Source organism: Aotus nancymaae, unplaced genomic scaffold, assembly GCF_030222135.1.
Source record: "Aotus nancymaae isolate 86718 unplaced genomic scaffold, 86718_ANA_hifiasm-v0.15.2.pri h1tg000041l, whole genome shotgun sequence".
NCBI lineage: Eukaryota > Metazoa > Chordata > Mammalia > Primates > Aotidae > Aotus > Aotus nancymaae.
Window position 1 is genome coordinate 29,701,645 of NW_026988455.1, and position 125,036 is coordinate 29,826,680.

Consider the following 125,036-nt stretch of genomic DNA (forward strand, 5'->3'; position numbering starts at 1 on the left):
TTACCTGTGGGGCGTCTAACATTAGTTGAATCAGGGGGATTTATAGAGATAATGGGATGCGCTGGTAAGCTCACAGAATTGGAAGCCAGTACAGCTGGGTGCTGGCTCTGCCGTTTATTAGCTGCGAGGCTTTGGGTAAGTCACTTAACTTTGCCTGTAAAATTAGACCACTACTACCCGATGGAGCACCAAGGGAGATAACGTTAAAGCGCCCTGCAACTCTACAGGGAACTGAGCGACGTTCGTTATTTTCCTTACAGAGATCTGATGCAGTCTTGCTATTGGAATCTTGACTTACAGGACCATCCCTACTACATTGCCTGGAGGTCAAGCCCCAAGTTGCAGAGAACCCGAGCTACCAGGTCCCAACGCCCTTTTCCACCATAGGCCCTCTAACTGCTCTCCGCGACGCATGTGATTCTGTCTTGCTGCGGGGGAGTGGCCTGGAGTCCCATTCCCTCTGGAGGCCTCCCTCCTTCCACCCGCTCCAGGAGAGACCTTCTCTCCTCCCTGCGACCCCGAAGACCGTGGCGTCGCCGCCTACGTGAGGCGTTTGGACCCTGCCCGGCCCCCGTAGCTCCCCTTCTCCAGCAGGTGGTTCTGGTCCTTTCCCCCAACTCGGGCGCTCACGTCACTGGTGAACCTCTAACCAGCGCCAGCGCCGCCACCAACCGCGAAAATAAACAAACCCCCGCGCGCGGCGGACGCGCCAGGCCCCGCCCCCGCCCCGCGGCTCTCACACCGCCCCCTCCGCCCGGGCTTCCCTCCCCCCTCTGCCCGCCCGCTCGCCAGCTCGCAGCCGCGCTCTCCCCGCCCCTCACAGCAGCCTGCAGCCGCGCTCACCGCCGCGGTCCGCCCCGGCGCCCCAGGACCCGTTAGTGCCTGGCCCGCCGGGCGACCGCGACCCTTGCCTGGCGCGAGCCTGTTCGCACCTCTGCCGACACTTGACCCAGCCCAGTCCCAACACCCAGTACGGCCGCCCAGGGAGCCGCGAGAGAGGCGGCTGCGGGGGGAGGAGGGAGAGGAGAGCCGAGCCAGCGGCCCGGGAGGCCCGGTGAGTACGCGGAGGCGGGCCCGCCTTGCGGGGGTCCGCTCTAGCGCCCCGGAGGTGTTGGCGGCGGCTCGACCGCGCTCCCCTCGGCGCCCCGGGCTCGGATGGTGGGGACTCGGCCTGAGGCGACGGGCCCCACTGGCCGGAGCCGCTGGGCAGAGGGCACGGGAGGGCCGCTCCGCGGAAAGGGCTGCGGCCCGACGCTAGGCGCAAGGCTCCGGGCGGCGAAGAGGGACCCGCACCCTACCCCCAGGCCCGGCGCTCCGGCGGCGGCTGAGCCTCCCGAGACCCCGCGGGGGCTGCTCGAGTGACAGGTGCCACCGTCCCCTCCCCGCTGCTGGCGCCCGCGCTCCCTCTCGGAGAGCCAGGCGCTTGGAAATTTCTGGAGCAACGACCTGATTCGTTGTTTTCTCCCTTTTAGGTTTTGAAGCCGCTTCTCTGCGGGAGTTAGGTCTCGCCCAGCGCAATTTCTTTCTCTATGTACTTTGCGAATAAGTTTCAGAGCATCGCTTAACAGCCTATGGGTGAATTTGGCTTTCATTCATGAATGAGGTATAGTGAATTACTTTTTTAATATAGTGATCCTCCTCCTCCCCCACCAGCTATTAAAAAGTAAATGAACAGTATCTTTTTTATTCTGTTATTGTTTGGAACAGCCTTCGCGATTTTTGTCAGATCTCTAGCGTTAAGGTGCTTCATAAATATTGAACAGTAATAGCAAAAATAGTTTATTAAATTTCTGATTGCCTTTTCTCTTCATCCTCTTCTTCAGTCTCCACCTTCGCCAGATTTTTTAGAATAGATGCTAATGGTTTCATTAGGACGACTAATGAAATATCATCTGTCTTACACGAAACAGCTAGAGACACTTTTCCTCACCATTTAGCATTGTCTCTTTGTGTAGTAAATGTGCTTGGGATTGTAACTGGAATTATTTAATAAATATGACTTGTAGCTATAAGAATATTTGAGAATGTAAGCTTTTTGGCAAATTATTAAAATCTTCATAGAAATCTAGATTTATTTTCTCAACAGGTTTATAACACTATAGTGGCTTCAGCTCTGGAGTAAGAGCAAAACCCAGAAGCTGACCAAAAGAACATTGCGGGGAAATTAAAATACAAATACTTTACTCATGGGAGAATCCCTCAGGTCTTCACTCAGTACCTGCTTGTGTATTTTTTGCTTAACTTTCTCGGCTTACAGAAAGTGGGAGCTGCAGATTGGAGAGGGGTGGCAGTACTTAACTATAAGGAAAAAATGTAGTTTGGGGCATACCCATTGGGTTTACATCGTTTGCAGTAAGTGTGTTTTGAGCAGAATTTTAGTATGCACCTCACACTTGCTGATTGTGAACCCTAATTTTTTTTTTTTTTTTTTTTTTTAAACAGAGTTTTGTTCTTGTTGCCCAGGCTGGAGTGCAATGGCGCGATCTCAGCTCACAGCAACCTCTCCTTTCCAGGTTCAGGCAATTCTCCTGCCTCAGCCTCCTGAGTAGCTGGGATTATAGGCACCTGCCAGACTTCCAGCTAATTCTTTTTGTTTGTTTGTTTGTTTTGTATTTTTGGTAGTGATGGGGTTTCACCGTGTTGGCCAGGCTGGTCTCAAACTCCTGACTCAGGCGATTAACCTGCCTCGGCCTCCCAAAGTGCTGGGATTACAGGTGTGAGCCACCACACCTGGCCTGTGAATCCTAATTTTTAAAAAGCCAAAGTGAAGGATACTGTTTGGTTATTTGAAGAACAGAACACGAGATAACACAATTTTGATTTCACCAGATGTTAAATCTGTGATACTTGGTGCCATTTCATATTATGTTCAGTTAATTTAGATCTAAGTTATATTTCAATGAGGCCACACTAATTAGCATCCATATTAATATCTTTTTTGTTCAGTCTAATTGGTTGGTAGTGTTAATAGAAGATGACTATCATTCATCTTATAAAAAGTGTTATTTGGTTGTTCTTGATTTAAGAATTTTATATATATAATTGTGTGTGTATGTGTTCTGAAGTGTTCCAGTTGTCTTCTGGACTGAGATATGGCTGCTGCTGTCTGTCTGTCTTGACTCTAGTGAGGTCATAGTGTAGAGGGATAAGATCATAATGGCATTGTGCCTCCAGACCTCAGTAGAGGTCAACGCTACCAGCTGCTTAGGAATTCTTCTGCTTGGGTCGGGTATGGTGGTGCATGCCTATAATCCCAGCACTTTGGGAGGCTGAGGCTGGAGGATTGCTTGTGCTCAGGAGTTTGAGATCAGGCTGGGCAACATAGTGAGACCCCATGTATAAAGAAAGAGAAAAAAAAGAAATTCTTCTGCTTGTAGTTTAGGTTTCATTTTTAAAAGCAGTTTACTTAAGTAACTAATACACCCTAATTCTTTTTAATTCTTTTAAATGAACACTTTAAAACCAGATATGCTTTCTAGACAAAATTGGTTGTGATTAGTTGGTAGAATGGTACTTACCATAATGAAACAACTTTGAACTGCTAACAATTGCTGATGCACATCTGCATTATGGGAATTGAGGATTATCTGTAGAGCACTTCACATTTTTCTTTTTCTGTTTGTAGAGCACATCTTTCACTGCATAGATAGCTGTGTACTTGAGGAATATAAACATGAAGAAAACACTAAGTTCAGGAAATGTCTCTTTTATGTGCCAGTTCCTGTGGTATTTGTAAGGGATAGAAAGAAACTCTTATCTTTCAGGATCTTGAAATCACAATCATGGGGGCTAGGCACAACGATAAAGAGAATTTTTTTGAATACATTCAATAGTAGTACGTTTAAAGTATGGAAATATTAAAGAGGAGGGTATGTTTGACTTCAGGAACAGGTCAGAGAATGCTTCATAGATATTCTAGCACCTGAGCAGGATTTTGAGGAATAAGTGGAAGTTTTCAATGGAAGAGATGGATGGCATCGTAGACAAAAGACAACAGCATAAAGATAAGAACAAGTGAACTAATAGTGTGTTGAGGAAATTTCAAGTTGTTTTTTCTTGGTGTACATGCAAAATCTGAAGCAAGAGTGTTGCTATAGAAAGCCCAAACATGCTATTACAAATAATTGGCCTTTTGGGTATGAAGTTTATGTAAAATAGAGACTTTGTTATACTTTTGACATTACTGCCATCTTTTTTTTTTTTTTTTTTTGACAAAGGGTCTTAGGCTGCCGCCCAAGCTGTAATGAGATGGCACAATCACTGCTCACTGCAGCCTTGAACCCCCAGGCTCAGGTGATCCTCCCACCTCAGCCTCCCAAGTAGCTGGGACCATAGACATGCACCGCTATGCCTGCTAACTGTTGTACATTTGGTAGAGAAGGGGTTTCACCATGTTGCCCCTGGCTGATCTTGAACTCCTGGGCTCAAGTGATCTACCCACCTCAGCCTTCCAAAGTACCAGGATTACAGGCATGAAGCACCACACCTGGCCTGCTGCCATCTTAGGTATAAAGGAATTAATAGATTTTACTAGTGGTAGTCAATAAATTATGGAAAATAATAGAAGATACATTTATATATGGTGAGCTGCCCACATATTGAGAATGTGTTTCACATTTTGTTCTGAAACATTTCTGTTTTTAAAATTATCTTGTGAATTTATTTTGTCTTCCCCCAGCCAGACATTATCCTTGAAATTAGTTTTATCATTTATTTTTTGAGATAGGGTTTGTTATATTGTCTGGGCTGGCTGGTCCCAAACTCCTGGACGTAAGTGAACCTCCTGCCTCAGCCTCCCAAGTAGCTGGAATTACAGGTGTGCACCACTGAGCCCAGATATCCTTGAAATTATTTTTAAAAGGACACTCAAAGGGAAGAGGGGAAAAATATAAGTAATCATTAGATTTCTGAACCAAAAACCTGATTTGTATAGTATTTTAATAATACGTAAATGTTTAACATACAGTATTAGCCACCACATTCATAGACTAATGTACGTAACTTAATTGGCAGTCCAGTATGTTTTCATTTGCATTGTATACCTTAATTATATCATTATGTTATATAAATGTCTGAGCATAGAAACATCTAAATTTTAAAGACCAAGTGTATTTGAAAGAGAGAGAAAAAGTATAGAGAGGGAGAGAGAAGAGCTGTGTTTAAATCTATTATCCTAACATCTCTTAGATGTGACTGTATGTGGAGGTGCAGAAGTTGAGGACACAAGACTGAAAGAATACTAATCCTTGCCATGACCTGAAATATAATATCTTTTAAAAGCCTAATGTTTTCTTGGTCTCCCGATTTCTTTCTCATTAAGGTTTAAAAAAAATTACAAAGGAATTCCTGGATTGCATGACATGACTATCTTTTTGAAAATTCTGAAAAATTAGTTAACAAGGGTAATGTTCTCTTAAAAGTATGCAACATATTAGTCTTTGATAGTTGCTCTCTGTCATTTGACTTCTGCATCACTAATGTGGATGGCCAAAGGCTTCTCATTGTCAATTCTGACCTGTAGTTGCCGTTTCTAAATTTTGACACAGGGCAAAAAAAATCAATATTGTATTGATTACATTATGCTTAACTTTTTCAACTTGAGTATAGGTAACCATTTTCTCTTTTTGGGATTTTTTTTTTTTTTTAGAAGAAATATGATTGTTGTAGAGCCAGGCATGGTGGCTCATTCCTATAATCCCAGCACTTTGGGAGGCTGAGGTGGGGGGATTGCTTGAGTCTAGGAGTTCAAGACCAGCCTGTGCCACATGGCAAAACCCTGTCTCTGCAAAAAATTAGCCAGGCATGGTGGCACATGCCTGTAGTTCCAGCTACTGGGGAGGCTGAGGTGGGAGAATCACCTGAGACCAGGAAGTCAAGGCCGTGATCGCACCACTGCACTCCAGCCTGGGTGTGAGAGTAAGACCCTGTCTCAAAAAAAAAAAAAAAAAAAAAAAAATATATATATATATATATATGTATGTATGTGTATGTGTATATATATATGTAGTCACTGTAGAACATTTGGGGAAATAGTAAAAACTATAGAAAGAAAAATAAACGTAATGAGTAATCCCATGCATTTCTTCTTTTTGGTATGTGTATAAATAATACACATATTTACAAATTGGGGATTTTTTTCGTATTAAGTTTTATTCCCTTATTTCATTTAAAATTACATTTCCTTCTCTTCCACTTCCGAAATACTGGTCAGTGTACCTTTTTACATAGTATGTAGATTTCTGTCAGGGCTGTTGAGGTAGATGACATGTTGATTTGTTGGCTTTTTTTTTTAAGTGTAGCATAGCACAGATGATAGAGCCCTTCCAGTTGTCTCATCTCCTATCCCCTTAGCTGCAGATTAAGTAGTGCTATTTTTTGTCTTTAATATTTACTGTTATATAAAGTGTAATATAATGCAAGTGGCTGCCACTGTCTTATTCTTTTTTTGCACCTTACCCTGATCAAACAAGGAATCGTTATAGGTGAGCATTTCCCTTTCTATTTTATCCTTTCGTAAGTTAAAATATGTTGACACATAGGTTGCTGATGTGACATAGCATAGGTAGCTGCTTTACCAGAAATATAATTTTGTCTTTTGAGTGTTTATCATTGGTTCTTTTCTTGGTTAACAGTATTTGTTGTAATACTTTCTTTTTGCCTTGTCTTTCTTTTGTTATTTCTTTTCAAGAAACATTTATTGTCTATTGTATACCTACTATTTAAGATATAGTCTAAACTGACTCTTGGGTTTCTGGTAGAGAGGTATTTTCCTTCTGTAGTATATCATGTGTAATCTTTCGGTCTTTACTCTTTTCAGTGGCTGACCACTCACCTACTCAATGCCTAAAACTTTTTTCTTTTTTTAATTTTTTTTTTATTGTACTTTAAGTTCTAGGGTACATGTGCAGATCTGGCAGCATTGTTGCATAGGTACACATATGGCATGGTGGTTTGCTGTCTCCATTTTATTTATTTTTGTTTATTTTTTTTGAGATTGAGTCTCACTCTTATTGCTCAGGCTGGAATGGCAGGATCTCGGTTCACTGTAACCTCCACCTTCCAGGTTCAAGCAATTCTCCTGTCTCAGCCTCCCAAGTAGCTGGGATTACAGGCATGCACTACCACGCCAGGCTAATTTTACATTTTCAGTAGAGACAGGGTTTCACCATGTTGGTCAGGCTGGTCTCGAACTCCTGACCTCGTGATCTGCCTGCCTTTGCCTTCCAAAGTGCTGGGATTACAGACATGAGCCACGATGCCTGGCTTTTCTTTTATTTCAAAGATTAAAGCCTTAGCTTGTGTAGGGGCCAGATGTTGATTAAGTTCCAAAACACTTTGCAATGGAGTCAGGCATGCTTAGTCAATTTTTTAAATAGTTTGTACCAATTCTCCTATGCCTCATAGCACCTCATGGTATTTCAGTCTAATAATAAGAGTAAGAACACCTGTAAATGCTTATATAGTCATGTGGTCCATTAACTATGTTTTGTTTTCGTCAGTGATGGACATATAATGTGGTATTCTTATTGTACCTTTTCTTTAGATACACAAATACTTATCATTGTGGTACAGTTGCCTCCAATACAGTCACATGCTGTACAGATTTGTAGCCTAGGAGCAATAGGCCATCCCATGTAGCCCAGGTGGATAGTAGGCTGTACCAGTTAGGTTTGTGTAAGTATAATGTGTGATACTCACACAATGATGAAATCACCTAATGATGCGTTTCTCATAACATATCCCCATCATTAAGTGATGCACGACTATTGAGTTCTTCGGGCTGCTGTTCTAAATACTTTCCATATATTAACTTCTTCAGTCTTTACAACAACTCAGAGATCAAGTAGGCTGCTTAAGGACTTACAGTACATAGCAAATTGGGTTTGATGGGCATTCTGGCTCCAGGTCAGTGGTCTTGTGCTAGTGCTCCCTGCCATTTGCCTTTTGCATTACTGACATAAAGAGCCAGAAGTGTCTCATTGTCAGAACTGGAAAGAGATTTACAAGTATCTGTATTGAACTAGATGGAAAAAAATACGGAAAACATCTTTGTTATAATATATGATTAGGATAAGTAAAGCATAATATAAATTAATAGGAAATATAAAATGTTGAATTTCTGTAAAACTTCAAACGCTTTTCATGGTTTCTAATGAGAGAATTGTACTTGCTTCTGTGAACATAAACTTTTAAAATCAGTTTATCCATGAAATAAGAATATTCAGTTCCTGATCTAGACTTTTAAATAATGATTTCTTAGAATTGAGTGCCCATTAAAATTTCCTTTGTATGAGTAGGTAATAAAAACAAACACTTTTTTTTTTTTTTTTTTTTTTGAGACGGAGTTTCACTCTTGTTATCCAGGCTGGAGTGCAATGGCGCAATCTCGGCTCACCGCAACCTCCGCCTCCTGGGTTCAGGCAATTCTCCTGCCTCAGCCTCCTGAGTAGCTGGGATTACAGGCACGCACCACCATGCCCAGCTAATTTTTTGTATTAAAAACAAACACTTTTAATCTAAGCATTGAGTAATTTACGACAGTTGCAATTATTTTTAAATAATCTAACAGCTCTTTGCATCAAAAATGTAATAGAAAATTTCTTGTAATAAAATGAAAGGATTTGGGGCAGTTGCAGTGGCTCATGCCTGTAATCCCAGCACTTTGGGAGGCCAAGGAGGTAGGATCACTTGAACCCAGGAGTTCGAGACCAGCTTAGGCAACATAGGGAGGCCCCCACCTCTATAAAAAACAGAGAAAATTGGCTGGGCGCAGTGGCTCACGCCTGTAATCCCAGCACTTTGGGAAGCTGAGGCAGGAGGATCACAAAGTCAGGACTTCGAGACCAGCCTGACCAACGTGGTGAAACCCTGTCTCTACTAAAAATACAAAAATTAGCTGGGCGTGGTGGGGCATGCCTGTAATCCCAGTTACTCAGGAGGCTGAGGCAGGAGAATTGCTTGAACCCAGGAGGCGGAGGTTGCAGTGAGCCAAGATTGCGCCACTACACTCCAGCCTGGTATCAGAGTGAGACATCGTCTCAAAAAAAAGAAAAAATTAGCCAGCTGTGTTGGCACACACCTGTAGTCCCAGCTACTCAGGAGGCTGATGTGGGAGAATCAGTTGAGCCCAGGAAGTCGAGGCTGCAGTGAGCAATAATCATGCTACTGCACTCCAGCCTGGGTGACAGAGCGAGACCCTGTCTCAAAAAGAAATAGATGAATAAATGAGTGAATGACAGGATTTCAAATTCAATTGGACTTTCTAATTTCAAGTGTTTAAAAATAGTGACAAAGCTCTAGGTGACGGAAAACATACATTGTTTGAGCAGTCACCTTGCAGCTAGATCTGATGCTGCTGAAAATGCATGTCACTGACAAATGGGGAAAAGTATAATCAATGTAGAGATTTAAGGCTGTTGCTGGAAACGTTCCTCACTAGATTTTGGGCTCCCCCGTTCTTGACTTGCTGCTTGTTGTACTTGACTTGCTGCTTGTTGTGTGCCTTTGCTGTTGAGGCACCTTGAACATAATCTTCCAACAGTTTTGCAGGCCTATCTATAATAATGGGTAGCTGTGCATTTTGCAGTTGTCTAATGAGATAGATCACCAGGAATTGGAACTCTTCGCTTTTCATAGTTGACATTAACTGCAGAGCAGCAGGTGCAGGAGCTACCCATTGAGGAGCACCAGATGAGGATGGTTGTATCTGGAGGTGACTGGAACAGAGGCTCTTACTTTTTCAGGGTTTTCCATGCTGCCCCAAGGCCTAAGGAAAACTTTATCTAAGGATACCCTGGTAAGATCACTCTACCTTATGCTACAGAAAGAAAATTGCTATGAGTCTTGGAGAGATGTTTCAGAATAGACATTTATGAACACTTAATGCATGCAAACAATCCAGATAAGAAACTCATAGTTTTCCTATCAGTCCTAGAACGGAAATAAATTTTTTGTATATGATATAAGTCATGATAAGGCTTCAGTAACAATGTGAAAATCTCAACAGCTGAAAGCAGCAAAGTTGCTTTCTTGGTCAAGCTACATGTCCATCACAGGTTAGTAAGGGGACTTTGTTCATTGTGGTTGCAGACTTTATTAGATCTGGCTGATGGAGACTCCATCTCAGTATATGCTTCCACAATCACAGAAGCAGAGAAAAGAGGACATGTCGAACCACACACTGACTTGTAAAGCTGTTTTAAGTTTATATTTCACTGGCCAAAGTAAGTTACCTAATTATGCCTGCCTTCAACAGAGAAGTGATGTATAGTATAATTCCCCTTCAGGGAGGGACAGTGAATATTTGTGAACAGTAGTAGAGCTGGCACTTCCAGTTAATAGTCCCAACATTTAAAATTGAATATAATGATTGTTAAATAGCTCTGTAGGATTATTGTACCTCGAGAGCTCAAGAAACAAAAATTTTATATAGGATTATTATTATTTTTGAAAGAGAATCTGACTCTGTTGCCCAAGCTGGAGTCAGTGGTGTAATCTTGGCTCACTGCAGTTTCCACCTCCCAGGTTCAAGAGATTTTCATGCCTCAGCCTCTAGAGTAGCTGGGATTATAGGCGCACATCACCATGCCCAGCTAATTTTTTGTATTTTTGGTAGAGACAGGGTCTCACTATGTTGCCCAGGCTGGTGTCAAACTCCTAGCCTCCAGTGATCCACTCGCCTCAGCCTCCCAAAGTGCTGGGATTACAGGCCTGAGCCACTGCACCTGACCTATAGGATTATGTTGAGGTTGAAGCAGAATTCATCTTTTCCATAATATTTCTGAGTTTGGAATTTCTTTTCCATTTTGAAATATTTTCTTCTTTGTAATAACTTATAGAGCTTTCATTCTCATGCTTGCAGGAGAAATTGGAACCTAAAATATGTCACAATTTATCAATGTGGTATCATCTCTGTACATCTTGATTTGCATATTTCTAGGCACAGGAGTAATTTGTCTTAACATGGTATTATAATAAAAATGCTATGATATAATGACTACTAGATGGCATCTTTAGACATCAGTTCTTACTGTCATTTTTCTTCATTGTATACCAAAGGTATGAAAGATTTCCAAATATTTTTCCGGTTACTTAAGGTGGAAGATTTTATACATGCTTCTCATTTTTCTTCCCTCCTGAAAACATACAAATGATAGTGTGTGGTTAGTTTTCAGAATGGATCTTAATGATCCTTACTTCCTAGTATTCACCTTTACATAGCCCTTTCCCACAATGAATAGGGTGGACCTGTGTGATAATGTGATATAGTAAGAAATATATGTGTAACCAGTGGGATATTGTGAAATGACAGGAGTTCATTCAGATATGAGCACTGTGAATCAAGACATAGGATAAAACTATAAAGAAAAGCAAAGGAATAAGTTATACAAAAATCAGAATACTTGTTATCTCTGGCTGGTGCAGTGGGGGAATGCAACTAGGAGAGGCATAGGAGTCAGTTAACATTTTATTAACCATTGTCCTGGCTATTTGTAGTGTTCATCTTGATTTTTTCAAACTGAATATTCAGTTTTTGTGTGCCTGAAACATATCAAAATAAAAATAAATTTCTGAGTTGCCATTCTATTAAGACAATCTATGTCTTATTTAATTGGTAGAGTACTTAGTCTTCTGGTTGTTATAGGGCTCCTTAATTTGGACTTTCAGAGTAAGGTTCGGCAAATCTAGGTCCAGGTACAGACTCAGCCACTAACTTCCAGAAAGAACTAAGGGAAGTCACATAACCAACCTAAACTCCACTTACCTTAGCTGTATAACTAAAGGATTTGGATTAAGAACTACTAGGGGACTTTTAAGATCCTTTTAAGATCCCTTCTAAGTCTAAATGGTTGTGGAAAAGCTGACAGCACACAGAATGAAGCTACACTCGTCTATGCTTGCATGGAAACTAGTGAACTAAAACATAATGTGGAAGGCATTTTGAAAAGTTTCCTTTAGTTGAGAGAATTTAAGCTCTTTATTTTTTACTGTCCGTTCTGAATCACAGTCTCTAGAATCAAACTTATGGTAGTATTTTATATATGATAAGAATGATATCCCGTCTTTACTCCTTTTTTTCTTGTATTGGAATTGGGAGTTAACATATACTTGGAGTAAAGGTCTTTTTTGTGTATAATGAAAAATATTCTTTTCCACTGTAAACCATATTGATTTAGGATATTCTTTATAAATATGTATATTTACAGAATTATTGAGAGGAAAACCATGAATTTTTTTAAAGTATGTATGGAAAAATGAGTACATTTGAAATCTCATATCATTTTTCTATTGTAAAGTGTTACATTGTTTACTTAAATCTAAAAGTATGTTATTGCTAATAGTGCTGTGGGTATTAATCCAAATTTACTAAATCCAGTGTCAGAAGAAATTTATTTTATATTCATATGGTTGTTTTTAGAATCTAAAACAGATTTTACTGAGTGTTTACTCATCTGCCTACTCTTCTCTCTCCCTACAGAAATTATTCTTGACAGAAATATTTTAATAGAAAAATCTTTACTATGGCCTCAGCAGTACTTAGTTCTGTTCCCACCACCGCTTCTCGTTTTGCCCTGTTACAAGTGGATAGTGGCAGTGGTTCTGATTCTGAACCTGGAAAAGGTAAAGGTCGAAATACTGGAAAGTCTCAAACTTTGGGAAGCAAATCAACTACAAATGAGAAAAAAAGAGAGAAAAGAAGAAAAAAGAAGGAACAGCAACAGAGTGAAGCAAATGAGGTAACAATTATAATTTTTTGTGTGTCTGCTTTCCCAATAGATGATAATCATCCTTAGAACAGATACTATCTTGTTCACCTATGTATCCATAGTACCTGTTCCACGAGTACTCTGTAAATATTACTTCAGTGAATGGATATAAATTTGTGTATATTTCAAGTCAAATGTAATGAACTTTTTTTTTTTTTTTTGAGACAGGGTCTCACTCTGTCTCCTAGGCTGGAGTGCAGTGAGATGATCACAGTTCACTGTAGCCTCAACCTCCTGGGCTCAAGGTATCCTCCCACCTTACCCTCCCGAGTAGCTGGGACTACAGGCACATGCCCCCACGCCTAATTTTTGTATTTTTTGTAGAGATGGAGTTTTGCCATGTTGCTCAGGCTGGTTTCGAATTCCTGGGCTCAAGCAATCTGCTGGCCTGGGCCTATAATCTGCTGGGATTATAGGCATGAAGCCACCACACCCTGCCTGAACATTTTTAAAATATAATTTTTCTGACTGTGGAAGCTTGTGTGCTCGTTGCATAAAGTTTAAAATAGGGAAGTCTTAAAAGGAAACAAAGGTCATTTGTAGATATAACCAAAGATATAATCAATTAATATTTTGGTATGTGTTTTCTGTACACATATATAAATTTATCTGACTATATACATGTATGTGTATATCCATATTATACTTAAATGAAAATGGGATTATATAATAGACTGTTTTATAACTGGCTTTTAAAAAAATTAGCCATGAGCAGTTTTCCATACTAGTAAATACAGATTTATGTTATTTTAAATGAATCCACAGTTTACAATATTATATGGTTATTTCATACTTTATTTAATTGAACTCATGATAAGCATTTGGGTTGTTTCCTGTTTTTTACTGTTACAGGCAAAAATCGTATGACTAGTTGTTTTTTGTTTTTGTTGTTTTGAGATGGAGTCTCACTCTTGTTACCCAGATTGGAATCCAGTGGTGTGACCTCAGCTCACTACAGCCTCTGCCTCCCAGGCTCAAGTGATGCTCCCACATCAGCCTCCTGAGTAATGGGGAGCACAGGCATATGCCACTATGCCAGTCTAGTTTTTTGTATTTTTGGTAGGGATGATGTTTCATCATGTTGCTCAGTTGATCCACCCACCTTGGCCTCCCAAAGTGTTGGGATTACAGGTGTGAGCCACTGTGCTGGCGTCTTTTCTTTTTTTCTCCAAAGAGAAGGCAGAATCTCTCTCTGTTGCCCAGGCTGGAGTTCAATGGCATGATATAGCTCACTGTAGCCTCAAACTCCTGGGCTCAATCAGTCCTCTCGCCTCAGCCTCCCAAGTAGCTAGGACTACAGGCAAGCACCACCACGCCTAGCTAATTTCTTTTTTCTTTTTTTTTGTAGAGACAGGGTCACAGGATGTTGCCCAGGCTCTTCTCAAACTCCTAGGCTCAAGCAATCCACCCACCTCAGCTTCCCAAAGTGCTGAGATTACAGGTGTGAGACACCATGGCTGGTCCTCTGTAATTGACCTCGAATGGACATTTTTAAGCATTCGATGGTCATTTTTTCCTTCAGAGTAAAAACTGTATGGAAGGCCCTTTTTTTCTAGACATCTTTAGCATTAGTTATATGACCAACATTTGATATGCCCATTGTTTTTAAAAGAAATGCTGATATACAACTCTAGCATGTGTTTTGTTTTAATAGAAGGAGCAGTCGGGTATATAAGGGTTTTTCTCATTATTATTTAATGAGAGAAGTAGTTAAAGTATTTTATTCTCATAGTTATTTTATGATGTCTCAAGACTTAGAAAGCCTTTTCAATTTATTTTTTCCCATTAAATTTCCACCTCCATTGCTTTCTAACTATTTAAAATGCTTGCCACACAGTAACTTTAAAGGAAAGACATTTTCCTCCCTGTATAATGACCTTTGAGAAGTTATTTCAGAACTTTTGATTGCCCACTATTTTCTTTTAGGAATTAAAGATGATTTGGGAGAAACAGAAAATAAAGCAATAGTGGAGTTTATATTAGAAAATAAGAACATGTAAAACAGAATGAATGTGAAGGATCCTTTCTACTTCAGCCATTTGCAGTTCTAGTCCATCAGTCTTTACTTTCTGTAAAGTAAATAGCAGCCGACCTACCAGTGCTTCATTTCTCCTTCTGAATGTCCTTTCTGTATCAGAAACCAGCTACTTACTGTGGTGTTTTTATCTTATTCCTGTTTGTAGAACAATGTATTAGGTAAAAACTGCAATTAGTTTTGCACCAACCTGATACTACCAGTTAAAATTGTTGATCCTCAATTGAAAGCCTTTTTGTTAGTTTCTAAGGGCTGCCAGAAAAAATACCACAAACTTGGTGGCTTAAAACAACAGAAACTTGTTTTTTCACAGTTCTAGAGTCTAGTAGAGGTTCAGATCCACAGGTCAACAGGGCCATTCCCTCTCTAAGACTGAGTAGAATCTTTCCATGCCTCTTCCTAGCTTCTGGGTGGCAGCTGTCAACCCATGGCATTCCTTTGGCTTGCTGTGTCATCAACCCAATCTCTGCCTGTGTTGTTATGTGGCATTCTCTGTGTATCTGTGTCTTCACCTCTTTCTATAAAGACACCAGTCATATTGGATTAGGGCTCAATCTAATTCAGCATGACTTCATCTTAACTTGATTACATCCATAAAGACCCAATTTCCAAATAAGGTCACATTCACTAACACTGGGGGTTAGGGCTTCACGATATCTTTAGGGAGGCTACAATTTGTTAAAAACTTCAGACAATTTAAGTTGAACAGTTCAAATGCTCAAAGACCAATTCACAATTTGGCAGCCCCCAGAACCAGAAAATAGGTTCAGAGCTACTCTTGGGCTGTCAGATGGTCAGATAGTATTTATAGGCAGAAAACGGAAGTGAGGTACAGAAAGAGCTGGACTGGTTACAGCTCTACCTTTGCCTTATTTGAACGTGGTTTGAACAGTTGGCCACCTGTGATGGGCTAAAACTTGGTGATTGGTACAAGAGTAGGTTACAGTTTGTTTATACATTGTTAGGTTATTATGTATGGAGAAACTTTCAAGTTGAACTTAAAATATGTAAGGAGGCAGCTTTTGACTAAACTTTTTTTTTTTTTAACTGCTCATTGCAGAGCAGAGCTAGCTCATAGGCAGTATGCCCAGAGTCTGCTGGCTAAACCTAATTTAACAAATTCAGTTCATAATAACCTCTCAGTATTTTTCTCTCTTGTTTCAACTCCTTTGTCTTAGATTATTTTTATTGTTGGGAGTGGCTTGACCCATACTGTTTTAGTTCATTGTGTACTTTGTGCACTAGGACCTGTATTTGTCAGGACTAGCAAAGTAGTTGTCATGGTTGCTTAGTTGATCTCTCAACTATTTAAACTTTTAGATGTGTAAGCTTTCTGAACTGTATTGTTTTGCGTTTTATTTTATTTTTATTTTTGAGACAGGGTGTCACTCTGTCACCCAGGCTGGAGTACAGTGGCATGATCACTGCTTACTGCAGCCTCAACCCCCAGGCTCAGGTGATCCTCCCACCTCAGCCTCCTGGATAGCTGGGACCACAGGTATGTGTCATCATACCTGGCTAGTTCTTTGTTTGTTTGTTTGTTTGTTTGTATTTTTTGCAAAGATGGGGTTTTGCCGTGTTTCTGAGGCTGGTCTCAATCTCCTGGGCTCAAGCAGTCTACCTGCCTCAGCCTTACAATGGGCTAAGATTACAGGGGTGAGCCACTAAACTCGGCTATGTTTTGCATTTTAAAAGCAAACTTGTTTTACTATTTTCTACTCCTATAAACTTTTCTTTAGTAAAGAAGAATGATTAAAATGGTGGCATAATAGAGTATAATACATTTTTCACTTAATCATTTCCTATATAGATCTAACAGCATTATCTCAAATGCTGGCAAAATTAACATTCTACAAAGATTATAGAAAACACAAATAATGACTTTAATTATGTGAGTTAGCATAACGAATGTTTTGAGTAGAAGTATAAAAATGTCATTTTTTTATATAAAAAAAAATCATTAGTAGCCCAGGATCGGTAAACTGAATTTAATATTTTTTGTTTGTTTTATAGCTCAGGAATCTTGCTTTTAAGAAAATTCCCCAGAAATCTTCTCATGCTATTTGTAACGCTCAACATGATCTTCCACTGTCAAACCCAGTACAGAAGGATTCGCGAGAAGAAAATTGGCAAGAATGGAGACAGAGAGATGAGCAGGTACAACTAAGTAAATAAAATTGCTTTGTCTTTCATTGAATTTATAGATTTTTAAGATGGCAGTGCCTCTGAATTTATCACCACGTTTTTAGAAGCAATTTGTATTGGATTAATTCACATTTGCTGCTTTTAATAAGAGGTTCTGTTTTTGATCTACTCAAAAAGAAAATTGATACATTTGTTGTTTGTTAGTTTTGACAATACGAAGCAGTTATTTTGTGGTTTTAAAAATCATCTGCCTTTTACAAATCAGGGAGAGACAGGGAAGATAGGGGAACAGTATTAAATTATTCCAAGTAAGAAAATCACATTCACAGGGCCAGAGGTCTCTTTTTAAAAACACACAGTGACTAGGCCAGGAGCAGTGGCTCACACCTGTAATCTCAGCACTTTGGGAGGCTGAGGCGGGTGGATTGCTTGAGCATAGGAGTTCAAGACCACCCTGGGCAACATAGCGAAACCCTGTGTGTCTACAAAAAAAAGAAAAATTAGCTGGGCATGGTGGTACTCGCCTGTGGTCCCAGCTACTCAGGTGGCTGAGGAACCAGAGCTCAGGAGGTAGAGGCTGCAGTGAGCCATGATTCTGTCACTGCACTGCAGCCTGGGTGGCAGAGTGAGGCCCTTTCTCAAAACAAAAACAAAGCAAAAAATACCCAGTGACAGTTTTGCTTAAAAAAGAAAACGTTTGGCAAGCGGGGTCTGGAGTGGACCTTCAGCAGTTCTACAGCAGAGGGGCCTGTTAGAAGGAAAACTAAGAAACAGAAAGAAAGAATTTCATCATCAACAAAAAGGACTTCCACTCAGAGACCCCATCTGAAAGTCACCAACTACAAAGACCATAGATAGATAAATCCACAAAGATGGGAAGAAACCAGCACAAAAAGGATGAAAACACCAAAAACCAGAACGCCTCTCCTCTCCAAGGGATCACAACTCCTCCTCAGCAAGGGAACAAGGCTGGATGGAGAATGAATTTGATGAATTGACAGAAACAGGCTTCAGAAGATGGGTAATAACTTCTCTGAGCTAAAAGAACATGTTCTAACCCAATGCAAAGAAACTAAGAACCTTGAAAAAAGGTTTGACGAAATGCTAATGAGAATAAACAGCTTAGAGAGGAATATAAATGAATTGATGGAGCTGAAAAACACAACACGAGAACTTTGCGAAGCATACACAACTTTTTTTTTTTTTTTTTTTTTTTTTTTTTGAGACGGAGTTTTGCTCTTGTTACCCAGGCTGGAGTGCAATGGCGTGATCTTGGCTCACATTAACCTCCGCCCCCTGGGTTCAAGCAATTCTCCTGCCTCAGCCTCCCGAGTAGCTGGGACTACAGGCGCATGCCACCATGCCCAGCTAATTTTTGCATACACAACTTTTAATAGCCGAATTGACCAAGCAGAAGAAAGGATATCAGAGATTGAAGATCAACTCAATGAAATAAAATGAGAAGGCAAGATTAGAGAAAAAGTGAAAAGAAATGAACAAAGCCTCCAAGAAATATGGGATTATATGAAAAGACCTAATCTACGTTTGATAGGTGTACCTGAATGTGACAGAGAGAATGAATCCAAGCTGGAAAACACTCTTCAGGATATTATCCAGGAGAACTTGCCCAGTCTAGCCAGGCAGGCTAAATCAAGTCCAGGAAGTACAGAGAACACCACAAAGATATTCCTTAGGAAGAGCAACCCCAAGGCACATAATTGTCGGATTCACTAAGGTTGAAATGAAGGAAAAGATGCTAAGGGCAGCCAGAGAGAAAGGTTGGATTACCCACAAAGGGAAGCCCATCAGACTCACAGCGGATCTCTCAGTAGAAACCCTGCAAGCCACAAGAGAGTGGGGGCCAATATTCAACATCCTTTAAGAAAAGAACTTTCAACCCAGAATTTCATATCCAGCCAAACTAAGCTTCATAAGCGCAGGAGAAATAACATCCTTTACAAACAAGCAATTGCTCAGAGATTTCTTCACCACCAGGCCTGCTTTACAAGAGCTCCTGAAAGAAGCACTAAACATAGAAAGGAACAACCAGTACCAGCCACTCCAAAAACGTACCAAATAGTAAAGAGCACTGACACAATGAAGAAAATGCGTCAACTAATAGGCAAAACAACCAGCTAGCATCAAAATGGCAGGATCAAATTCACACATAACAATATTAACCTTAAATGTAAATGGGCTAAATACCCCAATCAAAAGACACAGACTGGCAAATTGGATAAAAAGTCAAAACCCATCGGTGTGCTGTATCCTGGAAACCCATCTCACATGCAAGAATACACATAGGCTCAAAATAAAGGGATGCAGGAAGATTTACCAAGCAAATGGAGAGCAAAAAAAAGCAGGAGTTGCCATTCCGTCTCTGATAAAATAGACTTTAAACCAACAAAGATCAAAAGAGACAAAGAAGGGCATTACATAATGGTAAAAGGATCAATGCAACAAGAAGAGCTAACGATCTTAAATATATATGCACCCAATACAGAAGCACCCAGATACATAAAGCAAGTTCTTAATGACCTACAAAGAGATGTAGAATCCCACACAATAATATTGGTTGACTTTAACACTCCACTGTCAATATTAGACAGATCAATGAGACAGAAAATTAACAAGGATATCCAGGACTTGAACTCAGACCTGGACCAAGCAAACCTAATAGACATTTATAGAACTCTCCACCCCAAATCCACAGAATGTACATTCTTCTCAGCACCACATCACACCTACTCTAAAACTGACCACATAATTGGAAGTAAATCACTCCTCAGCAAACGCAAAAGAACGGAAATCATAACAGTCTCTCAGACCACAGTGCAATCAAGTGAGAACTCAGAATTCAGAAACTAACTTAGAACTGCACAACTTCATGGAAACTGAACAACTGGCTCTTGAATGTTGACTGGATGAACAATGAAATGAAGGCAGAAATAAAGATGTACTTTGAAACCAACTAGAACAAAGACACAACGTACCAGAATCTCTGGGACACATTTAAAGCAGTGTCTAGAGGAAAATTTTTAGCAATAAATGCCCACATGAGAAGTAAGGAAAAATCTAAAATTGACACCCTATCATCAAAATTGAAAGAGCTAGAGGAGCAAGATAAAAAAAAACTCAAAAGCTAGCAGAAGACAAGAAATAACTAAGATCAGAGCAGAACTGAAGGATATAGAGACACTGAAAAACCTTCAAAAAAATCCATAAATCCAGGAGCTGGTTTTTGAAAAGATCAACAAAATAGACCACTAGCCAGATTAATAGAAAAGAGAGAAGAATCAAATACATGCAATAAAAAATGGTAAAGGGGTTATCACCACAGATTCCACAGAAATTCAAACCATCATCAGAGATTATTACAAACATCTCTATGCACATAAACTAGGAAACCTGGAAGAAATGGATAAATTCCTGGACACTTGCCTCCTCCCAAGCCTAAACCAGGAAGAAGTCGAAACCCTGAATAGACCAATAACAAGGTCTGAAGTCAAGGCAGCAATTAAGAGCCTACCACCCAAAAAAAGCCCAGTTCCAGATGGGTTCACAGCCGAATTCTACCAGACATACAAAGAGGAGCTGGTACCATTCCTTCTGAAACTATTCCAAATAATCCAAAAAGAGGGAATTCTTCCCAGATCATTTTATGAGACCAACATCATCCTGATACCAAAACCCAGCAGAGACTCAACAAGAAAAGAAAACTACAGGCCAATATCCATGATGAACATAGATGCAAAAATCTTCAATAAAATACTGGCAAACTGAATGCAAAAGCACATCAAAAAGATTATCCATCACGATTAAGTAGGCTTCATCCTGAGGATGCAAGGCTGGTTCAACATATGCAAGTCTATAAACATAATTCACCACATAAACAGAACCAAAGACAAAAACCACATGATTATCTCAATAGATGCAGAGAAGGCCTTCGACAAAATTCAGCAGTGCTTTACGCTAAAAACCGTCAATAAACTAGGTATTGATGGAACATATCTTAAAATAATAAAAGCTATTTACAACAAACCCACAGCCAGTATAATACTGAATGGGCAAAAACTGGAAGCATTCCCTTTGAAATCTGGCACTAGACAAGGATACCCTCTGTCACCAGTCCTATTCAATATAGTATTAGAAGTTCTAGGCAGAGCAATCAGGCAAGAAAAAGAAAGGGTATTCAAATAGGAAAGGAGGAAGTCAAATTGTCTCTATTTGCATATGACATGATTGTGTATTTAGAAGACCGCATCGTCTTAACTCAAAATCTCCTGAAACTGATAAGCAACTTCAGCAAAGTTTCAGGATACAAAATCAATGTGCAAAAATCACAAGCATTCCTATACACCAATAACAGACTTAAAGAGAGCCAAATCAAGAATGAACTGCCATTCACAATTGCTACAAAGAGAATAAAATACCTAGGAATACAACTAACAAAGAATGTAAAGGACCTCTTCAAGGAGAACTATAAACCACTGCTCAATGAAGTAAGAGAAGACACAAACAGATGGAGAAACATTCCATGCTCATGGTTAGGAAGAATCAATATCGTGAAAATGGCCATACTGCCCCAAGTAATTTATAGATTCAATGCTATCCCCATCAACCTACCAATGACCTTCTTCACAGAACTGGAAAAAACCACCTTAAACTTCATATGGAACCAAAAGAGAGCCCGCATAGCCAAGTCAATTCTAAGCAAAAAGAATAAAGCTGAAGGCATCTTGCTACCTGACTTCAAACTATACTACAAGCCTACAGTAATCAAAACAGCATGGTACTGGTACCAAAACAAAGATATAGACCAGTGGAACAGAACAGAGGCCTCAGAGGCAACACCACACATCTACAACCATCTGATCTTTGACGAACCTGACAAAAGCAATGGGGAAAGGATTCCCTGTTTAATAAATGGTGTTGGGAAAAGTGGCTAAACGTGCAGAAAGCAGAAACTGGACCCCTTCCTGACACCTTACACTAAAATTGACTCCAGATGGATTAAAGACTTAAATATAAGACCTAACACCATAAAAACCCTAGAAGAAAATCTAGGCAAAACCATTCAGGACATAGGCATAGGCAAGGACTTCATGACTAAAACACCAAAAGCATTCTCAACAAAAGCCAAAATAGACAAATGGGATCTAATTAAATTCTAGAGCTTCTGCACAGCAAAAGAAACAATCATCAAGGAGAACTAGCAACCAACAGAATGGGAAAAGATTTTTGCAATCTACCCATCTGACAAAGGACTTATATCCAGAATGTACAAAGAACTAAAACAGATTTATAAGAAAAAAAAAGCCCATTCAAAAGTGGGCGAAGGATATGAACAGACACTTTTCAAAAGAAGACATATATGAGGCCAAGAAACATAGGAAAAAATGCTCATCATCACTGGTCATTAGAGAAATGCAAATCAAAACCACATTGAGATACCATCTCATGCCAGTTAGAATGGCGATCATTAAAAAATCGGGAGACAACAGATGCTGGAGAGGATGTGGAGAAATAGGAACATGTTTACACTGTTGGTGGGAATGTGAATTAGTTCAACCATTGTGGAAGACAGTGTGGCGATTCCTCAAGGACCTAGAAATAGAAATTCCATTTGACCCAGCAATCCCATTACTGGGTATATACCCAAAGGATTATAAATCGTTCTATTATAAGGACATATGCACATGTATGTTCATTTCAGCACTGTTTACAACAGCAAAGACTTGGAACCAACCCAAATGTCCATTGATAATAGACTGGACAGGGAAAATGTGGCACATTTACACCATGGAATACTATGCAGCCATACAAAACGATAAGTTTGTGTCCTTTGTAGGGACATGGATGAAACTGGAAACCATCATTCTCAGCAAATTGACACAAGAACAGAAAATCAAACACTGAAAATCAAACTCATAGGCGGGTGTTGAGCAATGAGAACACATGGACACAGGGAGGGGAGCATCACACACTGAGGTCTGTGGGGGTAACTAGGGGAGGGACAGTGGGGAGTAGGGATTGGGGGAAGGATAACATGGGGAATAATGCCTGATATAGGTGATGGGGATGGAGGCAGCAAACCACATTGCCATGTATGTACCTGTGCAACAATCCTGCATGTTCTTCAGATGTATCCCAGAACCTAAAGTGCAATAAAATATATATAGTAAATATTTTTATTTTTATATATATATAAAACCTTTGGGAAACTTTACTGTTGTTTGTTTCTTTAACCTATTTACATGATATTTTGTTCTTCTGTGTCTCTATTAAATGTCATTATTAAGAACCAAATAAAATAGAGAGCGATTAAGACCAATATATTTCTTTTTCTCATTAAGACCAATATATTTCTTTTTTGTGTGTGGAGTCCAGGAAAATAACATACTAGGCCTGGAATGTACTCTAGGAGATACTATATATATAGTAAGTGATGAGAATATTTGCCTGTTAAACTGTCATTTGATGTCTTGAGAATGAGTATCATTCTAGCAAATGTTAGATCTAGTAGAGTGGCTATTCCTATCATTCTTGGGTTACCAGTTTTAAAAGAAATAGGCTATACTAAGTTATTCTCTTAACATAAACTATGTGAATTATAACATTTCCTTTAGGATTTTGCAGTACCTCAGGCTCATGATTATGAGCATCAATTATTACTGTAGAGCCATGAGGTAGTGCTGTTCAAATGGCAGTTCCAGGCACTGGTATACTGGATAAATCATCTTGTACTGTTTCTAGGGGTTATTTGATTCTTTTTCTTCCTTATAAGATATTCATTATGACTGATTCTTGTTTACAAGTATAAATGTTTTGATGATCTACTTGTTTAGCCAGTAATAGAATTTACCATTGTCTTCATTGGAGAGATTTCTCCCAGTGGCCCAAAGTGCACTGGAGAACTAATGAAGGAAAACTACTCAAATTTGCCCCAAAATAAATTCCATGCAACATGGGAACTTGAGCACAGATGTCTGATTGCATTTTCTTCTGCTCCCACTGATTGCTGTTGAAATGACCAGGTAATGATGAAAAGGAAATAGTCTGACTCTTGGCACTGATCCTATATAAGGATGCCATTCAAGGCCCAGGAACTTTCACAAATTTCTGCTGAGTATACTACTGATGGGTCACTTAGGAAGACCTGGAACTTTATGTGGGAGCCTCACTTGGAAGAAAATAATCAAAGATGTGGAAGTAGAGTAGATCTTGGGATAATTACACTGAGAGGTGAGGAAGAGATAAGGGTGAGCCTTGCAACTGACGGACAGTATACTGTTTGGAATCTATTTTATTATGATTAATAGATTAATAATAGATTTCAAAAGTAGCTACATTTAGAGGGATCAGTCAATGATTATATACTAGGCAGAAAGCATACAGTATGGTGGGTGTTCTTCCTGACACAGTATGAGAAATTTCAGGCATGGAGGGCTGAGCCAGACAGAAAGCTGGATGTGAAAAACTTAGCTGTTATTTGGCTACTTATGTCAAACACAAAAGAGAAATTATACTAAGACAAAGTTTTCCTACTCCTAAATCACCATATTGATAATGCAGATTTACATTAACTAAGCCTCAGCGTACAGTCTGAGAACTAGAATTAACCAACTAGATGGACAGTAGGGAAGCACCCAGTTCACTGACTTATGAGCAAACACTGGATCTTAGTTGATCTCATGTCAACTGAAGAAAAATTTCTGCCACATGAAGGAAAAGAACATTGTACATAGTGTCTGGAGTGAAAGCACACCTTGAAAAAGATTTGCTTCAGGAAATAAATTGATTTTAGATAACACCTATGTTTTCCTTAATAAAAAAAGGCTAGAATATGTTGTAAAAGTCAAGGGAATAGTAATGTTACATAACAAGTTAAGATAAAATAATGGACTAAAATTTAAAAAGTGAGAAATTAAAAGGGAAGATGGGTGAATTAAAAGTGAGATGGGTGAATTTTAAAATTTAGGAAATAAAATCATAGCAGATTAAAAACTTCATTAGAAGGACCAGAGTATCTACTAAAGAAAGCTGAGCCAATTGTGTGAATGAAAATTTGAGATAAATTTTGCTGATAAAATTGACATGATAGATTGGAACACTGAATTGAAATCCAGCAGAGGCATAATTACTGTCCCTGAAACAAATAGAACAGAGGCAGGTATTAAAGATTATGTTGATAGGCCAAGTGCACTGGCTCATGCCTGTAATCCCAGCACTTTGGGAGGTTGAGGCAGGAAAATTGCTTGAGGCCAGGAGTTCAAGACTGGCCTGGGCAACGTAATGAGACCCCAGCTCTACAAAAAAGATTATGTTGATAAAAATTTCCCTAAGTTTAAGATTTGAATCTAAGCTTGAAAAGAACACCAAATTTAAGTCTTTTAAGAATTAGATTCTAATTTTAAGAATGAAGAATAAGGAAATAATAGTATAAATATGCACAGGAGAAAACTGGTTGCCTACACAGGATGAAGAATCAGACTGGCTACTTTAAATACCAGAACCAAAATGTTAGGACCAAGAATTCCACATCTAGCCAAGAAGTCATTTGTGTGAATGTGAAAGAGATATACTGAGGTCTGGTGCAGCAGCTGTTGCCAGTAATTCCAGCACTTAAGGAGGCCAAGGTAGGCAGATCACTTGAGCCCAGGAGTTCAAGACCATCCTGAGCAATATGGCAAATGCCCATCTCTACAAAAAAAAAGATACAAAAATTTTCTGGGTGTGGTAGTGCATGTCTGTAGTCTCAGCTACTCAGGGGGTTGAGCAGGGAGGATTGCTGGAGCCTGGGGGTCAAGGCTGCAGTGATCATGCCAATGCAGTTTAGCCTGGGTAACAGAGTGAGACCCCATCTCAAAAAACAAACAAACAAATAAAAAACACTCTCAGACATACAATAACTGAGAAAGTATACCACCATTATGCTTTCTGTAAATTTTTCTGAAATGTGCTCCTGCCAGTTAAAAAGCAAATCTAAATAAAGAGCACAAGCAATCAAAAAACACTGGTGGTGAGTATTTAAGCTAGTTAAATAAAGAATTAACTCTAAGTATTAGCAAACTTGTATCTATCCCAGCATACTTCATTGTGAAAAATGGTCTTATATCCTCTACCCACTTATTTGCATAGATGTACATATCAGAAGATGTGTATGTTTCTTAATTGAAATGGGTGTCATGATATATAATGTATAGAAATGATATATAAATTATATCCCAGTAAAGGTGTTTTTAAAAAAACATGTAGGGCATGGCTTTGACTTGGTTGTATGCGTAATTTTCAGTTTTTTAAAATGATTTAATCAAGATGAAGAAACGTTCACCAACAGCTGTTGCCTATGATTAAATCTCTGTGTAGATGTTGTTCAGGTATAATTGTTTTATTCATGATGTGCTGGTATTATTCCAGTGTACCTTTTTTTTTTTTTTTTAAGAATTATCTATGCAGTGTTTATTATTATTATTATACTTTAAGTTCTGGGGTACATGTACAGATCTTGCAGGATTATTACATAGGAATACACATGCCATGATGGTTTGCTGCCTCCAATCCCCCCTTTACCTACATTAGGTGTTTCTCCTGATGTTATCCCTCCCCAACCTCCCCACCCCCTGCTATCGCTCCCCTAGCCCCCCAACCTCCAACAGACCCCAGTGTGTGATGTTCCCCTCCCTGTGTCCATGTGTTCTAATTGTTCAACATCCACTTACAAGTGGGAACATGCAGTGTTTGATTTTCTGTTCTTGTGTCAGTTTGCTGAGAATGATGGTTTCCATATTCATCCATGTCCCTACAAAGGACATGAACTCATCGTTTTTTATGGCTGCATAGTATTCCATAGTGTATATGTGCCACATTTTCTTTATCCAGTCCATCCTTGATGGGCATTTGGGTTTGTTCCAAGTCTTTGCTATTGTAAACAGTGCCGAAGTGAACGTACTTCATGTGCATGTCTTTATAATAGAATGATTCATAATCCTTTGGGTATATACCCAGTAATGGGATTGCTGGGTCAAATGGAATTTCTATTTCTAGATTCTTGAGGAATCGCCACACTGCCTTCCACAATGATTGCACTAATCTACACTCCCACCAACAGTGTAAAAGTGTTCCTATTTCTCCACATCCTCGCCAGCATCTGTTGTCTCTAGATTTTTTTTTTCTTTTTTACTCCTGGTAACTTTCATTTAAGTCTCCAGATTTTTTTTTTTCCCCAAGCTAGCTGAGATTTTATTTTTGACCAAAAAAAAAAAAAGAGCAATTGAATTGTTTTGCAGCTAGAGGCATGGGCAAGGGGGGTCCTCAGGCAGTAAACTCCCCGAGGGTGGGCTGAGGACTAGGGCTGAGCGTCGGGTGGGTCTCCTGTTCCCTGTGCTCCCCTGCACAGCGGCATCCCTCCCGGGCTCTGGGGCAGCCTCAGGAGGGGCAGGCTGGGAGGGGCTGTTGCAGCTGTTCACTTCGACAGGATATCAGAGGACTCAAGACACCAGCCTCCCATCGTGGGTCTCAATCTTCTTCACAACCACAGCCTTGGTGGAGCTGGTGTGGCTGATGGAGCAGGAGCCCACGCCAGAGCCAAAGCTGGAGCCCAGGCCGTAGCTGAGGCTGGGGCTTGTGAAGCCCCCATAGGCAGAGCTCAGACCACCTGCATAGCCGCTGGTGGTCTTCGTGTGGATACTCATGTTCTGTATCCCAGACTCCAGCCGGCTCTCCTCGCCCTCCAGTAGCTTGCGGTAGGTGGCGATCTCGATGTCCAGGGCCAGTTTGATGTTCATCAGCTCCTGGTACTCAGGCAGCTGCCATGCCATGTCCTGCTTGGCCTGCTGCAGGGCATCCTCCAGCTCCTTTTGCTTGGTATGAGCATCCTTGACTGCCCGGTTCCCACGGTCCTCAGCATCTAAAATGGCGGCCTCCAGGGAAGCCCTCTGGCCTTTGAGGCCCTCGATCTCAGCCTAGAGCCAGCTGATGTTCCGGTTCATCTCGGAGATCTCAGTCTTCGTATGCCGCAGGTCATCCCCGTGCTTCCCAGCCAGCATCTGCAGCTCCTCATACTTGATCTGGTATACGCTGTCCGCCTCAGCCCAGCTGCGATTGGCGATCTCCTCGTACTGCCGCCTTGACCTCAGCGATGATGCTATCCATGTCCAGGGAGCGGATGTTGTCCATGGACAGCACCACAGACGTGTCGGAGATCTGGGACTGCAGCTCCCGGATCTCCTCTTCATACAGCTGCCTGAGGAAGTTGATCTCATCAGTCAGTCCTTGCAGGCGAGACTTCTGCTCTACCTTGTTCATGTAAGCTTCATCCACATCCTTCTTGATGAGGACAAATTCATTCTCCATCTCTGTACACTTACTGATCTCTTCTTCATACTTGTTCTTGAAGCCCTCCACCAGCCCCTGCATGTTGCCAAGCTCCACCTCCAGCTTCAGCTTCTCCTGGCCCAGCGTCTCCAGCTGCCGCCTCAGGTTGTTGATGTAGCTCTCTAACATGTTGTCCATGTTGCTCCTAGCCATTTTCTGCTGCCGCAGGAGGCTCCACTTGGCCTCCAGCATCTTGTTCTGCTGCTCCAGGAACCGCACCTTGTCAGTGAAGGAAGCAAACTTGTTGTTGAGGGTCTTGATCTGCTCCTTCTCCTGGGTACTCACGGCCTGGATGTTGGGGTCCACATCCACCTTAATGGGGTTCAGCAGGCTCTGGTTGATGGTGACGGTGGTGATGCCTCCCATGCCTATGCTGCTGGTCCCAGCATAGCCTGCACCCAGGCCACCCCAGAAGTCACTGCTGCTCACTTGGGAGCTCAAGCGGGCACCAGGCCCACTCATGCAGCAGCGGCTGCTGAAGGCCCTGGGGCCAGAGGTGGACACCTTGTAGGACTTCTGGGTCACCCTGATGGACATGGTGGAGGCGGGAGTGGAGGCAGGCGGGCTGAACCAGAGAGAGATTCCAGAAGGAGTGGAGAAGCTGCTGCTTCAAGTCTCCAGATTTTTTAATGATCGCCGTTCTAACTGACATGAGATGGCATCTCAATGTGGTTTTGATTTGCATTTCTTTAATGACCACTGATGATGAGCATCTTTTCATATGTTTTTTGGCCGCATAAATCTCTTCTTTTGAAAAGTACTTGTTCATATCCTTCACCCGCTTTTACATGGGGTTGTTTTTTTCTTGTACATCTGTTTTCGTTCTTTGTAGATTCTGGATATTAGCCCTTTGTCAGATGGGTAGCTTGCAAATATTTTTTCCCATTCTGTTGGTTGCCAGTTCACTTTAATGATTGTTTTTTTTTTTTTTTAATTGTACTTTAGGTTCTGGGGTACATGTGCAGATCATGCAGGATTGTTGCATAGGTACACACATGGCAATGTGGTTTGCTGCCTCCGTCCCCCTAATGATTGTTTCTTTTGCTGTGCAGAAGCTCTTAAGTTTAATTAGATCCCATTTGTCTATTTTGGCTTTTGTTGCCATTGCTTTTGATGTTTTAGCCATGAAGTCCTTGCCTATGCCTATGTCCTGAATGGTATTGCCTAGGTTTTCTTCTAGGGTTTTTATGGTGCTAGGTCTTATGTTTAAATCTTTAATCCATCTGGAGTTAATTTTAGTGTAAGGTGTCAGGAAGGGGTCCAGTTTCTGCTTTCTGCACGTTTAGCCACTTTTCCCAACACCATTGATTAAACAGGGAATCCTTTCCCCATTGCTTGTTTTTGTTAGGTTTGTCAAAGATCAGATGGTTGTAGATGTGTGGCATTACTTCCAAGGCCTCTGTTCAGTTCCATTGGTCTATATCTCTGTTTTGGTACCAGTACCATGCTCTTTTGATTACTGTAGCCTTATAGTATAGTTTGACATCAGGTAGTGTGATGCTTCCAGCTTTGTTCTTTTTGCTTAGGATTGTCTTGGCCAAGCGGGCTCTTTTTTGGTTCCATGTGAAGTTTAAGGTGGTTTTTTTCCAGTTCTGTGAAGGAGGTCAATGCTAGTTTGATGAGGATAGCATTGAATCTATAAATTACTTTGAGCAGTATGGCCATTTTCACAATATTGATTCTTCCTAACCGTGAGCATGGAATGTTTTTCCATCTGTTTGTGTCCTCTCATTTTGTTGAGCAGTGGTTTGTAGTTCTCCTTGAAGAGGTCCTTCATGTCCTTTGTTAGTTGTATTCCTAGGTATTTCATTCTCTTTGTAGCAATTGTGAATGGGAGTTCACTCATGATTTGGCTCTCTGTTTGTCTTTTATCAGCGTATAGGAATGCTTGTGATTTCTGCACATTGATTTTGTATCCGGAGACTTTGCTGAAGTTGCTTATAATCTTAAGGAGATTTTGGGCTGAGACGATGGGGTCTTGTAAATATACAATCATATCATATGCAAACAGAGACAATTTGACTTCCTCTTTTCCTAATCGAATACTCTTTATTTCCTTTTCTTACCTGATTGCTCTGGCTAGAACTTCCAATACTGCATTGAATAGGAATGGTGAGAGAAGGAACCCTTGTCTAGTGCCAGTTTTCAAAGGGAATACAGAGATTACTAAAAACTACTCTATACACATAAACCAGTAAATCTAGAAGAAATGGATAAATTCCTGCACCCTTACACCCTTCAAAGACTAAACCAGGAAGAAGTTGAATCCCTGAATAGACTAATAACAAGGTCTGAAGTTGAGGCAGCAATTAATAGCCTACCAACCAAAAAAAAAATCCAGGTCTAGATGAGTTCATAGCCGAATTCTACCAGACTTACAAAGAGGAGCTGGTACCATTCCTTCTGAAGCTATTCCAAACAATACAAAAAGAGGGAATATTCCCTAACTCATTTATGAGACCAACATCATTCTGATACCAAAACCTGGCAGAGACGCAACTAAATAAGAAAAATTCAAGCCAATATCCATGATGAACATAGATGCAAAAATCTTCAATAAAATACTGGCAAATTGAATGCAAAAGCACATCAAAAAGATTATCCATCACAATCAAGTAGGCTTCATCCTGGGGATGCAAGGCTGGTTCAACATACGCAAATCTATAAACATAATCCATCACATAAACAGAACCAAAGACAAAAACCACATGATCATTTCAATAGATGCAGGGAAGGCCTTCGGCAAAATTCAGCAGCCCGTTATGCTAAAAACTCTGAATAAACTAGGTATCAATGGAATGTATCTCAAAATAATAAAAGCCGTCTATGACAAACCCACAGCCAATATACTGAATGGGCAGTGTATCTTTTTTTAAAAGTCATGACTCAAAAATTAACTAAATAGAAAAATCTCTTCTTAAGGGTTTCAATGATGAACAGACCAAATTTTATTGTGTGTTTCTTCCTGTTACTGTATTGATTCAAACTCTGCACATCACTGGTATTTTTCTCCCTCTAAAGTGAAATGTCTGTTAGCCTGTGCATAATAGAAAGTTCTCTCTCACCTGACATCCTTCAGTTCATTTGATAAAGGTATTTTTCCAATAGCTTGTTCTGGTTTTGTTTGTGAGTATAATATTTATCACTAACTTTGTGGCTGGTATAATAAATCCATTGGCAGTAGTTTGACTTGTACCTGATTTCCTTATAAGGAATGTAAATTCAAATAAATCCATTGTATTTTTGGCTCTTTAGCAAGAAAATTCATCACTTTTGTGCTGGAAAGCATTATTTAGTACTTGTTCTGAAAAGACTCCTGCAGGTCCCTAGGCTTTGTTTGAAAGTGAAACAAAAACTGTGATGTCTTCAGGCCATTGGTTACCAAGTTTCTTTCTTTTTTAATTTTTATATATTTTTTGAGACAGAGTCTCACTCCCATCGTCCAGGCTGGGGTGCAGTGGCATGATCATGGCTAACTGCAGCCTCGACTCCCATGCTCAGATGTTTCTCCCACCTCAGCCTCCCAGGTAGCTGGGACTACAGGCATGCTCCACCATGGCTGGCTAATTTTTTGTATTTTTAGTAGAGATGGGGTTTTGCCATGTTGCCCAGGCTGGTCTTGAACTCCTGGTCTCAAGCAATCCACCAACCTCAGCCTCCCAAAGTGCTGGGATTATAGGCGTGAGCCACAACACCCAGTCTTCTGACCAGATTTCATGGCAGGTAGCTAGGAGCAAATAGATTGATGAGTCAGTAAGTTAAAAATTTAAATATTCATTATCTTAATTTTCTATTTATAACTTTCCTTTTCTGCTGCTTTTGTGACATCACTCTCATCCTAATACATACACATTTATAGTCTATATTCACTGTATTGGAGTCCTGTTAATTTCAAAATTTATTGTGTTTTTATAAGTTGCATTATTTACAGTTCTATTTTCATTACTACTTTTAATTCTTTCGTGACTTATTGAACCATTTTTATCGCTGGGAGATACGATAAAGCATACAACAAAAATGCAGACTTAGTAAATGCAAGCAGCACTCAAAAGACACATTAGCTGAGATGAACTGAATGTGGTAATGAATGTGAATGATATATATAGTATTTGTAGAACTCTGACAACCTTTAAAATAATTATGTTCAATAAGACTACTGTTAAGATTTCTGGGAAAATAATCCTCCCTTCCAAATTGCTGAAAGATATGTAGTCTACACTTTGAAAATCGCTGAGTTAGAGGACCACAATGCACTACTGCTGTTATGTCTAATCGGTTGGCTGCAAGTGTTGGATGTCTTCAGAATGGTTATCTCTTTTGTTTTATAATAATATATTTCCATGTTTACTATGAGAATTGAACACTATTCATTTGCAATTTGTTTTGTTTGGATGTAAATGGGGAAAAATGTAATGGTACTTAGACTTACAAATTAATTTTTTAAAAAATCTTTGTACCAAAATATTTACTGTCCTTTTGGTTTTTCATTGGTTCTTCATACTGTTTAACTGATTGAGCTATAGATTTGCTTAAATAGAAAAAAAAAGTTTTACTACTAGATGGGGAGTAGGAGGCAATGAGGAAGTCAAGAGGAAGGGGATCTGAAGTACTCCATCTTAGGGACATGTAAGTATCTTCTTGAATTCTGTAGGCATTTTAGTGCCTACTATTTCCTCTTTTTCTTCCTTTCCTCCTCCTCCCAGAAATAAAAAGAAGGTAATAAGGAACTTAACATTTGCAAAGTTAAACAAGGTACTTTTTTAAAAGTATGGTTTTATTTTCATTTTATTGCCTGGAGCCAGTCTTAGAGACCCAGTCTCTGTCTCTCTCTCTTTTACCTGTACATTTACTGATTAAGTAGATTGTCAGCTACATTTATAGCAGTCTCTGACAGAGAATAAGGATATGTTTAGAGAATTTCAAATCATGTTTCCTTTCTCTTTTCTGATGTATTAGTCTTGGGCTACCATTCTCCCTATTATCTAAGGTCAAAAACCTTATCTTTGATTCTTTCACACTTTTCATATAGTTAGTGTTCCAAAACTTGATCAATCTCTTCTAAGATATAACCTTCTTTATTTTCTACACTGCTACATTTTGGTCCAGGTGCCCATATGCTGTAGGAGATTACAATGGCTTCGTCAGACACATTCATTCTAGGTTCTCCTTCTTCTGATATTCCAGTTTATATCTTAAAAATTACTTTTATTTGGTATTAGCATTCCTCTTTTATCTGCCTTATGTCCTTAAAGTTTAGGCAGTGTCTGGAACTTAATGCTGCCCTAAGCAATTGTATTTTCTACTATTCTCCAACATGGGAATGTAACTCTAATTCACTTAGTACTGGTTTTATGCCAGGAAATGTGCTAAGCACTTCATACATATTACCACTTTAAATTCTCAAAACTACCTTGTACAGTTGATATTTTAATGTCATTTTTAACTGTTCTGAGATTCACAGAAGTTAATAAAACTTGTTCAAAATCACAGCTAGCATGGGTGGAATAGGAATTTGAATTATTCATTTCTATGATCTCCCAATTCCTGTGTTTTTTCCACATCTTTCTCTTGTAATGTTTAAAATCACTTTTTGTCAGAATGACTTTTCTTAGTATCCCCTAGCATATCTATTTTTAATATGATAACATTAACATTATAATGTGGCTTGCTCTTCTTGCAATTCTATTTCTGCCTATCCAAATTGTATCTATATTTAAATACCAACTTAAATTGATTTTTGTCTATATCTCTGAATTACCTTTGTTGTTAATCTTTCTCTGAACTTTTGTAGCTCTTTTAATGTCTTATTCTATTTTCTGTAGTTCATACATGTTTATCTTACATTCTCAACTGGGTAGGAATTCTTCAAGGGCAAAAGCCAAATTTATGCTGCTTCTTTAAATTAAGCTCCATAGGCAGGGAGGGCACAGACCCTAGAAGACTCTAAGTGAATCTTTAGTGGCTGATTGATCATGCAGTGAAATTTTTGGAAGATTTGTTCTAGTTTTGAAAAGCTTAAATTTAAATCATTTTTGCCTACTTGCGTCTTCTCCTATGCTAGTTTGTGTTAATAATTAAAAGGTAAATTTAAAGTCTGAACTGCTACAGTTAGAATTAACTGCTTGGAGGGCCATATTTTTTTACTTAATATTTCTATTTCATTCAGTTTTTTTGATGCTATTAGAATGAGCTGCCTTAATATTTAAATTCTGTGAGTTAATATGATGAAAAATAAAAATAACATCGAGCAAGACTTTCAACTTCCTGACCTGATCTGCCCAGTAACTTATTTTTGGAATATCATCAGACTGTGTGACATATTAGAAATAATCTCAAATGCCCTTTCTATAATTAATAAATGTCATCAATAGGGATTAAAAGTTTAGTGGCAAATTGAACCAACTTTGTTCAGAATAAACTTAAGTAGCTTTGTTACTTTTTTTTTTTTTTTTTAGACAGAGTCCCACTCTGTCACCCGAGCTGTAGCGCAGTGGCCCAATCTGAGCTCACTGCAACCTCCACCTCCAGGTTCAAGCAATTGTCCTGCCTCGTATGGTGCATATGCACCACCACGCCAGGCTGTTTTTTTTTTTGTACTTTTAGTAGACACGGGGTTTCATCATGTTGGCCAGGCTGATCTTGAACTCCTGACCTCAGGTGATCTGCCCAGCTTGGCTTCCTAAAGTACTGGGATTACAGGCATAGGCCACCGTGCCAGCCTAGTTTTGTTACTTTTTTTTTGTTGTTGTTAACGGAGTCTCGCTGTGTTGCCAGTCACCAGGCTAGAATGCAATGGTGTGAACTTGGCTCACTGCAACCTCCACCTCCTGGGTTCAAGCAATCCTCCTGCTTCAGCCTCCCAAGTAGCTGGGACTACAGGTGCTTGCCACCACGCCCAGCTAATTTTTCTATTTTTAAAATAGAGACAGGTTTCACCTTGTTGGCCAGGATGGTCTCGATCTCTTGACCTCATGATCTGCCTACCTTGACCTCCCAAGGTGCTGGGATTAAAGGCGTGTGGCCATTGCGCTCAGCTGACTGCTATCCTTTAATTACAGTGAAACATTTTTCATCAGTTTGCTTTGAGGTTAGGTGGATAAATTGACGTAAACTTCCTTTTACCTTATAACTGTTGAATACCCATGTACATAATAAATATATGTCTAAAAGATTAATTTATTACTTTTTCCTGCTAATTACTAATTTAAATTAATTCTTCAATTCTTTTCAGTTATTCCATAAAGAATATATACTTTACACTGGATTTAATCTGATTTTTCTAGTCCTAAATACCGTTATTTACCATTTTAATTCTAATTGTGTTTTTCTGAGTTAATGTTTTTCTGTGTAAACTTAATCTTTTTTCCTTTCTTCTTATTGTCTCACCATAAGATTAGATGAGATGTTTTCAAAGGGATGACTTTGTTTAGAAATGAAAGGTTTAGTTCATAGTGTCCAGTATTAACATTTTTCTAGTTTTTAGGGTATTTCTTTGAAACAGATCACTTCTTTTTGGAGTTGGTTTCTATTTTAGTTTAGATTTTAAAAATCATTAAGCAGTAGAAACAGATATGATTAACTTAGGCAAGAAAATTTTTTGAAGGATACTGAGTGATTCCCAGATTTGAATTAAAAACTAAAAAATTAGGTCATGGGAAAGTTGGAAACCAAGGGATTTGGGAGTGCTCAGAGGTATGAGCTAGTAGATGTCACTTTTTGAAGGTTATCATCAGCTAATAAATCCCCCTTGCTTTTTCTTTGTTCTCAAAATTTAATTCCTGGGAGAGCGAAAAAAAAAGAAAAAAAAAGAGTTGGATGACTTGCCTCCACCTTTTGTCATTGGTGATGATAGCTTGTGTGTTTGTGTGGTATGGTAGTGCTTAGTATACAGAATTATGTGACTGGTTATTCTGCTGAAACCATGGGACTTTGGAATGAAGTGTAGTTATTTAAATGAATCAAGGAAGGGATTCTGGACAGATAAAAACAAGAGGTATCCACTAAAGTTATGCTTTTGTTGTCTTATACACATAGATACATACATGTACACAAATCCAGGATGCTTACCCATGTCATGTTGCAGCTATCTTACATACAGCTGCAAACACACTCACCTTATCCCCAGTAGTGGAAACCCAAAGTCCCATCCAGCTACTGCAGCATTTTGTTTGATAATTAGGAAAAGTAAGTCGTAGAGATTAATTTGATTGGAGGGTGGTGGAAGCTAGATTGTAAGAAGTTAGGTGAGATTGGTGAAAAATAAACAAATAGAGATCACAAATTAAATGATCTTTATTAGATGACTTAAAGGTAAAGCAACCATATTATCATTTTAAGAGTAAAAAGATGCACTATAAACAATTATTCTGTAACGCCTTATACCAGGATATTTGGCAACCTTATTCGGTACCTGTGGTTGTTTTCTAAATTCGGGAAATGGCATATTGTATTTAATAATTCTTGTTGAGTTATTTTTAAGTATTATATTTTTGAGTAATAATCACTCATAACTTTTGGTGTCCTAAACTGAATGTTGTCTTTGACATCTATTACAGTGCCAACTGTTTGATAAGATTTTTTGTATTAAGGTAAAAAGTAAGGTTATGTCATATACAACAGATAATTAACAATGAAGAGGAAAAATAGAAACCTCAAAATTAGAAGTTTGTATTTTGATATCTTCTATAGAATATAGGCTTCCTAGTTTGGCGCAGTTAAGATAACTTTGGAGACTCCATATTTTTAAAAATGTATTTGCTTTCTTTTCCTCTATATGTAGTCATGTGTATGGTTATTTTGCTCGTGTGATGTAATGATACTGTCTGTTTATTGTGAAACTTTTTTTTTAGCTGACATCTGAAATGTTTGAAGCAGATCTTGAGAAGGCATTGTTGCTAAGTAAATTAGAATATGAAGAACACAAAAAGGTATTTACATACTTACTGATGTTGATATTTTAGAAGTTTAACTGGTGAAAGGTTAAAACCAACGTACTTGAATTTTACATAAAATTTTTAATAAAATTTGTCCAAAAATTAATTATTGTAATAAAATATTACCAAGACATGTTTATAATAGGATTTCTTCTTGTTTTGAGAGAGAACAGAAACAACTGGACTAAGCTTTGTCCAGTGACTTGGAATGTTTAGTTAAGGAGTTTTCCCCACCTAAGATGAAGGAAAGAGAGAGAATAAAATTCACAAAAAACGATTAATTTAATTTATTTTTAGTATTATTTTTTCTTGGGACCGAGTCTCACTCTGTCGCCCAGGCTGGAGTGCAGTGGCGTGATCTCAGCTCACTGCAACCTCCGCCTTTTAGGTTCAAGAGATTCTCACATCTCAGCTTCTTGAGTAGCTGGGACTAGAGGTGTGAGCTACCACACCCAGCTAATTTTTGTTTTTTTGTAGAGATGGGATTTCACCATGTTGGCCAGGCTGGACTCTAACTCCTGAGCTCTGCTGATCCACTTACCTCAGCCTCTCAAAGTGCTGGGACTACAGGCGTAAACCACTGTACCTGGTCGATTATTTTCATTTTAAATGAACATAGAAATAAGTGGATTTAAAATTTTAACATGGCTACTACTACAGGGGCATTTATTAAGAGACCCCCTGCTGGAGATGCACTATAATCACGTGAATAGGCCATTTCTGAAATTTTGGCCTTGAAAACTCAGCATTTGTCACTGAGCTTTGATAATAGGTTGTGTGTTAAAATGCATTTTATAGCTTGTTATTGTAGAGCATTTAAGTAAAAAGAAGTGTTGGTTTACAGTTTCTGTATTTAAATTGTGTGAGTATTCATTATCTTAATATCATTTAATATTTTAGTCCTTAACATTTATTGGGATTGTTTTTTGGTTCATAAAATTTGTTTAAGCTGTGATTACTCAGTGGTGATCATAAATGGCCTCTGGTCATCTTTAAGACTTCTTGGCCATGTTCTTGGACATTAGTGTCTTCATCCAAAATGAAAAGAAGCAAATAATTAAAATTCACAGCAGCAACTCAGGAGGCTGATAAAGGAGGATTGCTTGAGGCTAGGAGTTTGAGACTAGCTTGGGTTAACACAGCAAGACCGTATCTCTAAAAATAAATATGTATGTGTGTGTGTATATATTTATTTATTTATTTTAAACTAGCTGGGCATGGTGGTTGATATGAGCCTGTAGTCCCAGGTACTTGGGAGACTGAGGTGGGAGAATCCCTCGAGCCCAGGAGTTAGAGGATGCAGTAAGCTATGATCATGCCATTGTACTACTCCTGCCTGCGCAACAAAGGGAGATCCTTCTTAACAAAAAAATTCACAGCATTGATTTTGCTACATATTTATAGTTCAAGGGAAAAGGAAAAAAATTGTCAATAAAGTGGGCTGTGTATATTATATGTGTTTCTTTTCCATATCTCTCTCTCTGTTATGCCAAATGATGAAGAATGAACTATAACCATTATTGTTACACATTTAGACAAAGCAGAAAAATCACAAAAATTGATACAGCTAGTTTTACTATGATTTAATCATTTAAGTGGACTATCAGGTTACACTGGAAAAGTAATCTTGTCTTGCTTAATTAGGAGATAAAATTTATAAAATAGAATATTATCATACAAAGGTGACTTCTTGCTGTTAGATTTATGGATGTATGTCTAGATTCTAAAGCTAGAAAGTTCACCTGTATCCTTAGAGGAGAAGTAGAGTAAATAGTGCTGATAAAATGTCATGCTCCCAGCCATTGTTATTTGTGCAGTCATAGGTGCAGTACTCAAAATCATTGGTTTTAGCAGACAATAATGACTAAGAGAAAGGAAGAACTTTTTCTGTATGCAATAGGTAGTTTGATGTGATTATATTGATGTGTAGTCATTGAGATAAAAGTCAATATTCCAATAAAATAACTCTTAATACAATTGTTTTAGCCTAAGGATTTTTATAACAGATAACTAAAGTTTGGGATGGCATTTTCCACTCTGTTCTGTCAGTTATTCATCAAGTATTTATTGAATAGCTAAAATGTGCCCCTTGAGTTTAGCGGAGGGAGACATAGTGTATAGTATTGAGAGATGTATGTTCTCAGTGCAGTGGAAATTCAGACAAATAGAAGACTTTTGACTGCCTTTGAGTATAAGTTTCAGGAAAGGATTCTCAAAAAAGAGTCTTATTAGTTGTATTAGAAGTTCATGAGGTAGACAAGAGGAAAGTAGGCATTCTGAAGGAAGGAGTGGCAAGTATATAACGTGTACCCATGAAAGAATATAGCATAATTTGAAAAACTGTCATTTAAGGACCTAGAACTTCTGGAGATACAGCCAGAAGGGTAGGACATAAATTACCTCATGTACTCAGCAAGGAGATTGGGTTTTATACGTCCATTGGCAGAAAGCTGTTTAATCATTTTAACTTTTAGATTGATTTTGGGTTTTTATTTTAGAAACTCATGTATAACAGTATAGAAGATGGATTGAGGAGCTAAAATTAGAGACTGTTGGGCCGGGCGCGGTGGCTCAAGCCTGTAATCCCAGCACTTTGGGAGGCCGAGGCGGGTGGATCACGAGGTCAAGAGATCGAGACCATCCTAGTCAACATGGTGAAACCCCGTCTCTACTAAAAATACAAAAAATTAGCTAGGCACAGTGGTGCGTGCCTGTAATCCCAGCTACTCAGGAGGCTGAGGCAGGAGAATTGCCTGAACCCAGGAGGCGGAGGTTGCGGTGAGCCGAGATCGCGCCATTGCACTCCAGCCTGGGTAATGAGCGAAACTCCGTCTCAAAAAAAAAAAAAAAAAAAAAAATTAGAGACTGTTGCAGTATTCAAGCAAAAGAAGATGGGGGAATGACAGAATGTACAAGGAAGGGAGAATGTATTTAAGAGATCTTCAGGAGATAAGTTAAACAAGACCTAGTAATTAATTGGCTATAAGGTGTATAGGAGAGTAGGCAGGGATACTCCGAGGTTTCCAACTTAGATGCGTAGATGGTGGCAGCATAACAAGGTACTTCATAAAGGATAGAGTGGGGAAGGCAGGGTAGTGAGATGGAAAGATAGAATACATCTAGTGTGGAGATGCTTATTGAACATTGCAGTTCAGTTGCCTGTCTGTACAGAAATAGTTTGTTGGCAGAACTTTAAACTTTGAGATTGAAGAGCAGTGGGTATAAAGCATAAAAAAACAGAGTAAGAGTGGGATAATGTGAACAACAGCTACATTTTTGAGAAGGTTGAGAAAAGAAGCCAGCAAAGGAAACTTAACAGTAGTTAGAAATATATTAAGAACACCAAGAGATGCTTGAAAAAAATAGTGTGTTTGTGGATTTGGCAATAAATAGGAGGTTGACCTTAATTTTAGTGTCAGAGACCGGCAGAAGCCAGATTTCAGTGGGCTGAGACAGGAAATTGCTGATTATGGTCTTAAATTTGGTCTTGAAAGGAAGAAGGTAGCAATGAGGAGGAGGGTTACAAACTAAGTATGACTTTTTTGTTTGTTTGTTTTATTTTAATGTTTAAGATGTAAGGATAGAGTAAATACATAAAGAGGTATCCCTTTATGCAATTTGGCTAGCCAAAATTTTATTTTTTTATTTGCCTTTTATCTTTAAAAAATAAACTTAAAGAAACATATTACCTATTGATGAGTTTATTTTACAATTTGTAAACTGAACTTAATTATTGTTGGTAATTCTTTTTAGGAGTATGAAAATGCTGAAAATGCTTCAGCTCAGTCCAAAGTTATGAATAAAAAAGATAAAAGAAAAAATCATCAGGGAAAAGACAAACCTCTCACAGTATCACTAAAAGATTTTCATTTGGAAGGTAATATATATACAGTATTGTTATGCTAAAAGAACTATTCTACATCTATTTATACTTCAGTTGTAAATATCTTTCTAATTTTAAAAAAGTAAAAGTTGTTTATGTATCATGTAGAATGTTAAAAAAATGTAAACCTGTGTCTTAGTTTGTTTTGTACTGTTGTAGAGTACTTGAGACTGGGTTATTTATAATGAATGGAAATTTATTGGCTCACAGTTGTGGAAGCTGGGAAGTCCAATATTAAGATGCCAGCATCTGGTGAGGGCCTTAACAAGTGATCACATGGCAAGAGTGAAAGCAAGAGGGTGAGAGGGCAAGAGTGAGAGCAAGAGGGTGGGAGAGCAAGAGGGTGCCAAATTTGCTCTTTAATAACCAATGCCACCTGTGAGGATGGAGCTGTCATGGGCCTAATTACCTGTTAAAGATCCCACCTCTTAATATTGTTGCATGGCAATTAAATTTCTTTCTTCTCTTTTTTAAGACAGAGTCTCACTCTGTAGCCCAAGCTGGAGTGCAGTGGCACAGTCGCAGTTCACTGCGACCTCCGCCTCTGGGGCTCAAGCGATTCTCATGCCTCAGCCTCTCTATTAGCTGGGACTACAGGTGCGCGCCACCACACCCAGCTAATTTTTTGTATTTTTTACAAAATTTTTGTATTTCACCATGTTGCCCTGGGTGGTCTCAAACTTCTGAACTCAGGAGATCCACCAGCCTCAGCCTCCCAAAGTGCTGGAATTACAGGCATGAGCCACTGTGCCTGGCAGCAATTAAATTTCAACATGAGTTTTGGAAGGGACAAAACTGTTTGAAATAAACTAAAACCATTTGGCATTTTAAAGTAATTTAAAATCAGAAATTTTGACTCCCGACCTCAGGTGATCCTCCCACCTCAGCTTCTAAAAGTGTTTTGATTACAGGCTTGAGCCACCGTGCCTGGCCCATTTGTATTTTTTATCAAATGGAGAAGACAGAAGGAATTTTACTATCCACTAAACTTTTGAAGACAAACCACAAAGCACATTATTTTTAATGTGGGAAATGCTAAAAATCCTTAGCGTCTGCTGTACAGTATGGTAGCTACTATTCATGTGTGGCAATTTAAATAAAAATTAAAATGAAAATGTAGTTTTTAATTGCATTAGCCATATTTCAAGTGCTCAGTAGCCACATATGACTAGTGGCTTCCATGTTAGTCCAGCTACAGATCATTACTATCATCACAGAAACTTTTATTGAACGCTGCTGTGTCTATACCAGTCAGAATAGTTGCTCACCATATGAACAGCTGTTTGTTCACTGACAGAGCATTTTATTTGATTCATATGAATTCAGCCTTAGTACAGTGGGCATTGTTTGATGATAAATATTACCATTGCAATAATTTCAAAAAGAACCTAAATACTGTTTTCGGAAATAAGCCTTTCTTTGAAAATTGGAGAATATGTTTAGAAGATTATATTGTTTTCCTTTGAGGATCAAGAAGGTTTTTACACATAGGCTTCCAGTGATTAAGTTGCTTTGCTTTGGGGTTAAAAGAAAAATACATATTAAAATTTCTAAATTTTGGCCGGATGAGGTGGCTTATGCCTGTAATCCCAGCACTTTGAGGGACCAAGGCAGGCAGATCCATTTGAGGTTAGGAGTTCGAGACCAAACTGGCCAACATGATGAAACCCTGTCTCTACTAAAAATATAAAAATTACCAGGCCTATAATCCCAGCTACTCCAGAGGTTGGGGTAGGAGAATCGCTTGAACCCAGGAGGCAGAGGTTGCAGTGAGCCGACATTGCGCCACTGCACTCCCTCCTGGGACAACAGAGCAAGACTTGTCTTTAAAAAAAAAAAAAAAATAGGCCAGGTGGCTCATGCCTGTAATCCCAGCACTTTGGGAGGCTGAGGCGGGTGGATCACCTGAGGTCAGGAGTTTGAGACCAGCCTGGCCAACATGGTGAAACCCCATCTCTACTAAGTACAGAAAAATTAACCAGGCATAGTGGTGCATGCCTGTAATCCAAGCTACTCGGGAAACTGAGGCAGGAGAATTGCTTGAACCCAGGAGGTAGAGGTTGCAGTGAGCCAAGATTGTGCCATTGCACTCCAGCCTGGGCAACAAGACTGAAACCCCACCTAAGGAATCTATTTTGGGCCACATGCAGTGGGCAATACCTAGAATCCCATTGATTTGGGAGGCCAAGGCAGGAGGATTGCTTGAGGCTAGGAGCCAGAGGCTAGCTACAGAGAGCTATGCACATGCCACTATATTCCAGCCTGGGCAACAGCGTGAGATCTTGTCTCTTAAAAAAAAGAAGAAATATATTTTATTAAAAACTAGGCAGAAAGATGGAAAGAATGCCTTCTAAAACTCATATTTTCCACATTTGATTTCTTTAGTATGTAAATTTATTAGCTCCATTGAGAAAAACATTCGTATGTTATTAAAGAGAAGCTGCACAGCTTTTGCACGTCATGATGAACACAGTTGCGGTTCTTTCTTGGGTTCTGACATCACATTGTATGCCAAATAGAACACGCTAGAAGAATGACTGTGTAACTTACCAGGATTTGGTAGTTTGATCTGAAGTTGATGACTTTGGCATTTACTGTGTTTATGGACACTATTTTTTTTTTGACACTATTCTGATCAAGAAATTCTTTAGAGAACTGGACCAACTTTTTGATTCTCAGTCGTAAGAAAGTTATATTATTTTTAGTCCTTGAGAATAGAAAACTTCTCTGTACACAAGAAGCATTGTTAAGTATTAGATATCCTGATCATCTTCAATTTAAATAAGAATACTTCCTCACTATTTGTACTTTATTTATTTACTTAGAGACAGAGTCTTGCTCTGTCCCCCAGGCTGGAGTGCAGTAGCACAATCTTGGCTCACTGTACCCTCCGCCTCCTGGTTCAAGTGATTCTTATGCCTCAGTCTCCCAAGTACTTTGGATTACAGGTGTGTGCCACCACGCCTAGCTAATTTTTTGTATTTTTAGTACAGATGGGGTTTTGCCATGTGTCCAGGCTGGTGTCAAACTCCTGGCCTCAGGTGGTCCACTCGCCTCAAGCATCGCCCCTGGCCTTATTTGTAGTTTAGTTTCAACCTTATACCTGTGTAGATTCCCTTAGTCTGTCCTCATTCTGCTCTTGGTAGTTTCTTTCTAGAAATGCTGTGTTGTTTCTAGGCCAATAATTTGTTTCATCTAGATATATTTGTTATGGGTTATTTTTTGTGTTTATTCTATAAATATATATATCAGGTTTTAGGATTTTTTCATAGTACTATCAAATCACTATGATACATGTTTTTAAAATAAAATAGCGAATAGTTTTAAAAGACACAAATTACTATCCTACCTTTGTGTTACACAAAAGCAGTAATCTGAACATTTTTTGTAGTTATAGTAACCTGTGATTTGATTTTGGACATATTTGTGGCCCCTCGACTTGCTCCCCACAACCTCCCAAATTATGTGGAACGAAAAAACTAAATTATGTGAAACTCATATGCTTAAAATGCAGTAATATCCCTTGATATGGGTGGCATTTACTAGGATAATAAGACTTGATCCTTAAGCTGAGTAAATTAGTAATAGTATACTGACTTTTAACATCTTAAATCTAGAAAAGTAAATGAGAATCCTAGAAAACCCTTTAAGTGACTTCTGTAACTCCTATTATAATTTTGAAATTCTTTCAATTTTTTTCTTTTATATGTTAAATTCCTTCAATGAAGTCTCATCTTTTTTTTTTCATTTACAGATCACATTAGTAAAAAGACTGAGGTAAGTCTTATTGTAGCCATCTTGTAGAAAACACTGATGATTTTAAGAATAATACTTTAATATTTATCAATAAGTCTTTTTTGAGACGTAACCATTTAAAGGACAACACTTAGGTTTGTCTTGAGTGAAGCCAGTAATGATTCTGGCATTATATAAGGATATAAAACGCATTATTATAGAAAAGAAATATGATTATTTGCAAGAAGCATAATATCACTTGGCTTATCATCCTAATTTGTGTATATGTGTGAATGAACCAAAGGTTACTTTCTGTGTGCCAAGCTTAAAATCTCAGAGAAAAGTGGTTTAATCTCCCACTCTATATTTTACTTTATTAAAAACTTATCCTGAGAAGATGTCTGATAGTATTTTGGAATTATGGAGATTTGAAATGAACTGTGATTCTTTAGATACACTCATGGGTAAGAGTAACCTGATAATATACTTCTCTTGTTAGTGTAGCCTACACTTCCTGGTGTTGGGGATTTTGGTTTTTTTTGTTCCTGTTATTTAAAGACTGTAGTACAGCCTCTACAAATATTTTAGTTGGGAGATTGTGGTATTAAAAAAATTCTCTTAACATTGAGAAAGATACTAATAAAATATTTAAATTATTTTTTAAGGTAATTTTAAAGTTTCATTCTATTAGATATGTGTTCTTATTAGTAATTCCATTAATTTTTTTTATGGTCAGATGGTTCTTGATTTCACTTTAGTATATATATATTCTAAAATAAAGTAGCTAATAGTTTTAAAAGATATATATATGGCTTCTGACCTTTTTTTTTTTTTTTTGGTTTCAGACATTTGCTTGACAGGCTAGGAAAACAAATCCATCTCTTTAAAAAAAATCACATCTAGGGGCCGGGTGCGGTGACTCACGCCTGTAATCCCAGCACTTTGGGAGGCCGAGGCGGGTGGATCACGAGGTCAAGAGATTGAGACCATCCTGGTCCACATGGTGAAACCCCGTCTCTACTAAAAAAATACAAAAAATTAGCTGGGCATGGTGGCGCGTGCCTGTAATCCCAGCTACTCAGGAGGCTGAGGCAGGAGAATTGCCTGAACCCAGGAGGCGGAGGTTGCGGTGAGCCGAGATCGCGCCATTGCACTCCAGCCTGGGTAACAAGAGTGAAACTCCGTCTCAAAAAAAAAAAAAAAAAAAAAAAATCACATCTAAATAATTCTGTATTAATAATTTAGTCTTTAACAACTGTGCATGCAAACACAGAATTAATCTGTTGTTAAAACAGATGGCTGAACTTTTTTAAAGTTACTTGCAAACCATTATCATTTCTTAGAGTAAAATTTAAATGACTACATATATAGACTGAATATTAATTCCATGTTTGAAGGTGGAAAACATACTTTTGGACTGATTCCAATTTATTTCTGTCCATTGATTTAAGGGATAGTGTTATACAAATGAAAAAGTAGGTACACATGGTACACACTCTACTCCTAAGATAATTCTGTAAACTTTCATGCTTGCTTTTTCTTCTTTCCTGATTTGAAAGAAGACAAAAAATGCAAACTGACAGGATCCTATTAATATATTAAAGATGAGTTGTATTTAAAGAAGCTTCTGTATGTAGAATAATATATTTTTTCTTATAATTTTAGAGCTGTGTTCTGTCTTGTAAAATAATCTGATACACAATAAAATTCATTTTGAAGATTTCTAATGATTAAGTTCCACATTTGCAAATACAGTCTAATTATTTATTTCTCTTACAACTATATGAAAAAATTGGTTGTCAGAATATGTAATTCACATTACCTTTGTTTTTGTTTTTGTTTTTTAACTTTTAAGTTCAGGGGTACATGTGTAGGTTTGTTACATAGGTAAACTTGCATCATGGTGGTTTGTTATACAGATTATTTCATCACCCATGTATTAAGCCTAGTAACCATTTGTTATTTTTCCTGATCTTTTCCCTCCTTCCACCCCTCACTCTCTGGTAAGCCCCAGTGTGTGTTGTTCCTCTCTATGTGTCCATATGTTCTCATTATTTAGCTCCCACTTATAAGTGAAACATGCAGTATTTGGTTTTGTTTCTGCATTAGTTTGTTAAGGATAATGGCATTGAGCTCCATCCATATCTCTGCAGAGGACACAATCTCATTCTTTTTTATGGCTGCATAGTATTCCATGCTGCATATGTACCACGTTTTCTTTATTTAGTCTACCATTGATGGGCATTTAGGTTGATTCCATGTCTGCTATTATGAATAGTGCTTCAGTGAACATACACGTGCATGTGTCTTTATAATAGAATGATTTATATTCCTCTGGGTATATACAATTGGATTGCTGGGTCAGATAGTATTTCTGTTTTTAGTTCTTTGAGGAATTGCCACACTGCTTTCCAGAATGGTTAACTAATTTACACTCTCACCAACAGTGTATAAGCATTTCTTTTTCTCTGTAACTCTGCCAGTATCTGTTATTATTTTTTTTTTTGACTTTTTAATAGCCATTCTGACTGGTGTGAGACACATTACCTTTTGATACTTGTTAAAAGTATGCAAAAATTATGTTCCATTTCCATCAGAGGTATTACTTTCTGGGACTTCAATATTTAAATGTTAACAATGGTTATACCACTGCTCTAGAAATTTAAATCTTTTTTTTTCACAGAGAATCCAAAAAAGCCTAAAGAAAATTTCAATTTGAACTCTTAAATAAAATACGTTCTTTGCTCCTACAAATGTAGTTTCGTTAACATTGTATGCTGAATGATTGACTTCATTCAATCTTTAATATGTAACTTAGGCCAAGGGTTTTTTTTGTTTTGTTTTGTTTTTTCATGGCTACTCTAAAGTTCCTAACATCTGTGGAGAATAATATTCTTCTTTTCTACCTCCCCTTAAATCAAGTATTTATTGGATAAAATTCAGGAGGGAAAAGATTTTACTTTATTGATGGGTGATGAGATGTACTTGAACTGTATATATATATATTCCTCTAACTGCTAACTAAACATGGTCTCAGGTTAATTTCATTGTTCTTTTTTTCTTCTGTCAAAAGTATATACCTCTTCATAAAATCTCAACAAATCATGCCTTTTCAGGACTTTTATTTGATTCTGTCTTTTTTTTTCTGTTGGATTGAAGTTGTTTTGTTTTTAAATTTTAATTTGTTCCTTTTTATATGCCAGAACTGTTGGGAAGGGTATCTCATAGATACTCGTTTCTCTCTAGTCCCACTTTTATCTGGCCTTCCAAACTCCAATCTTTCTAGTATGTTTGTACTTTTAAAAATCTTAGTGATCATTGTATTTCTTTAAGTCTAAACAGTCAAGTCTTCAATATGTTTGAATACACTATCATTGGAAGAGTACTCAAGAAACTTTAACAGTGGTTGTCAGAGGTGGTGGTGGGGGAGATATTGGACAGATGGATAGGAGGAATAGCTTGCTTTTCACAATATAAGCTTCTGAATTTTCTATCATGTCCATCTACTACTTATGTAAAAATTATATTAAAACCAAAAATTACTGGGTGAAGGAAGGAACCAGGAAACAAACCCAGTCCTATCTGTCTTTACAGCCTACTTCCTTCTTATAGCACTATGCTTCCACATGTCTACCTTCAGCTGGTTATAAGCGTGGACAAATAATTTATTCACTTTAAGCCCTAGTTATATTATGAAGAGTAATGTTGGATTTATTGATTTCTAAAATTATGATAAATGATCAAGTGCAATTGAAATAAACAATAAAGAAAAATATGCTAAAAAATGAACTCTATAGTTAATGCTACCAATACATGGGAGAGTAGCAGTAATAATATTAGACTATTTAATTTTTTATTTTGTTTCTTTTTTGTGTTTTTTAGACCATTACGTTTAAAAAGCAAATAAATTTAATCTAGCTTTAAATAAATCTCACCTAGAATCTGGTTTTACCTAAGTAATTCAACCTATTTTCTATTCTCAATGTGTTTGAGCTCATTCTTGTCACTAAGCCTTTCCTTGTTTGTATGTGTTATATTTGTTAGCTCTTTTTGGTTGTAAGCAACAGAAGCCCAACATAATCAGGATAAACAAAACAGATGGTTATTCGGTTCATATAACCACACTGTGGAAGAATAGGGGGAGAGCTGACCTCATAGTTTACTGGATCCAGTCATTTAGACAGCTTTAGGACTGCATTTCACTCCCTACTCTCAGCTGCTATCTGTTCCTTCACTTCAGGCTAGATAACATGATTACTTGGGGATCTCAGGGTTATAGCTTTACAGAATTTCTTAAAAACTATTAATTAGCTTTTGAGTTTGATAGATTCAAGTTATTTCTTCTTCTTCTTTTTTTTTTTTTGAGACAGAGTAACTCTGTGTCATCCTGGCTGGAATGCAGTGGCGCAATCTTGCCTCACTGCAACTTCCACCTACTGGGTTCAAGTGATTCTTGTGCCTCAGCTTCCCGAGCTGGGATTACAGATACCTGCCATCATGCCTGGCTAATTTTTATATTTTTAATACAGATGGGGTTTCACTGGGTTGCCCAGACTGGTCTCAAACTCCTGGCCGCAAGTGATCCACTGGCCTTGGCCTCATAGTGTTGGGATTTCAGGCGTGAGCCACTGCGCCCGACTTAAGTTGTTTTCTTTTAAAATTTTTTTTTTTTCCTTTTAACATCTGCCAAGGCTATATTATTCATCAAGTTGTGTTCTTGAGATGAGGGAGGTAAGAACATTTCCTAGATGGTGTGATATATTTCCTATCATATCACATCAGGGGTCATAGAATGTCAGGTTATTTTTATGATGTTAAATTGATTACTGGTTCTAAAACCATTCTCTAATAAAAAGAACCTGGACTCCTTGGAGAAATGGCTGTATCTAGGGCGATGACAGGGAATACACAAGATGAGCCCAGAGCCAGGCATAGTGGCTGGCACCTGTAATGCCAGCTACTCCAGAGGCTGAGGTGAGAGGAATGCTCAAGGTCAAGAGTTCTAGACCAGCCTAGGCAACATAGTGACATTTCATCTCTAAAAAGTTTTGTGAACAAAATTAGTCAGGCTCAGTGGTGCACCCCTATAGTCCCAGCTGTTCTGGATGCTGAGGCAGGAGGATCGTTTGAGCCCAGGAATTCCAGGATGAGCTATGATTGCACCACTGCACTCTAGCAAGGGCAACAGAGTGAGACCTCATCTCTTGAAAAAAAAAAAAAAAGAAGGTTGTCTGTTTACTCCTCTGTTGATAGTTTATTTTGCTATGCAGGAGCTCTTTAATTTCATTAGGTCCCATTTGTTGGTTTTTGTTTTTGTTACAATTGGCTTTTTTTTTCTTTTTGGAGACAGGGTCTTGCTCTGTTACCCAGGCTGGAGTTCAGTGGCACAGTCTCAGCTCACTGCAACCTCCGCCTCCCAGGCTCAAGCAGTTCTCTCACCACAGCTTCCTGCATAAACTCTTTCCCAAGGCCAGTGTCTCCATTAGTATCTTAGGTTTTATTCTAGGATTCTTGTCATTTGAGGTCTTAAATTTAAGTCTTAAATCCATCTTTAGTTAATTTTTGTATATGGTGATAGGTAGGGGTCCAGTTTGAATCTTCTGCATTTGGTTGGCCAGCTTTGCTTGCACTTTTTATTGAATGAGTCCTTTTCCTTATTGCCTATTTTTGTCAACTTTGTCCCCAGTAGTCCTAATTTCTGGCATATAGTAGGTAATGTAAGTGAATGTAGTTGATGAATAAATGTTCTGCCTTCTCACCAAAATCTTCCCTAGACTTTTTTGGTCTGCTTCCCCTGTACATTTTAATGATATTTATAATAGGCACATGGTAGGTTTCATTTCCTCTGCCAGTTGAAGTATATTGTTAGGGCTTTTATCAAGCTTTGCATTAAGAATTCTGAGACTATCGTTGCTCAGCCAGAAAAAGTACAAATATCAGTTAATTATATTGCCATTTATAAAAGAGGAAGAAGTAGGTATACACTTTACAGTTCTTGCCATCACTGATGTACAGAGAGTACTTAATTACTGTGTTTATTACTATTTCATGTATTAGTTGTCTTTCTCAGTGCATTATGAATTCCATGAGAGTAGCCCATGTATAGCATAGTATTAATTGTATAGTAAGAGTTTAATAAATACTTAATTTTTCCAAGTTAAGTTCAAGAGTTGAGTCCATCAGGTTTATCTTAGGGGTGAGAAATAAGTAAACTTAATTTGTATATAATGTCATTCTTAATATAATAGCTCACTGAAGAAGGCCTTTTCTTTTTTCTCTCATTTCCAAATTTTATTTTAAGTTCAGGGGTACATGTGCAAAATTTGCAGGTTTGTTACATAGGTAAACGTGTGCTATGTCAGTTTGCTGCACAGATCATCCTATCACCTAAGTATTAAGCCCAGCATCCATTAGCTGTGCTTCCTGATGCTCTCCCTTTCCTCACCTCCTACCCTTCTGCAGGCCCCAGTGTGTGTCATTTCCCGCCCTTGTGTCTGTGTTCCCCGCCCTTGTGTCTGTATGTTCTCATCCGTTTGGTTCCCACTTGTAAGTGGAATACATGGTATTTGGTTTTCTGTTCTTGTGTTAAGTTTGCTGAGGATATTTCTATATTTATTGCTGTAAAATAAAATCTTACAAGAATGTACTGGAACTATTTTATGAAGCAGTAGTCTTAGAGTTATACCTGTATACCTTAGCAATCACACATGCATTCTTAAGGCAATAATTACTTGGGGAAATAACACTTGCTCTATCAACTTCTCGTGATGTTTATGAGATTCAAATAAAGTAATGTTTGTATACGTGCTTTGCAAAATATAAAGTGTTGTACAGACATTTTTAATGTCATTCATATAGTAAGCACTGGTATACAAATAAATTTTTTTTCAAACACTTTACTTTCTAAGATAATCTGAAGTGAAAAGTGTGAATAATTACTGAACTTTTGGATCATTTGCCCACAAATACAATTGAGATGGATAAATTTGTGAATAATGTAGCTCCAGAATGTGGAGCCAGACATGGTGGCTCACACCTGTAATCCCAGCACTTTGGGAGGCTAAGGCAGGTAGATCACTGGAGGTCAGGAGTTCAATACCCACTGGCCAACATAGTGAAACTCCATCTCTACTGAAAAAAAAAAAAAATTAGCCGGGAGTGGTGGCATGCACCTGGAATCCCAGCTACTTGGGAGGCTGCACAAGAATCACTTGAACCTGGGAGGTGGAGGTTGTAGTGAGCAAGATTGGGCCACTGTGTGGGTGGGAGTGAGACTCTGTCTCAAAAAAAAAATGAGGGGAACATTTTCTTCAGTCTCTGTCTTCATAACAGGATGTTGAAGAGGAAATGCTCTTTTTCTTGGAGAATGTAAAATTTCTAATATGTAATTGGATAGACAGTGATAAAATCTTATCTTTAAAAAATCTATTGGCATGTAGAATTTATACAAAAATTATTTTAAAATGCAATGTAAGGTCGGGCACAGTGGCTCACACCTGTAAACCTAGTACTTTGGGAGTCTGAGGCGGGCAGATCACCTGAGATCAGGAGTTCGAGACCAGCCTGGCCAACATGGTGAAACCCCATCTCTACTAAAAATACAAAATTAGCTAGACATGTGGCACATGTCTATAATCCCAACTACGCAGAAGGCTGAGGTGGAAGAATTGCTTGAACCCAGGAGGTGGAGGTTGCTATGAGCCAAGATCATGTCATTGTATTTCAGTCTGGGCGACAAGAGTGAAACTCTGCCTCAAAAAATTTAAAAAAAAAAAAAGCAATGTAAAAGATTGAGCAACAAAAGCTATATTAATCAAGACAGTGTGGTACTGGCAGAAGAACAAACATTTACAGGTTGATAGAATAGGGTTAAGAGTTCAGAAACAAACAATTGATTTTGGGCAGGAGTCCCAACACACTTCAGTGAGTGAAAGAATAGTCTTTTCAATACATGATGCTGGATATCATCATGCAGAAGAGTGAATTTTGACCCCTTCTTCACACCGTGTTCAACAATTAACTAAAAATGAATCACAGAACTAAACATAGGAGGTAAATCTGTAAAACTTAGAAGAAAATATAGGAGTAAATTTTTTTGACCTTGAGTTAGGCAGTGGTTTCTTGAATAAATCTGGACTGCATCAAATTTAAAAACTTATGCGATACAAAGGATACCATCAAGAATATGCCAAGACAACTCACAAAATGGGAGTAAATGTTTGCAAATCATATTGAATAAGATATAGACATATAGAATGTATAAAGAACTCTTACAACCCCAAAATTAAAAACAACCCAGTTAAGAAATGGACAAAGGATCTGAGAAGACATTTCTCCAAAAAGATATACAAAAGGATGTTCAGCACCATTTGCTGTCAGGAAAATGCAGCTGAAAACCGCAATGAGATACCACTTCACACCCAGTGGCTATCATGAGAAAGGCAGTAATAATAAGTGTTGATGAGAATGTGGAGAAATTGGAACCCACTTAGCTGATGGTGGGCTGCTTTGGAAAATTATCTAGCAGTATCTCAAAAGGTTAAACATAGAGTCACCAGCAGTTCTACTCTTAGTTATATACCCAAGAGAATTGAAAATAAGTTCACATAAAGTTTTGTGCATGAATATTATAGCAGCATAATTCATAATAGCCAGAAAATAGCAAAAACCCAAATGTCTATCAACCAACGAATGGAGAAGTAAAATGTAGAATGGGGTATTATTTGGCAATAAAAAGGAATGAAGTACTGATATAAGCAATAACGTGGATGAATCTTGAAAATATTTTGCTAAGTCAGAGAAGGCAGTCAAAGGTTCACATATTGGATGACTGCGTATATACAAAATATACAGAATAGGCAAATCTATAGAGGCAGTAAATAGTGTTGCCTGGGGTGGGTGGCAGGTATTAGGAGGAAATGGGGAGTGACTGCTAATGGGTACAGTTTCTTTTTGGGGTGATGGAAGTGTCATACAGTTGACTGGAGTGATGGTTGTACAACTCTGAATATATTTTAAAAACCACTGTCTTGTACACATTTAATGGGTGAGTTGTATAGTATATAAATAACAAATTTCAAAAGCAATATCTAAATCAGAAAATGAAGTAAGAAAGGAAATTTGCAAATGTGTCTCTACTGTTTATCTTCTGGAGATAGAAAAGGATCAAGTGGTTGATTGTCTCTTAGCTGTCTTTTTTTTAATCCTTTTAGTGGATGATTAGGTGTATTAAATGCATATGCTTTTGTGTTGAATGATAGTAAGTCGTAATTCATTTTTGACAGGAATTGAGTTCTTCTCAGACTTTATCACATGATGGAGGATTCTTCAATAGACTGGAAGATGATGTTCATAAAATTCTTATTAGAGAAAAACGAAGAGAACAGCTTACAGAATATAATGGAGCAGATAATTGTACAACTCATGAACACAACCAGGCATGTAAAGTAGAAAATTCTCTTAAAATCACAGTGAAATTGAAATGTAATTTTTATTTCTTAAAAAGTAGAACCAAATTATGATTGTATAAAGTAGTAGTTTTAGGATATGATAGTAATTATCATGCAAAGATATTTATATTAAAAAGTATGACGTATACTAATAACTATATGAACTAGTTCATTCATTGATGACTATTTGCTGAGCATGCCCCATAAGCTGTGTACCATTGGGCACTTGTGCGAGGGAGTGGAAACACGAAGATGGATAAGACCTTTCTTCGCTTAGATACTCAGTTGTGGGGATATGGAGAGGTAGACCTGTAAAAGGATCATCAGCACAAATGAAGACTTTAAGGGAGATATGAACAATAAAAAAGAGGTTTTGAATAGCAAAGGTAATTGCTTACTGCTTGGGTGAATTGTGATGGGCATATAAAAAAGTGACATTTGGGATGGATTATGAATAATGAGGAACTGTATAAATTGAGAAATAGAGAAAGACTTTGGGTCTAAGGGAACTGCAAGAACAGACGTCCTGAATTATAAAAGGCCCTAGACTGAATGTTTAGGAAACTGAAAAATTCTGCAGCTAACAAGTTTGTGGTTAAGCAAGTATGGATGACATGACTGGAGAAATAGATGGGATTTACGTCATAAATGTCTTTTCTGTAAAACTGAGAAGTTAGAATTTTATCCTATACAGCAGGGCAAGCTGTAGCCCATGAATCAAATCTGGCCAGTGGTCTTTTGTTATAAGGACTGTAAGCTAAGAATGGTATTCACGTTTTCAAAATACTATTTAAAAACAGAAGAGTCTGGCATGGTGGCTTATGTCTTTAATCCCAGCAACTTGGGAGGGTGAAGTGGGCAGATCACTTGAGGCCAGGAGTTCAAGACCAACCTGGCCAACACGGCAAAACCTCATCTCTACTGAAAATACAAAAATTAGCCAAGCATGGTGGCACATGCCAATAATCTCAGCTGCTTCGTAGGCTGAGGCATGAGAATTGCTTGAACCCAGGAGGTGGGGTTGCAGTGAGTCAACATCATGCCACTGCATTCCAGCATGGGTGACAGAGCGAGACTCTGTTTGAAAATTAAATAAATAAATGATTTTAAAAATTAAAAAAGGAAAGAATATGACTGAATGCTGTGGTTCACACCTGTAATCCCAGTACTTTGGGAGGCCGAGGCCGGCAGATCACTTGAGGTTAGGAGTTCAAGACCAGCCTGGCCAACATGGTGAAACCCTGTTTCTACTGAAAATAAAATAACTGGGTATTGTGGTGGGCACCTATAATCGCAGCTACTCAGGAAGCTGAGGCAGGAGAATCATTTGAACCCAGGAGGCAGAAATTGCAGTGAGCCAAGATTGCACCACTGCACTCCAGCCGGGGGGACAGAGCAAGACTGTCTCAAAAAAAAAAAAAATGTGTGACAGACTGCATAAAACCCATAAAGCCTAAGATGTTTGTTGTTTGGCCCTTTACAGAAAAATTTTGTGAGCCTCTGCTACAGACCAGCATTACCCAAAATATATTATCTGAGGGAGAAAAAGATGCTTTCTCTCCTCATACCCCAGTCCTGGATATATGGGACCAGGAAGAGTGTGACCTACTCCAAGACCCTCACTGCCACATCTTAAATTCATCACACAGAGGAAGTGTGTTACCTCTCAGACCTCTATGTTTGCATTTATTTTTCTCATCATAACCACTAGTCTCTTACTGCATCTTAACTGTGAACCTGTTTTTTACCCTATATTGACCTCCAATCCATCAGTTCTCCCAGCTTGAAACTTGTAGTAATTTCAGTAATGTCCCCATGAACACTTTACCCTTATCTTCTTTAATTTTCTGTGATGCCCTTCTTGCCAGTATGGAGCATTGGCTCTCACAATATTGTCTACCTTGCCTATTTTAATTCTCTGGCCACCAGGTGTTTAAAAAGTATTTTTTAAAACACTGCTAATGTTCTCATCTGAAAATCAATGCTATGTAACTTTTGCCATAGTCTCATTTCTACTTAGCAGTCCTTTGGTCTTTCTAACTTTGACAGATTCCTATAGTAGCCATTACAAATTTGAAAAATCTGGTTCCCATCTGTTTCCATCTTTTCCTCTCTTCAGTGGATGTTATCTCTTTGTTTACTACAAAGACTGGTAAATTCAGTCATACAGCAAATTAACACCATCTATTAATATTTGTGTTATATGGTATACAAGGAATGCTTTAATAAATTTTTACTCTAATGCAGCAATAAGATTTGTATATAAATAACACTATTTCTTATGGAAAATCTATTTTCAACTTAGTAGTGGGGAATCCTTGCCTACCCTGATGTACTCGTGAGGTTCTTTCTGACGTTGAATTAAATTTAATGTTTTCCTATCATTCCTCGACTTCCAAATTTTATGTACAATGCAAGCATATTAGTCTGTTCTCATGCTGCTATGAAGAAATACCCAAGACTGGGTAATTTATGAAGGAAAGAGGTTTAATTGACTCACAGTTGCACGTGGCTGGGGAGGCCTCAGGAAACTTATAGTCGTCGTAGAAAGCACCTCTTCACAGGGTGGCAGAAGAGAGAATGAGTGCTAAGTCCATTAGATCTTGTGAGTACTCACTATCACAAGAAAAGTATGGGGGAAACTCTCCCATAATTCAGTTATCTCCACCTGGTCCTGCCCTTGACACAGGACCAGGGAATTATTACAATTCAAGATGAGATGGGTGGGGACAAGCCAAACCATATCATTCTTCCCCTGGCCCCTCCTGAGTCTCATGTCCTCACATTTCAAAACACAATCATGCTTTCTCAACAGTCTCCCAAAGTTAACTCATTCCAGATTAACCCAAAAGTCCAAGTCCAAAGTTTCATCCAAGACAAGGCAAGTCTCTTCTGCCTCTGAGTCTGTAAAGTCAAAAGCAAGGTAGTTACTTCCTAGATACAATGGGGGTACAGGCATTGGGCAAATACACCCATTCCAAATGGGAGAAATTGGCCAACATAGAGGGACTATAGGCTCCCATGCAAGTCTGAAATCCAATCGGGTAGTTATTAAACCTTAAAGTTCTGAAATGATTTCCTTTGACTACACATCCAGATCTTGCTAATGCAAGAGATAGGCTCCCACAGCCTTGGGCAGCTCTGCCTCTGTGGCTTTGCAGGGTATAGCCCCCACTTACTGCCTGCTTTCATGGCCAGTGTTGAGTGTCTGTGGCTTTTCTGGTGCAAACTGGGTGGATCTGTGATTCTGGGATCTGGAGGACAGTGGCTCTCTTCCCATACCTCCGCTAGGCAGTGCCCCAGTAGGAACTCTGTGTGGGGACTCCAACCCCACATTTCCCTTCTGCACTGCCCTAGCAGAGGTTCTCCATGAGGGCTCTGCCCCTATAGCATACCTCTACCTGGACATCTAGGCGTTTCCATACATCCTCTGAAATATAGGCAGAGGTTCCCAAACTTCAGTTCTTCTCTTCTGTGCACCCACAGGACCAACATCATGTAGAAACTGCCAAGGCTTGGGGCTTGCACCCTCTGAAGCAAAGGCCTGAGCTGTACCTTGGTCCCATTTAGCCATGGCTGGAGCAGCCGAGACACAGGGCACCAAGGCTGCACCCAGCAGAGGGGCCCTGGACCCAGCCCAGAAAACCAATTTTCCCTCTTAGGCTTCCAGGCCTATGATGGAAGGGGCTGCTGTGAAGGTCTCTGACATGTCTTGGAGACATTTTCCCCATTGTCTTGGTGATTAGCATTTGGTACCTCCTTACTTGTACAGTACACTTGAATTTCTACCCAGAAAGTGAGTTTTTCTTTTCTACTGCATTGTCAGGCTGCAAATTTTTCAAACTTTTATACTCTGTCACCTCTTGAATTCTTTGCTGCTTAGAAATTTCTTTTGACAGATACCCTAAATCATTTGTCTGAAGCTCAAAGTTCCACAGATCTCTAGGGCAGGGGCAAAAAGCCACCAGTTTCTTTGCTAAAGCATAGCAAGAGTAATGTTTACTCCAGTTCCCAATAAGTTCCTCGTCTCCATCTGAGACCACCTCAACCTGGACTTCGTTGTCCATATCATTATCAGCAATTTGGTCAAAGCCATTCAGCAAGTCTCTAGGAAGTTCCAAATTTTTCCACATTCTCCTGTCTTCTGAGCCCTCCAAGTCTTTAGGAAGTTCCAAAATTTTCTATATTTTCCTGTCTTCTGAACCCTCCAAAATGTTTCAACCTCTGCCTGTTACCCAGTTCCAAAGTCACATCCACATTTTCAGGTATCTTTTTAGCAGCCCCCGACTCTCTGTGGTACCAATTTACTGTGTTAGTCTGTTCATACATTACTATAAAGAAATACCTGAGATTGGATAATTTATAAAGAAAAGAGATTTACTTGACTCACAGTTTTGAATGTTTAGGGAGACCTCAGGAGACTTACAGTTACAGTGGAAGGCACCTCTGCACAGGGTGACAGGAGAGAGAATGAGTGCCAAGCAAACAGGGGAAGCCCCTTAGAAAACCATCAGATCTTGTGAGAAGAGTGTGGGAGAAACTGCCTCTGTGATTCAGTTATCTCCACCTGGTCCCACCTTGACACGTGGAGATTATTACAATTCAAAATGAGATTTGGGTGAGGACACAGCCAAACCGTATCACCAAGCAACCATGTTAATTAACATGTATGGTTAGCATATTCACTTCTTCCTTTTTCATTGGTTATGATTTTCCTTTTTCATTATGATTTTCCCCTTTGTAGTTCATATCTTCTTATTTTTTAAAGCCACCTGAGATCATTTTTGGATAGAAGAAATCGTATTTGTATATTTCAGCAACTACTTAGGTTCCTCAGGGCCTTTATAGAACAAAGTTGTGTATATACAAGTTTAATTAAATAATTAGGTAGCAGTATGATATAATAAAACCGAAGTGACAGTATGACATACTGGAAAGAAAACAGACTTTGAAATAAAACAGTTTTATCAGTTGTATTGCATTGGAATGAAATTACCTGCCTTTCTTACACTATTAGGAAAGTTATAGATTATGATTTAGATGTTTAGCAGAACATGTTTTATATCGTATGCACTTAATAATTGTTTTTTGTACAAGCAAATAATGGTAAGCCCCCCAAAAGATACACTGTTAAAATACCACAGTAATTTACAGGAAGGGGGATCAGAGAAGGCTTTGTGAGGACAAAATAGCATTTGAATTAGGAACAGAGTAGGATTTGGGTTTTCTTTGCTTTTTTCTTTTTAATTTAAATTTAAATTTCTGTGGGTACATAGTAGGTATATTTATTTATGGGTTCCAGGAGACGTTTTGATACATATAGTGCTTACATAATCATATCTTGTAAGCATTTATCCTTTATGTTACAAACAATCCAATTATACCCTTTTGGTTATTTTATTTAATTTTGAGACAGAGTCTCACTCTGTTGCCCAGAATGGAGTGTGGTGGCGTGATATCAGCTCACTGCACCCTCTGCTGCCTGGGTTCAAGCGATTCTCCTGTCTCAGCCTCCTGAGTAGCTGGGATTACAAGCGCCTGCCACTGCGACTGACTAATTTTTGTATTTTTAGTAGAGATGGGATTTCACCATCTTGATCAGGCTGGTCTTGAACTCCTGACCTCGTGATCCACCCACCTCGGCCTCCCAAAGTGCTGGGATTACAGGCTTGAGCCACTGCGCTTGGCCATCTTTGGTTATTTTTAAATGTACAGTTAAATTATTATTGACTATAGTCACCCTGTTTTGCTATCAAATACTAGGTCTTATTCATTCTTTCTAATTTTTTTGTACCCATTAACTATCCTCACCTCCTGCCCACCCCCTCACTGCCTTTCCCAGCATCTGGTAACCATCCTTCTACTTTGTAACTTCATGAGTTCAGTTGTTTTAAATTTTGGATCTCACAAATAAGTGACAACATGTGATGTTTGCCTTTTGTGCCTGGCTTATTTCACTTAGCATAATGACCTCCAGTTCTACCTATGTTGTTGCAAGTAACAAAATCTTTTTTTATGGATGAAGAGTACCCCATGTATAAATACACATTTTCTGTATTCATTCATCTGTTGATGTACACTTAGGTTGTTTCCACATCTTGGCTGTTATAAACAGTGCTGTGATAAACATGGGAGTGCAGATATCTCTTCAGTATAGCGAATTCCCTTTCTTTTGGGTATATACTTAGCAGTAGGATTGTTGGATCATAGGACAGCTCCATTTTTATTTGATTTTTGTATATGGCAAGAGATAGGTGTCTAGTTTCATTCTTCTAGGTTATCCAGTTTTCCCAGTGCCATTAACCCAGTGTATGTTCTTGGCACCTTTGCCAAAAGTGAGTTCACTGTAGGTGTGTGGATTTGTTTCTGGGTCTCTATTCTGTTCCATTGGTCTATGTGTGTGTTTTTATGACAGTACCATGTTGTTTTGGTTACTATACCTCTGTAGTATAATTTGAAGTCAGGTAAAGTGATTCCTTCAGTTTTGTTCTTTTTGCCTAAGATATCTTTGGCTATTCTGTGTCTTTTGTGGTTTCATATATATTTTAGGATTTTTTTTTTCTATTTCTGTGAAGAATATCATTGGTATTTTCATAGGGATTGCATTGAATCTGTAGGTTTGGGTGGCATGGACATTTTAACAATATTCATTCTTCCAACCCATGAACATGGAATATATTTCCATTTTGTTGTCTCTTCTTCAGTTTCTTTCATCAGTGTTTTATAGTTTTCATTATAGAGATCTTGGTTGGTTAATTCTTAGGTATTTACTTGTATTTATGGCTACTATAAATGGGATTACTTTTTTGATTTTTTTTTTTCAGATTGTTCACTGTTGGCATATAGAAATGCTACTGATTTTTTAAGGTTGATTTTGTATCCTGCAACTTTACTGAATTTATCTGTTCTAATAGTTTTTTTGTGGCGTCTTTAGGTTTTTCCAAATATAAAGTTATAACATCAGCAAACAAGGATAATTTGACTTCTTCCTTTCCAATTTAGATGCCCTTTATTTCTTTCTCTTGTCTGATTGCTCTCACTCGTACTTCCAGTACTGTGTTGAATAATGTGCTCTTCTAGATCTTAGAGGAAAGGCTTTCAGTTTTTCCCTAACCAGTATGATACTTGCTGTGGGTTTATTTTATATGGCTTTTATTATGTTGAGATATGTTCCTCCTATGCCCAGTTTTTTGAAGGTTTTTATCATGAAGGGATGTTGAATTTTATCAAATGCTTTTTTCAGCATCAATTGAAATGATCATGTGGTTTTTGTCCTTCATTCTGTTGATATGATGTATCATATTGATTGATTTACATATGTTGAACCAGCCTTGCATTCCTGGGATAAATCCCACTTGGTAAAAATGAATGATCTTTTTAATGTGTTGTTGAATTCAATATTTTTTTCCTCAAGATTTTTTGCATCAATATTCATCAGAGATATTGGCTTCTAGTCTTCTTTTTTCGATATTTCTTTGTCTGGTTTTGGTATCAGGGTAATAATGGCCTCATAGAAGGAGTTTGGAAGTATTTCCTCTTTTTTCAGAATAGTTTGAGTGGGATTGGTATTAATTCCTTAAGTGTTTGGTAGAATTCAGCAGTGAAGCCATTGGGTCCTGGGCTTTTCTTCATTGGAAGACTTTTTATTATGACTTAAATCTTGTTACTTATTATCAGTCTGTTCAGATTTAAGATTTCTTCATGGTTCAATCTTGGTAGGTTGTATGTGTCTAGGAATTTGTCCATTTCCCCTAGATCTTACAATTTATTGGCATATAGTTGCTCATAGTAGCCATTACTGATCCTTTTCATGTCTGTAGTTTTAGTTGTAATGTCTTTTTTTAAATCTGTTTTTTGGGGTCTTTTTCTTAGTGTGATTAATGGTTTGTCAATTTTAATTTTTTAAATCTTTTTTTGTCTTTTTAATTTTTTATTTATTTTTTCTTTCCAATTTTGTTTAACTTTTCAAAAAATCAACCTCTGTGTTGCTTTCTTCATTTCAGTTTATTTCTTTTGTATTGCTTTCTTCATTTCAGTTTCATTTATTTCTGCTCTGATGTTTATTATTTCTTCTAATTTTGTGTTTGGTTTGCTCTTGCTTTTCTGGTTCTTTAACATTAATTGTTAGGTTGTTTATTTGAAATTTTTCTTCTTTTTTGATGTAGGCACTTACAGCTATAAATTTTTCTCTTAGCCTTCATTGTATCCCATGGCTTTTGGTGTGTTGTTTCTATTATCATTTGTTTCAAGAAATTTGTCAGTTTCCTTCTTAATTTCTTTATTGACCCACTGATCATTTAGGAGCATATTGTTTAATTTCCATGTATTTGTATAGTTTCTGAAATTCCATTTGTCCTTGATTTGTAGTTTTATTTCATTGTTGTCAGAAAAAGTTCTTGATAGTATTTAATTTTTTGAATGTTTTAGGACTTGTTTTGTGACCTAACATAGATTCTAGCCTTGAGAATTAGATATCTATGTGCTGAAGAAAAGAATGTGTATTCTGCAGCTGTCAGGTGAAAAGTTCTGTAAATATCTATTTAGGTCCATTTGGTTTATAGCGTAGATTAAGTCCAGTGTTTTTTTTGTTGTTGTTGTTAATTTTCTTTCTAGAAGATCTGTCCAATGCTTCAAGTGGAGTGTTGAAGTCACTAGCTGTTAATTGGGGCCCATCTCTCTCTTTAGCTCTAATAATATTTGCTTTATATATCTGGGTGCTGCAGTGTTGGGTGCATATGTATGTAAAATTGTTATATCCTCTTGCTGAACTGACCCCTTTATCATTATATAGTGACCTTCTTTGTTTCTTCTTATAGTTCTTGTCTTGAAATCTATTTTGTCTGAAATAAATATAGCTATTCCTACTCTTTTTTGGTTTCCCGTGGCATGGAATACTTTTTCCATCCCTTTATTTTCATTCTGTATATCTCTTTGTATGTGAAGTGTGTTTCTTGTAGGCGACATATCATTGGGTCTTATTTTTTTAATCCATTCAGCCATTCTATAAAGACAATAGAATTTCAACACGCAGAGATGAAGAAGAAACTGGGATCTCTTGAGTAAAAGTGTGGTGGTGATGAAGTATAAACCAGTTTAATTAACATAGAAGGTTTATAGAGGAATGTAATATAAATTTGGTAAGTTAAATTGGAAAAAATTGTGGTGGATTTAAAGCCTGGTTTATAATTTAGTCAGCAGACATTAAAGAATGTTTGAAGGATTTTGAGCAGAAAGCAAAGTTTATTATAGTAATATTAATTTCACTGCAGTGCCTAGGAAAAAACTGAAGGAAAGTGAAGACTGTACTAATTATTAGTAAGGATATAGAACAGCATTAACATACCACTAGTTGGAATGTAAATTGGTTTAACCATTTTGGAAAACAATTGACATTAGCTTTTAAAGTTGAAGATAGTGGGCATGACCTTATGTTCTAGAAATTCTATCCTTAGATTAAACCTTGAAGACATGTCCAAAAACATGTTCAAAACACAGTTGTTTGTGACAACAAAAGAATAAGAGAAGTGAGTAGGCCGGGCGCGGTGGCTCACGCCTGTAATCCCAGTACTTTGGGAGGCCGAGACAGGTGGATCACGAGGTCAAGAGATGGAGACCATCCTGGTCAACATGGTGAAACCCCGTCTCTACTAAAAATACAAAAAATTAGCTGGGCATGGTGGCGCATGCCTGTAATCCCAGCTACTCAGGAGGCTGAGGCAGGAGAATTGCCTGAACCCAGGAGGCGGAAGTTGCGGTGAGCTGAGATCGCGCCATTGCACTCCAGCCTGGGTAACAAGAGCAAAACTCCGTCTCAAAAAAAAAAAAAAAAAAAAGTGAGTAAGCTGTAGTAGTTATTCATTAGCAACATGGATGCATATCAGGAGCATAGCATTTAATGAAAAACACAAGTCACCAAATAATAATTTAATTTTTCCTCCTTTTTTTATGTCAATTTCAAAAGGGCTTTCTATTCAAAGATAATCATATTCATCTAGATTTTTAAAAATACATGTTTTTTTCAAAAGTAAAATGGTATTCTATTATTCCATGATTATTTACTCAGTATAAAATAATTTTGATAAAAGGAAATTTTAGACAATAAAGTGAAATATTTTGTAATCTCATGTTCACAGTTATAATTAAAGTTTTGCTATATAATCTTATTTGGTGGTTATAGTAGCAATTAAAGGATATTTATACTTGTCTTACCTCACTCCAATTCATTTTCCACATAGTGTGAAAAGGGATCCTTTACAAACATAAATCTCACATAATTAAATCTAAAATCCTTCACTGCTTTCTGTTTTACTTAGAATAATGTGCAGACTGTTCTTACAGCTTACAAGGCCCTCCAAGATCAGGTCTCTACTGGTTTTTCCAAAGTCATCTTGTACTACCTTCCTCCTTACTATCTTAACATGCTGGCTTATTTTATTTTTTTTTCAAATTCTGCAGGCCCTTCTTTGTCTCAAGGCCTTTAAACATAACTTTTTTCTACCTGGAAAGCTCTAACTTCCCTTTTTTACTTAGTCAGTTCCTACTCATGACACAAGTTTCAATTTAAGTGTCACCACTTTAGAGAGCTTTACTAATCAAGGAAAGAAACAAAGAATCTTTCAATTCTGTTCACTGTTGTGTTCCCAGCTCCTAGAAGTTTAGAGGCTCAGTGAGTATTTGTAGAGGACTACATTGATGTTGCTACATTACTCCTTAGGTAAATAGAATATTCTTATTCTGATCAAAAGTATGACTTTGGGGTGATTATTTTACACTGAATTTGTTTATTTTGGTATATGGTGCAAGATGACAGGGGTATAACTTGATTTTTCCCAGTTAGCCATTTGTCTTATATCCTATCATTATTCTGTATTTCAGCATTTTCTCACTTTTTAAAAGTATCATTCTTACATTACAATAAATTCTTATATCTCAAGTCTCTTTCTGGACTTTCTTTTCTAGAACATTGTTCTGTCAACCTAGGTGCCATAATTTTAATTATTTTGCCTTACAGTATATAATTCATAGGCAAATCCTTCATCAAATTAACTTTTGTTTGTTTCCATCCTGAATTCTCCCAGATGAAGTTTTTACTATCTTTATAAGTTCCAAAGAACAAAATCCTATTGGAATTTCTGTTGAAATGTTATTAAACTTACAAAGTAACCTATAGCCTTCCTAGTTACAAACAATACTTTGTTCTGTGTCATTTTCAAGATTTTATAATTTTCTTAGTGTTGGTCCTAATCACTTCTTAGTTTTATTTTTCTGGTTAGTTTTTCTTGCTATTGTGAGGAAATTATTTTTCTTCTTATGTCTTCTACCTGTTAATTGCTAATATAGAGAAAAGCTATTTATTTTAGTTTTTTAAAAAATATTTTTTACTATTTGTATTTTCAGTCATTTTTCAAATTTTTGGATTTTTAAGATAGACTAATAATAACAGCTTGTCACAGAGCACTTTTAATGTGTTTATTCCAGAATAGAAATATCCTCTGAAAGCCCTGATATTGTTTGTCAGTATGCTTAGGTTAACTATAAACACTTCCTTGTTTGCATTGTATATGTTAGGATTTTATAATTGAGTGAAAGTGGAAATGTAGTCAACAGCATAAGGTGGCCTCAGAAAATTAAGGTCAGAATTTTTCCTCTTATACTTTTCACAAAGGAATATTGTAAACCATGATTAGCAGAACAATCAAAGTCCTAAAATGTTGTTTCTCTCTTTTCAGGAAGTGGTTCTGAAAGATGGAAGAATTGAAAGACTAAAGTTAGAGCTTGAAAGGAAAGATGCTGAAATCCAGAAGCTGAAAAATGTGATCACTCAATGGGAGGTTTGTGTCCATTTACTGTTGTTAAAGAAAATAATTTATAATTCTATAAATTTTCTCATTTTCTGTTTTTCTTATATGTAGATATTTTTAATATGCAATTGATGGGAATAGTCATTCTATTTTTTATGTTCTTAAACTTTGATTAATGGCTTAGAGTCTGAATGATTATTTATTTATTTATTTATTGAGTTTGAGATGGAGTCTCATTCTGTTGCCCAGGCTGGAGTGCAGTGGTGTGATCTTGGCTCACTGCAACCTCCGCCTCCACCTCCTGGGTTCAAGTGATTCTCCTGCCTCAGCCTCCCAAGTAGCTAGGACTACAAGCATGTGCCACCATGCCCAACTAATTTTTGTAGTTTTAATAGAGACAGGGTTTCACTATGCTGGCCAGGTTGGTCTTGGACTCCTAACCTCGTGATCCGCCCACCTCGACCTCCCAAAGTGCTGGAATTACAGGCGTGAGCCACCACGCCCAGCCTAGCATAATGTTTTTAAGGTTCATCCACATTTTAGCATATGTCAAAATTTCATCCCTTATTATAGCTGAGTAATTTTTCATTGTATGTATATAATATATTTTGTTTACTGGTGCACAAGTATCTGAGTCCTTGCTTTCAGTTCTTTTGGGTATATACATACCTAAGAGTGGAATTGCTGGATTATGTAATTCCACATTTAACTTTTTGAGGAACTGCCAGACTTTTCCATGGCACCCATGTCATTTTACATTCTCAGATTCAGCAGTGATCAAGGGTCCAATTTCTTCACATTTTTGCCAGCACTTGTGATGTATACAGTTAATTTTTAACTACAAGTCTTACTTCTTCTCTTAGATTTTTTAAAAATCTGTTTTTTAAATCTATTATTCATCTCAAATATCATTTCTTTTGACTATTAATTTACTCAATAATTATTTATTAGTGTCTATAACATGCCAGATACTTTTTGAACTCTGTGTATGTGGTGGTGAAAAAAAATAAATCAAGTTCCAGCCCTGATGGTTCTTACATTTTCCTTCTTCCTCTACTCATGCCTTTAAGAATCATTCCTACTAAAACCTTTTCTGATTGCACTCACTCATTTACCTTGACTTTTAATTTATATTTTCCTTTGCTTTTGTTGTACTAGGCACAGGTAATATACAAAGATGTGTTAGCAAGAAGCTTATAGATTAATGGGGAAGATAAACATATAAATAGTTGCAGTACAGTGTAGAATTTGATAGAGTGCTCCAGAAGAACAGACAGAGGAATGAATGAGTTGCTGCTATCAAAAATTGGTAAGGATCTCACAGAAAAGATGATTTTTTCAGGTAGAGAGAACTGTGTATACAAAGGCATGGAAATATGATGGAAAGTACATTGTGGTTGACATTGAGAGAAATGGGAAACTAGAAGTTGAAATTGCAGATATGAGTTGGGGTCAGAATTTGAACGCATTTGGATTTTAGGGCATTAAAGATCTCTAGAAGGGAAGTGACATGATAATTATTAAGTACCTGGTACATTATTGGCATTAAATAAATAATTGTTATATGAGTTAATATTAGTCAAAGAAGAATGATACTTGAGATGAATAACAGATTTAAAAGCAAACTAGCCGGGCGCGGTGGCTCACGCCTGTAATCCCAGCACTTTGGGAGGCTGAGGCAGGTGGATCACGAGGTCAAGAGATCGAGACCATCCTGGTCAACATGGTGAAACCCCGTCTCTACTAAAAATACAAAAAATTAGCTGGGCACGGTGGCGCGTGCCTGTAATCCCAGCTACTAGGGAGGCTGAGGCAGGAGAATTGCCTGAACCCAGGAGGCGGAGGTTGTGGTGAGCCGAGATCGCGCCATTGCACTCCAGCCTGGGCAACACGAGTGAAACTCCGTCTCAAAAAAAAAAAGTATACTTTTTAAAAAGCCTAAGGGAGGAGGCAAGATTTGTGGTTTAAAATAAAAGGTATACATAAGTGCTGGAAAGGATGTCGAGAAATTGGAACCTGTTCACTGCTGGTGGAAATGTAAAATGATGCAGCTGCTATGGGATGATATTGGGAAGATATTTGGAATGAAGATGCATGTAGCTGAGGCTTGGAGTAAAGACAGTCTGGTAAAACAATGGATAAGTATAGAGTGTAAGAGGAAGAGCACATCTTTAACTGGTTTGGGGAATGAGAACTAATAGATTTTATTTTGGACATGCTGCATTTGAAATGGCTGCTCTTTTAGACACAGTGCAGTAACTACACATGTGTGTATAATTTTATTAACTTTGTATGCTCTCATGAAATTAAATATACTAGTAAGAATGTTATGTATTTCATATGTGCTCTTTATTATGCTATTATGCTTTATTATGCTCTTTATTATTAAGCTATATGTTATTGGTATTTTATACATTTATATTTTTATATATGCAGTTTTTAAGCAATGCAAATAATTGTCATAGGTAATCATGCTCATTTGCAATTTTTTGCTTTATGAGTTGATTTTAGACCCTAAACCTTGAATAAGAGGTACCTCCACGAAGACTGATCTGAACCTTGAACAAAAGCTTGAGCCAGAGATAGAGTTTGGTAAAATACTAACATAGATTGAAGCCCTGAGGGTGGGAATTTCATAGTGAATGTAGTTTCATATTCACAGCGAATATTTCTATATTCATAGCGAATATAGTTGTAGTTGAGTGTATGTGTTTTCCCCCATTATATTTCTATGTTTCCATTTGACTGATCTCCCTTGTTCATTTCTGAGCTTCTCAGCAGTCCTCCTCTGTTTATATTCAATATGGTGCTTACTTTGGTTTACTATATTGACTGCAATATTACTCAGTAAACATTATTGACTTATCAGCAATTTAATGGACAGAGTACTATTTAGTAAAAGCCATCTTTATTGGATTTAAAATACATTTTAATTTGCTTTACAAAAAAGATTTGAATCTGGTAACTTCTTTTTTTTTTTTTTTTTTTTTTTTTGAGACGGAGTTTCACTCTTGTTACCCAGGCTGGAGTGCAATGGCGCCATCTCGGCTCACCGCAACCTCCGCCTTCTGGGTTCAGACAATTCTCCTGCCTCAGCCTCCTGGGTAGCTGGGATTACAGGCACGCGCCACCATGCCCAGCCAATTTTTTGTATTTTTAGTAGAGACGGGGTTTCACCATGTTGACCAGGATGGTCTCGATCTCTTGACCTCGTGATCCACCTGCCTCAGCCTCCCAAAGTGCTGGGATTATAGGCTTGAGCCACCGCGCCCGGCCGAATCTGGTAACTTCTATACATATGTATGTATATGTTGAAAGGAAAAAATGTTTCTTATATTAATGTTTTCTTAGGCTTTTGTTTTTCTATACTATGTTAAATGCATTGTTTTTTCTAGTGTATTAATGTATTACAGCTTTATAAATGATTCAGGCCCGGACATGGTGGCACATGCCTGTAATCACAGCACTTTGGGAGGCCAAGGCAGGTGGATCACTTGAGGTCAGGAGTTCAAGACCAGCCTGGCCAACATGGTGAAATCCCATCTCTACTAAATATACAAAAATTAGCCAGGTGTGGTGGCACACACATGTATTCCCAGCTACTAGGGAGGCTGAGGTAGGCGAATCGCTTGAACTCGGTAAGTTGACGTTGTGGTGAGCCGAGATCGTGCCACTGCACTCCAACCTGGGTGACAGAACAAGACTCTGTCTCAAAAAATAAAAAGTAAATAAGTGATTCAGAGAGGGTTATTATGAGACATGTTGAATAAAGGTGGCATAGGGGTAAAATTGCCTAAAATCTGGATATTAATGTAGGAACAATCCTTCTTGCTCATAAATGTTTACTTGTATCATTTATGTAGTGTGAGAAGAAGCTAAGCCATCTGGAAAAAAGAAATTTTGAAAAAGAGTTGAAAGATACTTGGGTAAATTACTAATGCACACAAGCCAAAAATTTTAACAGTGATTAGTCAGTGAAACTAACAATTAGTGAATCCTCAACTGAGAAGGTATAGAACTGCCCTATAAAATTAAAGCTTAAATTTAAAAATTCATTTTTCTCTGTCACACTAGCCACATTGCTAGTGTTCTTTCAGTAGTCGCATATTGGACAGTGGCAAATACAGAGCAGATGTAGAAAGTCCTAGTATATTGCCAAGCAGTACTGGTTTAGAACTGTGACTCATTTTCCTTTTGGTTTTCATTTAAATTATTTTGAATTGTATAAGGGTTATCTGAGGAAGAAAAGAAGATTCTTTAGGAAAATTTAGTATTATCCTGAGTTTTCTCCACTTTTAGCCCTCTCTTCTTCAATTTTCAATCGTGTATAATATTGATATCTATTATTTTTGCCAGACATTTAAGTTGTAGATAGTTCTGAATACATTTTCTTCCATCCTCTTTCTTTCAAAAGTAATTATATCCTTAAGCAAGCCTAGAATTCAGAGCTCTGTAAGTTGACAGTAAATTATATCACTTACTTTTTAAAAAACTAAATATTTTTTCTTTGACTATTAGGCAAAGTATAAGGAAGTAAAGGCAAGAAATGCACAATTATTGAAAATGCTTCAGGAAGGTGAAAGTAAGTGAATTTTATATTTTTGTAATTAAAAGTTCATCTTAATATCTGAAGATAACTCGCAAATGTGTGATTTATCAACTCAACAAAATAGTGTTTGATAACACAATAGGGTGACTATAGTTAACAATAATTTATATATTTCAAAATACCTAGAAGAAAAGATTTAAGTACCCTTAACACAAAGAAATGATAAATGTTTGCATTACCAGGTATCATAAATACCTATTTGATCATTACACTTTGTATGCATGTATCAAAATATTACAGGCACCCCATAAATATGTATGATTATATATGCCAATAAAAAAATTGAAAAAAAGACTCAACAAAGTAAAAAGGTTTCTCAGAGTGATACAAGCTGGATAGCTGACCAGGCATGGTAGCTCACGCCTGTAATCCCAGCACTTTGGGAGGCCAAGGAGGGCAGAATACTTGAAGCCAGGAGTTTGAGACCAGCCAGGCCAACATGGTGAAATTTTGTATTTTTAGTAGAGGCCAAGGTCTCTACTAAAAATACGAAAATTAGCCACGTGTCGTGGTGCACACCTGTAATGCCAGCTACTCGGGAAACTGAGGCATGAAAATTGTTTGAACCTGGGAGGCAGAGGTTGCAGTTAGCTGAGATCGCACCACTGTACTGCAGCCTGGGTGAGCACCATCTCCCTGGGACAGGGTACCTGGGGGAATGGGTGGCTGTGGGCGCAGCTTCAGCAGACTTAAACATTCTTGCCTGCTTACTCTAAAGAGAGCAGTCGATCTCCCAGCACAGCACTTGAGCTCTGCTAAGAAGCCGACTCCTCCTCAAACAGGTCCTTGAGCCCTGTGCCTCCTGACTGGGAGACATCTCCCAGCAGGGGTCGACAGACACTTCATACATACAGGAGAGCTTCCTCCTCTCTCTGGGAGGAAACTTCCAGAGGAAGGAACAGGCAGCAATCTTTGCTGTTCTTTGGGCTCCACTGGTGATACCCAGGCAAACAGGGTCTGGAGTAGACCTCCAGAAAACTCCAGCAGACCTGCAGCAGAAGGGCCTACTAGAAGGAAAACTAACAAACAGAAAGCAATAGCATCAACATCAACAAAAAGGAAGTCCACACAGAAACCCCATCCGAAGGTCACAAACATCAAAAACCAAAGGTAGATAAATCCATGAAGATGAGGAAAAACCAGAGCAAAAAGGCTGAAAATTCCAACAACCAGAATGCCTCTTCTCCTCCAAGGATCACAACTCCTCACCAGCAGGGGAACAAAACTGGACAGAGAATGAGTTTGACAATTTAACAGAAGTAGGCTTCACAAGGTGGGTAATAAGAAACTCCTGTGAGCTAAAGGAGCATGTTCTAACCTAATGCAAGGAAGCTAAGAACCTTGAAAAAAGGTTAGAGGAATTGCTAACTAGAATAACCAGTTTAGAGAAGAACATAAATGACCTAATCGAGCTGAAAAACACAGCATGAGAACTTCATGATGCATACACAAGTATCAATAGCCAAATCAATCAAGTGGAAGAAAGGATATCAGAGATCGAAGATCAACTTAATGAAATAAAGTATGAAGACAAGACTAAGGAAAAAAGAATGAAAAGGAACCAACAAAGCCTCCCAGAAATATGGGACTCTGTGAAAAGACCAAAGATTGTTGTGACGGGGAGAATGTAACCAAGTGGGAAAACACTCTTCAAGATATTATCCAAGAGAACTTCCCCAACCTAGCAAGACAGGCCAACATTCAAATTCAGGAAATACAGAGAACAGCAGAGATGCTCCTTGAGAAGAGCAACCTCAGGACACATAAGCTTCAGATTCATCAAAATTGAAATGAAGGAAAAAATGTTAAGGACATCCAGAGAGAAAGGTTGGGTTACCCACAAAGGGAAGCCCATCAGACTAACAGTGGATCTGTCTGCAGAAACCATAGAAGTCAGAAGAGAATGGGGGCCAATATTCAACATTCTTAAAGAATTTTCAACCCAGAATTTCATATCCAGCCAAACTAAACTTCATAACTGAAGGAGAAATAAAATCATTTACATACAAGCAAATGCTGAGAGATTTTGTCACCACCAGGCCTGCCTTATAAGAGCTCCTAAAGGAAGCACTAAATATGGAGAGGAAAAACTGGTGCCAGCCACTGCAAAAACATACCAAATTGTAAAGACCATGGACACTATGAAGAAACTGCATCAACTAACGGACAAATTAACCAGCTAGCATCATAATGACAGGATCAAATTCACACCTAACAATATTAACCTTAAATGTAAATAGGCTAATTGCCCGAATTAAAAGATACAGACTGGCAAATTGGATAAAGAGTCATGACCCATCGACGTGCTGTATTCAGGAGACCCATCGCATGTGCAAAGACACACATAGCCTCAAAATAAAGGGATAGAAGAATATTTACCAAGCAAATGGAAAGCAAAAAACAACAACAACATGGGGATTACAATTCTAGTCTCCAGTAAAACAGACTTTAAACGAACAAAGATCAAAAAAGACAAAGAAAGGCATTACATAATGGTGAAGGGATCAATACAACAAGAAGAGCTAACTATCCTAAATATATATGCACCCAGTACACAAGCAACCAGATTCATAAAGCAAGTTCTTACAGTCCTACAAAGAGACTTAGACTCCCACGCAATAATAGTAGGAGACTTCAACACCCCACTGTCAATATTAGACAGATCAATGAGACAGAAAATTAACAAGGATATCTAGGACTTGAACTCAGTTCTGGACCAAGCGGACCTAATAGACATCTACAGAATTTTCCACCCCAAATCAACAGAATATACATTCTTCTCAGCACCACATTGCACTTACTCTAAAATTGACGACCTAATTAGAAGTAAAACACTCCTCAGCAAATGCAAAAGAATGGAAATCATAACAAACAGTCTCTCAGACCACAGTGGAATCAAATTAGAACTCAGGATTAAGAAACGCACTCAAAACTGCATAACTAAATGGAAACTGAGCAACCTGTTCCTGGGAAAATAAACTAAGGCAGAAATCAAGAAATTATTTGAAAGAAATGAGAACAAAGACACAATATACTAGAATCTCTGGGACATAGCTAAAGCAGTGTTGAGAGGGAAATTTATAGCACTAAATGCCCACAGGAGAGAGCAGGAAAGATCTAAAATCGACATCCTAACATCACAACTAAAAGAACTAGAGAAGCAAGAGCAAACAAATTCAAAAGCTAGCAGAACACAAGAAATAACTAAGATCAGAGCAGAACTGAAGGAGATAAGAGACATAAAAAACCCTTCAAAAAAATCAGTGAATCCAGGAGCTGGTTTTTTGAAAAGATTAACAAAATAGACTGCTGGCCAGACTGATAAAGAGGAAAAGAGAGCTGAATCAAATAGACGCAATAAAAAATATTAACAGGGATATCACCATTGATCCCACAGAAATACAGACCACCATCATATAATACTATAAACACCTCTACACACACACAGACACGCACACACGCACACACACAGACACACACAAAATCTGGAAGAAATGGATACATTCTTGGACACATACACTCCCAAGACTAAACCAGGAAGAAGTCAAATCCCTGAATAGACCAATAACAAGTTCTGAAATTGATGCATTAACTAATAGCCTACCAACCAAAAAGCCCAGGACTAGATGGATTTACAGCTGAATTCTACCAGAGGTGCAAAGAGGAGCTGGCACCATTCCTTCTGAAACTATTCTAAACAATAGAAAAGAGGGTCTCCTCTCTAATTCATTTTATGAGGCCAGCATCATCCTGATATCAAAACCTAGCAAAGACACAACAAAAAAAGAAAATTTCAGGCAAATATCCCTGATGAACATCAATGCAAAAATCCTCAATAAAATGCTGGAAAACTGAATCCAGCAGCACATTAAAATCCACCACGATCAAGTCAGCTTCATCCTTGGGATACAAGACTGATTCAACCTATGCATATCAGTGAACATAATTCATCACATAAACAGAACCAATGACAAAAACCACATGATTATCTCAATAGATGCAGAAAAGGACTTTGATAAAATTCAACACCCCTTCATGCTAAAACCTCAATAAACTAGATATTGATGGAATGTATCTCTAAATAATAAGAGCTATTTATGACACACCCACAGCCAATATCATACTGAATGGGCAAACGCTGGAAGCAATCCTTTTGAAAACTGGCACAAGACAAGGATGCCCTCTCTCATCACTCCTATTCAACATAGTATTGGAAGTTCTGGCCAGGGCAGTCCGGCAAGAGAAAGAAATAAAGCGTGTTCAAATAGGAAGAGAGAAAGTCAAATTATCTCTCTTTGCAGATCACATGATTGTATATTTAGAAAACTCCATCATCTCATCCCAAAATCTCCTTAAGCTGATAAGTAACTTCAGCAAAGTCTCAGGATACAAAATCAATGTGCAAAAATCACAAGCATTCCTATACACCGGTAACAGAGAGCCAAATCATGAGTGAACTCCCATTCACAATTGCTGCAAAGAGAATAAAATACCTAGGAATACAACTTAAAAAGGGATGTAAAGGACCTCTTCAGGGAGAACTACAAACCACTGCTCAAGGAAATCAGAGAGACACAAACAAATGGAAAAAAATTCCATGCTCATGGATAGGAAGAATCAATATAGTGAAAATGGCCATACTGCCCAAAGTAATTTATAAATTTAATGCTTTTCCCACCAAGGTACCATTGACTTTCTTCACAAAATTAGAAAAAAACTACTGTAAATTTCATATGGAACCATAAAACAGCCCGTATAGTGAAGACAATCCTAAGCAAAAAGAACAAAGCTGGAGGCATTATGTTACCTGACTTCAAACTGTACTACAAGGCTACAGTAACCAAAACAGCATGATACTGGTAGCAAAACATATATAGAGACCAATGGAACAGAACAGAAGCCTCAGAAGTAACACCACACATCTACAACCATCTGATCTTTGACAAACCTGACAAAAATAACCAATGGGGAAAGGATTCCCTGTTTAATGTAGTGTTGGGAAAACTGGCTAGCCAAATGTAGAAAGCTGAAACTGGACCCCTTCCTTACACCTTATACAAAAATTAACTCAAGATGGATTACAGACTTAAATGTAAGACCTAAAACCATAAAAACCTTACAAGAAAACCTAGGCAATACCATTCAGGACATAGGCAGAGGCAAAGAGTTCATGACTAAAACACCAAAAGCAATGGCAACAAAAGCCAAAATAGACAAATCATATCTAATTAAACTAAAGAGGTTCTGCACAGCAAAAGAAACTATCATCAGAGTGAACAGGCAGCCTACAGAATGGGAGAAAATGTTTGCAATCTATTCGTTTGATAAAGGGCTAAATATTCAGAATCTACAAGAAACTTAAATTTACAAGAAAAAAACCCCATCAAAAAGAGGGCGAAGGATTTGAACAGACACATCTCAAAAGAAGATGTTATGCAGCCAACAAACATATGAAAAAAGGCTCCTCATCACTGGTCATTTAGAGAAATACAAATCAAAACCACAATGAGATACCATCTCACGCCACTTAGAATGGTGATCATTAAAAAGTCAGGAAACAACAGATGCTGGAAAGGATGTGGAGAAATAGGAACGCTTTTACATTGTTGGTGGGAGTGTAAATTAGTTCAAAACTTGTGGAAGACAGTGTGGCAATTCCTCAAGGATCTAGAACCAGAAATACCATTTAACCCAGCAATCCCATTACTGGGTACATATACCCAAAGGATTATAAATCATTCTACTATAAAGACACGTGTACACAAATGTTTGCAGCACTGTTCACAACAGCAAAGATTGGAACCAACCCAAATGCCCATCAGTGATAGACTGGATAAAGAAAATGTGGCACATATACACCATGGAATACTATGCAGCCATAAAAAGGGATGAGTTCATGTCCTTTACAGGGACATGGATGAAGCTGGAAACCATCGTTCTCAGCAAACACAAGAACAGAAAACCAAACACCTCATAAGTGGGTGTTGAACAATGAGAACACATGGACACAGGCTGGGGAACATCACACACTGGGGCATGTCAGCAGGTGAGGGGCTAGGGCAGGGATAGCATTAGGAGAAATACTTAATGTAGATGACGGGTTGATGGGTACAGCAAGCCGCTATGGCACGTGTTATATTAACAAACCTGCACATTCTGCACATCTATTCCAGAACTTAAAGTATAATTTAAAAAAAAGATGGGAAACTAATAAAAACAGTAACACAGTTTTACACGTTAAAATGGTTAAATACATAAATATTAAATACGGTGCTTTACCTTGAATAAAACCTGAAGTTTGCTTGTGGGGAGTAGGTCTTGGAAGCGTTGCAGGTTGTGTGTTACTGCTTCGTGATGGAAGAATTGAAAGTTGTTAGACCAGATGGGTGTGGCTGCTAACATAGTGAACTGAGGTAACTGGTAGATATTTAAGGAGTACATGTGGGTGTGGTTTTCTCTGTTCATAAAATTGTACTTAAGTGGATTGAAAATGTGTTATGTTCAAGTTGTTACCTAATACATCAACCTCATTGAAACAAATTTGTGTTTTCAAAACAAGGATTATAGGAGAACTGGCTATAATTGAAATATTACATAATTACTAAAAATCACTAGTTTTTAGCAAGTGTTTATAATCCTGGGGATGGAGGAGTAGAAAGCATAATTTGTAAAAGTTGCCTAGTTGATTCTTGAGAGACTGAATTGATTCTTGATAGGGTGTTTCATCTTATTGAGCATCATATTAAACTATGAAAATAAATCTAAACTACAATCTTACATTGGCAGAGCTGTGTATCATAACATATCAGTACTTATATATTTCAACATTTCCTCCTTTGCTAATTTTATTACGGTTTTACTTCTCTAGTCTCTCCTAGTTTGTTTTTAGAGGGAGGAGTTAGTTTTTCATACATTAGCCATTACCATGAATTAAGGACGTTCTCAGCCATGTGAAAATTTCTGAAGCTTAGTAGGCATAGGGCCAAAATATAGATATCTTGCTTCTCCCAAGAGAGAGAAGCCTCTAGACAAATGAGTAGTTCTAAGAGACCACACATGTCATATGATCATTTGTGATCCATGAGGTACATTTAGTTGACAGTGCTTTCTTGGTATGAAAAGTCAGAGAATAATAATTTTATTGGCATTATAGTATGCTCACCCAACAATTCAAAAAAAAAAAAAACTCTACATTGTTTTTATTTGTTTGTTTGTTTAGAGACAAGTCTCACTCTGTCACCCCGGCTGGAGTGCAGTGACACGATCTTGGCTTACTGCAACCTCTGCCTCATGGGTTCAAGCGTTTCTCCTGTCTCAGCCTCCTGAGTAGCTGGGATTACAGGCATGCGCCACCATGCCCAGCTAATTTTTGTATTTTTAGCAGAGACAGAGTTTTGCCATATTGACTAGGCTAGTCTTGAACCCCAACCTTAGGTGATCCGCCCAACTCGGCCTCTCAAAGTGCTAGGATTACAGGCGTGAGCTACCAAGATTGTTTTTAAAATCTTGCTTTAAGATTAGTCAAGGTATTTAAAGTTTTTTCCATATGTGAAATTTGTTTTCTTGTATCCTTCTCCTAGAGAAGATTAAAAATTAATCATGGGTCATATTTGTGCAATTTTAAAAATGTATATATTTTTTATTTGACAGAGTCTTGCTGTGTCGCCCAGGCTGGAGTGCAGTGGCACAATCTCGGCTCACAGCAACCACCACCTCCCCAGTTCAAGGGATTCTTACACCTCAGCTTCCCAAGTAGCTGGGATTACAGGCATGTGCCACCACACTTGGCTAATTTTTGTATAATATTTTTTAGTAGAGATGGGGTTTTGCCATGTTGGCCAGACTGGTCTCCAACTCCTGGCTTCAAGTGATCTGCCCACCTTAGCCTCCCAAAGTGCTGGGATTACAGGCATGAGCCACCACGCCCAGCAATAAATATTTTAACACTATAGAAAATGTAAAATTTCTAAGAAAAAATGCTGTGGTGATAATGATCAGAATTTACTGGTGAAAATGTAAAACAAACAAACAAAAATTTACCAGTGAAAAGTAAGAGCTATACAAGGTCAAGAAGTACATTCTTTAAGTAAGACAAGAAATCACTGTTCTGATTGCACTGCTGTGTCTTAGTTCTCTGAAGTATTGTTTTCAACTGCTGTTTTTCCTTTTTTGTCAGTGAAAGATAAGGCAGAAATACTTCTGCAAGTTGATGAATCACAAAGTATCAAGAATGAGCTCACTATTCAGGTAAGGAACTGTGGAGTATATATGACTGGTTTTCTTAAGCTGTCTCTAGTCTTGAATTATTAAACTTGACTAAACAAATACAGCCCATCAACACTGTAAGAAAGTAGTATAAATTATACTTTATTATTATGTGATAGCACATAAATGAAGATTCTGCTTATAGCACTAAAAGAGGTAGATATGTCCTTCTCCCTGAAGAATGGGGGACAATAAGTTTGTATTTTAATGAACTGTGACTATAGAGACAGAAAGGGCAGATGGAACTTATTCTATATCCAGGCTTGATTTTTCTCCCCTTCACATCCTTATTGTCTTCTTCTCTCAGGACCGTCAGTTTGCCCCATCTTTAATATAGAGCTGTGTACAATACCAAATGGAAATTATAGGGAGAGTTTCTCCTCTGCTGCTTATCCATTTAGTTGTCAAAAACCTATCATTGTGAATATGTTAATAATTAGAGTATTTTCCAAAAAAGACCCAAAAATGTCTTTTTATTATTGAATATTTGGTTATAGGTGACTTCACTTCATGCTGCATTAGAACAAGAAAGATCTAAAGTGAAAGTATTACAAGCAGAATTAGCCAAATACCAGGTATGCTTTTATAATTTCAAAGTGTTTTTATCACAAATAATGCATTTGGAGTAGATATTGTGTGAGAATAAATGCAGTATTTTATTCTTAGGCCAAAACTTACTCACTAAATATATTGACAATTTTGTTATTGGTCATATAATTTACAATTTAGAAGATGTTAAAGTTATTCTAGACATTGGTATATACAGCAATAACTAGCATAATTCAGGAAAATCCTTGGTAATACATAGATGATACAGCATAGATACCATTGAATCATATTGGGGAAAGGCACAAAAGGACAGTTGTCTTGTTTAAAGGTTGATCACTTGGATACAGTGATACGTCCTAGATAGCTCCATTGTAAATATATATATTTTTCCCCTTTATAATTAACATGCGAGGTGATACTTTGATATTGTATGAATATCCTTTTCATCCAGTGGCTTTAGCATCCTTTTTTGTTTTTTGTTTTTGTTTTTTGGGTTTTTTTTTTTTTTGGTGATTGCAAAATAGTGATTTTCTAACTCTTACCATTTCTTCTGCATTTATAATCTAGCATTCAGCATTTTGTTCCTGGATGAAGCAATTAAAAATACCAGTCCTTTGTTTCTCTCTCTGTCTCTCTCTGTCTCTCTCTCTCTATCTCTGTCTCTCTGTGTGTCTGTAATATATATTTCTGTGTATATATGTGTTTCTAAATTATATAAAATACATTAACTGGGATCATAGCCAAAAAATCTCAAAAGCCACTGATGGTGTGGAGAACATAGCAGTTGATTAGCCCTGGCTTTAAATTTTAATCAGTCCAGGAAAGAGAATTCCCTTTACCTGAGAGACCTTGAAAAGAATTCTTGTGTGTTTGTTGTTTTGGATTTTTAAGAAATCTCATCAAGAAGCATGGTAGGAGTTTTATGTATAGGGGGTATCTACTTCAAAAAATATTTTTGCTAAATTTATTTTAATTTTTCTGCTACCAGGAAATAAATCTTGTTTTTAATATATGTCATTACACATCTTATGTTCCAAAAAACCTATTCATACTGTTTTTCTCTGAATAAATCTTGGGAGAATTTTTATATGGTCAGAAGTGAATGACAGCATTATTATACTCGAGTATTGTTTCATTTTGTTTTATAATGTTGATGTAGAAATGTTTTTGACTCCAAGAGAGAGGTTATAGTCAGAAAAACAGTGAAAGAAATGAAGAGAAACTGCCATCATTATCAGATGAGTCTGGGCTTGCCCATAATACAACTACCTCTCTTTAAGAAATGCACTTGCACAGAGAAAGTAGTTCCCAAACTTGGCTGATCATTGGCATCAGTTGGAAACTTTAAATTACAGATTGTTAGCCAATTAAGTAGGTGTGGGACAAAGCTAGATGTCAGAATTCTAAAAATATTACTGCTTAGGTGATTCTGATGATCAGCTAAGTTTGGATACCATCGCCAATGTTTATAAAAAGGGAAAAACTATGCACATAACTATTATAAGGTAAATATATCAAACAATTATTTATGGTTAAGTTGAAGGGGGGTAGACTAGCTATTGATGATTTTAATTTTCTTTTTTGTATGTTTATACTTTCCATATTTCTATAAATGAGTATTTGCTTTTTAAATAAGAATAAAACAGAAGATGTTATGCTTATGTTAAAATAGTTATGTAAACTCTTGTCGTTTATGCTGCCTTTCCTTTTCCTTGGCTCAAGTCAAATACCCTAAGTGATGTTTCATATGGAACAAATTAAATACATATTATATATGCAACTGAGCAATATGAAAAGCATAACTTAGTTTTCAATCCACTAATGAACAAAATCAAATTTCTAATGCTAGTATGAGCAAAACTAGACAGAACTTGAATTATAAATTGAATTACCCAAAAGGTAATGAACTGAATTAGTAAATTTGCTGATCATATGGAACAAATTAAGTGTATGGTTTATGTTAGTATTGATCAAAAACTATTTTTTAAAAAATTCTGGAACAGTCAAAATGAGCTTTATAAAAATAAGATACTGGTAATCTTACCTAAGGCAAGACTTATTCAAATAGAAGTAACTTTTCTAAAACCAACTTAAACCATTTATAAAAAAACCATATTAAAATAATTTAGTGGTGTGTAGACTCAAATTTACAACAAAATCAAAAAAGAAACTGCTTCCTTCTCATGCCCCAAAATGCCTTTGGTCTATATTCTTAAAATGAAATGGCCCCAAAATGGTGTGTCCTAAATAATTTGCTCTATTTTTTTTTTTTACAGGGTGGCAGAAAAGGGAAAAGAAACTCTGAATCTGACCAGTGTAGGTGATTACATTAGCCTTTGAAGTCAACACAAAGTTTAAAACTTTCAAGATTTTGCAAAATTGTATATATTTAATGCTGTGCAACTGCTAAACTATGCAGTTTTTGTTGAAGGAACTAAAAGCAACTAGCTCACTAACAGTCTATAATTTTATTTCTTTTGGCTTAAAGTGAAAAAGAAGAAATAGAGAATTCCAGCAGAAGTCAGTGGTTATTGTTTACTATCCACTTCTTATCACTTTAGTTTTTCATCAGTCAATAAAATTAATTTACTCTTCCACTAATATGTTTGATATGTTAAGTTTCAGAAATGTGAAATTATTTTTGCTTACAGCACAGCCTATCAGTTAGGTGAGTATTTTCTCAGCACTTTCTGCACACTGAATCCTACAGGACATGCAAGATGAAATACAGCTGATACCCTCAAGTAGCTTATGCTTGGGGGAAATAGAAGGTGAGAGTGGATAGGCCAGGTGTGGTGGCTAACACCTATAATCCCAGCACTTTGGGAGGCCGAGGCGAACAGATCACTGGAGGCCGGGAGTCTGAGACCAGCCTGGCTAATATGGCGAAACCCCGTATCTACTAAAAATACAGAAATTAGCCAGGCATGGTGGTGCACACGTGTAATCCAGCTACTCAGGAGGCTGAGGCAGGAGAATTGCTTGAACCTGGGAGGCAGAGGTTGCAGTGAGCTGGGTGACACAGAGAGACTCTGTCTCAAAAAAAAAAGAAAAAAGTGGGGGTGGGTAAAACGAGCAAAAAATAATTACCATAGACATAAGAGTGTGAAGTTGCACTGTTTGGAGATTGAGAAAACTTGCATGAGATAGTTTTTAGAGGATAGATACTTTTTCTGTAAATTTGTTGACAGGCATTCCAGGCAGCAGTCTGTAGGCTGGTAATGGTGGCTCATGCTTGTAATCCCAGCACCTTGGGAGGCAGAGGTAGGAGGATTGCTTGAGCCCAGGAGTTTGAGACCAGCCTGGGCAACATAGTGAGACCCTGTCTTTAAAAAAAGAAAAAAAAAAAACCATTGGTGTGTAGGAGGAATAAATGAGAGATTTTTTCCACTGGTCTAATCAATTGCTAGAATAATTAGTAGTTTGTGAGATTCAGTTGCTTTTAGTAGAGGCAGTAAAATGCAATTATGATTTATTAAAATACTGGATTGTAGGGTGGGTGCAGTGGCTCACACGTGTAATCCCAACACTTTGGGAGGCTGAGGCAGGTGGATCACTTGAGGCCAGGAGTTCCAGACCAGCCTGGGCAACATGGTAAAATCCTGTCTCTCCTAAATATACAAAAATTAGCTAGTTGTGGTGGTGCATGCCTGTAGTCCCAGCTACTGAAGAGGCTGAGGCACAAGAATTGCTTGAACCCTGGAGGTGGAGGTTGCAGTGAACTGAAATCACATCACTGCATGCTAGCCTGGGCGACAGAGCAAGACTGTCTCAAAAAAATAAAAATATAATTTTGTGTGTGTGGTAACAAAGATGAACACATAAATGCTGGTCTTCAATGGAACAGAATAGGTAACCCAGAAATAAGGCCACACACCTCCAACTATCTGATACTCAACAAACATAACAAAAATAAGAAATGGGGGAAGGATTCCCTATTTAATAAATAGTGCTGGGATAACTGGCTAACCATATGCAGAGAACAGAAACTGGACCCCTTCCTTATACCATATACAAAAATTAAGATGGATTAAAGATTTAAATGTAAAACCAATAACTATAAAGACTCTGGAAGACAACCTAGGCAATACCATTCTGGACATAGAAATGGACAGAGATTTGATGATGAAGTCACCAAGAACAATTGCAAGAAAAGCAAAATTTGACAAACAGGATCTAATTAAAGAGCTTCTGCACAGCAAAGGAAACTGTCAACAGAGTGAACAGACAGCCTACAGAATGGGAGAAAATTTTTGCAAACTATGCATCTGACAAAGGTCTAATATCCAGCATCTATAAGGAACTTAAATTTACAAGAAAAAAACAACCCCATTAAAAAGTGGGCAAAAGACATGAACAGACACTTTTCGAAAGAAGACTTACATGCGACCAACAGTCATAGGAAAAAGAGGTCACATCACTATCATTAGAGAAAGGCAGATCAAAAGGCAGATACCATCTCACACCAGTAAGAATTGCTATTATTAGTCAAAAAATAACAGATGCTGGCAGGGTTGTGGAAAAAAAGGAATTCTTATACACTCTTGGTGAGAGTGTAAAATAGTTCAATCATGGAGGATGACTGGGTGGCGATCTCTCAAATAATTAAAAACAGAAATACCATTTGACCCAGCAATCCCATTACTGGGTATATACCCAGAGGAATATAAATTGTTCATGCATATGTTCATTGCAGCACTATTCAAAATAGCAATGATGAGGAATCAACCTAATGCCCATCAATGGCAGACTGGATAAAGAAAATGTGGTATATATACACCATAAAATACTATTAAAGAAAATGTGGTATATATACACCATAAAATACTATTAAAGAAAATGTGGTATATATACACCATAAAATACTATGCAGCCATTAAAAAAAAATTGTGTCCTTTGCAGGAACATGATGGAGCTGGAGGCCAGTATCCTTAGCTGACCAATGCAGGAACAGGAAACCAAATGCCTCATGTTCTCACTTATAAGTGGAGGGCTAAATGAAAACACATGAACACATAAGGGGAACAACATACACTGGGGCCTACCGGAGGGTGAAGAGTGGGAAGAGGGAGAGGATCAGGAAAAATAACCAATGGATACTAGGCTTAATGCCTGGGTGATTTAATAATCTGTACAACAAACTCCTGTGACACAAGTTTACCTATGTAACAAATCTGCACATGTACCCCTGAACTTAAAACTTTTTAAAATGCTGGTCTTGGCCTCCAAAACCAGCATTATATGAAAAATTCCACTTCATGACAGTCTGAAGAAAAAAACACAAAGGTAATGAAATTGTCATCACCTATATATGTCTGGCCTCTCCCATGAGGTCATATGAACATTGCAAAGAATTCAACCTATTATTTCCTGTATTCCCAGTGGCTAGTCTACTATGAGGTACAGAGTAGGTGCTAAAGAAATATTTAACAAAATCGTAAGGCTTTTTAAGATAGTTTTCTCCTAAGTTTACCTTTGGTTAAGAATACGTAATTAACGTATTAAATGTGTGGTAGTATTCCATGATAACAAATATTTCAATGCTGTCTTATATAAACAAGAATAGAACTTGTGTCAGAATTGTTTCAATTGTAATTAAATTATCCAAGTTGTTATTGACCTACATTGTCAAAGCACACTATATTATCACCTGCTTTTGATTATCTACCTGCACATTATCCATTTGGTACATTATCTAGCACCCTAGTACAATGGCTGGTACATAGTAGACACTCAACAGGTATGCCATTTTCTACTCATGCCTATTGGTTAAAAATCACCTGGACACAAAATTCTTCACTGACATAAAATTCTTCATTGATCGTTCTCTTTTGTGTTGGGCATTCCTAGAGTACTGTATTCATAGCTCTGGCTTTTGCCCCTGAATTATTCTCTCTCTTTCTCTCTTTAAATTTAAGTTTTCATTTTTTATAGACAGGGTCTTACTCTGTCACCCAGGCTGGAATGCAATGGTGCAATCGTAGGTCACTGCAGCCTCCGACTCCTGGAATCAAGCAGTCCTCTCACCTTGACCTCACAAATAGCTGGGAGTACAGGTGCATGCCACCTTATCAAGCTAATTTTTTTTTTATTTTTATAGTGATGGGGTCTTGCTGTGTTACCCATGCTGGCCTCAACCAATCCTCCTGTATTGGCCTCCCATAGCAGTGGGATTGCAGGCATGAGCCACTACTCCTGGCCTGCTGAGTTATTCTTCCTTTATTGATGTATTCACTCCTGTGGCTTTATTAATTGAGTCTAGACCAATATATCAATTTCTTCAGGGAAAATGTTAGTAAAAGAAAAGACAGGCTGGGCGCCGTGGCTCATGCCTGTAATCCCAGCACTTTGGGAGGCTGAGGCAAGTGACTCACCTGAGGTCGGGAGTTTGAGACCAGCCTGACCAACATGGAGAAACCCTGTCTCTACTAAAAATACAAAGTTAGCCAGGCGTGGTGGCACAAGCCTGTAATCCCAGCTACTCAGGAGGCTGAGGCAAGAGAATCACTTGAACCTGAGAGGTGGAGGTTGCAGTGAGCCGAGATCGTGCCATTGCACTCAAGCCTGGGCAACAAGAGCGAAACTCCATCTAAAAAAAAAAAAAAGAAAAGACAGTCAATGGTCAATTGGTGATTTCTTTTGCTAACTGACTTCTCATACATTTCATTTTAATAAATATCATTACTTAGATTCTTCTCAGGTTTCTGAATGTTGAATGAAATTATTGATAGTTCATTGTGTGCCAGGCATTGTGTTAAATATAGGAGATGCAAATATAATGAGACATCCTGACATCCTGATACTCACGGTGTCTGCAGTCATTTGGAAGGAAAGAAATGTAAAGAAATAATCATAAAATATTCTAATAATACTAATATGTTCATACTGCATTATAAAAGAAAACACATCTTACTGTTTTAAAAGGTATTTTAGACATTTAATTATTTCAAACTCCATTAATGTCTTAAAATGTGATTATGGCAATATAGTCAGATTCAGCAAATATTTTTGATATCCTTTATAATGTGTTAGTAAAACCAGAGGAGCTAGAGCAACTTTTAAGTCCCAGTTCTACTACTTATTAGTTGTGTGACCTTGATCCATACTGGGTATTCAATAAGTAACTGATAGTGAAATTCAGTTTCAAATGAGAACAAATTGTGAAAGTACTGGATAAAAAGCTGTGTAAGATACACTGTCTACTCTCAAATTATTTTCATTATAATTGGAATAAAAGAGCATAGCACAAAAGTAATTAAAATGTGGAATATAGTGAATTCCACAAGAATATATGTATATATGTATCTATATATTATGTATACACATATATAATATATACACATATATACGTATCTATGTATTCTTAGATATCCAGTCCAATCTAGCTTTCAGATTACTCCAGCCCTCATTTGATGCAAACCCATGAGAGACCCAGAGGAAGATCTGACAAGCTGAACCCAGTCAATTCACTGCACAATGAGAGATAATACAAAATAGTGGTTGGATTATTGGTTAAGTAGCTGAAAGAGATACAATATTCTAATATTTAAAACCTCCTTTGTCTTTCCTTTTTGGCATCAGCTGCCTATTTATAAAGAATTATGAACGTCTTGAAATTGCAACAGTATTGAAGCTTCAGCACTTTTTAAACCTCCTTTTTAGCCTGAACAGTATGGAAAAACCTTATGTTGCCCAGTTGAGCATGGTGTTACTTTTGCAAGGTTTATGAGTTCAGGTAGTGAACACATCATTTTTCTTGTCCAAGTTTAGGAGTGTTTGAATTTTGGACTCTAAACCAACTGAATTTTTTATTTCTACATGGCATTCATGACTGTTGTAAGTGAATATATTAACAAAGTAATTCCAAAATATCTAGCAAAATACATTCAATAGAGGCCTATTTCTACAAAGGCAGAAGATTATGTTAGTTTATTATAGCATATATCATTTTAATCTTTCAAATGGGTAAAAACTTATTTTCCTTCTATAATACTGTGATATAAGCTTATGTGATCTGCTTTCTCTACCACAAGCTCCTTACAACTTTGTTGAAATCTGGTTATCCTAAGAACACTGGAGCCATTGAAGTCCTCTCTAATGGCAGATACATCCTCTCATACTCCCATGTATCTCAGGGCCAGTAAGTGACTTTGATGAACCTTGATCCAACTTTGATGAACCAGAGCCGTGGATGAACCTTGAAAATGCTGTGATAAACCAGTGCCATTTGAGAGAGATTCAATGGCACCAGTGTTCTCAGGACAACCAGCATGTACCACTACTTTATTCTTTTTTCTTGCTGAATAGTATTTCATTGTATGGCTATACCACATTCTACATATCTATTCATCAATTATTAGACATCTGGATTGTTTCTACTTTTTTGCTATTACTAATGATGTTGCTGTGAACATTCATATACAAGTTTTTGTGTGGACATACGTTTTCAGTTCTCTTGGGTATATACCTAAGGAGTGGAATTGCCAGGTCATATGGTAACTCTATGTTTAATCTTTTGAGGAATTTCTAAACAACTGTTTTCCAAAGTGGTTGCACTATTTTGCATTCCCTCCAGCCATATATGGGGGTTCCTTTCTCTGCATCTTTACCAATGGTTATTATCATCTGTCTTTTTTATTGTAGCCACACTAGTGGATGTGAAGTGGTATCACTGGGGTTTTGTTGGTGTTTCCCTAATGGTTAATTATGTCAAGCATCTTTGTATGTGCTTTATTGGCCATGGTACATCTTGTTTAGAGAAATGTTTTTTCAAATCCTTTGCCCATTTTTAATTGGGTTACTTGTCTTTTGTTGTTGAGTTGATGGCCTCTTTTCTTTTCTTTTGGTATAAGGTCTTGTTCTGTCAGCCAGGCTGGAGTGCAGTGGCACAATCTCAGCTCACTGCAATCTCCATCTCCCAGGCTCAAGCCATCTTCCCACCTCAGCCTCCGGTGTAGCTGGGACTATGACCACACCTCACTGTGACTGACTGATTTCTGTATTTTTTGTGGAGATGGAATTTCACCATGTTGCCCAGGCTGATCTCGAACTCCTGGGCTCAAGTAATCCCCCCACCTCAGCCTCCCAAAGTGCTGGCATTACAGGTGTGAGCCACTGTGCCCAGCCAGTGGCCTCTTTTCTTAACGTTTTTACCTTCAACTCTCTTTTCCTGCATCCCACTTGAAATACTACTAACTGTATTAGGAGTAAATACTTCTGATATAGTAATTTTCTACATTTCTTACACCACTTTGTATTTAACATTCTAGCATCCCCAAAATCTTAACATCAAACATTCCACTCCCTGAAGAACACCTATATTTCCAGGCCTTTTGCTAGTACTTCATAAAAATATTTGTTTAATTTCATTCAGATCTCTAAATCCACTAACTCTATGACTTTTTAACTTTTTATCAACAATTAAAAGAATTCTACACCTACAAATATGTTGCAAAACTAGTGTACACAGTTGCAGTATATCCTTTATCCAGCTTCTCTTGTGATTAACATTTTTATAACCATAATACAATTATAAGAAATAGGAAATTAACACAGATAAAACACAAGTACTGATTGAGTCCTTATTTAAATTTCACAAACTGCAAAAATTTTGCTCATTTTCTTGTGAAGATCTAAGATCCCACATAGCATTAAGTAGTCACGTCTTCTTAATCTCTTCCAATCTAGGATACTTCCTCAGTCTTCATCTTTCATGATTTTGACAGTTTTGAAGAGTCACTGACCAGCTATTTTGTACAATATTCTTCAGTTTGGATGTTGTTTTCTCATAATTTTAAATGAAAATTATGCATTTTTGGCAAGAATATCACAGAATGGATATTGTGGCCTTTTCAACCCATCACATCAGGGAGTACATGATGTCAATATTTGTTATTAGTGCTGATGTTAACTTTGATCACTTGTTTAAGGTGGTGTCTGCCAGGTTTATTGACTGCAGAATTACCACTTTTCTCTTGGTAATGAGTATTTTGTGAATAGATATTTTGACACTGTGAAAATATCCTGCTTACCATCATGCATTTGCCCACAAATTTTAGCACGGTCAATGTTTCTTTTTTTTTTTTTTTTTTTTTTTGAGACGGAGTTTCGCTCGTTACCCAGGCTGGAGTGCAATGGCGCGATCTCGGCTTACCGCAACCTCTGCCTCCTAGTTTCAGGCAATTCTCCTGCCTCAGCCTCCTGAGTAGCTGGGATTACAGGCACACGCCACCATGCCCAGCTAATTTTTTGTATTTTTAGTAGAGACAGGGTTTCACCATGTTGACCAGGATGGTCTCGATCTCTTCCTTGTGATCCACCCGCCTCAGCCTCCCAAAGTGCTGGGATTACAGGCATGAGCCACCGCGCCCGGCCCACAGTCAGTGATTCTTGCTTGCAGCATATTATGGTGTTTGCCAAGTGGTGATTTTCATTGCTACCATTACTCTTGCATTTATTAATTGATATTCTACTAGAATAAAAAGCAGCTCCTTTGCCCATTTGTTTGTTTGTTTCAAAATGGAATCTGCCGGGCATGGTGGCTCATGCCTGTAATCCCAGCACTTTGGGAGACTGAGGCAGGCAAATCACTTGAGGTCAGGAGTTTGAGACCAGCTAGGCCAAACTAGTGAAACCTTGTCTCTACTAAAAATACAAAAATTAGCCGGGCTTGGTGGCACATGCCTATAGTCCCTGCTACTGGGAGGCTGAGGCAGGAGAATCACTTGAACCTGGGAGGCAGAGGTTGCAGTGAACCAAGATTGCACTACTGCACTCCAGCCTGGGCAACAGAGTGAGATTCAGTCTCAAAAATAATAAAATGGAATCCTAGATGTTTATTGTTTTGTTGAGATTCACTCAATGTGGTTGGCAAAATATTACAGAAAATATTAAATATTATTAGGGAAAGTTATAGATTAGCCTCAAACCTTTTGGAAGGCCAAAAGGTTTTATTGGGGTAGGCCGAAGGCGGCCAGTCCATTAAGTTAGGGAGAGATAGAGATGATCAAAGGCCTTACCCCACACCCATTTGTCTCCACTCTGTTTACTCATGTTAATTTTGTGTTGGATGGCCTTGGGGAAGATCAAAGTGGAATTACCTGTGAATAGCATTTACTCTGGGCCCCAAACCTAAAGCTTTTGTCAGTCATAAAACCATTCTCTTAACCATGTTAATTATTCACAAGTATGTTAACTTAGAACCTCTGTTAGGAATGAAAGTGTGGACAGACAGAGGGTCTGGGTGGATTGGTTGCATTTTGCCCTCTGAAAGCAGCCAGTGGCCATTCCCTAGCCCACTTGGAACTCTGTAATGCTGTGAAAGTGCATTCATTCATCCATCGAGTCAAGGTCTGCCGGTCAGACTTCCGTGATGGTGGGACCCATGTCTCAGGTGGTGACCCTGACGTGATTGAGGGCACATTTTTTTTCTTTAGGTTATCTTTTAGCTATCATGATTGTGTTGCTCAGATTTTCCCAGATTTGGTCACCAGGTGCCCCCTTCAAATTGGCTTCTTCCTCTTGGTATGCCTCAATAATTATTTATTTCCTTACTTTCCAACTCCACTACTTTGTCCACAAACCATTACCCTTTTTGCTGTTACCCAGCTTGAGTTTCATGATACATCATTAAAATCATATACTATTGAAGACTGCTGACTCCTTTGTCCCCTCTTACTCTATCATATTTACCACAAAGCCTCACTCTGATTGAATCTAAATGTCTGTCTTTTCCATACTAGCACCAAAGTAATGGATATTGTCAAGGAAAAAGCATAACAATGTTTGTTGGTTGGTTTTACTTTAAATTCAAGATCGTACACCTTGTGATGGCTAATGTTAGGAGTCAACTTGACTGGATTGAGGGATGCCCAGATGGATGAAGCATTGTTTCTGGATGTGATTGTGAATGAAGTGTTGCCAGAGGAAACTGGCATTTGAGTCAGTGGACTGGGAGAGGAGGACCCACCCTCAGTGTGGTGGGCACTGTCCAGTCGGCTACCATTACAGCTAAGCAGGCAGAAAAATGGAGGTAAGCAACTTGCTGAGTCTTCTGCTGTCTCTTCCCATGCCCTGCGGGACACTTGCTTCCTCTCCTGCCTTTGGGCATCTGACTCTAGGTTCTTCAGCCTGTAGACTCTGGGACTTGCACCAGCGGCCTCCCAGGTGCTCTTAGGCCTTTGGCCTGAGACTGAGATCTACACTGTTAGCTTCTTTCGTTTTGAGGCTTTCGGACTTGGATTGAGCCATGCTACCAGCTTCTCTCTTTCCCCAGCTTGCAAAAGGCCTATTGTGGGACTTCACCTTGTAATTGTGTGAGCCAGTTCTCCCTAATAAACTCTATTTTAATATACATATATCCCATTGGTTCTGTCCCTCTGGAGAACGCTAACACACACCTCAAGTGCGCACTGAACACTGCCAAGCAGGCCAAATTTCCCTAGCGAGTTTGCCTTACCACTTTTCCAAAATGATTGTTTCATAGCTTCTCTTCCATCCTCAACTTCTTTCACACATCTCTCTTGCCTCCCTTCCCACACTCTATTCTCATCTAATGACCCTTTTTTATATTTTATTTGAAAAATGAAAGCAATTAGTTGAGTTATTTCTCTTTACCACTATCAGAACTGAACTTTTATCTGTAATCATATGCCAAGTTACAAAGGAAAAATTTCTCTGGCCCTGTCAAAGCCCAGTCTTTGAACTTGTACTCTGGGTCTCATCCCGTGTCTTTAGAAAGGCTTCAATCTTTCACCCCTCTCTCCTGCTTTATCCACCTCTTCTTTTCAATTAGATAATTCTTATCAGCATCAAATATGCTCTATCATTTATCATTTAAAGAAAAAACCTCTTTAAACCATATTCCCCTCTAGCTACAACCTGATTTCTCCTCTTTGTCTTAACAGCAAAACTTCTCAAAAGATACATGTATTTACTTCTCATTCACTCAACCCTGATGTTCTCACTACTTCATTAAAACTGTTCTCTAAGGTCACCAAGGGCTCCATCCTACCCACCTGAAACAACCAAATAATGGATGAAATGTATGATACAGCAGTTTTCAAAACGACATCAGGCAACAAATGACAGTGATCCCTGAGAGATGGGAAACAACTGACATGAGCCCTACTGTTGCCCCAGCTTACTGCCTTCACAGAGGTTCCAGGCCACAGATCAGACAGGAAAACCCAGGCAGAGCCCTGCACATTCCCTGTGTTAAGGAGATGAATCTGAGAGTTCAGAGAGAACAAAGCAGCTAAAGTCTACAGGACAACATATCTGAGAAAAGAGAGCAACACACAGCGAGAACACCATATATCTGCAGGGCTCTACTGAGATTATCCAACAGAGTACTTACAAGTGCATGCACACAAGGAATCTATGTGAAGGTAGGGAGAGAATCACCCAAAAGGATTAGAGGTAACAGTGTCTCCTATATGTGGAAGCCTATTTTAAAAGAGCTTCATTTGAAATAGAACTGCTTTCAAATGGGGCATTGTGAATAAAATGAACTCATTGTAAAGTACCATATTTCTAAACTACAAAGAAAAAAGATTTAAAATTTTATAATGAAAATATTTCAAAAATAAGTTATCACTTTTTTTTTGATAACTGCCTCTTTTTTTCTTTTAGCAACAGACCCATTGTACCTTGTGAAAAAAAATGTCAACTAGCTCCAGCTTGACTTTTTTTTTTTTTTTTTTTTTTTTTTTTTGAGATGGAGTTTCCTTGTCGCCCAGGCTAGAGTGCAATGGTGCGATCTCGGCTCACTGCAACCTCCACCTCCCATGTTCAATCAATTCTCCTGCCTCAGCCTCCTGAGTAGCTGGGATTACAGGCGCCTGCCACCAAGCCCAGCTAATTATTTTTTATTTATTTTTTATTTTTTAGTAGAGACGAAGTTTCACCATGTTGGCCAGGCTGGTCTCAAACTCCTGACCCCAAGTGATCCATCCTCCTCAGTCTCCCAAAGTGATGGATTACAGGCATGAGTCACCATGCCCAGCCCAGCTTGACTTTTTTAAAGTGATATTTATTAACTAAAAAGAAGCATTTTACTAATTTACCAAGATTTATTTGAGAAGACATCAGTTGCTGAATTTGCAGTAGACAAGGCAACTCAAAGCAGAAAGGTGTGGTTGATTTAGACCAAAAGAGCAAAGTAAAATCCAAGTTCAGGAGTAATCACACTAATTTTCAAGCAATATTAACATCCTGCAATAAGGAGAAAAAAGCTAGATATCACCTGTCAGAAGATTTAAATCTCTTACAAATTTGTCAGTCTAACGAGAAATATGTATTAGGCAAAAGACTGAAAAACTTTTCTTCTCATTTCTGAGTATAGTTGGAATTCAAAACTAATCTGAACTAATCAACATTAACAGTATCCAACATCCAATAAAAAATTACAAGTTGTGCCTAGAAAGCAGAAAAATGTAACTCATAAAAGGAAATCCAGTCAATAGAAACAGACTCAGAAATTACAAAAATGATGGAACTAGCAGTAAGAGTGTTAAAACAACTATGATAACTATATGTATTCAAAGGGAAGAATGAGCATGAGAGAAATTAAAAATAATTTTAAAAGCCAAATAGAATTTCTAGAGATGAAAAATGTATCTGATATTTTTTTAATTTAATGGAATTAATACAGATTAGACACTGTTGCAGAAATGATTATTGAAATTGAAGCATAGAAATAGAAACTATGTAAAATGAAGCAAAGAGAGAAAAACTGCTGAGCAAAATTAGCCAAGTCTTGGAAATTTGGGGACAACATTAAGTAGGCTTATATACATGTAATTTGGGTCCCAGAAGATAGGGTGAGGAGAGAAAAAATATTGTAGAAATAATGGCTGAAAATTTTTAAATTAGATGAAAATTACAACCCACAGGTCCATGAACTTCAACAAACCCCAAGAAAGATAGTACATAAAAGAAATAAAAAATTATACCCAGACACTTCATAATCAAATTCCTGAAAACCAGTGACACATAGAAACAGGTTAATAGCACGTGGAGGAAAAAAAATTCTTAATAAATAAAGAATTCTTAATGAATAAAGAATTTCTATAGACTTATTTTCAGAAAATTACAATCCAGAAGAACAGAATGACATTTTTAAAGTGCTGAAAGGTGAGGGCAGAGGGGAGAAACCCTATCAATTCAGAATTGTATAACTAGTGAAAATATTCTTCGAAAATAAAGTTTAAAGACATTTTCAGATGAACAAGGACTCAGGTAATCACAGTTAGCAGATGTGTATTCCAAGAAATGTTAAAGAAAATACCCCATGCAGAAAGAAAATAATGGCCGATGGAAATCTCGAGTTACACTGAGAAATAGAGATCAGTGGAAATGGAATGTTCAGTAAATATATTTTAAAAAATCATTTTCCTCATAGTCTAATTTCTTTAAAGATAGCTATAATAATAATGTACTATAGAGTTTATTACTTATATAGTGCAGGACAACATTATCTTGCTCAAAGAATGGAAGTATAGTCTTTCAAGATTCTTACAGTATATGAAAAATGGCATATCATTATTTGAAGGTAAACTGTGATGAGTTCAAGATGCTACTTATGAAACCTAGATAGGAGTTTCTCTATCTTAGCACTACTGACTTTTGGGGCTGGATAATTCTTTCTTGAGGGGCCTTATCCTGTACACAAAAGGACATTTAGCAGCATCCCTGGTCTCCACCCAGTAGATGCCAATAGTAGCCAAACAGGCTTCCCTGCCCCCCAGTTGTGACAATCAAAAATGTCTTGACAGTGTTAAATATCCCCTGGGGAGGAAAATCAACTCTGAGAAACACTGTTTTACAGCCTTAGAGCAGCCACAAAAATATATATACAACATATATAAAGAATGTGTATATGTGTCTGTATATATCTGTATTTATATATAGACATACCACACACACACACACCCAGAGGTGGAGGTCAAATGGAACACTAAAAAAAAACTCCAAACCATTATCAGCCACTACAAAAACACACTGAAGTACACAGACCAATGACACTATGAAGCAACAATATGAACAAGTTTGCAAAATAACCAGCTAGCATCATGATGACAGGATCAAATTCACCCATACCAATATTAACATTAAATTTAAATGGGCTAAATGCCTCAATTAAAGGACACAGAATGGCAAGCTGGATAGAGTCAAGACCCCTTGGTGGGCTGTATTCAAGAGACTCATCTCACGTTCACAGAAACACAGGCTCAAAATAAAGGGATGGAAGAAAATCTACCAAGCAAATGGAAAACAGAAAAAAAAGCAGTGGTTGCAGTCCTAGTTTCTGATAAAACAGATTTTAAACCAACAACAATTAAAAAAAAAAAAAGTACTACATAATGATAAAGGGCTCAATTCAACCAGAAGAGGTAACTATCTTAAATATATATGCACCCAATACAAGAGCATTCAGATTCATAAAACAAGGTCTTAGAAACCAACAAAGAGACTCCCACACAATAATAGTGGAAGACTTTAACACCTCACTATCAATATTAGACTGATCATCGAGACAGAAAATTAACAAAGATATTCAGGACTTGAACTCAGCTCTGGATCAAGTGGACCTGATAGTTATCTACAGATCTCTCCATCCCCAAATGGCAGAATATGCATTTTTCTTGGCACCACATGGCACTTTAAAATTGATCATATAATTGGAAGTAAAATACTTCTCAGCAAATGCAAAAGAACTAACATCATTAACAGTCTCTCAGACCACAGCACAATCAAATGAGAACTCAAGATTAAGAAACTCAATCAAAACTACACAATTACATGGAAATTGAACAAGCTGCTTCTCAATGACTCCTGGGTAAATAATGAAATTATGGCAGAAATCAAGAAGTTCTTTGAAACTAATGAGAACAAAGAGACAATGTACCAGAATCTCTGGGATGCAGCTAAAGCAGTGTTAAGAGGGAAATTTATAGCACTAAATGTTCATATCAAAAAGCTAGAAAGATCTCAAATTGGCATCCTAATATCCCAACTAAAAGAACTAGAGAACCAAGAGCAAAAAAACCCCAAAGCTAGCAGAAAACAAGAAATAACCAAGATCAGAGCAGAACTGAAAGAGACAGAAACACACACACACACACAAAACCCTTCAAAAAATCAGTAAATCCAGGAGCTGCTTTTTGAGAAAAAAAAATTAATAAAATAGATAGACTACTAGCTATATTAATAAACAATAAAAGAGAGAAGAATCAAATAAACACAATAAAAAATGATAAATGGGACATCACCACTGACCCCACAGAAAAACATACAACCATAAGATAATGCTATAAACACCTCTATGCAAATAAAATAGAAAATCTAGAAGAAATGGATAAATTCCTGAACACACACCCTCCCAACACTGAACCATGAAGAAGTTGAATCCCTGAATAGCAATAACAAGTTCTGAAATTGAGGCAATAATAAATAGCCTACCAACCAGAAAAAGCCAGAACCAGATAGATTTACAGCTGAATTCTACCAGAGGTACAAAGAGGAACTGATACAATTCCTTCTGAAACTATTCCAAACAACTGAAAAAAAGGAACTCCTCACTTATTCATTTTATGAGGCCAGCATCATCCTAATGCCAAAATATGGCAGAGATACAACAAAAAATGAAAACTTCAGGCCAATATCCCTGATGAACATCGATGTAAAAATTCTCAATAATACTGGCAAACTGAATCCAGCAGCCCATCAAAAAGTTTATCCATCATGTTCGAGTCGGCTTCATCCCCAGGAGGCAAGGCTGGTTCAACGTATTCAAATCAATAAACATAATTCAACACATAAACAGAATGAATGACAAAAACCACATGATTATCTCAATAGATGCAGAGAAGGCCTTTAATAAAATTCAACATCGCTTCATGTTACAAACTCTCAATAAACTAGGTATTGATGGAACATACATCAAAATAATAAGAACCATGTATGACAAACTTACAGCCAACATGACACTGAATGGGCAAAAGCTGGAAGCATTCCCCTTGAAAACCAGCACAAGATAAGGATGCCATCTCTCACCACTCCTATTTGACATAGTATTGGAAGTTATGGCCAGAGCAATCAGGCAAGAGAAAGAAATAAAGCATATTCAAATAAGAAGAGAGGAAGTCACAAACTGTCTCTGCAGATGACTTGATCCTATATTTAGAAAATCCTATCATCTCAGCCCAAAAGCTTCTTAAGCAGATAAGCAATTTCAGCAAAGTCTCAGGATACAAAATCAATGTGCAAAAATCACAGGCATTCCTATACACCAACAATAGACAGGCAGAGAGCCAAATCATGAATGAATTCCCATTGACAATTGCTACAAAGAGATAAAATACCTAGGAATACAGCTAACAAGGGAAGTGAAGGAACTCTTGAAGAAGAACTACAAACCACTCTCAAGGAAATCAGAGAGGACACACAAAAAAAGGAAAACCATTTAATGCTCATGGATAGGAAGAATCAATATTGTGAAAATGGCCATACTGCCCAAAGTAATTTATAGATTCAATGCTATTCCCATTAAACTACCATCGACATTCTTCCCAGAATTAGAAAAATCTACTTTGAAATTCATATGGAATCAAAGAAGAGCCCATATAGCTAAGACAATTCTAAGTAAAAACAACAAAGCTGGAGGCATCACACACTTCAACCCATCCTACAAGGCTACAGTAACCAAAACAGCATGGTACTGGTACAAAAACACACATATAGACCAATGGAACAGAATAGAGAACTCAGAAATAAGACCGCACATCTACAACCATCTGATCTTTGACAAATCTGACAAAAACAAGCAATGGGGAAAGGATTTCCTATTTAATAAATGGTGCTGGGAGAACTAGCTAGCCATTTGCAAAAATTGAAACTGGACCTCTTTCTTATACCTTATACAACAATTAACTCAAGATGGATTAGAATTAAATGTAAAACAAAACTATAAAAACCCTAGAAGAAAATCTAGGCAATACCATTCAGGACATAGGCACAGGCAAAGATTTCATGACAAAAATGTCAAAAGCAATTGTAACAAAAGCAAAAATTGACAAGTGGGATCTAATTAAAGAGCTTCTACACAGCAAAAGAAACTATCATTAGAGGAAACAAGCAGCCTAAAGAATGGGAGAAAATATTTTAATCTATCCATCAGACAAAGGTCTGATATTCAGAATCTACAAGGAACTTAAACAAATTTACAAAAAAAAAAAAAAATTAAAAAGTGGGCAAAGTAAATTAACAGACACTTCTCAAAAGAAGACATTCATGTAGCCAACAAACATATGAAAAAAAGCTTAACATCACTGATCATTAGAGATATACAAATCAAAACCACAATGAGATACCATCTCACGACAGAATGGCGATTATTAAAAAGTCGAGAAATAACAAATGCAGGTGAGGCTGTGGAGCAATAGGAACACTTTTACACTGTTGGTGGGAATATAAATTAGTTCAACCAAGGTGGAAGACAACGTGGCAATTCCTCAAAGACCTACAGCCAGAAGTACCAGCAATTTGACTCAGCAAACCCATTACTGAAAGGAATATAAATCATTCTACTGTAAAGAGGCATGCATATGTTCACTGCAACACTATTCCCAATAGCAGAGACATAGAATCAATCCAAATGCCCATCAATGATAGACTGGATAAAGAAAAACTTGGAATACTATGCAGCCACAAAAAGGAACAAGATCATTTTCCATTCCTGCATTCGTTTGCTAAGGATAACAGCTTCCTCAGCAAACTAATTCAGGAACAGAAAACTAAACACCGCATGTTCTCACTTATAAGTGGGAGTTGAACAATGAGAACACATGGACACAGGGAGGGAAACAACACACACTGGGGCCTATCAGGGTTGGGGTTTGCTAGGGGGAGGGAGAGCATCACGAAAAATTGCTAACGCATGCTGGGCTTAATACCTATGCGATGGGTTGATAGGTGCAGCAAACCACCATGGCACACATTTACCTATGTAACAAACCTGCACATGTATCCCAGAACTTAAAATACTCTAAAAGAAAGCAGGAAGAGGACAAGGAAATAAAAAACAGATGTAACAGAGAGAAAATAAAAATAAGATGGTAGATCTAAACCCAAGCATATTGATAACTGCATTAAACATAAGTGATCTAAATACCCCAAATGATTGGCAAAGATTATCCAACTAGATTTTTTAAAGCAATGATGTGCTATCTACAAGAAATGTCATTTTAAATACAAAGATTCAGATTAAAGGTAAAAGGATGGAATAATATATACTCTGTAAACACTCATCTTAATAAATCTTGACTACCTAATAGGAGACAAAACAAAGACTATTACTTGGAACAATAGTGGACCTATTATAATAATAAAGTATTAAATGTGTATGTACCTAAATAAGAGAGCTTTAAATACATGAAACAGAAACTGACTTAACTGAAAACAGAAATAATCAACCTTATAATTATAGCTGAAGATTTCAACACTCGTTAATTGATTAAACAAGCAGGGAGAAAATCAGTAAGGACATAAGATGTTTGAACAATCAATCAACCAATCTGACCTAGTTGTTATTTATAAAATACCCATCAACTGTAAGAATACGTACATATCTTTTTCAAGTGCACATGGAATATCTGCAAATACAAATCATATGCTAGGCAACAAAATAAGCTTCAGTACGTTTAAAATAACTGAAATTAGAGACTTCTGATTTTAAAATGGCAGCATAGAAACAAGCTGGCTCCACTTTCTCCTCCACAGAAAACCAAAACCTGATAAACAGTGATGAGATTTTCACCAGCAACAACCCAGACTTCAAACAGAAGGATGAGACACATCCCGGGGCTACAGAGAAGTGAATAAGCTTTGAGCAGACAGTAGGAGAATTAGGCTTTCTCATCTGCAAAGCCTACCTCATCCCCCATTCTGCCCAGCAGTAAGCATGCAAAAAAAATATTTCCCCAACTCAGTTTCTACACTGAAAAAAGTGAGATTTACGTAGCCAACCAACTTTCCCACCATCCTGGTTTCCCTGGCAGGAGACCTATCCTTGCCTTTACCCACAGGAAACACTGTGACTGTCTGAAGGGAGAAATAGCCAATGAGGACAGGTAGAAACAAAAGGAGAAGGTGTGACTACCATCCTTAGCTCTGGAAAATTGCTTTGTAACTCAGCCAAATGGGATGGCAAGTCAGAGTGGCTCTTCACCAGCACCACACTATAAGGAGGTAATTTAACATATCCCTTGGGCAGAAACCCCTTGCCAGCCTTCTCACACTGCCATGATGATTCCTTTAGAACCTCCCCCATTCAGGACAGGCAGTGCTCCAATAATTTACTGGAGCTGAGGTTAACCTGGGTTTAAGGCACCACATAAAGCTGAAAAAAAGGAAGAACCTGGCAGTAAAGATTTGCTAAGCAGGTCAGGCATGGTGTCTCATGCCTGTAATCCTAGCACTTTGGGAGCCTAAGGCGGATCATTTGAGGTCAGAAGTTTGAGAAAAGCCTGGCCAACATGGTGAAACCCCGTCTCTACTAAAAGTACAAAAATTAGCTGGACATGGTGGCATGTGCCTGTAATCCTAGTTACTTAGGAGGCTGAGGCAGGATAATCGCTTGAACCTAGGAGGCAGAGGTTGCAGTGAGCCGAGATTGCGTCACTGCACTACAGCCTGGGCGATGAATGAGACCCTGTCTAAAAAAAAAGAAATTTATGCCAGGTGTGCTGGCTTATGCCTGTAATCCCAACACTTTGGGAGGCTGAGGCAGGTGGATTGCTTGAGGTCAGGAGTTCAAGACCAGCCTGGCCAACATAGTGAAACCCTGTCTTTACTTTAAAAATACAAAAATTAGCCAGGCATGTTGGCATGCACCTGTAATCCCAGCTACTCAGGATGCTGAGGCACAAGAATTGCTTCAACCTGAGAGACAGAGGTTGCAGTGAGCCAAGATAGCATCACTGCACTCCAACCTGGGCTCTAGAGCAAGACTGTATCTCAGAAAAAAAAAAAAAAGATTTACTAAGCAAATACATCCAATAAAAAACAGAACAAGTAAAGAGAGAAAACAGAAAACTGAAATAACTAATCCCTCAATGAAAAGACATAGACATATATCCAAAAGAAACAACAGCAAACAGGTGATACTAGTTTGGATATTTGTCCCCTAAAATCCCATGTTGAAATGTTACCTCCAGTGATAGAGGTGGGGCCTAGTTGGAGGTATTTGGTTCATGGGAGTGGGTCCCTCATGAATGGCTTGATACCTTCCCCATAGTAATGAGTTCACAGGAGAGTTGTTCATTAAAAGGAGGCTGGCACTTCCTCCTCTCTCTCTTGCTCCCTCTCTTGTTATGTGACATGCTGGCTCCCCTTCACTTTCTGCCCTGATTGTAAGCTTTCTGAAGCCCTCACCAGAAGCAGATGCCAGCACTATGCTTCATGTACAGCCTGTAGAATGATGAGACGAATAAATCTCTTTTCTTTATAAATTACTCAGTCTCAAATATTCCTTTATAGCAATGCAAATAGATTAATACAATACAGAATTATAACCTCCCCAAAAGGACAAAGCAAAATCTATAACTGACTCTAACAAGATGCTGATTGTGAGCTCTCTGACTATTAATTAACAGTTTTAAGGAAACAATGATTTCCAAGGTAACACAGAAGAAGCATTCAGAAATTTATCTGAGAAATTTAACAAAGAGATTGAAATAATTAAAAAAAAATCAAACAGAAATAGAACTCAGAGATGTATTTGCTGAACTGAAGAACTCATTAGAGTCTCTTAGCAGCAGAATGGACCAAGCAGAGGAAAAAAAAATCAGTAAGCTCGAAGACTTTCTATTTGAAAATACACAGAGAAGAAAAAAAAATGAAAAGGAATGAAGACTGCCTACAAGATGTAGAAAATTACTTCAAAAAATCAAATATAAGAATTATTGGTGTTCAAGAAAGAGCTGAGCAAGAGCAAGAGGTAGAAAGCTTGTTCAAATAAATAATAACAGAAACCTTTCAAAAATGTCCAAAATGTGAGAAAGATATAAATGTCAAGGTATAGGAAGGTCTGAGACAACCAAACAGATTCAACCCAAATAAGACTACCACATGGTGTATAATAATCAAACTTAAAGATCAAAGACAAGAAGATCCTAAAAGCAGCAAGAGAAAAGTGGTATATAACATATAGAGGAGCTCCAATTTGTCTGGCAACAGACTTCTTTATGGAAACCATACAGACCAGGAGGGAGTGAAATGACATTTTCAAAGTGCTCAAAGAAAAAACTACCATCCTAGAATATTGAACCCAGCAAAATTATCCTTCAAATATGAAGGAGGGACAAAGTCTTTCCCAAACAAAAGCTGAGAGAATTCACCATCACTAGATTCATCTTAACAACAACAACAAAAAAGAATTCTTCAATCTGAAAGAAAAAAGACCCTAATGTGTAAAAACAAAACTTTTCAAGATATAAAACCCACTGGTAAAATTAAGTACATGGGCAAACCAAGACTACTCTATTACTGTAATTGTAGTGTTCAATTCACTCAGAACTCTAGTGTGAAGCCCCAAAGACAAATCTATCAAAAATAATAATGGCTACAGCAACCTATTAAAAGATATGTAATATAAAAATATGTAGAGCCAGGCACAATGGCACACACCTGTAATCCCAGCCCCTCAGGAGGCTGAGGTGGGAAGATTTCTTAAGCCCAGGAATTCAAGACCAGCCTGGGAAATGTAGAGAGACCCCATCTCAAAAAATAATGTAAATTGAGACAACTAAAAGTCAAAATGTAGGGAAATGGAGTTTGAGAGAGAGAGAGAGAGAGAGACTGTTTCTATTATTTTATTTTTGATCTAAGTTGTCATCTCTTTAAAATAACTTGTATCTATCTGATGATTTTTGTAAGCCTCATGGTAACTACAGTGCAAAAACCTATAATAGATTTACCAAAAATAAAAAGTAACAAATTAAAACATACTACCAGATAAAAATCACTTAACCACAAAGGAAAACAGGAAAAAAGAAAGGAATCTTAAAAGAGTCAGAAAATAGGCAACAAAATGGCAGTAGTAACAAAATAGGCAACAAAATGACAAGTATTATTACTTGTCAATAATAACACTGAGTGTAAATGGTCTCAATTCTCAAATGAAAAGGCATACACGGCTGAATGGATAAAGAAACAACACCCAACTATGTGCTGCCTTCACTAAATCCACTTTATCTATAAAGACACACAAAAATAGAAAGTGAAGGAGTGGAAAAAGATATTCCATGCGACTGCAAACCAAAAAACAAAAAGCAGAAAGAGCTATACTTACATCCAGTAAAATAGACTACAAATCACAGACTGTAAAAAGAGACAAGGTCACTACATAGTGATAAAGGGATCAATTCAACAGGAAGATATTTATAATTGTTATAAACACTGGAGCTCCCAAGTATATAAAGCAAACATTAAGAGATCTAAAGGGAGAGATAGACTGAAATATAATAGTAGTAGGCTACTATAACACCCCATTCTCAGTAACAGACAGATTATCTAGACAGAAAAGTAACAAAGAAATGGCAGAGTTCAACTATTCAATAGATCTAGCAGGCCTTTACAGAACATTTCACCCAACTGCTGCAGAATGCACGTTCTTTTTAACAGAACATGGAACATTTTCCAGAACATCACATCTTAGGCCACAAAACAAGTCACGACAAATTCAAAAAAATAGAAGTAATATCGAATATCTTTTCTGACCACAATGGAATAAAACTAGAAGTCAATAACAAGAGGAATCTCAGAAAATACACAAGCACATAGAAATTAAACATGCTCCTGAATGACTAATGAGTTAATGAAGAAATTAAAAGGGAAATGAAAGAATTTCTTGAAAAAAAAGAAATAAATTATATCAAAATCGGCAAAAACAATACTAAGAGGGAAGTTAATAGCATTAGAGACTTATATCAAAAAAGTAGAAAGACTTCAAATAAACAACCTAACAATGCACCTCAAGGAGCTAGACAGGGTCTTGTTCTGTTGCTGAGGCTGGAGTGCGGTGGTATGATCACATCTCACTGCAACCTTGACCTCCTGGGCTCAAGTAGTTCTCCCACCTCAGCCTCCTGAGTAGGTGGGACTACAGATGTGCACCACCACACCTAGCTAATAACTTTTTGTAGAAACAGCATTTTACTGTGTTGCCCAGGCTGGTCTCAAACTCCTGGGCTCAAGTAATCCTCCTACCTTAGCCTCCCAAAGTGCTGGGATTATAGGTGTAAACCACCATGCCCTGTCAAAAGTTGGATTTTTGAAAAGATAAACAAAATTAACAAACCTTTAGCTAGACTCATGAAGAAAAAAAGCAAGAATATCCAAATAAAGAAAGTCAGAAACAAAAAAGAAGACATAACAATGAGACCTCAGAAATACAAAGAATCATTAGAGACTATTATGAATACCAATATGCCAACATACTGGAAAATCCAGAAGAAGTGGATAAGTTCCTGAACACATACAACTTACCAAGATGGAACCATGAAGAAATAGGAAACCTCAGCAAACCAATAGCAAGTAACAATATTAAAGCCATAATAAAAAGTCTTTCATCAAAGAAAAGGTCAGCATCTAATGGCTTCACTGCTGGATTATACTAAACATTTAAAGAAGAACTAAGGCCAGGCTCAGTGGCTCACACCTGTACTTCCAACACTTTGAGAGGCCAAGGTGGGAGGATCACTTAAGGTCAGGAGTTTAAGATCAGCCTGGCCAACATGGTGAAACACTGTCTCTACTAAAAATACAAAAATTAGCAAGCATGATAGTAGGCACCTGTAATCCCAGCCACTCTGGGGCTTAAGGCAGGAGAATCACTTGAACCCAGGGGACAGAGTTGGAGTGAGCTGAGATCACACCACTGCACTCTAGCCTGAGTGACAGAGCGAGATTCCACATCAAAATAAATAAATTAATTAAAAATTTAAAAAAAGAACTAACACCAATCCTATTCAATTAAAAAATTATTAGTTTATGTTTTTGGACACACAGGTATAAAGATGTAATTTGATGACATAAACAACTGAAAGGTGTGGAAATACAGCTGTCAAAGTAGCAGAATTCTGCATGTTACGTTAAGCTTGTATAAATTCAAATTTGAGTGTTAAATAACTTTAGAATGTTAAATGTAATCCCATAGCAACCACAAAGAAAATGGCTAAAGAATATACACAGAGGCTGAGCACAGTGACTCACACCTGTAATCCCAGCACTTTGGGAGGCTGAGGTGGGTGGATCACCTGAGGGCAGGAGTACAAGACCAGCCTGACCAACATGGTGAAACCCCATCTGTACTAAATACAAAAAATCAGCTGGGTGTAGTGGCACATGCCTGTATTCCCAATTAATTAGGAGGCTGAGGCAGGAGAATCGCTTGAACCCATGAGGTGGAGGTTGCAGTGAGCCGAGATTGTGCCATTGCATTCCAGCCTGGGTAGCAAGAGCAAAATTCTGTCTCAAAAAAAAAAAGAAAAGAATATACATAGAAAGAATGTAAGTGTTTCTGACAGTAATGCAGGAAATGAGAAACCAAAATGCTAGAAGGCATATAGAAAACAAACAGCAAAATGACAAAGTCTTCTCTTATCGGTAATTACTTTACATGTGAATGGACCAAATAATCTAATCAAAGGACAGAGACTGGCAAAATGGATGTAGATAAAAACCATGATCCATCTAAATGCTCTCCACAAGACATTTGCTTTAGATCCAAAGACACAAATAGATTGAAAGTGAAAGGATAGAAATGGATATTCCATGGAAATAGAGACCTAAAGAGAATAGAAGTGGCTACATAATATCAGACAAAATAGACTTTAAGTCAAAAAAGTTTGCAAGAGACAAAGAAGACATTATATATTAATAAAATATTCAATACAGCAAGTAGATATAATAAAGATTTATGCATTTAATAACAAACTATCAAAATATATGCAGCAAAAACTAATAGAATTGAATGGAGAAATAGTTCTACAATGATAGTTGAAGATTTCAATATCCCACTCTCAATAATGAATAGAACAATCACACAGAAGATAAGGAAAATAGAGGACTTGCACCACAGAACAAACCAATTGGATCAAACAGACATATACATAACACTACCCAACAACAACAGAATACCTATTTTTCTCAAGTGCATATGAAATATTTTCCAGGACAGACCATATATTAGGCCACAAGCTAAGTCTCAAAAGACTTTCCATTTTTTTGTTTTGTCTCATCTGACTCATCTTCCATCAATAGACTTTAAAAGATACATATTTATCAAAGTATCTTTTCCAACCACAAAGATAAGAAGTTAGATATCAGTTTTAAGTCGAAAAATAGAAAAATTCACAAATTTGTGGAAATTAAACAACACACTGTTAACCAATGAAACAAAGAAGAAATTAAAAGAGAAGTTGCAAAATACTTAGAGGCAAACGAAAACAAAAACACAACATACCAAAACTTATGGGACACAGTGAAAGCAGTGCTAAGTGAAAAATTAATCGCTATAAATGACTATATTAAAAAATAAGAAATCTGAAACCAACAACCTAACTTTACAAAGTAAGGAATTAGAAAAAGAAGAACAAACTAAGCCTAAAGCTAGTAGAAGGAAGTAAGTAATAAAAACTAAAGCAGAGATAAATTAAATCAAAAATAGAAAAATAATAGATTAACAAAACCAAAAGTTGGTTCTTCAAAAAGATTAACAGAATTGACTTCAGCTAGATAGACTAAGAAAAAAAGTGAGAAGACTCAAATTACTAAAATCAGGAATCAAAGTGGAAACATTACTACAAATTCTACAGAAATAAAAAAGAATTATGGAGTACTATGAGCAATTATATACCAACAAATTTGATAATCTAGATGAAATGGAAAAATTCCTAGAAACAGAAAATTCACCCAGATTAAACCACAAATAAATAGAAGTTTTTAATAGACCTATACCTAGTAAGAAGATTGAATCAATAGTCACAGTTCTGTTTTAAGAAAGAAAACCCTGTACCTGATAGGAGAGGGATGGTGGTGATTGTACAACAATATGAATGTACTTAATGTCACTAAACTGTACACCTAAAAATGAAGATTATAAATTTTATGTTATATGTATTTATGTTATATGTATTCCCTACCATAAAAAAGTAGAGAAAAAAAGAATACTAGGCTCTTCACATAAATAAAAATCTAAATGGCCAATGTGTCTAAATGTGTTAAAATGTGTCTAGCTTCATTTAAATTCAAACCACAATGAGAAATTATTTATACCTCTACCAAAATGGCAAAAAATTTAAAAGCCGAATAATACCCAAGGTTAGTGAAATTTGGGACCAACCAAAATTCTCTTACAGAACTGGTGGGAGTGTAAATTGTTACAATCATTTTGGAACATATTTTGGCATTACCTTGCAAAGCTGAAGATTCATGGATCCCATAACCCAGCAATTCCACCCTTAAGTATATATACCCTGGAGAATCTTATGTATATATGTGTAAGGATATTCATGGAAGCATAATTTGTTATATTAAAAAACTGGGGAAAAGAAGTCCATCTAAAATAGATTAACAAGACTCCCCTATATAATAACAATATGGATGAATCTCAAACAAGACAATGTGAAAGAAGAAAGAAAAGAATACAAACAGTGTGATTTTAGACATTAGAAATTTGAAAATAGGCAAAAATAATTTAACTGCATATTGATATTTTACAGATGATAACATACAAAATCAAATAAACAATTATAATGAAAGTCATTTTATTGTTTATCTCTAGGGGCTGGGAGAGAATTATGATAGGAAGAAACACACCAGGGGGATCTTCTGGGCTGCTGGTTCTATTTCTTGACCTTGGATACAATTATATATTTATGCATATCTTAATATATATCTAAATTATATTTACATATATGATGCACTTTATGTACTATGTAATACATATCACAAAATTAATTTATAAAAGGGGGACTGTTTGCAAGCATCTCTCATTTTAAATACTCTCCATGAGGCAGTTCCATGTTACGTTAGAAAACTAAAATAATTCTACACCCTAGACCCTTAAATAAAATAAACTATTTAAATATTTCTAGAAAGAAACAATTAGGCTTTTTCCTCCCTCTTAAAGACAATGGATATGTCTGGGGCCCTGGAAAACTCTAAATGCCTATTTTGCCTTTTTTTGTGATTTTAAAAACTCTCAATTTTGCCCTTTTGATAATAAATTATGAGCAAAAGGTGTAATTTGTGAACACCATGTAAATTTGAAAAGTGTACTTTAAAAAATAGACATGACTACAAATGAGAATACTATATGTTGGATAGTAATCTGTGATTTAAGATCACATTGATACATTGGTTGTATCTCTTACTTGCTCCAGAGCATTGATTGTGTGCATCTTTTCCCAAGTTCATACTCAGTAATGTCATATCATATTCATAGCTTGAAATTGAGTATGGTGGAATATTTACAGCCTGGAAACTGGCAAATGATACAAGCTGCAAATGCATCCCCATCCCCACCCCAGCCATTTGTTAAACATTTATCAGCACACCACTGCTTAAGCACTAAGAGTTCTGAATATAAGTTTAAACTTCTTTTTCATTAGTTTTTATATCTTTGGAGAAGCTTAACCTGCTTGACAAACAATTCTGTCAGGCAGTCAAGTATTTCTTAGGACTAAAAAAAGTAAGCATCTCTAACAAGAGAACTTAATTGATGTAAAACTCAGAAAAGAATAAAGTGTAGAAAAAAATGGAAGAATAAACACAATTTGGCATGCCTTAGACCATGCCCCTTCCATTTTGTTACTAATATGAGAAAGAAAAATTACTGAAATAGTCTCCTTTTTAGGCAGTTTGCTGAGCAGTTGGGTTCTACTTCCAACTGCTCTATTAAGCGAAAAATAAGACTGTCCTCTGCTCTTTGGAGGTAAAAACATGGAGGCAGTTTCCCTATTTGGAATATCATGAAATTTGGAGCTAATGTGTTTAGTATTTGATGTAAAAATTGTTTCTCTTTGCCCCAGCTCCCTGAAGCTATTTAATAAAGGCCTTTACAGTTTTTATTACTATTGTATTAATCAGGGATACAGAAGTATTATTTATCCAGCTTTTCCACTAAATGGAATACTATCCCTTCTGAAGTGAAATGTAGATAGTAGACACTTGTGAGATGCAGCGGCCTTTAGTGAGTTAATGTCTAATAAGAAGGAAAATGGGATGAAAATTCAGAAAACCCAGACTATGTTTTGGGTGTGTTGACCATTTACCTAATGATAGCCATTTAGTTGTCCTTTGTCTCAGTCTCTTCATTCTAAGACTTAGACTTAAAATGTTGTTTATGAAATACATATTTCATAAAGATTTGCATTTATCTTTTGAAGCATGTTGGAATAGAGGCAGTGATGAAGCATCAAGTGATAAAATAGATTTAATGGATCAATTCCAAACAAGACAAAAATAATTTCTGCATTTCAATAAAGGCTGTTTTCTTCCTCCTCTTCCTTTTTCTTCTCCTTCTCCTCCTCTTCCTCCTTTTTCTCCTCGTTTCTTCTTCATTTTGTAGAGGTGGTGGTCTTGTTTTGTTGATCAGGCTGGTCTCAAACTCCCGGGCTCAAGTAATCCTGCCTTGGCCTCCTGAAGTACTGGGATTACAGGTGTGAGCCACTGCACCCAGCCTCGTCCCTTTTATTTTTGGGCCATGTGATCTATTTCTTTTATTCTTTTTTTTTTAAAACTTTTATTTTAGGGTCAGGGGTACATGTGCAGGTTTGTTATATGTGTAAATTGCATATCATGGGGGTTTGGTGTACAGATTATTTCTACACCCAGGTAATAAGCATAGTACCCGATAGGTAGTTTTTTGATCCTCACCCTTCTCCCTCCCTCTGCCGTCAAGTAGGCATTGGTGTCTGTTCTTTCATTCTTTGTGTCCATGTGTACTCAAAAGTTTAGCTTCCACTTGTTAGTGAGAACATGTGGTATTTGATTTTCTGTTCCCGTGTTAGTTCACTTAGGATACTGGCCACTGGCTCCATCCACATTGCTGTAAAGGATGTGATCTTGTTCTTTTTTATGGCTGCACAGTACTCCATGGTGTATGTGTACCACATTTTCTTTATCCAGTCTGCCATTGATGGGCATTTTGGTTGATTCTATGTCTTTGTTATTGTGAATAGTTTTGTGATGCTGTGATGAACATACACATGCATGTGTCTTTATGGTAGAACAATTTATTTTTTGCGGGGGCATATACCCAATAATGGAATTGCTGTGTTGAGAGGTAATTCTGCTTTGAGTTCTTTGAGAAATCACCAAATTGCTTTTCACAATGGCTGAACTTGTGTGTTTAGTACAACTGAACCTAGTAGATTTGGCTTCTACTTTGGAGACAAGCCACTACTTTTGAAAGCATGCTCTCCCTCCTGTTCCTCCTCCTCCTTCTCTTCCTCTTCTTTCCTCTCTCCCTTCTTCCCTTGTATTGTACAGGCTTGCTTAGCAGTGAATTTGAAAATACAGCCTTCTAAAAAAAATGGCTAGTTGTTGTGTAAGATATTTTACAGAATCTAAAATCCTACAAAAATAGGTTTAAGCCCAGTCTAGCCTGCCTGTAGAGTTCTCATTTAATTATCAAATTCAGCCTATATTTAGAATAACATTCAAATTACACTGTTCATTTAGATGTATTTTTATACTGATTTTTTAAAAAATTCACAGTTTCATAGGGGAAACTCAGCTCTTTTGAAGTTAAAAAAACAGTATTTGTGCTGAAAAATGTTAGTTGCTTTTTTCTCCACCAAATTTTACAGTGAGAACTATATTGTAGGTTGCCAGGCCCTGTCAGGTTCAGCCAATACAAGAATCCTTCTGTAGCATTTGTAATACTATATTTTCATTTGGCTTTTATGAACATTCACCAGCAAACTGTCAATTGTCGAGCACTTCTAATTATTAAAGCCCCTTCCTTTTAACGACATGGTTGTCTGTGTCCCCACTCAAATGTCGTCTTGTATTGTAGTTCCCATAATCCCTATGTGTTGCTGGAGGGACCCAGCGGGAGGTGATTTAATTATGGGGGCGGTTAGCCTCACACTGTTCTCATGGTGATAATGAGTGAGATCTCACGAGATCTGATTGTTTTATAAGGGGCTTTTCTCCTTTTGCTCATTCTTCTCTTTGCTGCTGCTGTGTGAAGAGGGACATGTTTGCTTCCCCTTCTGCCATGATTTTAAGTTTCCTGAGGCCTCCCCAGCCATTCTGAACTGTGAATCAATTGAACCTGTTTTCTTTATAAATTACCCAGTCTCGGGTATTCCTTCATAGCAGTGTGAGAATGGAATAATATACTTTGGGATATATTGAATCTGCCTCTTTTTAATTTCCATTCAGTGGTCATAATTCTGTGCTCAGGAACCACATAATTGGTTGTAGTGTATTCAAAAACAATTATGTTCATACTGAGACTTTTTTCTTGTCCAAGTTGAACTTTCCCAGTCTTTTGAAGGCAGTGTAGTAGTGTTTAAGAACATAGGCTTTAAAACCAAAACAAACCTGGGCTTATAGCCTAGGTATACCATTTACTATTAGTCCTGTGATTTGACAAAAGACACCTAACTTCTCTAAGTGTCAATGATCTTACCTGTAAATTAAGCATAACAACACCCTCATGGGACCCTTGTGAGGAGATAAAATCAGATACTGGATGTAAAGCATTTAGGACAGGACCTAGTTTATAGTAAGCATTGAGAGAATAGCAATTTATATTTAGATGTCTTTCATATAGTTTATAGATCTTTCATTGAAATCACTTTCCTCTGGGTACACTCTGGTTTGTCATTATTGCTCTTAGTAAGTGGCTCCCAGAACTTAGTCGTTTTAATGTAATTTGAATAGTTCATAGTACAAAAAAACTTTCCTGTCTTAGATAGTAACCTCATTTTAATGCAGCCTAAACTTAAATTATTTTTGGTAGTGAGGCTACCAAAAGTATTTGGTACCACAAGTATTTTTTTAAATGCACTACCATCAAATCAGCTCTTCAGAATGTATTTGTTTAGTTTTGTATACCTAAGTGAAAAATTATTTATAGTTATGCCTCTTCACTATTCCTAAATTTGCTTTGGCCTAACATTACAGAATTTTTTAATGATTCTGTCATCTGCTATATTAGTTAGTCTTCTAAGTGCTATCTTCTATACTTTTTTATTTTTAATTTTTATGGATACATAATAGTACATATTTCTGTGCACTTGATCAAGATCACTCATGTCTTCCAAGTTGACAATAATTGTGGACAGAATATACAGTACAAGTATAAAGTCCTGGTGCATGCTGCTAGACTTCTTTCAAGTGAGAGAGAGGAAGTCCCAGGCTCTTTTAAACAAGCAGATCTCATGTGAACACATAGAATGAGAACTCACTCATTACTGCGAGAACAGCGCCAAACCATCTCATGACCCAAACACCTCCCACTAGGCCCATCTCCAACAATGGAGGTCACATTTCAACATGAGATTTGGAGGGGACAAACCATCCAAACCATATCAGATATTGCCCAATTATCAGCCCAATTATTCTGTCAAAACTTGTGAATAAAGCTACTCTGGCACAGTACAATATTCTCACCAAATTCATTTATCTTTTAGTGGTCACTGCTTCATTTTATTAAGTTTTTGTTGTTGTTGTTGTTTGTCTGGAGACAGAGCTTTGCTTTGTTGCCCTGGCTGGAGTGCAGTGGTGCAATCTTGGCCACTGTACCTGGCCAATAATGTCTTTTATTACAAAATTATCCAGCTCAGAATCACAGGTTGCAGTTTGTATTCATGTCTCACTTGTTGTCCTCAGTCTGAAACAGTTTCTCAGCTTTCTTAGACTTTCATAAATTGGACACCTTTGGAGAACACAGGCCATTTATTTAGTAAAATGCCTCTTCATTCACGTTTGTCTAATGTTTACATGATTAGACTTAAATTATGCATTTTAGGCTGGAAAATCATAATTGTGATGCGGCATTCCTCTCGCTGCATCCTATTAAGTGATGCATGAGACAGATTTGTCCCATTCCTGATGATGTTAACTTGGATGGCTTAAGATGGTGTCTGCCAGGCCTTTCCCATATACTCTTTTCTCCTTTGTATAATAATAACTTTTTTTGTGGCAGTTCCTTTAAAACTATGTAAATGTACTATCTTAACCAAATTTTTAATGTATTCATTTATTTATATCTTTGTGTACTCATGATTTCTCATTCAGTGAGTTGTAATCTATTATTTTGTTGTTCGAGTTGTCCTTAGTTTGGTTATTGGGAGTCTCCCTAAGCTGTTTTTGGTGCCCCTTTGACATGTCACATAATTCATTTATTACTTTTTTGCTTTCTGGTACAACAAAAAAGATGTTCTTTTCCTAATCAGCCCTGTGAACTGGGCATTCTCCAGGGAGCCCTGGTTTCTTTTACAAGAGAATGGTATTTAAAAGCCAAGTTCTGTGTGCTAGGTATGCTTGTTGCTATTGTGATACTGCCGCTCCTAGGTCTTTCAGTGTACAGAGCTAAGAATATACACACACGTTTTTGTTTTTGTTCTTTTTTCAAGATGGCAGGTTAGAGGCTTTTAGTATGCCTCAGCCACCTGGAAATAGCAAAATTGTACATAAAGATCAGCTCTGTGAGCTTTAATTCAAGAAGGAAAATGGGAATCTACCAAAATCGTGATGGACACCCCAGATCCCAGGGAGGAGAACACAAGCAAATAGCCCTCATGATGGCATCTGACTGATAAAGTGAGTGAAGCCCCAGTATGTGAGAGAGACAGAGAATCTTCCTCTGTGACTTACCTTTTGTATTAGTCTGTTCTCAAGCTGCTAATAAAGACATACTTGAGACTAAATAATTTATAAAGAAAAAGAGGTCTAATGGACTCACAGTTCCATGTGGCTGAGGAGGTCTCACAGTCATGGCAGAAGGCAAAGGAGGAGCAAAGGTATATCTTACATGGTGGCAGGCAAGAGAGCTTGTGCAGGGGAACTGCCCTTTATATAACTATCAGGTCTTGTGAGACTTATTCACTATCATGAGAACAGCATGAAAAAAACCCACCCCTCATGATTCAATTACCTCCTACTGGATCCCTCCCACAACACATGGGGATTATGGGAGCTACAACTCAAGATAAGATTTAGATTGGGTACACAGTCAAACCATGTTACCTTTCTACTGGGGATCCAAGCAACCCAGGACAAAGGAGGACATGTTGTCTGTCCCAGGCTCTGGAGCTAACCTGGAGAGAGAATTGGAGGCACTGAGAGGAAACAACACTGGGAAAAGCTGCAGGCATTTTCTCAGAGTTAGGGCTGGGAGCAGGATGCCATTTTTTAATCCAGGCACATACAAAGTTAGTCATTCTTTGGTGACCTGTCAGTGTGGTCATGCAGGCATTTTAGTTTTAGGCCAGAGACTGGAGAACCTGCTCTGGAGTGGATGAGGGCCCTCTACAGCCAGAATTGTAGAAAAGGCCTTAACAGTAGGTAAAGGAATTATGCTCTCCCCACCACAGGCTTGGGGCAGAAAAAGTTGCTATCACTGCAGTTTCTCCTGGGCAACAAGACTTGCAGTCAGCGCCAGATTGATGACCTAGACCTGGTCTGTATGTCATTGCTGGGTATACCAGCCTGCTCTTCAGAAATTGTGGTGCAGCAGGGCTCTCTCCACTCTACACCCAGGAAGGATTTAGGCATTCAGAGCACTTGTTTGCATGTGTTAGCAGCCTGAGTTTCCCTACCATTCCTGTGCAGAGATCCTGGTGCAGGAGGGCCCTCTCTACTTCATGCCCAGGCAGATACCAGTCATGCAGATTACCCATTTGTCTGAATCAGTAGCCTGAGCTGGCCCATCCTTCCTGTGTGGAGACTACGGTGAAACAGACCCCTCTCTGCCCCACAACCAGGCATATCTTCAGGGAGTTAGACCACTCACTGACCTGAATTAGCAGCCTGAGCTGCTCCATCTTTTCTCTGCAGAGATTATGGTGCAGCAAGGCCCTCTACACTCCAAAATTAGGCAGATACCCAGGTATCTGGAATACCTACTATCCTAGATTAGGAGTTTAGTTCCCTCTCCCACCCCATGCATATAAATTGGGACCGAGGAAGTTTCTCAGCTCCATGCCTAAGTAGACCTCCAGATGCCTCGTGGCCACCCACTGGATACTCCCTTGGTGCTAATGCTTGTGCTTGCCATCAAGGGACCTGTACATGGGCCTGCCCTGTCTGGCCCTGCCCATCTTGCCCCACCCCCTCAGGACTGAGCAAAGAGCTCAGACCACTGTGCACTCCACAGATCAGCCCATTGCCTGAGGCAACAGGGAACTTCTTCCAGTAAATCAGGATCAAGTATATACCCATCCGTGTTGCCTGCAGATGGCTCTTACGTATAAGCACCATCTACTGGCTTGTAGGTCAAACTATACAACACATTATAAAACCTGTCAAAAGAAGTATATAGGGCTATAGAAGCAAAGCCAAAAGACCCTACCCAGCATTCTCTACAGTCATACCCCCAGGGTTGGGGGGAGGGTTGGAGAAGGGAATGGAGAAAAGAACCAAATAATATTATAGGAAAATAATATACCTGCACACAAATACTTACAAAAATTAGAAGTGCCAGTGTCTCCAGATGAGAAGGAACTGGCATAAAAATTTTGGCACCATGAAAAATCTGAATATAGTGACACCACCACAGGATTGTATTAGCTCTCCAGCAATGGTCCCTAACCAAAATGGAAACTCAGAAATTACAGATAAAGAATTCATAACAAGGCTTTGCGGTAGCTCATACCTGTAATCTCGGCACTTTGGGAGATCAAAACAGGAGGATCACTTGGAGCCAGGAGTTTGAGACCAGCCTGGGCAACACAGCAAGACCCTGTTCCTACAAAAATTCAAAAAATTAGCTGAGCATGGTGGTACCTTCCTGTGGTTCCAGCTACTCAAGGGGCTGAGGTGGGAGGTCTGCTTGAGCCTAGGAGTTTGAGGCTGCAGTGAGCTGTGATTGCACCACTGCACTTCAGCCTAGGTGACAGAGCAAGACCCTGTCTCAAAAAAAAAGAAGAAGAATTCAAAGCATGGATTACAAGAAAGCTCAATGAGATCCAAGACAAGGCTGGAAATCAACACAAAGAAACTTCTAAAGCAATTCAGGAAGTGACAGAAGAGATGAACAGCTTACAGTGAAACCAATCAGAGCTTGCAGAATTAAAAAACTCACTTAAGAAATTTCAAAATACAGTTGAGAACATTATCAATTGACTGGACCAAGCTGAAGAAAGAATTTCAGGGCCTGAAGAATAGTCTTTTGAAATAACCCAGTCAGACAAATATAAGGAAAAACACTTTTTAAAAATGAACAATGTATTTGAGAAATATGGGATTATGTGTAAAGCAACCAAACCTACCAACTATTGGCATTCCTGAGAAAGAAGGAGAAAAAGTAAACAACCTAGAAAACATACTTGAGGGAATAATTCAAGAAAATTTTCATAATCTTGCTAGAGTGGTAGATGTCCAGATAAAAGAAATCTAGTGAACACTTATGAGATACTATACAAAATGAACATCCCCAAGGCAAATAGTCACCAGATTGTCCAAGGTCAACACTAAGGAAAAGAAGGCAGCCAGAGAGACAGGTCAGATCATATACAAAGAGAACCCCATCAAGCTAACAGTGAACTTCTCAGCGGACACCTGACAAGCCAGGAGATAGTGGAGGCCTATCAGCATTCTTAAAGAAAAGAAATTCCAAGCAAGAATTTCATATCCTGCCAAGCTAAGCTTCATAAATAAAGGAGAAAGAAAGTCTTTTCCAGACAAACAAGCACTAAGGGAATTTGTTACCACTAGACCAGCCTTACAAGAGATCCTTAAGGGAGTTCTAAACAGGCTACTGACAGAATAATACCTACTATCAAAAAAACAGACATCAGTACATAGCCCACATACCTTACAAAGCAGCCACACAATAAAACTATAAAGCCACCAGATAACAACATCACAGTAGGGTTCTATTTCTAGAAAACCCTAAAGACTCCACCAAAATGCTCCTAGAACTGATGAAAAAACTTCAGTAATGTTTCAGGATACAAAACCAATGTACTAAATCAGTATCATTTTATATATTCATATTGTTAAAGCTGAGAGCAAATAAAGAATAAATCTATTTTACAATAGCCACAAAAAATACAATATCTACAAATACATCTAACCAGGGAGGTGAAGGATCACTATAAAAAGAACTACAAAACGCTTCAGAAAGAAATCATAGATGACACATACCAAAGGAAAAACGTTTTATGCTCATGGACTGGAAGACTCAATATCACTAAAATGGCCAGACTGCCCAAAGCAATCTACAGATTCAATGTCATTCCTATCAAACTACCAATATCATTTTTCATAGAACTAGAAAAAACTATTCTAAAATTCATATGGAACCAAAAAAGAACACAAGTAACTAATGCAATCCTAAGCAAAAAGAACAAATCTGGAAGTATAACATTACCCAACTTAAAACTATACTATACTATAGTAACCAAAACAGCATGGTACTGGTACAAAAACAGACGTGGACCAATGGAATAGAATAGAGAACTCAAGAAATAAAGCCACACACCTATGGCCATCTGATCTTTGACAATGTCAACAAAAATAAGCAATGAGGAAATGACTCTCTTTTCAATAAATGGTGCTGGGATAGCTGGTTAGCTATATGCAAAAGAAAGAAACTGGACAGCTACTAATAGCAGTGGCAACCCATTTGGAGTGGCTACTGCCATCATGCTAGTTGCAGCAGAGAGGCGTGGCTAGGGTTGCACACATCGTAGAGCCATTGGGAGCCAGGGATAAGTGGGCCCTTCACCTCTTCCAAGTTGGTGGGGCAGGAGCGCCCCAGGTGCAGCCACAGCTACCCAAGTTGTGGCTGTGGACAGAACAGGCAGGAGCCCCCCTGCCCCAGGTGCAGGGGCTGCTGCCCAAACTGCAGCTGTGGACTCAAGCATCCTTGCACTCTTGGGGGCCTGGGAAGGTCCCCACTGCCCTCACAGACTCAGAAATGCCTGCTCCCACTGCCTGGCTTCTCCCTGCTATTGATGCCCACTCCAATCTCAGGGCATAGTTGGGGCCAACCCAGGAGCTGTCACACCTGGCCAGGTGTGCACACACTTGGGGAAGTGCTGCCTTGCCAGCCCCCTGCCACCTCGGCCCCCTCCAGACTTTGGGCACCAACGAGTATAGGAGGGAAGCCAAGAGGGTGCTGAGGGAAGCTTAGCACTGACCTGCAGGAACCCCTTGGCACCTACAGCCTGGGTGCCATGAATGGCAGCAGGAGGCAGACAGGTTCCTGGGTGGAATGGGGTGGGTCTCTGGTGAGGCCCCACCTTCAGGCCAAGGAGGGCCTGAAGGCTGGGGGCCAGGCTGCCAGTCCTGCAGACCAGAGTGGGAACTTGTGGTGCCTTTTGCAGGCCTGCCCATGGCCTACCCATGGACCAATCAGTGTGTACTTCCTTCCCTCTGAGGCCCATAAAATCTTGGGGTTCATCCAGAGCTGAGCAAACACAGGGATGAATAGCTACAGAGAGGGGCTACCCACTCCAGGGCCTCCTCTGAGCTATTCTGTCACTCAATAAAGCTCCTCTTAACCTTGTTCACCCTCCACTTGTCTGCATACCTCATTCTTCTTGGATACAGGATAAGAATTTGGAACCTGCTGAACGGCAGGGCTGAAAGAGCTGCAATATGAACAGGGCTGAAACATACCCCTTGCTTGACTGTTGTAGGTAAAGAGAAGGAGAGAAGAGCTGTGGCCCTTCAGGGAGCCCAGACCTGGGAGCTGTGCCAGGGCTGTGACTTCCCCTTTGGGGCCCTATGACTCTCCAAGCTTCCAGGCACCACTGTGTTCCCCAGTGGCAGCCATGGAAGCTGCTTATGGTGTGCCTGGTCCAGCCATAACCATGCAGAGAGCTGGTGCCCATGCTGGTACCTGGAGCTTCCTGGCCCACTGCAGCAGCCTGTGTCTGACTGTGCACAGTGGCTGGACCCCATGCTGTCTCACTCATACAACCCTTGCTGCTCCATGCCTTGCTTGCCCTTGGCTGGTAGCATGCAGCTAAGGGCAGCCTGCCAGGCCTAGTTGGCAGAATAAGCCCAGCAGGCCTGAGCAAAACTTGGGTAAAGGCACCATTAGCCACAGAGGTTTCTGCCCAGAAAAGCAACACCCTAAGGATCCTGCAACACTACCTTTCACTATATACAAACATTAATTCTAGATGGATTAGAGATTTAAATGCAAGACCTCAAACTATATGAATTCTAGAAGAAAAAGGAAACATCATTTTGGACATAGGCCTTGGGAAATAATTTATGACTAAGTCTTCAAAATCAAGTTCAACAAAAACAAAAATTGACAAGTCGGACCTAATTAAACTAAAGAGCATCTGCACAGTAAAAGAAACTATGAACAAAGTAAACAGACAACCTACAAAATGGGAGAAAATATTGAAAAACTATGCATCTGACAAAGTAATTTCCAGAATCTATAAGGAACTTAAATAATTCAACAAACAAAACCAACCCCATTAAAAAGTGGGCAAAGAACATGAATAGACACTTTTCAAAATATATATATGGCCAACAAACATATGAAAAAATTCTCAACATCACTAATTATCAGAGAAATGTAAATTAAAACCACAATGAGATACCATCTCATATTAGTCAGAATGGCTATTATTAAAAAGCAAAAAAATAGCAGGTGCTGGCAACACTGCAGAGAAAAGGGAACTCTTATACACTGTTGATAGGAATGTAAATTAGTTCAACCACTGTGGAAAGCATTTTGGAGATTTCTCAAAAAACTAAAAATAGAATTACCATTCAACCCAGCAATCCTATTACTGGGTATATACCCAAAGGAAAATTAAATTGCTCTACCAAAAAGACACATGCACATGTATGTTCAATATAGCTCTATTCACAATAGGAAAACATGGAATCAGCCTGTGTGCCCATAAAAATGGATTGGATAAAGAAAATGTGGTGCATATACACCATAGAACACTATACTGCTGTAAAAAAAAAAAGAATGAAATCATGGCCTTTACAGCAAGATGGGTGCAACTGGAGGCCATTAGCCCAAACAAATTAACATACTGCATGTTCTCACTTACAAGTGGGAGCTAAACATTGGGTACTCATGGACATAAAGGTGGCAATGATAGACCCTGGGAACTACTAGAGAGGGGAGGGAGGGAGGATGGAAAGAGTTGAAAAACTACCTATTGGGGATGGTGGCAGTGGCTTATGCCTGTAATCCCACCACTTTGGGAGGCTGAGATGGGTGGATCATGAGGTCAGGAGATCAACACCATCCTGGTCAACATGATGAAAACCCATCTCTTCTAAAATACAAAAAAATTAGCCAGGCATGGTGGTGCATGCCTGTAGTCCCAGCTACTTGGGAGGCTGAGGGGAGGTGGAGATTGCAGTGAGCTGAGATCGTGCCACTGCACTCTAGCCTGGGCGACACAGCAAGACTCTGTCTCAAAAAAAAAAAAGGAAAGAAAAACTACCTATTGAATACTCTGCTCACTACCTGGGTAACAGGAGCATTCATACCCCAAACATATATTACATACATGTAATATACCCATGTAACAAACCTGCACATGTACCCCTGAATCTAAAATAGTTGAAATTATTTTAAGAAAAAGAATACACACACTCATAGATACACAGATTTCCATCTATAGTTATATCTGTATCTATATTGAAAACCATGAGTTCAACTGATTCTAATCCAGTATTGTAAATTTCATTCTAGTTTTCTCCCTTACCATATTTGTAATTTTCTTCTCCGACAGTAAGAGACCTGGCTCCCATTATCCTTAATATTCTTACAATTGAGTCTTATTACTCACAGTAGTTATACTCTATAATAAAGTCCCCAGGAACACTGAAGTACTAAATAATGAAAAACTGGTCAGAGAGGAAGTACAGGGTTAGGTTCCTGCAAGTCTCTGGTCACAACATTTCTATCTACTAATCAATATATAACCTTCTTTTATGTATGTTTCTATTAAGGATGCCTTATTTAGTATATATTCTTCATTCATTAAAATTGAATTCATGGCCAGCAGCACTATAACTCATGCCCAAGCAAAGCTTATCTACACATGTATTTTCTCCATAAGGCACATCACAGCCTTCTTGTGCATGAGAACTAGTTAGCACTTCAGCCCTATGCTTGGGGCCATTTTAAACAGTGAAATCACCACAAAAAGCAAAAAATGTTTTTTTTTTAATTGGCACTAAATAAACTGTAGAAAAGATACTTCTTTACAGTATGAGAGCTGAAATGAAACAAGAAAGCCTCAGCTGGGAATGTGTACATCCAGCAACTTAAGTTTTTGTTGCTATGTGCATGTCCGTGAATGGCCACGAAAGCATCACAAGTATTGATTTTGAGGTTACAAATACATTTTACCAAGTAGGCAAATTCTCAAATATGGAATCAACAAGCAATGAGGATCAATTGTATTTCTTTGATGAATGTCCTCATTTATAACCCATCTCCCATCCGTGCTGCCTCCCCACTCCACTGTGGGAATGCCCTTATCCTGCTCAGTCTCTGACAGTCAGTTCTGGCTGTAGTGCCTGCCACCATGCCCCACCACCTTCTTCTCCTCCACTCTTGAATCCACCTATTGACTTTAGGACTGAATTATTAAGGAAGAGAAAGGAGAATACTACTACTTCACTTTGAGAGTTTAAAAAGAATCTGTCTAAATCAATGAGGTATTTCAGATGCAGGAAGAAATAACAATTTATGTATGTCTCACTGAGCTTAAGGAATAAAGTAATATGGATACAATTGAGGGACATCTTTCCATGTATTAATCCCCAATTCCATTCCCTTTCTCTCTCTCAAAGGTGGTTACTACCTTCATTTATTTGTTGTTATTCCTATGCATGTTTTTATGCCATAATATACTGTTTTGCATATTTTAAAACTTGATATTAATGATATACTATGTGTAGTGATATACGACTTGCATTTCCTTTTGCTGAATGTTTTTGATACCTATATCTCAGGGTTTGCTCATGTTAGTTGTTGTATCATATTCTGCTATATGAGTATGATAGGTTAATATTTGTTATTTCCCATTTTAATTATCACAGTGTTGCAATAAATATTCTTGTGTATGTCTCTTGTGATCTGTAAGGGAGTTTTCTAAGGCCTATACTTAGAAGTAGAATTGTTGTATTGTTGGATGTGAATATCATCAACTTTACTAGATACTGTCAGATTAATTTCCAAGGTGACTATACCAATTTACACTCCCAGTAGCAGTACGTGAAAGTTCCCTTTTTTTACATCCTTAACAACACTTACTGTCAGATTTGTTTTTGCCAGCATAATGGGGATGAAATAATATCTTGTTTAAATTTGTATTTTTCCATATAAACCAATGAGATTGAGAATTTCTTAGGTGTTTTCATTTGAGTGAAATGCCCTTTTTCCTTTTAGGTATTTTTTTTTTCTTATTTATATGCAGGCATTCTTGATATATTCTGTATGTGAATTGTTGTTTATATGTTTCCCACATTTGTTCATCAGTATATGGCTTGTCTTTTTATTTTGTTTATGAAGTTTTTGATGTAGAGAAGTTTTTTATTTTTATTTTATTTATTTTGAGACAGGGTCTCACTCTGTCATCCAGGTTGGAGTGCAGTAGTGTGATCATGGCTTGCCGCCTTGACCTCTTGGGCTCAAGTGATGCTCTTGCCTCAGCCTCCTGAGTAGCTGGGACTACAAGGCATGCACCAATATACCTGGCTAATTATTTTTTATTTTATATTTTTGTAGAGATTACGTCTCACTATGTTGCCCAGACTGGTCTCAAACTCCTGAGCTCAAGTGATCCTCTTGACTGGTCTCCCTAAGTGTTGGGATTACAGATGTGAGCCAATGAAGTGTTTTTGTTGTTGTTGTTTGTTTGTTTTCTGAGACAAAGTCTTGCTCTGTCGTGCAGTGACACGATCTTGGCTCACTGCAACCTCCGCCTCCCTGGTTCAAGTGATTCTCCTGCCTCAGCCTACAGAATAGCTGGGATTACAGGCATGGGCCACTGCATTTGGCTAATTTTTGTATTTTTAGTAGAGATGGGGTTTTTAAATTTTAATGTAATTATGTAAGTGTTTTTGTTATAATTTGTGCTTTTTCCATCTTTTAAAATAAATCCTTTCCTAGCTTCTAAAAGCTATTAAGTTTTGCTTTCCACATTTAGGTTACTAATCCTATACATAAACTTCTTGCTTACCCCACTCAAGCTATGATACCATCTGCCAATGATGGTTTAGATGTGGTGTGTTCCCATCAAAAATCATGTTGAAATTTGATTCCTGATGTGGCAGTATTGGGAGGTGTAGTCTAGTGAGAGGTGTCTGAGTTATGGGGGGTAGATTTCTCATCAATAGATTAATGCCAAGTGAGTTCTCACTCTTGGGGAGTGGATTAGTTCTCTCAAGAGTGGAATGTTACAAAGTGAGTTTCATTCTGTTTGGGCCCCCTGTGTACATGTCCACTGCCCCCTCTGACCTTCTGTCATGCTATGACATAACAGGAAAACCCTTGCCAAAAGCCAGTGCCATTCCCTTGAACTTCCCGGCCTGAAGAACTGTGAGTGAAATAAACCTCTATTCTTTAAACATGACCCAACCCTAGCTATTCTGTTATAGCAACACAAAACAGACTAAGATGGTCAATAAATATATTAATACAGTCATAATCTTCAGGGATTGCACCTTGATTATACACAATAGAAACAGAATGTTTAATCTTTCAAGAAACTTTGGAGTTTATCTTATAAAGAGTTGAGCATTCCCCCTAAACTTAATTGAAGACTATTAGGAGGCTGGGTGAGGTGGCTTACACCTGTAATCTCAGCATTTTGGGAGGCTGAGGCAGGTAGATCACCTGAGGTCAGGAGTTAAAGACCAGCCTGACCAATACAGTGAAACCCCGTCTCTACTAAAAATACAAAAATTAGCTGGGCATGGTGGCACCTGCCTGTAGTCCCAGCTACTCAGGAGGCTAAGGCAGGAGAATTGCTTGAACCAGGGAGGCAGAGGTTGCAGTGAGCCAAGATCACACCACTGCACTCTAGCCTGGGTAACAAACCGAGACTCCATCTAAAAAAAAAAAAAAAAGAAAAGAAAAAGAAAGAAAGAAAAAAAGACTATTAGGTAGGTCCTACAATTAGCATTTTTAGGATTCCCAGTACAGTTTGAATAATTGAGCCCAGTTGTTATTTATGGAGAAACTGCCCGAGGGCCTTCAGTCCTTCAAATACCATTCTATTTGACCGTACCACCAGC

The 125,036-nt window shown here is 37.9% G+C and overlaps 1 protein-coding gene across 4 annotated transcripts; it reads left to right on the forward strand.

Moving 5' to 3' along the window:
• The first annotated feature begins 801 nt into the window (after nucleotides 1-801).
• On the forward strand, nucleotides 802-82,067 carry GKAP1 (G kinase anchoring protein 1). Of its 4 annotated transcripts, XM_012472147.2 has the most exons (13): nucleotides 992-1,054; nucleotides 1,473-1,603; nucleotides 12,479-12,737; nucleotides 16,816-16,959; nucleotides 37,173-37,250; nucleotides 41,010-41,133; nucleotides 44,894-44,916; nucleotides 54,159-54,311; nucleotides 66,053-66,154; nucleotides 70,643-70,706; nucleotides 78,910-78,980; nucleotides 79,496-79,573; nucleotides 81,824-82,067. In XM_012472147.2, exons 3-13 carry the CDS (start codon nucleotides 12,522-12,524, stop codon nucleotides 81,869-81,871), a joined length of 1,101 nt encoding a protein of 366 aa, XP_012327570.1. In that variant the 5' UTR covers nucleotides 992-1,054; nucleotides 1,473-1,603; nucleotides 12,479-12,521; the 3' UTR covers nucleotides 81,872-82,067. The 4 variants fall into 4 exon arrangements, with proteins under 4 accessions (XP_012327571.1, XP_012327570.1, XP_064217688.1 ...); XM_012472148.2 differs by lacking the exon at nucleotides 54,159-54,311 and having other exon boundaries at nucleotides 802-1,054; XM_064361618.1 differs by lacking the exon at nucleotides 54,159-54,311 and adding an exon at nucleotides 69,988-70,050 and having other exon boundaries at nucleotides 79,496-82,067.
• Nucleotides 82,068-125,036: the final 42,969 nt, after the last annotated feature.

Bases quoted from the DNA above. Each gene is read 5' to 3' on its own strand.
- GKAP1 (XM_012472147.2), top strand. From the start codon at position 12,522: ATGGCCTCAGCAGTACTTAGTTCTGTTCCCACCACCGCTTCTCGTTTT. The intron at 70,707-78,909 runs GTAAGTGAATTT...CTTTTTTGTCAG, and splicing joins AATGCTTCAGGAAGGTGAAA to TGAAAGATAAGGCAGAAATA. The intron at 78,981-79,495 runs GTAAGGAACTGT...ATTTGGTTATAG, and splicing joins AGAATGAGCTCACTATTCAG to GTGACTTCACTTCATGCTGC.